The sequence below is a fragment of the Blennius ocellaris genome (assembly GCF_963422515.1).
Source record: "Blennius ocellaris genome assembly, chromosome: 14".
Classification (NCBI taxonomy): Eukaryota; Metazoa; Chordata; class Actinopteri; order Blenniiformes; family Blenniidae; genus Blennius; species Blennius ocellaris.
In genome coordinates, this window is record NC_137663.1 from 9,106,953 (window position 1) to 9,251,131 (window position 144,179).

A 144,179-nucleotide genomic window follows, 5' to 3' on the forward strand; every position below is an offset into this window, starting at 1 on the left:
TCTGTAAAAGTGCCCTGAAATGACTTTATTGTACTCGGCGCTATACATAAATAAAGTTGAATTGAATTGAATAGTTTGACGGTTGCATACTGACCATGTTGAATGTACAGCGGGCGGAATTTGTGTGGCAAACAGGGCCTTGGCCCAGCTGAGCTCGGGAATTCTTCTTTCAGACATATGCTGAATTATGTGGGGATTAAGTGGTTTGAATTCCGTCTCTGGCCGCACTCTTCTCCTCTGTGGTTTCCTTGAACTTCAGTAAAATCTCTCAGAATGCTTCCTTACCTAACTGATTGTGTGACGTAACAACTTTGGACTCATTGGACCAGTTTGTTAAAAAAACACACACACTTCAGTTTTTTTTACCTGGTGATCTGTCTCCAGAATAGAAACATGTTTGTATTGTTCCTATTCCCATGCATGCTCAATGTCTAATAGAAAGTAACTAATGTATCCAAATGTTATAGTATCCGAATTTAAGAGAAATTAATACAAATTCTTTAATGTCCCAACTATGCAGATGAACGTGAAGGCTGCTATCACAGCAACCCGGGCTTCCATTACCGCTGAGCAGTGCCACGCCGCATTGATGCAATAATTCATGCAAAAGAAGGCCCACGGAAGTGTTGAGTGCAGAGAATGAAAATAGCCATTTTTTTTAAAAAAAGAAAAAAGATTGATCTTATGTCACACTAGAATTTTCTGAGAGAGTGAATTTTGGATTTTTCATTATCTGTGAGCCACACTTTTCCAAGTCCAAATTTCAAGAAATAGAGGCTTGAAATATTCATGCTATGTGTCATGAATCTAATGAATTTAATGAAATCGGAGTCTGTGGTGAAAATTTCGACAAAATCCATGGAGCAGTTTTGAGGTGATCTTGAGACTGAGGAGTACAATACAGTGGAGTGCAAGTTTAGGCGATAATGAATACTCACATTCACAGCTACGATCAAATTAGAGTCACCAGATAAACACATGTTTTTGGAGTGTATAAGGAAACTGGAGCCTCCCAACTGGACCTGATCCTACTATATTTCTGCAGGCAGGAGCGCCAACCCCACATCGCACAATTAACCTGCTCTACTCACCTTTTTTTTTAATGTTTGAAGCACATTTTATGTATCTGTCTTCAAAGATTGCTGAGCTATATCTCTCGCTTATGAAATAACCGCTGGTGAGACAATAGACGTTGTCAAATTAACTGTGACACTCAAAGCAATCAAATGTAAATTGAACAATGGCGTTTCGTTTGTCTCCTTAGTTCCTTCATGCCTCTTTCCCCACTAACTCCTCGGAGTCGGTCCTTGGCAAGCGATCGTCCTCCCCGAGCCAAACACAAACAAATGGCAGCCTCTCTCCGCAACAGCACGATGCTCTGACACACGCCTGCATGAGCGTGGATGGACGTGGCCTGATCATGCACCCATGAGCAAGCAGAGGAGCCACATACAGCGCTTGCGGATGCGCTTTGCGGATGCGCTTTGCCTGCACATATGTAGCAGCATGGTGGAAGGCTCAGATGAGCAATCATCCGTGCATATGTGTATGTGTGTGTGTGTGTGTGTGTGTGTGTGTGGTGGTGGGGGGGGGGGGCGCAGATTCATGGCCTCACGCTGAGAGCCGGAAGTGCTGTATGGACACAAACACGAGGTCCTACGTTCAATCCTGTGGCGTTATTTTAGCATAATCCTTAGTTTAATACAGATCCAGACCTATTTTCTCAGAGGAGATGCTGACAAAGCGTGGTTTAGTAGGACAAACTCGTTTAACCCAGAAACACACTGAAACACACACGTATAGGGTGGGGACCAGACTGTACTCGTGCCAACTAGTCACAGATTGGGCGCTCATGGTGACAATGTAATGAGTGGAGACCAATATGTTGCCCGCCTCCCAGTTTTTTTAAATGTATTTATATTTTTATTTTGCCTCCTTGAGTGTCGAGATCCCTTATTTCTTCGTTCCATGCCTCGGAGCGTCTGACAAAGTCCCACTGTGCCCACTTATATGTCTCCCTCCACTGTCACACAGCGGCTTCCTGACACGTCTACGGAGCCTTTCTATCACCAAGACCTATTCTAAGTGCAGAAGTGGTGCGAGGCTCAGTCCTTAAGTGTGCTGTACATTTGCATTCAGCAGCTGGGTCTGAATAATGATTTTTTCTACCTGACAAATATAGATTGCAGGGTGATTATTAATCTGTATGGACATTCACTGTCCTTCACAGGACGCCAACAGAATCCTTGACACAAAATGCATTGTGATATTTACAGTGATTCTTTTCGGGGTGACGACTGTGATAGACATCAGTAATATCAGCATAACATCCAGAAGTATAAATGTTATAGTGATTTTCCACAGTAGTGTGATGTTAACTGTGATTTTCATAGTTCTGTGTGGCTGTCTCTTTCAGAGTCAAAGTGCAGGCAAGGCACAAAGATTACTATCCTTGGCACCGATTGGATGTTATTATTTTTCTTCCGATTTTTGGTGCATAACAAAAAGCACACAAAAGGTACATCAAATGTTGAAGATTCGAGAAGAGTGTGCTGTGGTTTCTGTTCAATATTTATAAATGGTTTCTGCAAAAAACGGGAAAAAACAAAACCCCTCTTGAAAATGTGCCTACCAAACCGTGCAAAAATACTGTGAAGTCAAAGCAGATGAGATTTTGGTGATTTTCATTCATAGTAATATTTGCAGTATTGTCAGTATTTACAAGAGCAGCCATGTTCTCGTAGATAGCGAACATTGCTGTATTTTCAAAATCCGTACAGTCGTAGTGTCGTTGATCATTTTAAGCTTTTCACTGTGAATCTAATCCAACAACAAATCGCTGTGGCTATCAGAGCACAGTGAAACATGAGACGCTTCGTATATGCAAATATCATTATGTAAACAGCATTTGAGTGATAATATTGTTTGTTACCCATGTAATAAGACCCCATATTCTCCTGACAACCATGCAAAGCAATCACTGCAGCTAATGACTCTCCTGAGATGGCTGCCATTCTGTTATAGATCCACCATCTTGTAACGGCAAACACTGCAGCTTGGGAGCATCGTTCCTCTACCGTCAAAAGTGACGCGCCGAGGAAAATGGTAGAAAGGCCACATCCAACTGTCACATTGTGTTCCCCTGCTCAGCGGTCCAGATTGTACACCCTGCACCTCGGGCTCTGCACATTTGTACGGCGGCTTTGAATGTTTAGATATAAGGCGGTTCGGCAGTGCTGCTGCCACCAAAACATGTGCGATTTAAGTTATTTTGTTCATCCTGTGCCAGTAATTTGATTATTTTGGGTGTTCTGCAGCTGTGGCCTCTCTGTGTCATTCCTGAAGAAAGCTAGATAATTCTAATTCTGGATTTTTTTTTAAAATCGACTGGACGCGCTCAAGGTTTTATGAACTCCTACGATTAGAATGAAAATCTATCTCCTCCTTCTTTAACACCACCACTTCCTTCCCCCCGTCATTAAATAGAGCTATTTTTCATTATAATTACTGTGGCACAGTGGCCTAGTAGTGATCTCTTCCAGTGTTTCATTACTTGAGATCAATGAGGCTTGAGTGACAGATTTGGCCCCAAGATGTCTTTGTCATTCGTGTTTATAATTATTCTCTGAAATAATAACACATTTAAATCTGAAATGACGTCTGTGGTCCAAGCTCTTAACTTGTCAACTGTATTAATGGTTTGACTTTCAGATTATTAGGCACATACAGTTATTGCTGTTAGGCAGTCGCTTCATTTCACTTCATTGAAAAGCTCCGTGGGCCTTCGGCCGTATTGTCTTAATAGGGAATATACACAGCAGCAGTTTCAGTAAAATACTCTGGACAACCTACACAGCAGTTTGAAATCAGGATATCCTTTAATAAACCTGTATATTGCTCGCTCGCTCACTCACTCACTCACTCACTCACTCACTCACTCACTCACTCACTCACTCACTCACTCATTCACTCACTCACTCGTGTACACCTGCAGCACAAGTGCGAGTACAACACCTTTATTTTTCCAATCATCTCTGTATCCGAACGCCTGTGTCTTTCCCCGCTTTCCCTCTCACTTTGTTTCATAAATCTGTGTGATGTGGCTTTCACATGGAGGCAGATTATTGCTTTCCAACTAATACCAGAGACATTTCATGCTCAAGTATGGGAAGGGATTTAAGGACAGAAATCTAATCTACTGTAGAGTGCAGTGATGAAATATCAGTGAAATATCTGCTGAGAAGCTTGGGAAACCTCAATGGAAAGTCTGTGCCAGAAATGACGGAGCATTTCTAATCCTATATTGTTCTCGCCTTTGCCTTCTTCTCTTGGACGACTCTTTCCTTTCCTTTTCTCTCCTTTCCTTTCCTTTCCTTTCCCGCAGTAGCAGGTGTAATCTCAGGGTCATGTGTCTTTCATCTGCAGATCTCCCTCTGCAGCCTCTCTGTTGCTATTTATGGCACATATGCACATCCAGCAGCAATGCTGGGATTGGGAGAGCCTCGGCGGGGCGGAAGGAGACGGGAGGGGGTGGAAAAGTAGCGGCTGCCTTTCAACTGAAAGCTCATAATCAAGTTTGCACGAAGCTGCCGACGCTTGATTTCGATCATTGAGAGACTCTCATTTAGACCGAGCCGCTGCGAGCTGACTGTCGCTCGTATGTTCGGCTGGACAATCTGGAGCAGGTTGAAAGAGCCCGGGCTGCGGCGAGCCTTTTAAAAGAACGTAGTCTAAACAGGGTCAGACAACATTCCTCTGCACCACCAGTAGGACTGTCTACGGCCTAGCATGCCACATTATCTTCACAGCTCCAGCCAGCCATGCATGTGCCTTCACCAGCGCTGGAATGAGAACAGCGCTATCAGCACTTTCTCTCCGCGTGGTCGTGGTCGTGGTGGTGTGTGGTGTGTGCGTGAGTGTGTGAGCGTGTTGGGGGGGGGGGGGGGGTTGATTACGGGTCGGCGTGTTAACAAAATGCTGTGCATCCCCCCCCCCCCCCCCCCCCCCCCCTCTCTCCTCCTCTGTCTTTGTCTGCAGTCCTCTGCTGCCCTGCTGGTGAGTTTGTTTGTGTCCAGCCAGCAGTCCTGGGAGTGAAAAGCTTCATCAGCTGAATTACTGGAAGTTCGCTGTCTCTATCAATTAGGCCTTGCTGCCCAGGACACCCCACCGGAGCCGCGGTAGCTGCAGTTCGCTCACATGTCCTCTACTGTCCTGCCATCTTGTCGCCCTTCATTTATTCTCCTCTCTCCTTCTACCTCCTTCCTCCTTGCATCTGTCTTCCTACACTCAGTTCAGAAGGTACTAATCCACATACATATGCAGCAGATTACGCCGCACATGTCAGTCTTTACTCGCCCCTTCTGCACCGGGACAGCCGAGCCCTAAGACGAGCCCTCGGTAAATGTGTTTTTTTAGTCATCTAGACAAGATGTCGTCGATAATGAGAAAAGGGTACGGGGACAACAAGACCCCGAGGTCCTGAGATAAGCAGTGATCCCTTTCTTTTCATTCTTCACGTCATCTGAAAGTGCTGAGAGGATCCTCACAAGGACAACATCTTTTAACAACTTTTTTCTCAATGGCGGTTGAGAAACTTGGCGTGAAACAGGTGTGAAGGTTTATTTATTTTAAAACACTGGACTAAAACATAAAGCATCATCTAAAAACTTTTGTCTTTTGTCAGACTGAAACAGGAAGTAGTTGTGGCATGAAATTCCGTGGAAGATGTAGATGACCACAACAATAACTGTCAGTGCAATACAATCTGTGAATATTATTCTTTGTATATATTTATATATGGACATATTATTATACATTTTTATATATCATTTTCGATCCAACCTGCGGAGATTTCCGATTTCCGATCGCAGAGAACAGCGGTAGCAGGCGAATCACACCTCCGTGAAGCTGCGTATTACTCCAAGCTGAACTCCCTGAAAATAGTCCCAATCATTTGTGCTGCGTTAAAGCTGGAAACATTGGTGTTTGTGCTGTGTTGCTAAATAATTTCCCCACGAATTAATAGTGATTCTGCGGTTTTAAAGATAGAACTAGTTTATTATGAGATGATGACCTCACACTGTCCAAAGTGAACAAAAATAGTTTTTACTGCTTCCTTTTCTGTCCTTATTCTAAGTTGTCTTTTGAGAGAATACATGCATACATTGGTACATTTAATATTTTGCTGAAGTTTATTGTTGATGGTATATGAGGCTCTGGTATCGGAATAATATCGGTATTGGCAGATATCCAAATTTGGGTTTCGGGATCAGATCGGAAGTGATAAAACATGGATCGGTGCATCCCTAGTGGTATCTTGTCTTCTCTTGTCTCGTCTCGTCTCGTCTCATCCCGTTTTGTCTTGTCTCATCTCGTCCCAGCTTGTTTCATCTCGTCTTGTCTAAGCCTATTTTATCATATCTAAAGTCAATGCGACAGACATTATAAATTACAAAATGTCATCACGTCACAGATTTTATGGGCTAAACCTTCCATTAATCATGTGACATTGAGTTTTTTGGTTTATTTAAGAATATGCACAAAAATCAGCAGGAAAATGCTCAATTATTAAACACCAACCACTAAAAGAAGAAGCCGAATGTGAAATCACTTGCTGTAGATAACACAGATACAAAAGGTTCCAGCTGACTGCTCCTCAACATGATCCTCGATCTGAGTTGAGCGAAAATGTCTCAGAGGAGATGAGCACAAATTTTCTAAGCGACAATACGAAAGTGAACTTTTGTTCCTTTTCCAGTGTTACAGTCAGTCATGCTGATACAAACATACTTCACTGGTCTTCATTATACTGGAGGCTTCTTGGGCTGACTAAATATAGTCGCATCTCCCTGCGTCAAACAGCGGGTGAAGACTGTGTCGCTGTGTTATTCCTGTTCGTTAGCACTTTTAATTTGACTGAATGCTTACATGCCTCGTATAGCACTGTGCAGTATGTTTTCACTGATGTTCAACACAGCTGTGGATCATTCGTCACACCTGGCTGGCACGCCGCAGATAAATCTTTAAGACATTTGACTCGTTGAGTAGGGTAATGATCAGCTTGTCAAATTGTGTTTGCAGGCGGTCATTTGGCTTGTTTCCAGGACAACTGTGTGGTCGCCATCAGCTGCCATTTGCAGAGTGAACTCAACCAGGTTGGAGAATTGAATAGATTTGCAAGGCTCACGGTGAAGTTTGAAGGTTGTCATGTGATTGGTGTCACATTATGATGTGTGCTCACAGTTGGGGGGGTGGGGGGGGGTCATAGTTTATTTGCACGTGTGCTTTTTGAGTAGCTTGCTTACAGAATGGTGCATGCGCGTGTCTCGTACGTGTGTGTTAGATATTCTGTTTCCTCGTGCTACTGCAGATGCGGTCCGGGGGGGTGGGGGTGGAATAGAGAGGGTCACATGGGCTCACCATGTGCTGCTGCTGGAGGCCTGGTGAACTGGCTTCAACAATCCTCTCCCTGTGTGTGTGTGTGTGTGTGTGTGTGTGTGTGTGTGTGTGTGTGTGTGTGTGTGTGTGTGTGTGTGTGTGTGTGTGTGTGTGTGTGTGTGTGTGTGTGTGTGTGTGTGTGTGCACCTGCATCCTCAAGATCTGTACAGTAAATGTGACTTTTTTCCCCCGTATGATATGTGACTGGATCTTATCTCTGAAATATTTTTGTTAATAAATGAAGCGTGATCAATTATGGGAGTGCTAATGCTCCTGCCTCACAGTGAGAAAATCCCCAGTGCAGTGGTTGCACGTTTTCCCTTTGTGTGCATGGGCTTTCTCAGAGTACAGCTGTTTGTTCCCACAGTCCAAAAACATGTGTTTGAGGTAAACTGGTGGCTGATCCAGGGTGTTATCCCGATGTGCTTTGGCTCCCAATGACCCAAAAACCCTGTTTACCCGACAACCCTTCAAGTGAAGATGCCTCACTTTCAGAAAAGCTTCACATGGCAACGTTTTGAAAACAATGTCAGAAATGCTGAAAATGATGTAGTTTTCATGTTGGGCCACTAGTGGGCATTGCTGTTTTTTTTTTTTTGTAATGAAATGACACATGTGTAGAGAGAGCAATATGCTATAAACACTAATAATGGCAGTACACAGACACTTGTGTCATACAGATGATTTTTGTTATTACAGATGACGATAACTCAGATTTTTTGATTTTTAAACAGAAAGTGTGATGAAAGCTACCACAGGGGTAACTGGCTTGTGGCGGCCAAGCGTTCATTGCAACGCTGCTTTTTGATCCTTCGATGTGGGCGCTTCCTGTCGAAGCACAATTCATGAAGCGTTGGATTGCTCGCCCACTAATAGACTGTTGGGAGACAGGTTAGTTTTCCCCTACTGATGAGGTGTTGTTGCAATAGTAATCCTGTTCTGTAGAAGCGGTAGCAGTGTCTCTACCATCCACAAGGAGACGGAGCGCCGTTGGTTTCAGAAAGTTGCCTTTCCTTCCATTTCCATGGAGATGGCATTGAAGCGTATTCAAAAAATTACACCTGGGGAGCCATTATCAAAAAATGTCCTCCTCAGTGAGTTTGAGCGCCTAAATGAGGTGAAGTGGTATAAAAGGATGGGTACTAATGAATATCAACAGATTTAATTAAAATTCAATTATTTTGAGGCTGGAATCAGATCATAATCACAACGGAAGCAATCAGGAAGTATCATCATAAAACACATCTTGTGGGTTTCAAATTATGCGTTTACGGTCTTTTCTGGTGAGATCATTGTCGAAACCAAAATCAGATTCATGCAATAAGTCTGAGCGGACGTCTTGACACGGAGGTACAATGACGATCTGGCAACGAGACACTGAGGGAAATGGGTTTAAAATACACTGGTGAGGGGACGACAAGTGAAGCACATGACCAGAATCAGACTTACGGATTGAGGGCAGACAGGAAGGACAAGTGTTGCGACAAAGATGAGAGAAGTGAGTATCAAAATAAAACAGAAAGAGATGAAACATGACAAATAAGGATGATTTCGATAAGACCACGGTGATAAGAAAAACATGAGCCAGCTAAAGCCTTGAGAATGATAAAATACACCGGTAGCTGATCGTCTGTTGGAGATTTTTCATAGGTTGCATCTACTGTTTCCCTACCATGGTTCAAACCACAGACACTTCTGTATTACAGATGTTTCACCATCTGATGACCAGAAAGCTCTACGGCGAGCGCACACATCTGCTGAGCAGCTCCGCAGCATACCTTCCCGAAAAACTAAAACGGTCAGAGTTGTTTAGGATCCCAGTCACTGATGCACAACATGTTGAACGTGATAAAGATGTTCAGCGCCACAGCGGGGTCATGATCAAAGCATGAGCAGTCATTCCGGAAAAAAATATCTAAATTGTTTTCAATACATTTCAACACATTTCCACTTCATTCCTTGTGAATTTGCCCACACAGTTTAAAGTTATACCCGCATATATACAGAATATGCTATGTTTCTCATAAGTCAAAAGAAGAAGAATATCTGCTCAGCTCTTGCTCTGCTCTGCCAAGATCCAAAGAGGGTTAAAAGGGATAAAAAAAAAAAAAAGAATAAAAAAAAAGTTGTAGAAGCCTTTGAGCCTGCCAAAGGACTCAAAAAGATCTTTACCTGATTTGAAATAAATCATTCCGCTGCAAGGTAATTCAACTACAAGTGATATAGATTTCACACAACTGCCAACTCATGCACGTCTGGCCGCCTCAGCAATTTCAGCCTCCTCTGAAAGCAGAGCGTTTGATGCCAAAAGAAATCTTGAAGTGAAGTTTGATCAGAGGCTCTGCAGGTAGCTCCTGCAGCTGACGGTGTCAGAGTGCTCCGTCTGCGATCAGAAAGAGAATGAAATTTGACCTGTTTGGAAGGCGTGCCAGAAAAAAAAAAAAAAAAAGAGCCTTTATCGTCCAAATATTGGAGCCAAACTGTTGGTGAACCAAAACCAGCCAGTCTGGGATGATGTGCTCCGAGATTAACAGTTGTCTCGCCACAGGAAAGACTAAACAGATTTTCAGAGGCGGAACCTCTCGCCGGTGGCGAAAATGTCTTCATGTCCAAATGAAAGTGGAGTCGTCATCACCAGGTTAATAATTGGTGTTAAAAATGAACGGCCTGCAAGAGGCTCCTCTCTGGCCCGCCGCCAAGCAGATGATAAGAACACCGTCTAATGCTTCGCTCGCACCGCAGGTCTTGATGCTCAGTTGTTGGGATGCGATTGTTGCGTGATCCTTTCAAACGTGACCTGCCGTGTGAACGTGATCGGACCAGCGAATCTCACCCTGTTTAGGGATCACGTTAAAACCCGCAACATTATTATATGTGTAATACACAACACGCCATAAACGTACAAGTACACGAAATAAACGAAGTTAAAAGGCAACAGACCTCCCTTGTTAAATACGAGCCGACAAAATCTCGACATGAGGGCAAGGAAAGGAGAAGGAAGAATGAAGAGACACGCACATGCACAGCTTTTATCATTATGGCGGAGCCGCTTCCTTATCCGGCGGTGTCAGTCACACGTCAGTGACGAAGCAGTCGCATATAGAAAGATATCTGAATTGATAGCACATACGAAACAGGCCTGGGTCTGGTGGGAAAACATCGGAATTGGCGACTTCACAGCCTGCAGTGTGAACGAGACCAAAAGAAGAGATCGTGGCTGGCGTCTCGTCTTAATAATGTTTATTACTTGAGTTTATATTGATTGATATCAAATTAAAATATCACACATTGCTCCTTTGAATGGGGTGAAGGTGAGTTATTACCTGGGAAAAAGCACAATAATCCCACATGTATTGTGTTGCAGGTAGGTCAGCAAATGGCATTGTTGTGGAAGTCTCATTACAGAAATCACTGTCGCTCTCCAGGATGTGTTTTGTTTCTATTGGTTTCGAGTGAAAAATAAAAAAGAAGGACAAAAAAAGTCAGCGTGAGCACAGAGCAAACCAGGCTGTGATGCAAACGTTCCTCATTTTCATAAAACCTCGGCCTCAAACCTGGAACTGCACTGCGAGCACGGACACCAGCTTTTAGATCTGTTCTCAGTCGGCCTGAATCTAACGAGGCTGTCTCCAGTTTGCTCTGCAGAATTTCTCAGTTGTCACATTCAGGTTTTTGGGGGAGACGGAAGACATTGAAACCACGGAGAGAGAGAGAGAGAGAGAGTCGCCTTTCAACCCTGTTCTAATGCAGACATCAAAGCCGACAGCTCCGTTAAGAAAGGAACTTTTTCTGACAGGACAGCGTGTGTCGGCGGGTGTGACTGTGAAGTGTCATAGTGCATCTAAAAAGAAATCAATACATATCTTTAAATGGCAAATCCGTCCCCGTCCACTATGAGCCCGTCTGTCCCTCCGCTGCCTGATAAATTTTAAATGGCTTGCGTGTCTCAAGCTCTTCACACCTCTTTACATTACTCCGCAGCAGATTACTCTTCTTCTCTCTATTTGCCCGACAGCTCTTGTCTGGATTCATCCTCTTTGTCCAGAAATGAGAGGTTTAACTGGAACGACTGCCGAGCGAAGGAGACAGTCAGAGGCCAAGACAAGAACAGGAAGAGGAGGGGGGGGCGGCAAGTGAAAGGAGAGCAGGGAAGGTCAAAGTGTCTCAAAAAGAAGCTGCACAGAACATCTGAGTCACAGCGAGCGGTCAATAGCAGGAACTCGAGCATAGACAGAAAGAGGTCAGCGGATAGAATAACAGCACGCATTGGGCCAGGCTTCTTTGCTGTAATGCTTATTCATTTTTTTTTTTTTTACAAAATCTCTGCGTTACAGGTGCACAGTGAAAGGACCCGTGTTGAATCGACTCCCACCGGGTTGATTTGAATCCAGTCATCCTCAGATCAGCTCTGTGGGAGTTAATTCAACACTGTTCTGTTTGGATGTTTATGTTTTTTTTGTTGGGTTTTTTTTATATAAATTTGGGGAAGATTATTCATCATTTGATGTCAGTACAGTCGCCACCTTTAAATTTTTCCACAAACATTGTGGATTTATTTACGCCTCCGTCTGACCTGAAGCCACATTCAATAAAAAAGAAAATAGAAAAAAAAAGAAAGAAAAGAACAGAATTAATATTCATTAACCGTTCTTCATGTCTTTGCTCTGCTGTGTCAATTCTCTGCTCGGTGACATTTACTGAGAAGGAAACACAATAATTACACAATAACTTAATTTTGGGTGTATATTCTGAGTAACTCATAAAAAGGATCAGATCCTAAACTAACTCAGCCTCTTGCATTAATTTTGACCGAATGGCTGTGGAGTGATCAGACGTTGCACCATGAAGGGATTTTCTACCCTCTTTCTTCAAAACAACTCAACTTTTAATGTCAATATTTAATAGAAATGTTGTGTATTTTACCAGTTGAGCAGCCATAATGTGCTTTAAACGATCAGTCACGTTTACCGAATCACTCCCACAGTCACTCACCTGTTGCGTTCATGTCACCTGCTTTAATACAAGGTGTTTGGTGCGTCTTGCAGTCTTGGGTTCAGTGCTAATGTTAACATGCTGCGCCTTGTTGTTGTCATTAGTGCATGAATCTCTTCAAGAATCGCTAACAAGTACATTATAGAAGGTGTTCTCCAACCATATCGTCAACTGAACTGAACGAACGTAAAGTCATTAAACCGTCCCATGAAGTGTGACGGCTCAGATAATATTACAAGATAGCTATGTGCACGTCATTAAGACAGACCTAAGTGTCACTCTATCGACAGTAGGTCAATTTATTCTTCTATATATTAAAGAAATATCCAACACTTGAAACTAACTATTAATGGGTTTTTTTTGCGTATAGTATAATTTGATTCTAAAGTGAATGGAACTACGATATGTTCTGAATGGTTTGTCAAGCTTATTTAGTATGTCAATGTTTTATTGAAATGAAGTGAACAGTAGTAAATTGAATTGGAGATTATTGCCACTTAAGGAACGTACGTTTCGATACTTTATATGAGACTGAAGAGTGAAGCTGAAACAGAGTGACGGCTCTTTAACAGCTCCTCTGTCGCAGTGTCATTCTCATCAGTGTGGTGTGGTATTTCATGGAAATTAGAAAAATGACCAATTTTTTTAATCATCTCATTTCTGAGGGTATATTATTCTTGTTTTTTCCCCCCTCCTAAAACAACCCATCGGCTAGCTAGTTTAACCGGCGCTGGGTCGGTTCCAGGTTTAGAATCAATCAGCGCTCTGGCTACGTGTATGCATATTTCAGCCTTTGTGTCCCTGTATGTGTGTCTTTGTTGTGTCCCTCGGCTGCTCTGTGGTGTCCTAATGGAGCAGGAATAACAACAGGAGATCATAAACAGCAGCTGTGCCCGGTCAGACCGCACACTGCACTCTACCTGTGAGGCGAGCCTATGAAGCTCGCTCCGAGGTGACGGCCAAAGACGCCGAGACTGATCAAAGCCACGGTCGTGTGTTTTATCTTCCTCTCTTACTGCAATTTTCATAGATGCCTGGTGTCTGGTGGAGCAGGCCACGTCGCCCTATTTTTTATTTTTTTCGAGGAGTAAAGTTTGTCATCGCATTTACTTTTTTTTTTCTTTTTTTTCTGGATTATACATATTTTACAAAATAGTACGCAAACACAAACAAACATGAATACAAACAGAACATTACAAACAGGGTTTTATAAGATGTATCTGATGTAAATAAACATTTGTCTGAATAAGACCACAAACATTTCAAGTCAAAACATTTGAGCATTGTTTTTGTTTTAAAAAAACAGTTTTTAAACAGTTTGTCAGTAACAGTTTAAAAGTTTCATTGTGAAAATAGTGTCCAATTACAAAGAAATGGCTGAAGACGTCAGGCCACTTTTACTTTGACACACCAAACAGAAACACCATGGCGGGACCACATGACCACACTTAAAAATATTAAATAGATCAACTAACTACACGAACTAAGTAACAAAAACACAAGACGACACAATCATTACCAACACTAACAAGCCTAATATAACCCCAAATAACATTTGAAACACCACCAACCCAACTCCCACAATGCTTTGCAGCGACCAGCTCCGTGAGGCTGCAACATGTTTTGGCTGGCAAAAGGGGTAATCTAACAAAATCAAGATCGTAAAACATTAACACCATTAACAACCATTAAAGAAGCTTAAACAATTATTCAATAGCAGTCTTCATACTCTCCCAACAAGGTGGCAGTGCATTCGTTATTTATGTTGGAAACGCAGAAACACAGACAAAATGAAAACAACTGGGACGGCTGAGCTGTCTGTGGTGTTGAAACCATTTTTGCGGTGCGTCTGCACCACGAATTTATATAAAAGTATGAACAATTTACTGAGTTTCCCTTTGCTGAAGCTCTGGTAGCTCAGGTGTTGGACTCCAGGAGGGGGTGTGGCCTGCAGGAGGGGGTGTGGCCTTCAGGAGGGGGTGTGGCCTTCAGGAGGGAGTGTGGCCTTCACAGTCAGACAGCGCAGGAGTGAGTGACTTGTGCAGCCTCTCTGCCATACCAGGAAATAGCGGTGTTGAGACATTTGGGCTATGAAAAGCACAAAATGCTGACACTGTCAAACCTATAGGTACTGTACGCTTGAGGAAAATGCAAAAATAAATTATAGTTATACTATAATTTATACAAATAATTAAAATTATTATTTGATTCATTTCAATTCTTGGATAGTGACTGTCTCCCCCGCCTACCCTGACTGCACGTCCCTGACTGGGAGTCATGACACTTTGGAGGCTGCCATTGTTGTTATTGTCCTTCTAATCGCACATGTGCAGAAGCACTATTTACTTCAGCCACGGTACATTTTCAAGAAGTTGCGTTTTCAGTAACTCCGAGCGTTTTTGTCACGTAAACGGACTTCCAAAACGCAACAATAGTTTCCCATTTGCACTTGATAATATCGCCGTGTAAACGGGGCCTTGGTCCAACGGCAGCTTCTCTTTCAACTGGATCTCCACCCTGTGAAGGAAATATTTGGCTCTATAGATGCCAAGTGCACCACCGTTTTCAGCAGTTCGGTGTTAAATATCTCATCTTGGTGTCAGGCAGGCATATTTAACTGCAAAGGGACCCTTACTTAAACCCCGGAAAGCAACACAAAACCAAAACAGTGAGCTAAAAGAGTGTTATTCACCCAACATTACAATCTTAGTTTTCTATGACGTTTCATTTTCTGCATACGTTAGACTCATTTCTAGAGATGCACGTGTCATTGAGGGTCCAGAACATTTCTTGGTGACCTAGTAAATTTCGAATTTCTAAGTTGAATTGCACGGCAGGGCTGCCACATACCTACTGAAAAATGCATGGTAGAAACGGTGGGGACGCCATATGCCAGAGAAAGTATGTCAGGCATACGCTAACCTCGCTGTGAGAAATGAATGCAGAAACCAGGAAATTTTCAAAGGTTTCTACTTTTTCCTCGCCTCTGCAGCTCCATTAGAGAGGCACACGGCTTCTAATGTGGTTGTAAACTGAATAAATAACAGTTTGCCTATAAGCTACGTGTTCATTATATCACTTTCCTAAACACACTGCCCATCTTTAGCGTGTTAAATCTGTATGGTCAATGGCTCATAACATTAATTGTGTTCACTCAGCCAAACAATAACACCCATATGTTAGAACTGCTATCTTTGACATGTGTAAGAATTTAATTTATGAGCAATTTAACATACTGCAACTGACAGATTGTTATTGCACACAGACCATCAACATTAACCACAGTGGCTGCAGAGCAACACAGTAGAGTCAGATCATTAGCAAACATAAGGCCCGTGGGCCAAAACTGACCTGCAAGGAGCTGGAATCTGGTTTCCAGTAATTTTTTGGGAGTGTTTGTTTAGTTTATCTAAAAATATACACATCTCAAGCACAACATTTTAAATGTAAAAGTTGTTATTACAGTATTACACTGGTCCGGCCCGCTCAAGATGATGTTGGACTGTATGTGACCCCTGGACTAAAATGTATTTGACACCAATTGTTTTCTATAAAACTTGACATTGTAGGACAGTTATACATAGATGGAAAGTTATACACCCAAAATAAAAGCACATCTATAACCACAATAGCCTGAAATATATTGATTTAGAATGTTCAACAAAAAACCCAGAAGAGAACAACTCAAACGGTAAATTTTCCCAACATAATATTTCTGTTAATATTTTACAACATCCTTAAAAAGTCTACCAAAGTTCCCATTTATTAGTATGTCAATGAGCGACCTATAAAGGTTTGAAAAATGATCCCAGAAGACAATGGGAGCAGTTAATGGGAGAACAATGCAACTATGACTGCTGGCATATGCAGGACGAATCAAATGTTTAGTTTAATCTTCAGGATGTTTCATGAAGCCTCACTGGAAAAGCAAATCATCTAGATGTTTCAATCACTAGAGTCGAGGAATATGACTCTCAAGGAAAACGGATGCAGGGTTAAGAGAGGTAAAAGACAGTAAAAAAAAAAAAAAAAGACAAGCAAAACCTGGACAAGGTTTCCACTAATAGGATGGGATTAACTGTCCAAACCAAGCTGTCATCGTCAACGCAGATCTGGACACATAGCATTAGCAGTCGTTGCTACGACGACGGTAACCAGAGATACGGGCGCTGGTGTTCAATCACACGGTGAGGTCATACATTGCCCTCGAGAATCAGATCACCCATTACAGCTCGGCCTCTCTGGCACATTTATACATCAGACTCGGCAACCCGAACCGCTTGACAGGATCTCAGCTGGCTCACGTTTTCAAGAGGTTTTGTTTTGAGGAATTAAGCGAACATCTTTTCAAATCAATCCATGTGCGTGTTTGGTTTACTGAGCAAATATTCATCGATCTAAAGGATAATTACATACTTTATCAGTCCCGATTTGGTTTGTGATCAATTCAAAATGACTGTTATAACATGATAAGGTGTTCCTGGTGGCATACAGGAAGTAATCAGCAGGTTATAGCTTAATCCTATATAGGACCTCTCTCACAAGCATCCATTATTATGCAGCAAAGACACCCTATTGCTCCGTGAGACATCCTGTATATTCAGTTACATTTCCTTCGTTTGGTGATCTCTTAGTCCCCGGAGACGTCAGTGCCGGTGAGAACGGGGTTAACCAAAGGACTGAGCCGCTGCAAGGTGAGATTAGGGAACCAAAGCATAATGCCAGCAGGGAAGGTGTTGTTTCAGCTTTCAGGGAAATGAAAGGTGGCTTTATTACACCCTAATAGGGCAAAGGAAAATAGATTCAATCAGCAGAGGCTGATGGTGACAAAGAAATGTGTCATGCTGCACAGCAGTGTCCCAGATATGAGAGCGGGGTTAAGTACAGGTGTTGTTCCTCAGAACAAGACTTATGTTATGGAAGTAGGTTATTAAAGGAAGCTGTGTGTTGACATCAGGGTCAGTACAATTGTCTGGGAAAAGATTACACAGAAAGTTCACGAGGGGGGGTGTGGGGGGAGGGGTGTTTGACATCAGCTGTTTTAATGGTGAAAATATTATATATATATATATATATATATATATATATATATATATGAACTGGGTTATTTGCATATCACTCTAACCGTGTTTGTTTTATAGATATGTGCAACTAAGAAAAACACTGCAATGTGTTTTGTCGAGTCTGTGAGAATGCAACTGATGTTTGGAATGGTACTTTCTTCTTTTTAGATTTTAAAACTGAATGTGACTGAGTTGTTTTTTAACTGTCTACGTTACACTGTTTAAATAGGATGAATAGAAATAAGATTTTACAATACATGATGAATTTCTGCACATTGTTGAGGGGTAAATGCAATATTAGCTTGTGTTTAATAGTTTGCCTAATACAATCAGTTTAAATGGATGGTGGATGGTGGATGGATTGACTTTCTCTTCTTTTAAACCACCTTTACTTTTAAGGAACTTCTCTCCTCTCCTCTCCTCTCCTCTCCTCTCCTCTCCTCTCCTCTCCTCTCCTCTCCTCTCCTCTCATCTCCTCTCCTCTCTTCTCCTCTAGTCTCCTACATTACCAGATGTGACCTATCACATGCCCCATCTGTCTAATGCACCTCATATCTCCAACAGTGCCATAGTCTCAACAGTGTCCAGGCTCTCTCTCTCTCTCTCTCTCTCTCTCTCTCTCTCTCTCTCTCTCTCTCTCTCTCTCTCTCTCTCTCTCTCTCTCTCTCTCTCTCTCTCTCATATTGACATGCATGCAGTCACAAATTTCGCCACTGATTACGCCTCACTATCTACTACATCTTGGCTCTCTTACAGCCTCTTTGGGCTCCACTCAACATCTGCCTCTATCATCAGACGTCTGTTTGTCACTCTGATGCTTCACAGCGACAGTGAGCCGGCGGCATTACACTTTGGGAAAGCTTGATGTGATCACAGACATGAGAAATGACGGGACCAAAACAACATGGGTCACAGCGCAGTACAGTGGGGCTTTCATATTTAGTAAGTTTTCCACCTAAATGGTGTTTTTGCTGTGAAGCGGACCTCATTATTTATTTATAAGCCAAACTCAACCCCAGATTAGGACTGACCTACTTATCTTTTCAAACACTGAAGCTTGGCGTTCCCCCTTCTCCCTCTCTCTCTCGTTCTCTCTCTCTCTCTCTCTCTCGCTCTCTCTCTCTGTCTCGCCATCTTTCATCAAGCAGGCGACTTGTTTCTGCAACTCTTCCCTCCATCCCCTCTCCGTCTTCTTCCTCGCCTGCCTCCTCATCCCTCTATTTTGCCTCTCCTCCCGTCTCCTCGATATGCAGCTTGTCGCACAGTCACTTCTGTTGCTATGACGAGTCTGTGGGTGCGAGAAATGGTGGATCGTGTTTGCAAGACCACTGAAAATTACAGAGAGAGAGAGAGAGAGAGAGAGAGAGAGAAAGAGAGAGAGAGAGAGAGATGAAGGCTAGGATAATGGTTATGATGATGATGATGATGAGCTGGAGGAGAATTGATAAGCAAAATGGGACAGGGTGAGTCTCAGGCAGCAGGAGGTGACGAAAACAACAGGAAGAAGTAAAATGGAGGAAAAACAAATTGGAAATGGGGTGAAAAGCGAGGGCGTGGAACAAGCCTGTGAATACAAGGGTTATAGAAGACCGTTTTCCTCTACCTTAAAGATCTGCAGCCTTCACAATCAGAACGTCTGTCTGGAGCAGCAAAACACATTTAACCCCAGAAATGAAGATAATGTAACAAATGAGTCTGCGTACATTTATTTCATCTCTACCAAATAATTCTCTGTTTTCCTTCTAATTGAATCGTGCTTGGCTTACGGGGGGGTCAGAAGTTCGAAATGAATCTCCTGGAGTGAAGGCCAACTGGGAGGAAGAATTGTATGATGTGATGCACGTTTTAATTAACAAAATACCAAAACATTTATGCGTCACATTTTTCACTTCAGATGTCAAGATGGGAGTTCATTTGGAAACACTGTCGGCTGCGCAGCAAAGAGAAACCTGAATACAAGGTACAGTTTTTATGTGCGGAGGTGCTGTGTCATCTCGACTTTTTGCAGATGATGCTGTCTTTTCATCTCTAATGCATGAATGCCTCCAGTAGGCGCTGGGACAGTTTGTACCTGAGTGTGAAGCAATTGTGATGTGTGTCAGCAACTCCAAAGTTCTCTCATGAAAAAGAGAGGGAGACGAATACCTCAGGTGGAAGACTTTAAGTCTTCTTCACCGTTGATGGGGGGGAGGGATTGGATGTTGGATGTCAAGCTTCTTTAGTCCTCTTTACGCTTCAATCCAACGCGGCGTAAGCAGGAAAGAAGACAAAATGAATGGATATTTATAGAGATGCAACTATCCCACTTTTTTAGTACAATTATGAGGACTGACCCGTAACGACTACCAATAATCTCATTAAAATTAAAGAAACTCCACACCGTGGCCATCGCCCGTGTTCTCTTGTCTACCTGCCATTGGCGTTGCTGACACATGACGTCACGTAGGACTCGCCAGGTTTATCGGGGAGCTTTTCCATCAGACACAATACCCAATGGTGGTATCGGTGTCGGTCCATCCCGCAATACATAAAGAATCAGCATGATAAAGGAGAAGGAAGAAGAGTGAGGAAAACTGCCACATCTACTGGTCTTGTGTCTGTTGATTCATCAGTGTCGTCAAGGTTCATTTATCAAGGTTCATTTATCAAGGTTCCTTCATGTTGTCATGGTAATCTCATTTTTGTAGTAGAAACAGGACATCAATAAACCAATTCAGGCTATGATAAGAGCAGTCTTGACAGAGAAACTCATGTTTACGTCAGGGATATGAGTGTATATCACACACTAGGCTGCCTTGTCAAAGGAAAAAAAAAAAAAAAAAAACACAGCTTCTCCACTGAGCAGAAATGGCCCGAGTGAAATTGTTATGGAGGTGCAATAAAAGACAAATAGTGTTAGATGCTTTGACACAGCGTGCATAACTCCTGTCCTAACCTTGGTGCTCCAGTGCTGTGCTGCCCACGGGTAACAAAATGGCATCCCCGTTAGGAATGACGGTGCAGTTTCTCTTCCACAGAGGGGATTTTTGAAGAGCTTCCTAGAAAATAAGGCTGCGAAGACACTGAGAGTGCAGTTCTTGCTCTCGCGCACAGTCCTCGTGCTCCTCTCTCCTTTGTCTCTGCCTTGGGGGGTGTGCAGATTCATTTTGCATGGGTGTGTGTGTGTGTGTGTGTGTGTGTGTGTGCTGTGTGTGTGTGTGTGTGTGTGTAAAGTCTCGAGCTGTTCGGCACTTCTGAGACACTCACTGTCAGGTGACTTTGTGGGGACAAAAACCTCCTATGGGGCCTTTTTTTTCCAATGACCACACACACACACACACACACACACACACACACACACACACACACACACACACACACACACACACACACACACACACACACACACACACACACACACACACACACACACACAAATGGATATGAATTGGAGTTGAACGGCAAGGTCACAGTTGTTTCCCCCCCAAGCACCATGACATCCTCCCCAGAAGATGATAAAGTAGAGAGAAAGAAGAAGACAATCTAGAAAAGAAGAACGAGAGCTGGATATTTCTCTGTAAAAGATGAGTTCTCCTTGACCCCAATCATAACAGCAGAATCAGGTGATTATAATTTTTTTTTAATAATTCAGACATCTTATTTCACTGCGAGTGTTCGACAGAAGAAAGAAGTTAAGTGAAAGACTTGTAATGATCAGGAGGCAATAAAAAAATCACAGGCCCTTCTCAAGTGTCCTTGTGCACGGCGAGCGTCTTTTACTGTCTGCAAGTCTCATGTGAACACTCAATATGGAAACTGTAAGCAATCATGCGCACAGCTACAATCACTGAAGTCACTTGCTATTCACATGTAATTAGAAAAGAAAAAAAAAACCTTCATAAATGACTTTTTATGAAAGACGTCTCATGAATGTGTGATTACCATTTGATCTGATCGGATATATTATGATGTGTACACGGATTTATTAATTTTTCTATGCACATAACAACGTTTTGTGTGCGTGGTATGTTTGTACAGTGACGCGAGGCTACCTGGAAGACTGTGCAAATATATTTGTTTTTTTACCTTTTCTCTCAGTTGGCTCTTTTACCAATTGGATTTGACAAAATTTGTGCAATGACAGGCTCACCCTTGCCCAGATTTTGTTCTGCACAACTTTGATAAAACTGGCTGACAATGTGGTAGTATTAATTAACTTTAAGAACACATTACAGGGCCTTTCAAAAGTAAGCCTGCAGGTCCAGACTGATTAAAACCTGCAGTTGAGAACAAATCTGCTGCAGAAAGAAGCGGAGGTGTGTAAGTGACGACAGAGAAATTGATACCTAATTGAAAGGACACAAAATGTGTTATACATGTATGCGTATAGTTTGTATTGCATATATAATTTGTTATGGATGCACAAATATAAATATGTATATATATATATATATATATATATATATATATATATATATATATATATATATATATATATATATATATATATATATATATATATACACATACACATGGAGGTACAAATCTTTTTATACACACACAATTTCTGCTGAGGGCATAAATTCTACGTTTGCATACATTTAAGTAAAGAATAGTATATCAATCCACACACAAATATCAATACACAGAAATCAAGCCACATGGACGCATTGTACTAATCATTTTGCTGCTATATATATATATATGTCAATTATTTTTGCCTGTGGTGATTTGGGATGAGCTCACCTTCCCTGAGACCAATGTTGATATACAAGATGAATGAATGAATGGATGAATGGATGGATCATAACACTATGGTTTTGCTTCCAGCTGATAGCTTGAAGGTTATTCTGTCCAATACGGCACTGATTAATTTACATTTTAAATGGCACACTGATGTTTCTGTTGCTTTAACATCATCAGTGCTGATTTATCTGGAGGGATGACGATAAAATATAGGCCTCGCCGTGACAAATGTGAAGAGATTTTCTTACAAACGCCTGGAAAGCTACACATCTGATTTTTCACATCTGTTCATTTCCAAAGGAGGTTAATAGGTGAGAGGATCACCGAAAATCAGACTACCCAAAACAAAACAAAAAAAGATGCCTTTTTAATGTAGCGACCGTGACATTCTGCGGCAGATTTCATGGAATTCCACCTAATCATATTTACGTTGCAATACGCTTCACTAAAGTGTTGCCACAGGGGGAATCGTAATCACAAAAATGCATGAAAAGCCTTGGAAACAAGAGAAATTGTTAGAAATGATCCTCTGGGGGATCGTGAATGCCCTCATCAAATTTTTATAGCAGCCAGTTCACAGCCGCTGATTTTAAAACGCTTTGCTTTGCAGTGATCCTGTGGTGAATCAGCTGACTGAGCGACTGTCAAAGACCAGCAGTAATTGTACTGAAACACAGACTGAACTATTTGCTCTTGTGATCAAGTTGTCACATCTAAAACTGTCTCAAACACGGTAAACTGGGAGATTATCACCACTACAAATTGCGTTCAGCTCGCCGACTCTATTATACAAACACATGATCATCCCGTCACCGCCTCCTTCCACATGCACGCAGATAAACTCTTACCTCGTGACCTTTGCTCCACAAAAGGTTCCTCACAGATTACAGGTCGGTGTTGGATTTATCGCAAATAGTTGCAAGCACTAACTTTGTTTTTTTCCTGTGAGTGTCACATGTTTCAAGTCATTCATTGTCACTCCGCTGTTTTTTTTTTCCACACAAGGAAGAAACAAAAGCTTCTTTCTTACCAGTTACAAATAGAGACAACCACCTTCTCAAACATTAAAATACCATAATGCACAGATAAAAGCATTCAGTCAACCCCACCAACTCTCAGTCGTTTAAATGTATTTCACCAAGAAGTCATTGATTAAGCTGCACTTAAAGCCAGTCCACGTTGTTTCCTTGACTTCCCAACCTATTAAAGAGCACAGCTACATGAATGAGGGGCTAAATGTCCTCCGAGACACATGACCAGGTCCAGTCCCCCTGATGCACTCATATCACATTCATGATAAAACATCAACATTATTGAGTCTCTTGTATAAGTGTTTTTATGTCTTATAGGAAATAAACAGCCTTTTAAGTGTTTAGACAGCCTTTCAGCTGCTTTGTCTTTGTGTTCAATCCACATGCATTCATTCAAATACGTAGTTCCATGAGTTTTTACTCAGGAGGGTAAGTTCAGACATAACATTGATGTGCTTAACCCAGAAGCTGGGTTTCCATTCGCATTTCCTGCTAATGAGATTAACGTTTGGCCACTCACTTGATTCTGACTGCCTGAAACTTAGCAAGCAATCAATGTGCAGCAAATTTTGAATTGTAAACTTTAAATCGCCTGAGATTAAAGAGGGTCCCAGTACTGGCTGCAGGATGTCTTGCCTTGTTGTAATGCAACATTACACTCCATATCCGGTTGCGTTTGAACGTCGATAAACAGTGACGGAATCAGTGACGGAAATGAGTGCAAACTCTTCGGCCCATCATCTTCTTGTATTACCGTTTTCCTCTGAGTGTGATAGGAAAAATCGCAGTGTACAATTGCACTAAAAGCACGATCTCGGTTGTTTCCTCTTTGTTGCATGAATCTCCTCCTCTTTAGCCAGTTACAAATTTCCAGTCTGTTTTACATCAGTCTCACATTCATTCATCCCTCAATGCCCCTTCCTCTTGATTGAATGATTTTCTTTATCCTTTTGACATCATATCCACGGTCACGACTTCGTTAATGAACAGATCAAAGCCAAAGACACACAGTTTGCAAAACATTTACACCCTTTTCAGAGCCATTGACCCGTGACTTTACAGCTCAGGATGATGCCGATTCTGTGAAAGTGCAGTGTGATTCTGCACAAGCAACAAACCCTGAACTTCGGCATCACAGTCGGCAGAAAGGAGGAACCAGGTTAACGTATGTCGATAAATACAAATACAATTTTTTCATACAAAGATGCAAAGGATTGTTGACCGCGTCATTATCTGTGATATTATATTTTATCCATTAGATGCTGATACATTTACATTTGCATCAAAACGAAACATTCCCACATGCCGGGTTAAAACAACAGGTTTGCTTTCACAAACAACCACACTCACTTAATAAAGTAATTCAATTGTTTTCATCAGCAGCACATAGACAATTAGTTAATCTATGTTTATAACTTATACATTACTTTGTTCACTTCTGAGAGTCTGTGTTGTGCTGTTTCCACACAGTTTCGTCATCCCATCATGATGTTGTTCCTGCCAGAGCAGCGTCATTCATCTTTTCAAAGGAGGAGGCGAGGAACACTGCTCCAGATCTTGCTTTATAGTGCTAATATTTATTAATTTATTTATTTACTGTGGTTGAGAGGTGTGAGAAGAAACAAACACTGGCAACAGGAAATATTTTGTAGATTTACATTTCTCCATTTAAATTCAGAAAAAATTAAAAAAACAGCGTGAAGGAGAGCCACTGGTGTTTGGATCCAGCCTTGATGCATTTTGACAACGCCTGGCTTTGTGATAGCGGTGGTCCGTTCACATGCCTTCCTAAAATATTTTCAGTACTGGATGGATTGCGGGCAACTTGACAGACGATTGACGTGCCCACGAGATGAAATCTAATGACTCTTGGTTTTCCTCGAACTTGTGTCTAGACTGACAGTTTTGATTTTTAATGAAATATTCTGACATTCATCTCATTCCAAGAGTGAACCATCAACCCGGTGATGAATCACAATGTCCAAGTTTGCAAACAAAAACAGACTTACATAAAGCGCGTCACATGGCAGTCCATTGACGTCGGTCCTGCTCTAGTTTTCGCGTTCAATATATTGTAATTTGAAAGAAATGGAAAGCACCCCCCCCCCCATCACTAATGCGTACTCGATTCCGTCAAAGAAAAATCTGCACAAGTTCACACATTTTCTGCCTGAGTAGCTCAAAATTGAAAGCTTCTCGTTGATTGCCTCCTAACATGATCCTGGTCACTCTATTCCTCACCCCTCATGCATCTGTGTGCTGGTCTGTGTGTGTGTGTGCGTGTGTGTGTGTGGTGCTGGTTAAATGGCTGCCCACAACTTGGCAGAGCTCGGTTAAGGCCTCGCTGTGCATCTCAATGACTGCAGGCACACTGCAGAATGAGTCAAGCACTGTCAACACCGGGAGAGCGTTCTGTCTCAACACAGGCTCCCGAGGTTGAGTTTCTGAAGGCTGAGGTGTGTGCTCGCCTCGAAATTGCTCTCAAACCTGGAAGCAGACCGCATTTCTTAGGCCTTACTTACCGTGAGGGGAGCAAACTGCACTGCCGGGCCGTGGTAAAGCTTTAGGTCGCAGTTCGGCTCTTACTTGTGGTTAAAGTCAGGCTGTGCAGTCGAAGATTCAATGAGAAGCCCCCCCCCCCCCCCCCCCCCCGAAACCAAATGGAATGATTTAAGAGCATGTATTTTTTTGTGCGTGGTGTGTGCTTCTTTTATCAAGTACAATATGCCACAACAACAACAACAAAAAATAAACCAACTGGAACTCTCTGTGAAAATTAGATCCACTGATAGTCTCGAATGCGAATTACACTGTGTTACTGTGTGCAGCATCTGTGCTTGTGTGGTTTCGTTGACCCGCACACCCAGTGTCATTTTGGCTAAATTACCTGTCTGAATGTCACGATGACACGCAGCCTTTTTATAGCAGGAGGTGTGACGATAATCAGCATGAACAGTAAATGAGGCTGTGTACGGCTGGAGAGTGAGTCCATGTCTGTGTGAGTGGCCACTTTTTCCTCTGTACTTCATGCTCGACTTGTACGTGTTCTTGCTATAACCGTCTCACTGCTCGAGCTCTCAGAATAAGCCTTCATGCGCTCGAAACCGCGAACCGTCGGGTCACATTATACGTCTGCTTGTGAAGCAAATTATGCTGCCGTCGGTTTGAATGCCGGCGTTTGCTGTTCCCCGTGGCGCAAGTTTAATGGTGAATCTTTAGGGGCTCCAATGCAATCAAACGCCTGTTATTAAAACCTTAACGCCATACTGAGGAAGAGTCAGTCGGTGAGGCTCGTCGTGAGCAGCAAAATAACACTAGATGTTTTGAAAAGAGAAACAAAATAATATTTTATGAGTCCAAATTCTTTATAATGACGGCAAAAATCTATTGTGGTTGTATTTTGTAAACACTAATATATTACAGATCTGTGTTGATACGTCTAAACTCATGCGATTTTCAAAGGATTTCCTCAACAAAAGCCTACTTTCTTTTGCAACTTCAAGGGATCCTCTCTTTCAACAGCATTTAGCCTGCAGACATGCAGCATTAAGTACCTGTAATTTGACACCAGCTTTATCATTTTACCAGCTGCTGTTGTGCTTGGCGCAAATGATCAAATACAAAAAAAAGAAGTTTTGCTTTATTGCATGAGTAGTAAAAAAATAACAGTATTATTTCAACCATATACTATTGATAAGAGTTTCCTTTAAGCTCCTTTACGGGGAGCCTCAATAGTGCTGAATTCAAAAGGAATGTTTTTTTTTCCATCTATGGTCCAAAGTTCTGGGTAAATAATTAGCAGAAATTTGAAGACCAACAAATTGTGATATCTTTAAGCACAAATGAATCATCCTGGTTGGAAAATTCACAACAAAAGCAGCAACAGAGGACCTTTTAAGTACTTCAAGGTGACGCGTTATCAATTTTTTAGAGGAGATACAATGTATTTTGGAAGAGTGCAGACTCCCACTCTTTGCACCGTCTCATTCCACAAACTGTGGATGGAGTCCCAAAAGAGGCTGTGAAAAGTGAACAATTCACACCAGCTCTTGGGTCTCTGCACCAGTTTTCATTTTGCCAGAAAATAGCATCTAAAGTACCGCTGCTACTCACATCGCGGCTGAGGAGCTGAGATACATCTCCGATTGTTTTACTATATGGCCTCGATCAGCCTGTCAAGTCTCCGAGCTGTTGTGACTGTTCAAGAGGTGCAAACTGAAACAGCTTGGGGTCGCTTGTCGGAGCTATTTTTGCATTGCACGCATTAACACTTTGATCTTTTTATTTCTTTGTAAGATTTGCAAATGAAACTTGTTTTGCTCTTTGCAGTTTGAAATTCTTGGAGATTGCCTACGTCCTCTTTGACCTTCCAGACCATATTCAGGAAAACTATCATCCAGCCTGAACTGAGACTCTGCACAGACCACAACCCTGCATGTGATATAATACACTCCCAACATAATATGATCTCATAATTGAAACCAGTGCCCTAAAGCTAGAATGAGCCTCAAAGCCAGGACTACGGCTATTCTCTGAGAAAAGATGAGCAGAATGCATAATAATGATGAGACAAAGCAGCGAGCATGATTCAGATGAATACTGAATTGAGGTGAAGACAAGCTGACTACCGCCTGGTTGTCATCGAGGTGACCGTGGTTGACTTGGCAACCAAATCTCTACGGGATTGTTGGAATAGAAACAGACTGATGATTATTAAGATCTTTTTTAACTTGCATGATTTTCTCTCCTCTGCCTGTATGTCCTTACGGATTACGTTTCTGTGTCTCTATTTGTACCTTGTTGCAGTAGTTGTGGTGACGGAACATATTTTTGAGCGACATTGTAAAGTCAAAGCTGCAATTTATGGTCAAGTAATGTAAAATGATTTAGTGCAGTTACGCTCTGCATTGGCTTAAGGTTTTTATACAATATTTCCGTGTTTACTGTCCTCCTTCAGTGCAAAGCTCTGCTCGTTGTTTCACTGAAAGCCTGAAGGACGTTGCAACATGATGACAGTGCAGCTGACCATTTTAGTTCTCTGGCCTGCTCCTCCTCCTCTGCCACCTCCACCTCTCTTCCTCCGCTTCTTCCTCCGCCTGCTAATCATCTGTTTCTCTCTTTCCATTCTCCTCAGCACTGTCCTCCTCCTCCTCCACCTCCTCCTCCTCTTCCTCGTCGTCCTCCTCTCACTCACCGTCTTTCTCTCCCTTGACTCATCATCCTTGTCCTCCCTAACGTCCTTCTCCGTTTGTTTGAGATACCGGACCCGGGGGACTGAAGGCTGCAGTAAAACACGTATGACGGATTCAGTGCATCCTGATGAAAGTCCTTGACCAAAATTTGTACAATATAAAGGAAACATGCCATAAAGCTGAGGTCCAGTGAAGCTTGAAGGATCAGTTTTGCTCAAACATTTAGTCAGTAAGTGGTTACAAGGGTGGAGGAAAAGATTTACTGCATCATTCAGGCTTCAATCATTCCGCCTTCAAACTCACAATTAAGAAAGAAGAATTAGCTCTGGCCTGGGCAGGTGTACTGTGTGTGTGTGTGTGTGTGTGTGTGTGTGTGTGTGTGTGTGTGTGTGTGTGTGTGTGTGTGTGTGTGTGTGTGTGTGTGTGTGTGTGTGTGTGTGTGTGTGCGTACATGTCGGGGTGGTATAAATGGACCTCTGTGATGTCAGAGAGCGAGCATGACGAGCCTGTGTCAGAGAGGTTGTAAATGTTTGATGGGATTTGATCTTACCATCTGTCCACTACTGCTGGCTGAGAGCGAGAGAGAGAGAGAGAGAGAGAGAGAGAGAGAGAGAGAGAGAGAGAGAGAGAGAGAGAGAGAGAGAGAGAGAGAGAGAGAGAGAGAGAGAGAGAGAGAGAGAGAGAGAGAGAGGCATCACAAACAAACACAGTGATTAACACGAGACGAAATAAGGTTAGCGTGTTATTGTGTGAGAAGAATGACATAGAACTGAAATAACTGAACTGTATGCGTGATACACGACATGCAGAGTTTAGGATTTAGCATGTTGGAGAAGCGACAATGTTTGATGACACGGTATATACATATACACAGTATATAACTACAAATGAATTGCCCCTTGTTGGATAAATAAAGGTGTCTGAATCTGAATACAATGTGTGAAAAATCCCCCAGTTCAAGTCCAGTTTGGGGCCTTTCTGTATGGACTATTGATGGATGAATGGATGGGTAGATGGATGGATGGAAATGACTGACATTCAGCAGTTTGTTTACCCACAGGTTATTTGTTTTTGCATGATTGTTTTTCTATGTATCGAGTAGGAGACTCGTGTGCAGAACACAAAGATTCAAGATATGCTTGCACCCATTTGCTTAGATTTGACGATGGCAGAGTCCTTCCTGTTAAAATGGTATGTGGCTATGCCTGCTCCAAAGGCATCGAGAGCAGGGGGATCGAACATAAGGTCCGTGGGACAAAACTGTCTTGCAAGACGCTCCGAATCCGATCTTTTACTATGTTTGTGCATGGCCATTCCCCGTAGGAAATCCCTGCAGCGAACAAAGAATTTTTTTTGGATTTTTGATTCTAGGTGGGTTAGGTTTGCTGATTTCATTTCTGCGTCTTTGCTCCTGTTGTTTGACGTGTGTAAAACACTTTGCAGTTTGTCTCCCATGCAAATAGGCTTTACCGCTGCAATTCAGATCAAGAAAGAAACTCTGACATTTGCTCTCCATTTATATTGCTTGATCTGCTTTAAAAGGTTCTTCTGAGGGCAAAATTACAAATGATGGAGGAATGCACCGGGTTGTTATGGATTTCGTGTGGTATTGACTGTTGGGTGCAGTCATGTTTGTGTGCGAGAGCGTTGCTATGATTAATGTATGTTTACACTTTACCCATGCTGCATGATAATGAGCATGTTTGATGTATGGACGATACAGATTGTGCACGAGTGCACACAAAGTGCTCCTTTTTGTGCCTGTATGTAGAGACAAGCTGTTGGACCCCACCCAGCTCATCGCGCTGCCGCATGCCTCTCGTGACCCCAGAGGCTGCTGACGGGCTCGACTCCAGCCAGGGCGAATTTCACAGATTGATCATGTATGTGTTATACTCCAATCAATGCCTCTAACTACCACTGGGCCACGTGGTGAACTCTGCAAACTGAGGTCAATAAAGACAACGGATCCTGGGAGCCTTAAGGGGTTTGGGGATGGGGGTGAGGGGCGATGAAAAGTAGAAGGGCGAGATCAATCTTTTTACGATAGGCCTCCAACTTGCAGTTTTTGCTCACTGGAAAGGTCACAAAGTGTCTCTGTTTAATATTCGGGCTAACGCAGCAGCACACACAGCAATGATCAACCACCCCCCCATCCCCAGACATCAAATAGGATTAATGAAATCCTGTAAAGTCCGACGACCTCAGGCGGCTTCATGATCTTCCTCTTACAGTAACCTTTTCTCAGATCTGTCAGAAAACTGACGAATCTTGAGGCATCACGTTCACCACTTTGGTAGCCCATCAAATAATAAACATTGGTGTATGATATTGTCCTTGCTCATACAAACTAGAAAAGCCACAAATGACCAAATGGCCCAAACATATAGAAGCACTTTTAATAAAAAGTCTGCACTCCAGATGGAACAGTAAGCAGTTTTTCCTTAAACTTGAGATCAAAGAGTGTGACAATCCATTGACCCGAGGCGCTAAATACGATTAGCCCTTGGCTGGAAGAGATTTCGGCCCCGTTTACGACAATGTTTCAAGTGAAAACGCACAAAATTTAGCGTTTTTCTTTCAGAAAAGTTCTAGGTTTACACTGCAGCGTTTTGAAAAGAATGTCCGTTTACATGGAAACAGGCGAAACGCTGAAAACGATGCAGTCAGCATGTAGGGACACCAGTGGGTTGCTGTTTGTTTTTGTAATGAAACCACACACACATGCAGGGAACAATATGCTATAAACATTACCAATGGTCCCAGGAGAATATGGACTGGGAGTCGTGACACTCAGGAGGCTGCCATTGTTGTTATTGTCCAGCTATTCGCGCATGTGCAGAGGAACTATTTACTTTGGCCGTGGTGCACGTGCGCAGTCGCAGCTACACAGAGTTATGATCCCAATTCAAATAAAAATGAGAATTCACTCATTTCCTTCAAGGCTGTTATTGATTTCAAATAGTAAAACCCATGTTAAATGAACCCCGTCATGCTCAACCTGCTCGTCGAGCCTGTGAAAACTTTTAATATGTGCTGGTGAACTGGCCATATAGGGAAACGCAGCACAATTTTGTGAATGCGCCAGGCAAGTTCTCCCCACGTACACGGGTTACCACTGAACACACAGTAGTGCTAAAACAGTGGTTTGAGTACTTCATCAGAACATCTGCCGTAAAATCCTTGAAGAAGTTAAGATTTGAGGCATTACGGGGTTTCTGGGGGTACTAACATCCAGCCATGTCTGGAAAACCTTCCAGCTTGTGGCCGCGGTGTGCACGTCTTTCACACTGGCTTTCGCTGCAATCTGCCGTCTGACGCACACATCGCAGTACTTCTCAGTGTCCTCGGAGGTGCAGCTGCGTCGACTGATAAGAGACCCTTGGAGCTCCACCTCCAAGTTAAAGTGATCTGCAATGAGCCGAGCTATCTTGTCTTTTTTTTTGTGAAACCCCCCACAAAAAAAGAAAAGCACACACATTTCCTCAACTCTTGAAAGCCAGTGTCTGATATTTGACTTCACTAACCCGAGCTATTATCTCTGCCATGTCGACCTTTGATGCACTAATAAGCCTTAATCGTGAATTAAAGAAGTCATACGACGGGATATCTCAATAAACAAACAAAAACACACGTCCATGTCAGTGCCTTTTCAGATCTTTAAGAACATTCCATTATTGATGAGACCACATGTGTTGTACCTTTATTGGGGTGGGGGGAGGCTTAGATCTGCTTGACTCAGCATTCCTCTGTCCATTGCTCTGTCTTTTAGCCTCTGTCAGCACTCTGTGTGCGTGTGTGTGCATGCGTGTGTTTGTACAGACGCACAGAAATCGGAAAACGAGAAAGACAAACACAGACACTGAACCCCCCCCACCCCCGACCCCCCCCACGCAGACAGGCCTTACATGAGAAACAGCGGCCCAGCTCAGTGTATAACCAGCAAGTCAGCAGATGACAAACACACTTTTCGATCCCCTTTTCTTTTTTTCTTTTTTCTTTGCTCAACTGCAATTTCCAGAGGCTCAAATGACAAAGACATGTTATCAGGAGCAAACATCTGGTTTTGCCTTGTCTTCAACAGTCAAAGGGCAGAAACAGGGAAGAAGATTTCTCAACCAACTGCAGCACCGACACGCCATGCTGATAAAACCTGCTCCCAACCAGAGGTGGAAAAAGTAATAACATTGTTTATTTGTGTAGAAGTACAAATACTACAATTCAACTCAAGTTATATTAAAAAAAAAAAAAAATCACATTGATAATATTTGACTTTATTGCTACATCTTTTCTTTTAAAAGCATGTTTATGCACATACATATATACAGTTTGTCAGATACACTTCATTTGTAATTACAGAAGTCATGAGTCAACTGGTGTCGTCGATTTGAAATGTTCAATAGAAATTGTTAGTTTATTTGAAAATATAGATGCAACAAAGAAACATTCTAAAGTTTAAACTTAAATGTTATTATGGCCCAAATGGGTTAAACCAAGGAATGGTCCAGTTCTATGAATATAAGAAGAAGTAAACAGTACAGATATTCTTGTTCCAATGTGAAGACTAAAACATTAAAAAATAAGTACTCACAGACAGACACCTGAAAAATGTATTTTAGTAATGTAACGGAGCATCATCAAACTCACAGTTGTGATTTTTGATTTGGGGAATTTCTGAATTCTGCATTGTGACCTACCGAAGTGTCAAAGTGCTGTAGCAAATTGGCTAATTGATTATTCACTTGTTTGGTGATTGTTTATGCGAAATGCAATGAAAATGTGAAGTGACCACATTGTATGTTTGGGGATTTACCTGTTGTCTTTTTAGCATTTGCTAACTGCCAAATAATGAAATGTGCAGGTCAACAAAACAAAGCATGTAAGTAATTTCACTGGACATGGGAATGTTTGTGTCACTATGAGAAGTAGTTTTCAGGTTCATCTGATTGTTGTGTTGCATTTGATGTGAGAAAATAGACCCAAATAGCCCTCGCCGTCATTATAACACGTTTCAACAAAATGAGGAATGCGATCCCTGTAGTACTGAATGTAAATGTAGAATTTTTTCGCAGAGAGTTGCTCATCGTGACTTCAATATGAATTCGTGCTGTTTTTGTCTCCAGTCAAGCTGATTGTTTGTGGCAGACCGAAGCAGACGGTGTGTCCAATGATCTGTGTGCAGCTGAGGGTGATGGAAATGCCATTAGCTGTTGACTACTTGATCATTAACTAGTAAAGGACAAAGTCAAATCTGGACTTGATAATAGGGGCGACTGAAAAGTAAAGTGATCATTACGTTCTCTCCAAAACAGGCACGAATTCACCAATTTTCATGGCAATCCTCAAATGAGAAATGATCAAAAGGTTAGATTTTTGATTTTTTTTTTTTTTACTTGAAGCTGGCCACCACGTCCAATCTCGTAACTGTGATCCTGGCTCCTTTCAGCCTGCCGCCCAGCCAGACTCATCAGCCATGGAGAAGTGCCCAGAAGGTAAATGAAACCACTCCGGCTTTAGAGGCACAGTTCCTCAATTGCTTTCACGCACACACACACACACACACACACACACACACACACACACACACACACACACACACACACACACACACACACACACACACACACACACACACACACACACACACACACACACACGGAACGACAGACACATATGCACGTCTGTGCTCGGTGTTTAATCACACATTCAAACACAAGTCAGACCTTTGCCACGCTGATGCTTGTTTCCAAATGTTGTGCCTAAAACCAAGATGCAGATAAATGAAAGCAAGCAGAGTTAAGATCCTTTGTGTGTGTGTGTGTGTGTGCGTGTGCCACTGCAAGTAAATGAACGAACCAGTAACCCAAATGTGACATTGCCATGGCAACAACAAGTTCACACATCGCAGGCTGCCACATATAGTACGAGTGACTCAACATACGGGGATGTAGTGAAAGACGATTACAACTTTTATTTATCCTTGTTCCTCCTTGACCCCCTTTCCTCACGGCGAGGGGATCAATAACATTTTGGCTACACCGAGACACTACATCCAGCCCCACTTTGAAATGAAGGTTACATTTTCTTTCATTAGTGGAGTTTCACACAGTTCTCTCTGAACTTTTTTTTTTTTGCAATAATGTGTTCTGTTCCCACTTTATGATCCCAGCTATCATGGGGGGGCAAAAGTGGATAATCCAGCAGTACTCATTTTCTCTGCCAGTTAAACTAATTATGTTAATGTTGGCAGTCTGCTCTCTGATTTTTGCCTCTCCAAATAAAATTGATTTCACTCAGTTTGAATATTATGAAGCAAGTTAGATCTATTCTTTTTTTTTTTATATCAATTGTCACATTTTCTTTAATAAGGGTAGTTACATCACTGTTGGATAAAGCTGAGGACTGAAAAGGAACCAGTCTTCCCAAAATCCAAATCTTGAATTTTGAAATGTGTGCTGACAGAGTTTAGCACATATTTGCTCAATCTTGTGTGTACATACAAGCACGCACAACACACACACACACACACACACACACACACACACACACACACACACACACACACACACACACACACACACACACACACACACACACACACACACACACACACACACACACACACACACATTGAGGCTCATATCAGAACCCCCCCCTCCCAGCTGCTGCTCTGTTGTAATTTATTAGTGCTTTTGTACCCAGTGGAGTCATGAAATCAGCCTGGCTTTTTGTGACACACACACACACACACACACACACACACACACACACACACACACACACACACACACACACACACACACACACACACACACACACACACACACACACACACACACACACACACACCCCAGCCCACTAACCCAGTCAGACCTTTTTGCCTTAATTAGTAGCAGACCCCCAGGGGGCGCACACCAGGGTAAAGTACACTGGAAGGATGAATGATGTGAAAGATCCGAGACTATCAGAAAAGGGAAGGAAACCCCCCCCCCCCCCCCCCCCACCCCCCAGAAGAATAGATGTTCTACAAATCAAAACTTGGAAGACTTGCTTTAGTTTTTTTTAATCGTATCTCAAATTCTACTTTTAAGAGAATTTGACAACACCCCATCTCATATCTTTTAAATCTCCAAAGCTGCACAAGAGTGTGATCACACTTTGTTTTGTGTTGGCAACACATACAACCTCTTAATATTTCATGTGCCCAAAACCCAACTCTCCCAGCTCCGACACAGTGTTTAACCTGCACAGCAACACTCCCCATGTAAACATATGTATGTGAACAGATACATAATTCAACCAAGTACAGTTTGCGTCAGGTAGAGGCCTCAACACAATTTGTTTTAATATTGAACATAATGTATTTTCAAGTTTGTACAATCACATAAATTGCATGCATTTTCTTTTTTCTTTTTTTTTTTTTTTTACAAATTACATTTTAGAATATAAATCATGAAGAGTCGAGTTGTGAACTTATCTTATGCACATTTGCCCTCAGCAGCCTCTACGCACGCTCACACTCACAAACACACCCGTGCACTCTGGGACGAATTGCACTATAATCATGCCTAAGGTGGAGGCGATTAATTTTTTAATGGATTCAATGTTTTATTCATAGTACCTATCCAGTCTTGGATATGGCAGAGCACACAGAAAAACACACAGCCAGAGAAAGAACACATGGTAAAACTGGCTATTAGCAATTTCATACGCTTAGGCAAATTACACATCTCACAAGCTTTGAACACTGAGGAATTTCAGGCAGCAACTAGACACAGAAATATGGAGCCCATAAATAATTTCATAAATATGTATGTCATTTCCCTTTCTGCTCGCTGCTTTGTTTTTGGGGTTGCGCTGGGCATGGAGAGTCTGATTAAATGAAACAATGCACGTGGATCTGAGTCTGAGAAAAAAGGGACAGTGGGAGGAGAGGGTGTTGTCTCTCGAGTCAGGCCAGTAAGACCGGTTATTCTGTCCTAGAAATCCATTTGCGGCATCAAAAACTCTGCCTGATCGTACACCCGCTGCGACAGGAACACAGGAAAGCGGGAGCACATACTGTATAGGACGATCAAACATTACTCCTTCCCCCTGCTGGTTTCGCCCTCCAGTGTGTGAACAAGGTTTCCCTTGAATACTTTTGCTTGTGGAACAAAACGAGGATTAAAAAAAAACAAGAATATTAATAACGAGGGCAAAAGAAATTAGGGTCAGAAGCAAAAGTAGCGACACGTTTAATGGCAGTCTGTGATATAAACTGAAACTTTTGTGATTTATACAAAGTGCTGAGAAAATTATCCTTTTTTGGAAAGTACTACAATCATTATCCTCATAAATGATCAAAGACCCATTACCGGTATATTATTACAGAGAATATAAAGACAACTTAGCTTTTGTTCCCTCGATTGGGAATGGATATTATTTTTGATGCAGAACATTAATGACAAGTGCCGAAAGAGGTGACACATAAAATTATACAATGGAGCAATAATTGTTTCATCTGGAAGTATTTGGGTTTAAAGCACATAATCCACTGCTCATAAAGACATTTCTTGTTGGAGTGCAAGTCTTCCCTTTTCATCAGCAAACCCTACAATTCAAACATTATTTTTATCTACATAAATGCTTAAATTATCAGACATCTGTGATCAATAATTTTAATCGGATCACTTTAATCCAATCACCCTGTAATCCCGCCAATACCTGTCCCCGTCTTCCTCCTCCCTCCTGTCGTCTGCACATCTTTTGCTGTACGTATTTACGAATGCAGGACACTACAGGCTCTAATTTATCACTCTCTCCCTGCTGGACTTGAAGTGACAGATTTATTAGATAGCCATTTGTGGCGGCGTGTAGCGCTGCCGGTTGAGGGTCGGTGAGACGGACGGAGTCAAAGCTGTTTGATGACCTCTCTGTGATAATGACCAATACAGGAGAGAAGGACACCGAGGAGGACAGCGAGGCAGATAAAGAGACGGGGAGAACGGAGTGGGAGGGAGATGAAGGGAAGAAGGCTGGGTGGTCAGTTATCTGGGTGGATGAAAGGACGGCTAACAGACACATCTCTCTTATTGGACAGGCTGAGATGTACAAAAGAAGACATTTAAAAATAGCATCTGTTAAGTTGAACAGTCAAATAACTCTTGTCACGGCATTATTTGAATATGAGAGGACCTTATTAATGCTCATGTCTGTCCTATAAATATGAGGCATGAGGTCAGAGTTGCTAAAAGCAAGAGAAGCAGCAGTTGGTGTATAGCTCCATTAATGCCTACTCTCATTTCTGCACCGTATTCTTTTCAGAATGGCAGCGGTTAGTACTGGTCATCTTTCAGTCGGAAGGTTTGCAGGTTCAATTCCTCATGTGTCCCTGTCCACGTGTCAAAATGTCCTTTAGTTTAGGGTTTAAAGTCTTTAAACCCCAAACTGCTCCCAATGACAGAGCGTCTTGAATGGCAGCCCAATTCATTGTTTTACTGGTTGGAAGAATTCCCCTCTGGGTTTGATTAAATATTATCTATTCTATTCTATTCTATTCTATTCTATTCTATTCTATTCTATTCTTCTTGTATATGTACAAGTTTTAGGAGGTTACTGCAGCAAAAACGAATGGCAGCAAATAACTCCTTCATGAAAGGAAAGAAAAAAATCTACTTGTTTGTTGTTATGAATCTTTGCATTTTTGTTTTACAAATGAAACACCTGAAGCAAAACTTGTTAATGTACTGGCACTGATGGGTTGTATTTCTTTAGCGGCGCAGGCCAGCTGCTTCCTACTGTTTCCCGTCTTTAATTAAAGCTACGATAACTGTCTCCCGGGTGTCGCTACATTTAATTGTGTGACACTGGTTTATATTTTGACTTAAGACTGAAAAAAAAACTTTTTTTCCTTGCTAAAATGCCCATTACGAGGCAATGTAGTTACACACATATAACTGTATTATGCTTTGGGGGATAAAATCTAAGAATGGGATAGTGCAATGTGGGAACATGCCTTGTTATCCTTTCATGTACAACAGTAAGACAAGCAAAATAGCAAGACCTTTGTGGGTTTATTTGTTATCCTGAAGTAGATTATAGAATGTGATCTGACGCTCGTCCACGTCACAAGTTCAGATGAACACAATGTTTTTTGACTCAAAACCACACCTCTCACTCTCACGCACTTTTAACTTTTAGCTCCTGCTTATATTTCTTTATTTATCACTTGTTTGGAACTTACGACTGTGGAATCGCTAAGAGTTGTGTGATGACTGAGTGTTGAATGAATGAGTTCTTCCGTAATAAATGGTAAAAAGGACTTGAACACTCAAAGTTAGACATTAGTTATTGGTTTATCTGTGTTCTTACCAATAAAACACACATTTGATATAAATCCATGTCGCTACATTGTCTTTTTTTTCAGTGAATATGAGTGTGTGTGACCTGTGACGGCCTGGCGACCTGTCCAGGATGTGTCCTCCCTTCACATGTCACCAGTGGGAAGACATTCCATCATTCTCTCCATTGCTCTGCACAGCGACAATGCCAGCGTCCATTTTTCCACTCGTTTGAGTTTGATCTGTCAGTGGATGGATGGGTTGAGCAGGTTTGGTAAGCAGCAAACTCGGTTTGGGTTATTGAATCCATATTGAGGGTTTATTTCCGAGCAGCAGTGTGGACGCGTAACGCCTCTGTTTAATAAGATATGGCATTAAAATCAGTTGAGCACGTTGTGTTCATGGATGCAGCTCACATTTTGAGAGCATGCCATGCAGGAAATTATAATGTTTCAGATGATCTTTGCAACCTCTGTACAACAAGCAGGAAACGTGAGCGAGCGCCTCCGTGCAGTGACCTGCCAGTGTAACGTGACGCCTCATTCATGCTCGAGGTTATGATACAAACACAGAAAATCTTACGTAGTACATTGAGTTCATTTCGTCTGTTTCTATTTCCAAAAAGCATCCGGATACAGATCAGCAGTACCACCAGTATTATACATGAGTGTTGAGATCAGAAGAAAGCAATGAATTGTAAGTGGAAGTTTTGCGGCCCTGTGACATCTCGAGGTGTTTAACGTCCTCGCAGGCTACCGCCTCCACCTGCACATCCGCGGACATCGTTTTCAAAATGTTGCTGTGCAAACGAGAAAGCGTCCTATAACACCTTTTCCATCACAATCCTGTCATTGGTGTTCACACCGTTCAAAGTGCACTTGTCTGTTTTCGTGAATACATGGAGCATAAAGGAAAGCAGATGATACAAAAATTAGGTTCGTCTTTAGGTGTAAACCAATACCAAATACTGCTTCTGATAGGATACTGAGCTCAATCAACCAACAGGAGAGCAGGGAGCAGCAGCCAAAGATGTTCTGTTCGCTGAGGCTTTTCCATCTTCTGAAGGTTGGGGGGTGGGGGGTTCTCATCAGTTTTCTCACGACCTGATACGGCTGCCTCGTGAAAGGACAGGACCGTGTTGGGAGGAGGTGGAGGAAGAGGAGGAAAGGTTTTTTTTTTTTTTTTTTCTCTCTTAATCTTCCTGACCTCAGTGGGCAGTACTTATGGCTGACATGGCCTGCGTTATTGGCGCACGGCTGTTAAATGATGAAGGAACGGGGCGGGGCCTCTGGGGCTCGCGGCCTATCGCGTGCCGAGGTGTGGCCCCCGCGGGGGCGTGGCCTCGGCGGGAAGGGTGGCGCTAGAGGCGGAAGCGTGTCTCGGCTGATCTCTCGCTGTCATTCGGCCACGGTCGGTTCCAGGAGAGAGGGGCAAGCCAAGAAGAAGACGAAGAAGAAGAGGCAGCATACAGGGATCCGGCTGCGCTCCGGTTAAAGGACAGGGACAGCCAGCGAGAAAAAACACTGGGAGGCGCACGGACAATGAGACGGAGCGAGTAGGGCTTGTGACGTGCACCGCGGCCGGCTCGATCTCGCACTTTGCCAAACGTTATAACAAAAGCGGTTTTGATGATCCGGCGCAGGTTTCGAGGCAGCAGATAGAGAGCTGTGTCATTGAGCAGGCAGGACACGTCAGGAGAAGGCAGATAGAGAGAGAGAGAGAGAGAGAGAGAGAGCGAGAGGGAGAGAGACACACACACAGAGCGAGAGAGAGAGAGAGAGAGAGAGAAGCTGACCGACCGCACTGTACGAGTCAGCTATTAAAGCGCCGGAGAAAAGCTTCTGCCTGCTCGTCGCTCATTGTTTCAAGGACACCGGCTCGCTCTCAGCCCGACGCGGGGATCTCGACCAAGCCATCGCCGAGGTCGAAGGTGGTGATCAGAAGGTGAAAACGGTTGCTTTCATTTTTTTTGTCTTTCCTAATTCCTCTCCGTGTCCTCCTCCCCCCACACCCCCCCCCTCTCCAAGCCTGCCCGGCTAGCCTAGCATCCGTGCTAACGGCTAGCCGAGCTAGCGTTAGCGGCGGGTGGAAAAGTTAGCTGGCCAGCTAACGTCCTGCTTTATTTTAACCGCTTTGACAGTCGACGGTTTTTCACCTCCCCCTCCATCGTGTCAAAATACAGACGATTCGCGGTTAATTTTACTATTGCTGAATCTCTATGAGAGCAAACTTGGTCTACTTTGAGGGTGGACTCCAACGCAGACTGCTGACAGCTGTCAAACAAGGTCGACGGTTTAATTTCTCAGCAATATGTTGTACGTTTCGTTTTTTTGTGTGTGTTTTTTATTTTATTCTTCGGCATTTCTTAATTAGACATCCGGTCTTCGGTGTGTGGTTGTGTCGGTGGATTTTCGGGGGGGTTCTCGGCAGTGTTTGTGGCCGTTCAGTGCTCTGCCAGCAGCTCAGCTGTAGACTTACAAGCTGACAACGTCACGGGGTTATAATTAGCTAAAGATGTAATGTTAACTGCCTGGCCTTTTTTTTTTTTTTTTTTTTTTCAGCTGCTAACTCTAATAAGGACAGGTTTTCTCTCCCCCCCCACCACCAAGAATGAGCTCTTTCATTCCACATTTTCAGTGATTATGATATGCACATGATCATAGATGAAACAGAAAACGACACAGTATTTTTCATTTGTCTCAATTTTCACATTTTCACATAGATCATGCTGGTAGAGAACTAACTGTAGGCCACATTAAGGCTTAATATCGTGTGTATGAATGCATGAATAGTTGCAGATGTCATAGCTTGCTAAGTGGATTGCCTCCTGAAGAACAAAAAGGATGACGTTCTTTTCTTCTGTCCATGTTTTTTATTCAGAAATGTGAATTTCAGATCGACTGACATTGTGCAGCATGTGATCAATACTTTCAACAACCTATCACCCAGTTGTTTCTAATTCTCCTCATTCATAAGGCTAACTGCTAACTCAGTGCATACCGTCCTCTGTGCTCTTCTCTCAATAGGACCAAACGATCACGGGATAGTATTTGTTTGTGGGGGGAGAAAACAAATGGGGGATTACGGGTTCGGAGTCCTAGTTCAAAACAATACTGGCAACAAGTCTGCATTCCCGGTCCGAATCCACCCGCATCTGCAGCCCCCTCACCACCACCAAAATGTGTCGCAGAGCCCTGCTGCTTTCATAAACAGCACCACAGCCGCAGGGAATGGCACCACGGGAGGCTCTCCGTGGCTCTTCCCTGCCTCTGCCACCCACAGCAGCGTGCAAGACGAAATCCTGGGGGGCCCAGAAAAGCCCAAAGCACAGCAGCAACAGGAAATGCAAGAAACGCAAGAAAAGCAGCAGCAGTTGTCTCCCGGGAGTCACCAGGACGGTGGAAGTGGCGGTGGGATAATTTCAGAACTGGAAAAAGCCCGGTCAGAGGACGGCAAGGCGGAGAACGGCACGTCCGAAAGCAGCAATGGAAAGGAGAAGCAGCTTCGTCTGGAGTCTCCTGTTCTCGCGGGCTTCGACTACCAGGAGACATCTGGTCTCGGAGGAACGGGTCCGGTCCAGTCCAGTACAACCTCATCGTCACTGACTGGCTTCAACAACTGGTCGGCCGCGATCCCGCCCGCGCCGTCAACAATTATCAACGAGGACGTCAGCTTTTTCAACCCGGCCTCCGCCAACAACGGGCCCCTGCTGTTCCAGAACTTCTCGCACCATGTCAGTCCAGGGTTTGGTGGGAACTTCTCCCCCCAGATCGGGCCAGCAGCGGCCTTGTCCCAGCACCACCCGGCCCCTCCTCCGCACCCCCACTTCCAACACCCCCATAGCCAGCACCAGCAGCACCGTCGTTCCCCGGCCTCCCCTCACCCGCCGCCGCCCTTCCCGCATAGGAATCCGGCTTTCAGCCAGTTGCCACACTTGTCTAACAGCCTGAACAAGCCTCCGTCCCCCTGGGGTCCGGCGAGCTACCAGAGCCCCTCTCCTTCCCCCGGCTCTTCCACCTCCTGGAGTCCCGGAGGAGGCTACGGCAGCGGCGGCGGCGGCTGGGGAGGCTCTCAAGGCAGAGATTATCGCCGTGGGCTGAACGGCGGCATGAACCCCATCAACTCCATTTCGCCACTAAAGAAGACCTTTCCCAACAATCACGTGGCGTCCCAGAAATACCCCCGCAACAGTCCCGCGGGCTTCAACCCCAAGTCCTGGATGGATGATGGCGTTGGCCGCAGTGACAACATCTTCCCCTTTCAGGTAAGTTTCTTTAAACATTTAAGTAGCGCTTACTGTATTGTCTAATATACAGTGCAATTTCTTTTCTTCTTCATACTGTGTGTGTATGTGAACATTTTCAGCACTTGGCTATCAGTGTGAACATTGAGCATCTATGTGTCATTCATGTTGGTAGGTAAGATTATTACGGTGTGGTGTGGCAGCTATTTTTAGCCTTGGGGGAGGGAATAGATTAATAGAGAGCATTTGTTACTGTGTTATATCTGTCGTAGCACTCTGTATATCCACAGCTGTATGTCCCTTGATGATGACTAATGTGGCTCTGTCACTGCAGTGGCGTGTGCCACGTTCACGAGCTGGGGGGTGTGGGGGGGGGGCTTGTTGGCGGAGGAGAGGGAGTGGTGGGGTGGATGTATGTGAGTGGAGGAGGGAGAGGGAGAGAGAGATCACGTCACGTCACAGGATTTATTCTATTCCCATCGAAAAAACCAACAAGCACAACAACGTCAATGTTGCAGATGGGCTCTTTTCTCCTTCCACATAACAGGATATCAATCTGTTTTAGTTTGTGAAACGGAGCCTGCTGATTTCTTTCAGGGTTACAGTTTTATTAATCGCCTGTGACACGGCTGCCATGTTCCAGCAACTGCTTTTTTAGAAAGGAGCGCGTTCGTGGTGTACGTCGCGAATCCAGCGCCACGCACTGTGAAGATGCCTCAGATAATTGTATTATCACATGTAGGAACCAGCTGTGATGGAAAGCAGTGGAGGGGAGCATGGAGATAAATTCATTTTATTGATCCCGTGCGTGATTGATTGCGTTGAGGCATCGTGAGCGGGCGGGGGTGGATGGAGAGAGGCTGCCGTGGACCCGGCTCAGCCTGATGACCTGATGAAAGGTTTCTTTAAGTACTGTGCATGTCCTTTGCCTCCTTACCTTTGGACAGTGTTCATTTGTCTATGGCCTGCCGGCGCTGTCAAATCAACCCACGGCACATTTCGACTTGGTTGCTACTGGTTGCCAATGTCATTATGTTAAAAATAGCTAGTATGAAATTGTACTCTCGATTTCTTGTCTTGAAGACCTGATTTGATTGCTTTGAGTTGTGTTCAGTGTTTCTGTTGTCTGTCAATAACACTATTTCTATTTCCCCGGTAGCTTGTTCTCCATGATATTCTCCTCACCGATGAATCAAAGTGCTGTGAACAGTAATTGGTTTGAAAATGCCTCATAATTTGGATTGTGGTGGTCTTTTTTTTAAGTTTTTTTGTTTGCCTTGTATCGGTTAATGACTCAGCACTCCACTGACAAAACACTTAAGACACTATAGTCGACATGTCTCGACATGTCTGGAGCATTTTTGTTCAATACGTAGCAGCAGAACAAAAGCAAGCACTTGAATCTGAAACAGCAATTTGGATATTTTAGACAAAGGATCATTTTTTTTTTTTCAGGGAGTCACAGGGCGAGGTTCATAAACTACTCCAAAGCTTTTATTTTCTGCTCACTTGAATGGAAATCCTACAGCGATATGTTGAGAACGCGACATACAATTGATCTAAAAGACATGCAAAAAAAGAAAAGAAGAAAGAATAGTGTTTCTGCATCCGTTTTGTGAATCCTTGTCAGACTTGAGCTGAGGTGAGCCCGACTGTAGCTGCAGTACGCCGTTTTCATCCTCGTGGCTGAATCACATCAACTAAAGTAGCATTGTCCACTTGCCCTCTCCATACTGCAAGGGCAGATGGAGGATGGGCGCAAAATGGCCTGACTGTTTGAGTGTGTGCGTGTGTGAGTGTGCGTGTGTGTGTGTGTGTGTGTGTGGGACTCATTTTGTAAATACAGCCCATTTTCAAATAAGAAACGGACAGTATACGTCTGGATTAGACAGAAACGATGAAGATGGATGTCACAGTATTAGAATGTACACTGCTGGATTTGTGTTAATAAACCTGTATTTGTGTCTGTGTAACCCTCTCAAGCTTTTCACAGCTTCCTAAGAACTCCACTCTCGACTTAAATTCCCTCTACGACGTACAGTTTTTCTTTTTCGTTTTTTTTTAAAAAAATTTTTAGGAGAACTACTCGTGGGCATAATTGCAAATGCTAGCTCAAGTTGAACATTTTCAGCTCCAGCAGGTTTGCTATTGCCTCACTCCTTGCTGCCAAATGTGAATCTACAATGTCTTACCCACAGTCCCATCTTCCACTGGTGTCTGGAATAAGGCTGTGTGCTGCACACCGGTTTCATTTATAGATTGAATTCAATGTGTGAACGCATAGATCACGTGGCGCTGTGGAAAGCCGCTATTACACAACTGCAGCTATTGCACGTGCAGCCCATTATCGGGGTTATTTGTGTTTTGATTAAAATCTTAAATAAGTCAATGTTTGTCATTATTTTCTATACTTTAACCATCCACGACTTGATTCGTATGGAATATGAACATTGTCACATCTCACACAGCAGCCGGCCTTGGCTGTTTCGTTTTCTTTCATTCCCATTTTATTGTTTTTGCTGGAGAATTACTGCAGTTAGAATTATCTGTCACATCACATTTGTTTTTTTTTTTGAAAACCACTGAAAAAAAAACAGTTTGTCAGTGTCTATTGAGATTATGCTCGACACAGATGACAGATTACGCCTGCTGCAGTACACAAGGCACAGTCGGGTTTGTTAAAAGGTGTCGTGTAGTTTGTGTAAATCTCAATTTAGTAGAACCCAAGATGAACTTTTGCCACCCTTCCACTTCTTCACTCCTCCCGGCTGCCTCGCACAGCTTCCATTTTCACACCAACACGGCAGATGACAGATCAATGACTTCTGCTCTTGGAGCTGCACTTGTTCTGCTTTTTGTAACAATTGATGAAACAGCTGTTATTCAAGATGAGATTGGATTTGAAACATGAAATTACAAGGCAATAGTCATCCTCTGGGAGGTAGCACTTCTATCTCGTCTGCTCTCGGATGGTGAAGTTATCATTGGCCTGCTTCGAAAATGAAGATCCCTTGCATACATGAGTGCAGTTTGGGCCCATCTCGTGATCATTTTGGGCCACTAAATGCAACTGTGAGTCAATGAGCAAAATGCAAAGATGCCTTTTGAGAGCGCCGATGCCATTTGGCAAATAATTTATCCAAAATGGAGTACAGCGCCCTGGCAACCCACAGGGAGATGATTTTCCAGTACCGTGGCTATTGCTGCAGCCGGGAGGGCCATTGCCGTATTAGAGCAGCTTTAGTACTGGAGATGGGCTCCCGTCCAAACACACTGCTGCTAACCGCTCGTGCTCGCTTCAGCAAGTAGCATGCCTTCCACAAACACGTTTTTTTTTTTTTTTTTGTTCGGTTTAGAAAATACCAGGAGAGCCTCTTGTTTTCCTTCTCCCTCATTATGATTTGTCATCGTCTCGTTCCTCACCTGCGAATCTCAAGGTCAGAGGCGCGCTGTTGTGTCAGGTGCACGCGGCTGATTCAGATGGGTAAATTTGGCCTGTGACCAGGTCGAGCCATGCAGGGCCTGAAGGGAGTGTAAGCCAGAACAGGATATTGTCTCAGTGAGCCATCAGGGTAACTGTTGGTTACACTTCCCTCTTCACTGTTTGTGTTGCCCAGAAATGCTCCTGCGATATGTGGCGCTGTTCTATGGGCGTAGAACAGCGCCACATACCACATATCCAGCGTAGACTCATTCTAGTCTACGCGGGATTAAATTAACGTTCGTGCAGATTAGGATTGGATTATGCAGCACATGCCTACTGAACACGGACGCATTTTTATGGCAGAATCTGACACATATATATGAAATATAGGTTTTAAACATATTAGTGTACATCAAAGGTTCTTCTGTACTGTTGTATATCAAGTGAATCCGTTATACAACAGATCTGAAGGTCACTTATGTGACTCTGTAAATGTTGACCTGCATTTCCAACTTTCTCCAACTGCATTTATAACATATGTATAACTATTGGATTGCCGACTGAAGAGATGTAAATGAAGCAAAATTAAGACCGATCCCATATCCAGCTCAGCCAGAATTGTACATACGTTTTGTTTGTGGCTTATCAAAAAGGCAATGGAAATCCGAATGTAGTCCAAATGGCATATTTTGGGATCCGTTGCGCCTCGACCAGATTCCAAAATCACGTCATCATCCGAGATAAGCACTCTGAACTGAATTAGAACGGATTTATATAGCTGGTGATTCAGCTTTTTTCCAGCCTATTTGACTGTTTAGCCCCGAGTCGCCGATAAAACCCATTCAACATATTTCTTTGGAAGGAACAAGTCGCCGTCCTCTTCACGAATAACATGACGAATCCTTAAGCCCCCTTACCTACGAACACCGAGCCATTAGGTTTGTGAAGTCCCAGGTTTCAGCCACGATTGCCCCTGGTCTTTGTGACGACGACGCTAAATGAAAGAAGTGTTTTGGAGACTAATGAGCGTGGCTGAGCTACATTGGCAAGCGCATAACTTCCCTGCTCATACAGCCCCATTGTGCCCTTCTCGCACCCTTGACAGACACTCTGAAAGAGAGAGAGACAGAGAGCGAGCATGTGTGTGCGTGCGTGCCCACGTCCATGTGTGTAATCTCTAATTAGTGTCTGGCCTCTGTCTTGAGCACGTGTGTCTTCGCGGAGAAAGAAAAGGACGCGGAGTTTATGTGGAAGTGTGGTTTTGTGTGTAAACCCAACTCCCTGCCTACAATAAAAAAAAAAGTCGTTTCAGTCTGAACCCAAAGCGGCAGATCGGATTGGAACTCCTGCCTCCGTCGTTCACGTTAAACCCCCCCCGTATGAACACATACTCCCACTTTTGAGTTGTCCAGCCAACACTGAGTAATTGGTTGTTTTTGACAGTTGGGGGTATTTAATGTCACAGTGGGCCTTTGAAATACTTGACCAGGAAGAAAGATAATCGCAGACATCAAAAGCTCAACCTGCTTCCCTTTCCTGCCCTCTTTTCTTCTCTTTTTAGAAGGCTTTCCCTCACCGCCTGCGTTCGCCCGCTGCCATTTCCACCCCCCCCCCCCCTTTTGCTGAGGGCTTCCTCTCCCTTTTTGTTGTCTCACAGACGTGATTAGGAGGTCGGCCTCCGCGCCGTTGAGTGCGAAGGAACGGCCGAAACAGGCCCTCCAATCCAAACCCTCGCGGATTACAGCGTCCCCCGTCCTTTACACCATTTCTTTCTCCACCCCTCTACCTTTCCAAAGCTTCCATTTGTCACTAACAGGCAGGTGACTGGGATGATTAATGTCGGAGTTAATCACCCACAGCAGGCCGCATTCAATCATTCTTCGCTACTCTACATGCCGTCAGAACTGGTTGGAGGTCGCTTCATTTTCTGCTGCCCAAGATGAAATCTTGCTTACAGTTTAGAGGCTTTTTTTTTCTTTTTTCTTTTGTTTTTTTCTTTCCCCCAAACAGTTTGTTAGAAATTTACAGGTGAGCCTCTTCTGTGAACAACTGTTGACAGTCGCTGGTGAGTTGGCACACTGGGCCGGGTTTTTCCACAGAAAGTGGACGTCTGTTGACACGAGGCACAAAAGCTTTGCTGTCGGTGGTCTCCGCTCAGGATGCAACTGAGGCGAGACTTTTCCGTGCCGAACAAGCGTTACGGGAAACACGCCAGTGGTGCACGATGTTTAAAATCCTCCTTTGAATCGTTTTCATGTCTAGGTCAAGCCTCGACATAATGCATGTGTGTGTATATATATATATATATATATATCAAGGTCATTTCAGATGTGACTAATAAATGGTAGTACTTTCTACCTGTTGATGGTTCAATTCTTTTAAGAGCCGCGCCGTCTTTTCGGGAAGTTTAAAGTGATGACTGTTTAATCCCACGACGAGTAGATCAGGTCGGCGCACACATTTTTTTTTTTTTCAGGGGCATAAGCTGACAGATGGCAATGAGGCCAGGTTGAGGCTTTTTGCCCTTTTGCATATTAAAAATCAAGCCATCATTTTTATTGAAGGAAAAAAAAAAAAAAAAGGGGGTTTTAGTTTTAACCAGTCTGGCTCACAGGGCTTTTATTTCTGCTTACCTCTGCACCCCGGGCTACATTTCACCGTTGACTGCAAATAATCCAGCATGTTACTGCCATGTGTTTTATATTTATACCTATGGCCTTGGGTTATTGTGGGCAGCTTTCATAGATGTGCATGACACGGACTACCCTATAAATTGTGTGTCTTGCTCGTAGCTAATGCGGGCGTATGTGCCCGTGCAGGCCTTCACAATCTGTCGGGGATAAGCACTTTGCTGGTCAGCTGGCCAGTTGTTGAGAGAGAAGGATGCACAAATCTCGTGATTAATCACAGTCGGCACCTCTTCAGGCTAACGCTTAGCAACTGCAGAGCAGCAGGGAGACCTCCGGGCCCCGCAGACTCTGTTCGCTCCAGCCACAAAATGAATTCCCGTTATCAGGAAGCCATATAATGGAATTACCCTGCAATTCTACTCCACCTGAAGAAGATGGCATCCAACATGGCACCATAAAAGCAACACGTGTATTCATATTTGCGGCTTGCTATCTATATGAATATTCCTTGTAATATTTATCTGTGCCAGTAAAATATGGAGTGTACCTCTGGTCATAACCGGTCCCGCACTTGTTTCTGCTCCACTTGTCTTTGACTGTTTGGTTTGTTTGACCTGAAGCACCAGCCTAAGTCCACACATATGATAGTGAAACGGATATGAGAAAATAGTAGACATAGTCTGGCCTATATCCCCACGTTGATATTTGTTTTGAGGGAGAGAGCGTGCGCTCCGGGTGTGTTCTCGCGCCGCAACTTTCTGTTTCACTCGGTTCCTTCGAGCTCGTGTGGGAAATCTACACCAACCCAAACATTGGAAATTTTTTTGGCCGCAGCCGGGGAAGTTTGGCTTTTTGCGCTCGCCGGCATGCCAGATATTCGACCACGCTCTCCCCAGTGGATCAGTCAAAGTAGCTGTTGTATTTTGAGAGCCCGCTGCAGAGTCCAGACAGTAAAAAGAGAGTTGCCTGCATGGCAGACCCTCGGTCATATGGCTCATTGGTGTGTGTGTGTGTGTGTGTGTGTGTTTGTGATTCCAAACATTTGACCCCTGTGAAGTCCATAAGCCTTATTTTTTTTTTTTGTGCTTTTCGACTAATATGCCTCCAGGTTGATGTGAGGCTTGGACCTGGTTTCTGGCTGACTGTAAGAGGGCTCAGTGTAGATGCGTTTAGGACTGAAGGGTTGACTGACATGTCGGGTAATTCTTGTTGTGCCAGACCTGTCCCTTATCAGTCGGCATGAGGGCAGAGCTAAACACGGCGTGTTTTTTTGTCAAATATCCAGAAGAGATGCAGAAGTTTTAGAGTGGGGGGGGGGGGGGGGCATTTATTTACACAACGGTGATTGAAACCACTGAAAGCGGAACTTCTTTAAAACGGAAACTCCAAAATGCTCCTTTTTCCCAATCGAGATGCCATCGTGTAAACGGGACAAGTTGTGAAACGGCGGCACATTTATTAACTTCCGTACGTGTTGTGACTGTAAATTAGTCACTCTGAATAATTGGTTTTGTGCTGCTGCGTTCCATTTATTTGCCTCCTTTTACGTTTGATTGATAATGAAGAGATTTCAAATATTCACTGTTGCTAAATGAAAGTGCTATTTAATTTTCTCTCCCCGGCCCTGGAAACCCGAGCAACGTGGCGGCCCGCCTATTTCTCTAGCACGCGATTGAACTATCTGCAACGGTTTGCATACACAGTTTTGGTTGTTTAAACTCTACATTGTCTTCAAGGTGTGGAAGTGTGCTCTGTCAAACGTTTCGTCAAGTCCAACCTGTTAGAAGGAGTTTTCCGACTTTTGAACATGACTGTGTTTTTTTGTACACTTTGGAGGAATGCAGCCGCCCCATCTTCTGCTCAATTCTTGCCCATTATGAAGCTTTTTCTTAAAAAAATAAAAATAAAAATGACATCTTTTTTAAATGAAAAAATAGCTTCGTGTATTTAAAATATCCTGAAATTATCGAATTTCTTGGCAGTGTTTTGAGGCGATCAAATAGCTGACGCATGAATGTGTTGCAGGAAGTCCAAACAAAAAGTCAGTGCAAGTCGTGATCAGCCAGTTTTTCAGAGAATCAACATGACTAAAGCCTTTACTCATGAGCTTCACCTTACTGACGAACAAAATGTCGCCCGAAGAGTCGACGGCTTCGAGGAGTGTGATTTTTGCTTACGCATGTATGAGCAATGGTAAACTTTACAACTGCGTTTCTGCTTTCAAGGTAGATAAGTGGCAAAATGGAGAGGGATAAGAAGAGAATAAGAGGGGGAGATGGTCAAGAGGGTTCTATCCAAAACGTGTGAATCTAACAAAAAAAAATGATACATCTACCATTCCTAATGGACAGATCATGTTGTGGCCACGTCAGACTCTTGAGTTGCTTCAGCAGGAGTACATTCGATAATGCAACGCTCGTGGCCGACAGATAAGTGATGCACACCGAAAGCTACAATCTTATCGTTACTAAAAATAGCATTAGCATGACAGTCATGACTGTGGGTTTGTAAATACATTCATCTTGAGTGTTTACCAGTTTCTGCCCAAACAGTTGTCAATGTGTTTTAATGGGGGGGAAATGGGACTTTTTTTTTTTTTTTTAGAATGTACTCGTATAGTTTTTGCACTAAAACAAAGGGAAAGCGTTGGAGTTTCAAGTATTTCGAGGTCATCCTGGTATAATTATACTGGTCCAGCCCACTTCAGATTCCTGTTTTTCGTCTTGTGTGAAATCAAATGAATCCACCTTGGGATTAAGACGCGTCACGCCGCCGCCACGTCAGACATTTACAACTACTTGTAACATGTTAACAAGAAGGTCACAGGTTTCTTTTCGTGCTCCTCATTAGTGTTGGGTTATTTTCGACAGGGGGAAGCCAACAAAAAAAAAGACGAAGTTTTTATCAGTTTGTTGACATGTTGTTGTCATAGGCTGCATAGTTTGTCAAGACTGAGGTGGAGTCGAGACAGAAACCTTATCAGCAAGGCACTCGGAGTATGTGTGTTTTCACTGCAAGCATATTATGTGATGCACATTGTATGAGCGAGTGTGTGTTTGTGTGTGTGTACACAAATAGATCCAGTGTGGCTGGTAGAGCAAGGATGGCCTTATTTTAGGTGACAAAGCTGCCGCGCAGGAATTCACTTGGCTGCTACTTCATTCTTCTTCTCGACTTTCATTATTGTGCCCGACGGAATGAATGCGATTGTTGCTTTGTTGTTTTGTGACCTCCGCAAAAGACTTGGTTGTTAACACACACCCACACACACACACAAAAGTGAAGAAATGAGGTTTGCTGCTTAAATTTCAACACAAAAAGAAATAAAAGCTGTTTTTACCAATCTAAAGAAAAATAAAAGGATAACATTTTTGAACACAAAAAAAAAGAATTTGCTTCAGCAGCTTTACAAACGTTTCAAGAAAAACCTCATCGCAGTCCTGGAATATTTTTAGTGATTCACGTTCGAACTCAGGAATGTTTAGCTCTAACTTATTGCATGTGTCAGTCACTATTTCAGCTTCCCAGTCTTCCACTAAGAGCCCCATCATACTTCTCGGGGCCATCTGTCGTATCTTTTTGTATTTTTTTTTTTCTCTCGCCAAAAGTAAAACAAAAACCAAAAAAAGTGAGAATGAAATAAAAACAAGTGAGGAGAAAGCATCTGGCTGCTCTTTTTGTTTTTACGCGTCTCCTCGTGCCTCGAGCACAAGCGTTGGGGGGGGGGGGGGCATGTGCGAGTTGCTCATAGCAGCAAAACAATATATCTTCTTGTGTAAACCAGGATGAAAGCCGTCTCCTCCGCTTGTGTTTGCGTACTTGGTCGCCATCTTGGGTTAACTGGGTCAATGTTGAGTTTAAGGACGATTGTTTGTGTTCAGTTTAGACTGCTTTAGCCGCTCTCTCGCTAACTGATGAGGCGTTTTTTTTCCGCTGTGACAGTTTAAACAAATAAAAAAAAAAAAACTGTGCGTATGACTGTATTTGGTTTAAAGAAAAAAAAGAAGAAACTAACGCACGTTTGTCTTCAATCTCTCTCTCTCTGTCTCTCTCTCTCTCTTCTTCAGGAACGCACCAGGTCTTTTGACAGCTTCAACATGAACACTCTGGAGAGTTCCCTGATCGACATCATGAGGGCTGAGCAGGACAACCTGAAAGGTGATGACGCCAGCTGTCAGTCGGCAGCGGGGAACGCCTAACCGACAAGTAGAAATGCTACCAGTTCATTTAATCTGCTTGTTGGTTTTGTAGTTTTGGACAGGAAGCTCTGAGTATGTAACAGTCCAGTGTTCTCTGGTAAACGTGTCTATATTTTCAGTAAGCCTGTGAAGAGCGTGCGGTGGTAATGTGGAATTCTGACGGCGATCATCTCGTCGCTGCCGCGTTCGCATGCGTCACTTTAAAGTTATGTCAGAATTCTGGAATTATTTGCTGAAGGAGGCTGGAGAAGAAAGCAACTATGACTCCGTTTGCACGGTGTTTTATGCAAAAAAAAAGGCATCGTTTTTGTGTTTTTCATTTCAGAAAAGAGTTGCGTTTTGATAACGATGGCAGAGAACCTAAATTAAGACGATCTTGCGAACACTCTTCCTAAAACGGCCCCGATTCATCCAGCGTCAGGACCATCTCATTGACCACTCGAAAATAGAGCTGGTAACTCCCGACGCGCACAGCGCGTCTTCACAAGCTGACGCCTCAGTTCTCAGCGGAGAAGTTTCACGTCCTCCGCGGGTCTTGGCCTCTAGAAGTCGTGGTGTTTCTGTGTTGTAAATCAACAGTATCAGGAAAGGTCAGTCTGCGTAGCGGCCGGATCACACTTCTGTCTTCCTCATGCTTCTCTCTCCTTCCCACTTCACGTTAGAAAAAAACCCAAAAACACACACACACACACACACACAAAAGTGGAATTCTTCACTGTACAGAACGTTGGTTGGAGTGTGCCTGAGCGCGACGCGGTGAGAATGACCTCCTTTTCTTATCTGTCAGAAGATGGAGATGCTGGCTGAGGCTTTGTGTTTAAGAGGGGATTTCTGAGCGAGGCGGGAGGGACTCCCACCGATTTTGAACTGAAGTTGTTGGCTGTCATTAGTTTGTAATGATCGCCGCTGCACAGCTTCCCATTCTGGAGAGTGATTGACGGGAGGTTGTGACGTCGGGTATATTAGCGATAAGTACGAATAACGTATGCCGTTACCTGCATGGACTGATCCGAATGAACCAAACTGAATCTATCTGGGTATTTTTTTTTTTTTATACTACGTAAGAAAATGTTAGTTATTTGTGGACGTACAGCCGTCTGTTAATGGTCTTTGATGCTCTCTACAAAGTACTGCTGTTTTTTTGGGGTTTTTTTTTTAAATCTTTCGCCACATTCATAGAAAGATTGTTTCGTGTCCAGAAAACCAATCATTGAACTGGACTTTAGCTATTTATTAACCAGAGAGCATGTGGTGTGTGTAGTGTAGGCAGACCGGTGGTCAGTGTTAATCTGGATCCTGCAGGTAGTTGGGTTTCCTTTATTGTCTGAGGGTGGAACTCGCCGAAAAGAGACAGAGGAAGCAGTTGACCAACCGAATACATTGTGGTGAGAATTCGCTGTTGGCCAAGAGGGAGGAGCTGGTAGGAGCAGTTCTGGCAATGATCATTGTTTAAAAGGAAACACCTTTGATTTCTCAAGGCTTTAGCTCACTTTAAAGGATCTGGGAGAGGCACAGTGGGTGACGCTGTCTGACATATTTGTTAGGAGTTAAGCAGATCATGAGGCTCCATTGTAGATAACGGCTGCATTGTGCCTTTGTTGGGTTGGAACAATCCAGTGGGCCGAGCACCAGAAATTGATTAATTTTGGTTCCTCTACGTGCTCAATAGGCTGCATGAGGGACCTCAGAACATAAAGTGCTTTTATTTCATCGTTTTGAATTGAAGGGATCAGAAAAATATTAAAGGGAAACATATTACATGCATCGTTCAAGCAAAAACCGCTTGTTTAATCACATTAATTGTATACATGGCCCCGCGTTTACATAAATGGCAGCACTGTGTAGAACAGACGGGACCCTATATTCCAGTTCCCACTGCCACAATAACAGAATGAGGGCAAACTGTGGGCTTACAACAATCCACTATCACCTTGTATTTCTTTCAGCCTGGAACAAACCGGACTCAGCTGCATCCAGCTGTGATCTAATGCCCTGCTGTCCAACCTCACTACATCTTCCCCTACATATTCAAAGAGGAAGGCTGGACGTCTTCCTTATATTAGGCACGTTTTGGTATCTCGGCTCCAGCCATCCTGGCACCAATTCCCACATCAATTTCATCCAACAGTTTGGCACCAAGAAGACAAAACACTTCCCCCCCCCCCCCCCCCCCCCCGGTAGATTTAAAGTGTAATTTTATTGATTTTTGGAGCCGTGCAAGATTTTGAAAAATATGATGAAATAACTGCAAATCCGACTGAATAGTTAATGTCCTGTCCACTGTTATCTGTATCTAACACAGATGCTTCATGATTAATTTTATTATGCACATTTAACTTGAAATCATTTTGCATTTCATTTGTTGTCCAGCCTCATTACGTATTTACTTTTCCTATTGCTCTGCTCGTCACATCTTTTTTCTTTGATCTGCATCCATTTTTTTTTTTTTCTTTTTCAGATTCCTTGACCTTTTTATGTTTTTAAACCCTTCGGCATAACATGGAATTGAATATTATACTACTTCTTCCTTGTCCTGTGCAGTGCCAGTGCAGTCGCAGTGACTTAAGTGAGTGCGTTTCCCCTCACGGCAAAGTAAAAAGAAAAACATAATTACAGCAAATCTCTCATTGAGATGGTGCTCTTCTCCGGGCCAACTCCTATTGTCTTTTGTGCTCGGTCACACGCACGCACTCGCAAATATAACAAACGCAGACTGCAGGCATACACGAGCACATTTCGACGCACCAATTCCTCATTCCAGCTGAACGTATCGAACAAAGTGAGGGCGATGAAGCAGGCGAACGGGCAAGACAAAATGTCTACAGTAGAAGTGGCTTTGAATGGCTTCCAGCATTGTCCTGACTGACAGAAAGGATCCCTCTGTTCAGCCATCGCTAGCACACATGCACACCCCACACCCCGCTGTGGTGTGTGTGTGTGTGTGTGTGTGCTTGTGCATGCATGGGCTTTAGCTGTTCCTGTATGTGTGCATAGCCAGCAGCATGCAAATAAGGTTCACAGAGGGGGCACACACACACACACACACACACACACACACACACACACACACACACACACACACACACACACACACACACACACACACACACACACACACACACACACACATGCGCAACTCTGCAGGGAAACGTGCACTCAGTGCACCTACGTGCCGGCACACCCGCTCCTCCTGGCCTAATAGAGGCTTTTAAAATCGAGCGTGACGAGGTCTTCTTAGGTGGAGTTTGATTTTGGTTGGTGCAACTCTTAAAAAAAAAAAAAAAAAGATGATATTACAGTGCTTAATTACAGAGGGGAGGGGAAATTGTTGAATTCAGCAGTGTACTGTGGAGGATTTGTGTTCCCGTCTGGATAATCTGGCTTTGGTTGGAATGTCTGATTTTATTTTGCTTAGACTCGGATGTGTGCTCGGGATGTGTCGACGTCGACGTTGATATATTATAGTAGTAGTAGTACAGCCACGGATGGACTCTTCTGGTTTCTGTCGGTGGTTTGTGAGTGTTTGCTCATGTTTTCTCTGTGTGGGGCTCAACAGGCCAAGTATGGGGGGGGAGGGGCCAGCAGATTTCCATGTGACCGAGGCACGGGAATGCACCAATCGCAGGGCAGTCCGTACCCGCACAACAATGGCCGTACTATTTCAGCTCTTTCATCTTATTATCCCCTCTGCAAGCAAGCGGGCCTTGCATAACTTTGAGGCTTGTTTGGCATCATAACACATATTTGTGTGGGCGTGTGTGTGTGTGTGTTGTGTGTTGTGTGTTGTGCGGTGCGTGCGAGATGGCCCTGGCAAATGGCTCTATGTAAAATGTATGATTTGAGGCTCGGGAGAAACGGAGATATGCAGACAGTGAAATGGAGGTCGATGAGAGGAGGGGGGGTCGATGTCCCAGAGATGTAGCCTCTAATGAGATCTCACAGCCTCCAAAAAAAATTTAGCAACAATGATGCTCCATACAGGAAAACCAACCTTCCCGTTTCCAATAAAAGTTGCGCTCAATAGCAAGTTAATCCAGCATATGTGGCAATAATCCAAAGAGTCATTGTGTTGTTAGCCGTTTGCCAAATTAACAATTGCTAAATGACAGCATTAGTGGCACGATCTTGCTTCATACTGTTTAGTCAATGTCGCTTCTATTTGTTGAAAAAGCCTTTCATTACCGAAGGGAGCACAAAGTATCTCTCGGCCTCTTTCTTCTTCCAGAAAAGATTTTCGTATCGAGTCAGGACAGAACAATGGTCTTCTAGATGTCCGGACCCCAGAGTGAAGTCAAAGCATCCATAAATATTCTCTATAATCCATATTTCTGCTCTTGTGTCTTTCTGTGCAGGTCGTCTGGGGTTCCCCCACCAAGGAGGGGAAAATCCTCTTCCCCTTAATGGTACGTATGGTAATCTGTGCTCTATAGTCAAAGGTTTATTAAGAAATAATGAACGATCAGAGGTTATGTTAAACTGAAATGTCGTGTTTGGTGTTGAAAGCAGAAACATCAGCTATAATCCCACATTAACCTGAGAAGATGTGTTCATGCAACAAACGGGATCATTTTAAATTCCTGTGTAAAGCACACACTCGCTCGGGATGATTATGTTCATTTATCTTTCAGGTGGACAAATATAAGAATGATTCCCTCACTTTCAGTGATCTTATTAGAATAAGATCTCCTCATTAGCTCTCAGTGTCCGCCGCTCGGGGCGTAGCAGGTGAAGGGAAGTTGGCCGGTGCAAGGTGACCCTGAGTGTTTGCGCCAGGTGGCTGCGGAACCTCCTGCTCCCTTTGGCCTGGCCGGGATCGAATCCAGGCACGGAGTTTAGTGCGTCTCGTCTGTTCCCGCTTCGCAGAACGCCAACATAGGAGCTCAAAGGGCAGCTCCCACACTTGCCCACTTTAAAGTGCTTTTAACTAACATGCATTTTGTCGGGTTCTCTTCCTTTTCATTCTTCTGTGTTCACACTGCTCGCTCTCTTAAACTTCCAGATGAATGAGGAGGATCGTGTGGGGAGAGAGAGAGAGAGAGAAGTACTGGCTTTTGACACCAGGCAATAAGTGCATGGGTAAAAGAGACGGAATAAGAAAAACAGCTTTTGGTCTGCTTGATAAAATGTTTATTACATACAAGTGTTTGAGATCACAGACCCCGTCTGTAACCCGCCGAGGTACGTGTCAGAGGCGAGCGTTTTTGAAACTGTTTATTTTTTTTTCCAATTCCAAGATGTTTTATACCAGATCTTCTATATAATAAGAGAATATTAAATATCGTGGAGTGCAGTAGCCAGGGTTACAGCTTGTCTAAAAGCAATGCCTCTGGTGGCAGTTTCTGCACATAAAAATGAGAAATGTTGGCGTATAAGAATAAAAAAAAAAAGTCCATAAGAATAACAATGCCGTCCTGCACATCCTCTATATACAACCTGCCACGAAGATGTGAATCACAGAGAATCAATCCCCGTAGCGATTATGTGCAGGGAAAATGTTTAGTGTAGAAGGAAGTCGAGTTTTAGCTTATGATTGTTTTCACATACTTGTTTTCAGCTTAATTCTAAAATGTATGTAAAAAAATGAATTTGAGAATAAAAAAAAAAAAGATTGACATATCAGATTCTGCAACCACTGACGCTTGAACTGTCATCCGTCACGTTATCAGAAAAGGATGGTGCAGTAATCTATTTCTCGACTTTATATAATATTTTCTTTTCTACCGTGGCTGAACAAGTTAATCTTTTTGGGAGACAAAGCACGGAACAGCAGCAGGTTTCACGTTCAGCCACCGCCACATTTGCTCTTGCCTCTTGCTTTGTGGTTTTGTGATGTTATACGTTTGGCCTACTGGTCCTGGGTCAGAATGTGAAACAGGAGAGGCCGGTAGTTTCTCCTGAAGACTGGCGGGTCACATGGGGAGATCACGTGGTCGGGAGCTGTCATCAACCCCGAGACAGATGGTGCCAGCGGATAGGCCTAGGATAGAGCTCTCTCTCTCTCTCTCTCTCTCTCTCTCTCGCTCTCCCTTCATCATAAGAATACACAGACTACATTTCTCATTTTCTTGATCTCTCCATTTCTCTCACCCCAACACGGCTTTTTATCAGCTCCTTCCTCCATCTCTACCAATCTTTTTCTTTCTCTCTCCCTGCCTCTCCCTCTCTCTCTCTCTCTCTCTCTCTCTCTCTTTCCATCTCACTCTCTCTCTCTCACATCTTTTTATAGCACTCTCGGCTCTCTTTCAATCTGCTTTCCTCCTCGGCTCTCTCTCTCACTCTCCCTCCCTCCCTCCCTCCTCTCCCTCTTCGTAGCTCTGGTTGACCTTCCACCCAGAGTTAATGTCCATCTGGGGTTGAAAGTCCACCGAGGGAGGCGAAGGATTATTGCTTGTGTGCCCTGGTCGCTTCTTCATCCTCTCCATGTTCTTACAGTGTTAGCACGATGCTTAAATCTCTCCAGTGTCCACATTTTTAATTCCTTCACTTCAGCTGTGTGCAGAGAGACATTATTTCCCATCCTGAGGTTCATGCAGTGGTGCTTTCTTTGCACTCGTTTCAGGGAAGAAAGAAAAAAAAAAAAAGAAAATACTGCCACAGGAAAGTTTGGATTAGTGTGACGGATTGGATACATTCAATCTTCATTTTGTTATTGCGACTGCATGGAGTCTGATTTGGACCGTAATGATGCCTTGTAGAGTCTTATTCTGATTCATTGACTGCAAGCAGTGGGTTTAACAGTCGATCTCGCTGCATTATGGCTTTCTCTGATCACCTGTGATGTGCCTTGAGGTTCCATCGCTGGATGATTTCTTCTTTGCCTTCAGCCTCGCATCAATCTGGGCCAGAATTAGAAGGCGGGGTGTCTCCCGCCGCTCGTACTCCTGATGATGTTCACTCTTTATTTAGTCGTTTTCATCCGACTGAGTGAACCGAGCTGGTTTCGGGCATCCGATCAAATCAAATGAAGCCGCCGTCCTCGGCCCGCAGCATGAATCTGAGCATATAATCTGAGCTGCAGGGATTCTTAACTTCATCACGTTAAGCCCACCTCGAGGCTTTTTAACACTATAATTCATCAGTGATTATCATCATCCTGTATTTCTCAAAGCAGTATATTTACCAGCAAAGGGTTAAACTGTTATTTAGTTGAAAAACACAGAAGTTGTGTGATGGAGAATAAATTCATAATTGACAGTTACAGACGATGTATAAAGCTCCACCAGCCTTTTAAGAGTTGAGCTTATATTTCCTTTGGATTTTGTTGAAGCTTAGGAAGTGGGTCTTATAATTGCAAATAATAATAATAATTCCTTATGACAGAAAAAGATAGGGAAATCTGACTTTCTGCTCTAAATTACAATTGAAATTGTGAACTTTTTTGGGGGGGGGTTTGGGTTCATCCAGCTACTTGACTCTCTCACTGCTCCAGTGTAATATGCCTTCATTTATGAACACCCTCTTTTTTTTTTTTTTTTTTTTATATTTGTCCTTATCCCACATGCAGCCAGGAATTATAGCAGGAGACGAGGTAAACAAGCATAAATATATTATGTCTCGCTGTCGGCCCATTTCCCGCCCTAAAGGTCTTGATGTTCTGACTGATTTTGTCGTGTTCAGCTGGAGTATAGGCCGCTGGTTTGTTGTCGCATTAAGAGACATACAAGTGCCAGACGAGTCGTTTCTTTTTGTGTAACTTACAGTGAAGTGACATGTTTGTCTGCATGATTGTCTTGAGTGTCGCGCATTGTTCTAAGTTTGTGAAGTAATCTTATGCATCTTTTATCTTTTTTTTATTTATTTTTTTGCTCTCTCGTTATGCCTCGCTCGACTTCACGCTGCTTTTCTCATTTTCGCATACATACTGCAAACTCGAGGCAGACGATCTAAATTAGTGCTACATTTAGCGGCAATGTAACGAGGCAGTGAGACGCACAGAGCGCAGGACGTGAGTTACACACACTGCAACAGAAGCCAGGCACGTGGCCCGGCGTGCTCGCACACGGCTCATATTGTAAGTTGAAAGCGAACTGCCTCACATAAATCTTTATAAAGCAGCTCAGGCCCGGTTGTATGGGAACAGGAATGAGCCAGAGAGAGCTTAACCCATCGAGCACACACACACACACACACACACACACACACACATACACACACACACACGTACGTGCACACAATGCAATTATTCCGACTTTCCCATTAAGACGATGATCGTGCTTCTGTGATAGCTTGCATGCATGTTCAGTGCTCCATCAACGTTACGTTTTTTTCCTGCATGTGTGTGTGTGATCTAAGAGAACGGATTACGAGAACAAATCGTGACTTTTGGATGTGACTCATGAAATGCACCTTTCAAACTGCAGGCATCTCTGTGATACTCACCGACATTAGCACAAATATGCGGCCCTGCTTTTCTCTGGTTAAACAACTGCGATAAGGCTGCGTGCTGTATTCAGACCGTGCATTCGTAATAGTCGGAAGTGATTAATGCATTTTACATTTAGCCCTTTGCTACACATGGAGAGCCGCATTGTGCTCAAGTAGAATGACGTTCTCATGCATTCCCTCATGAATCCTAAATGATACTAAACACGGGGGTGGGGTAAAAAGTAGATGACTCGGCATATTGTAAAAAAGGTGGACAAAGTGTGTCAATGAAGCGCTTCATTCTTCATCTCGGCGTTACTGCTCAGACATGAACTGTCCTCACAGCCGGTTCTCTTCCTGTGTCTCTCAGGTCACTCCTCTCTCTTCCCCATGGAGGACGGCTTCCCGGATGACGAGCGTGGCGACCAGGGCCTCGCGGGTTTGGGCTCCCCTCACTGCTTCCCTCACCAGAACGGAGAGCGCGTGGAACGCTACTCCCGCAAGGTCTTTGTCGGAGGACTGCCTCCGGATATTGACGAAGGTACATAGTAAAATAAAGCTTTGGTATTCAGTCAAATAAAAAAAAAAAAGATTTTTTTTTAAAAAGAACCTCTGCGAAAAGAAGATACCGTCTTCACATTGAGGTGGTTTGAAACACCCGAGGCAGAGCTTCAGCTACAAACGTGCGTCAGTGTTTCTTTTAAAGGATTTGTTTATTTTCCAATAAGTCTCCGTTGTGTTTGCTTGATTTCAGATGAGATAACGGCCAGTTTCCGGCGTTTCGGACACCTGTTCGTGGATTGGCCTCACAAAGCAGAGAGCAAATCTTATTTCCCTCCCAAAGGTATCTCCCGTTGCCATCTCTGCGTGGCCACACTGTTATTTTCCTGCACAATTGTGAAGCAGTACTTTGGTGTCTTTAAGTTTGACTTCAACACCTTTTTTTTTTTTTTGCCTAAAAAAAAGGAAGCAAGCCTTTTGTCGGTCTGCTGCTCACTAAACATTTCTATCCGTGCAGTCTGCTTCTGTTCGCAGCCCATTATTGAAGCATTTGGTTACCATGTCTTGGCTGTTCCTCTGTTTGTAAAAGCTTTGTGCCCTGCTGCTGTGAATGCAGCGTGTCGTGATCAGTCATACAGTCGCAGTAATCAGGGCGCAGAATTCCAGCACGGTTCTTTGTCGATACTTTGTGGCCCCGGCGGAGTGAATAACTCTGCTGTGTTTTTTTTTTTTGTGTGTGTTTTTTTTTTCTGGGGTTTTTCTGTGTGTGTAGGCTATGCCTTCCTGCTGTTCCAGGATGAGAGCTCAGTGCAGGCTTTGATCGATGCCTGCATCGAGGAGGACGGCAAGCTGTACCTCTGTGTGTCCAGCCCCACCATCAAAGACAAGCCGGTCAGTGGGCGCACACACACACACACACACACACACACACACACACACACACACACACACACACACACACACACACACACACACACACACACACACACACACACACACACACACACACACACCAATGCCCCTGTGTGCTTAAATCTCTCACTGTTTGCACTGAACTCAGTGGTGATGACTTTCACTTGACTTTACCAGCAGCTCGAATGAAGTCGCGGCTTTATTTCTGCAGCTGAAAGCAGCACTTTTCCTTTTTGTGTGTTGCGACAGGTCCAGATCCGCCCGTGGAACCTCAACGACAGTGACTTCGTGATGGACGGATCCCAGCCCCTGGACCCCAGGAAAACCATCTTCGTGGGAGGAGTTCCTCGTCCGCTCCGTGCAGGTATCCCCTGCCGTTCTGTTTGTCAGTGCATACAAAACCAGGCGAATTACAAACACAGGAGTGTTTCTAATGCAAACACATACGTTCTGAAGTGTCGGCGTTGCATACGGGTCGTCTGTTACAGCAGGTCGTCTTCCAGACCCAAGGTTGGAGGTTTGATCAACCGCGTCCTCGAGGGCTTTAGATTTCTTCACTAATGTCTTGTAAGGTGTAAGAATAAACTACAGTTCTCACTGTGACTCACAGTTGTTTTCTTAGAGACACGGTTTCAAGCTTATATCTTATCGGGTTGTGTTAGGATCTCTTGGTGCTTCAGTGACTTTACGACACCGTCATGTGCTGTCATGAGACTCGAGCAGCACAAAAACAAAGACATCTCTTACATATCTTGACTGTTGCTTTCTAAACCTTTTATTTACAATGGGTCATTTTAAAATTGAAAATCTGGACGGTCGGATCTTTAAATTGCCTTCTTTTTGTTCCCTGTGTTGAAAAATATATTTCCGATGTCTTATCGCATAAACATTAAACGCATAACATTCAGTAGAAAGGGTTTACTTTTCGTTGCCTTCCACCTGACGTCTGAAATGCAAAACGCCTCGTTCTGTAAGACACAGGAACACGATCCGCCCGTGGTCGTAGTAAAATTAGACCTGCCGGAGCTAAAGAGGCAGTGACCTACACTGGTTATATCAGGAAGTGCTCTCTGTGGCACAATGTGCCGTCCAGAATATTAAATTCCATTTATTCCTGATAGCAATGTTATATGCGCCGCGCACCACTGGTAGCCATGTTTCAGACCTCTGTGCTGTAGTTGTGGTAATGACCAAGGTCACCGGGCCCTGCAGCGCTTTAAATATTTTATGACTCTCTTTGTCTCTCTTTCTCTGTAATAACAGGGTCAAACTTTCCAAGTTAAAATTCGACATAATAACCATCCAGGTCTAAATAAATCTAGATTCTAAATATGCAGTTTTATCCCCTTAATTTGTATATTCGTAACCCATAAAAGGCTGTCTTGGGGTTTATTGTAGCTTTTTGTTTATATTTGCCCTGTTTAACTTTGATAGGCTTTAATCAACCTCGTGTTGAAGGTTTAATCTCTCAGATCAACAACCATCGTCAACTTTATGTGCGTTTTTTTTTTTTGTGTCGCGGCTACATGAGGAAGAGTTTATATGCCCAAACGTTGTGAGGAAGTGAGCTTTTAAAAGAAAGTTGCTTATTGCTTGTCAAGCTATATTGGCGTTTTGGTTAATTTTGGGCAGAGGTAATTGTGCGTCTCTCTCTCTGTCTCTCTCTCTCTCTCTCTCTCTCTCTCTCTCTCTCTCTCTCTCTCTCTCTCTCTCTCTCTCTCTCTCTCTCTCTCTCCCTCTCTCCTCTGCAGTGGAGCTGGCCATGATCATGGACCGCCTGTACGGAGGAGTTTGCTACGCTGGCATCGACACAGACCCCGAGCTGAAGTACCCCAAGGGAGCAGGGCGGGTCGCCTTCTCTAATCAGCAGAGCTACATTGCTGCTATCAGTGCTCGCTTTGTACAGCTGCAGCATGGAGAAATCGATAAACGGGTGAGTGGAAAGAAAAGCGAGCTCACTGTTCATACCCCCCCCCCCCCCTCACCGCTATCTCTCCTTGAGGCCCCCTTTCTTCATGAGACAACCCCCACAACCTTGCTCTTGGTTGTGTTCCTCTCAAACTTTGCAGCTTTTATGCCGTTTCTTCAAGTTGCTCAAAGGAGACACGAGGCCTTTGCAGTTCTGTATGACAATACATACAGTTTAAATTCAATATTCAACATCTAGTTAAATTATTCACTATATTAGATCTTTCTCATTTTTTTTTTTTTTTTGCATTATTAACTGTTATAGTGAAAAGTAAAAAAAACAAAACGGGAACAGAGAGCCGTCTTTTAACAAACTGCAGATTGAATTCAGTTTGGCGTAGATGGAGGAACGTTATGAGAACGGCGCTAACAAAATTTCAAACCCTGTAATCGTGTGTTTCTCGGTGAAATGCACCTTGGGAGTCATAGTTAACTTCGCCTCTTAAATTTTTATGTTCGCAACCCCGCGGCTTTTGAGTTTTTTTTTGTCTAAGAACCAGGCGTTTTATGACGCCGCCGTTAATCATCCGCTGAAGCGCTGATTTCCCCGCTCCGCCCGTGAGTCGCAGGAACACTTTCTGTGGGCGCCATGAATGGAAATCTCAATTTGCAGTCCGAGAGGGCACTGAAGTTCCTCCTCCCACTCCGCAACTCTGTTGGCTGTTTTGTCCCAGGCGGTTACTGCTGGAGACATTTTGTTACCGCGGGAAAGAAGCGCAGGTGTACTCTAGTATTAACGCTGGACTTTTGCTTGTTGCAGTGAGTGGAGAGTGAGTCAGCGTTTAGATTCTACCAGGATCGCCAAACTGAGGCTCCGCAATATTCAACCAGCCTGCTGATGATAAGACGTTATTCAGAATATCACAACCTGTGTATAAAGATGGAGATCGAGCATAAAAACTGGAGAATAGCCATGAAATCCCTGGAATAATAATAGTATGTTTTCTCATTTGCATACGTGCGAGATGGAGTCTCTGGTGACATTTAGCTAATAGGTGGAAAACCTTTAAACTCAGCAGGGAGCGAAAGACGGAAGAAAGGTTTCAAAATAATACTGTTGGCCCGGAAGGGAAGTGAGAAAATTTCAGCACTCAAGCAACTCTGGCGAAGTCGGCGGTGCTGTTTGACACATCTGTGTGATTTGAATCCGACGTAAGAGGCGCCATCATGGCACTGGCAGCTTTCAGACGATTGTGCGGCATAATGCGATCCAAACCACAATCTGAAAAGCAACGCGTTGACAGCTTTTGAAATTGAAAGTAAACTTCTGTGTTGCATCTGGAAATTCTTGAACTTGTGAAAATTGCTCATCCAAAGCTAGAAATCTTTTTTTTTTTTTTCCCTTCCACAGTACTGCAAATATAACTGATTCTCCTCACAGGAAAATACAACAAATCATTTCTTTTCTCCTCTCGCTGATAAATATGTTGCTTCTGCTTTGACGGCGCCTTTATTGCCAACTACCAGAAGCAGAAAATGTGTTGTTGGTTCGGGGTAACCTGATCTAAATTCAGCAGCAGGAAACGGGTCAGTAAACAGTGGGATCGAATTACAAATGGACACAGTAAACTCATTTATGCACAAACACCTTTTCCTGTGAATGTCTCATGCGCTTGTAAATGGAGGTCTCTGCCAACACCTCATGGAAACCAGCAAAAAAAAAAAAAGTCTTTTGGATTTGATTTTGATAAAGGAGGAGAAATATTTACCATGGCGGAGGTGCACATGAACAGTAACAGCGCTAGGTTAAAAAAAACAAAAAAAACAAAATGGTTTCTTTGAAATGTCCACAGTAAAGTGAGCGTCTCCTCCCCGTGTTGCAGGTGGAAGTGAAGCCATATGTGCTGGATGACCAGCTGTGTGACGAGTGCCAGGGAACCCGCTGCGGCGGGAAGTTCGCGCCGTTCTTCTGCGCCAACGTCACCTGCCTGCAGTACTACTGCGAGTACTGCTGGGCGGCCATCCACTCCCGCGCCGGCCGGGAGTTTCACAAGCCCCTGGTGAAGGAGGGCGGCGACCGGCCGCGCCACATCTCCTTCCGCTGGAACTGAGCGGAGGTCAGAGAGGGGGGAGGCAACAGGAGGAGCAGGAGGGCAGGTAGTGCAGGAGTCGCAAATCATTGTACAAATAAATGCACTTTTCTGTTGCTGGTTCCTTTTTGCTCTAATTTCACCGGACGTTTTATTTTTTATTTTTTAATTTTTTTTCTTTCTTTCTTTTTTTTTTTTATTTCTTCCTCGTTTTTATTTTTGAAAAGTTAATATATATCAATATTTTGAAGATAGAAAAGAAAACCTGGTACTATATCCAAATATTGTCCAGCAAGGAAAAAAAAAAAGATGTGTAACATAGTTTTATTTATGCGTTTTGGATTTTTTTTTTTTTTTTTTTTTGGAAATACTTTTATTAGTTCTTGGAAAAAAAAAAGAAGAAAAACATATATAGGAAAGGTTGAGGTGTGATTCTGGTACTCTGCTGTTCAATTGGCATATTTTTTTCTAAAGCGTGTATTTGATTTTGACGGACGAGGCCCCAAAACGACTTTGTTTTCATTTGACACTCGGCTGACTTCTCTTGTAGCAGAGCTGCTCTCTTTTCTTTTCTCCGGAGTTTGAAAAACACTCGAGGCTCCAGAGCAAAATGTGCTTTTGAGAAAGAAAAAAAAAAAAAGGTGTTGCTAAAGAAGAGTGCACTTATTTCCAGTTCAAAGAGTGAAGATACAGTATATGAGACCCTTAGTAGTTAACCAAAGCTGAATCTCGATTAACAGAGAGGGCCCACCGCTGAACAACATGGATTCTTTTTCCCTTTCAGATCACAACAACAACAACAACCACAACAACAAAAAGTCTGAACTTCTCTTTTTATGATTTCTGAGACTGTACGTATACTTTGACGTTACTTGAAAATTGCCATTCGATTTTAGCAACACAGATTTGGGTTTTGATCTCCATTTTGACATGCAAAAACTAATACCTCAAACTCAGCTGCTAATGTGCCGAATACAGTTAAAAAAGCGAGAGAGAGAGAGAGAGAGCGAATGTTCTCCTTTCCTCAGAAGAAGAATCAGAGGGAAGTGAAGCAACAGGCAGAGAGAGAAAGAGAGAGAGAGAGCGAGCGAGCGACGTGACCGGCACAGTTTTGTACTCACTTGCTTCATCACCTCCTTATTTTTGTAATGAACCCAGGGTTGTGCGAGGGGACAGAGCGGAGCGTCGGACTTTATGGGAATGTATGGTATAGGGAGGCTACGGGAGAGACAAAAGCTATAAATTCAGCCCCAACCCCACCACCCACACCCCAACCTCCCCCCCCACCCCCCCATCTCCCCTCACTTCTCCTCCTCAATGCTGCCTGTGGCGCTAGCGGCTAGCAGAGCGGCTCCTCACCCTAAAGGGCTGCTTCAACAGGCGTCTTCACTGCAGTTTTTCACCACCAAAACAGGAAAAGCCTGTCTTTAAAAAAAAAAAAAATTGTTTGGTTTTTTTTGTTTGTTTGTTTGTTTTTTAGCTTTTTTCTAACATGCATTTGTGCAATTCTCCCAAGTCTTTAATAATAATTGAAAGAAAAAAAAAGAGTCTACCTTGCATCCAAGAGTCAGTTGATGACTAAAGCAATTAAAGCTTATCTGCTTTGCGAAATCGTTGAGTCGTGGAGGGATCTGTCCTTTCAGCGAACCCTCCATCCCTTTTCCTCCTGCCAAGCTAATCCAACTCAGCATCCAGTGTTTTTGAAGCATAACTGAAGATAGTCTCTGCAGCGTGCTCTACTACTGCACCCTTGTGACTCGCATGCAGTCCGCTCGCCGCCGCCGGGGGCGCAGGTCCAGTCGGCTTCTGGGAACCAAAGAGTGCCGTGCAGTAGTGGGTCATCCTGGAGCTCGTTTTTCTCGTCTAGCTTTGTTGCATCGTTTTCTCAGTTTGGAAGGTTTTTTTTTTTTTTTTTTTTTTCCCTCCATATATATATATTTTACCCAAACTGTCACTTCTACTCACATTTTGTGTTTACTGTCAAGCCCTGGTGGAATCCAACAAACCAAAGATTGGCCTTGAACATGATCTTTACAGTACCTGCAGTTCACCATCCGAACCACCAGGGGAACACACCACACACACACAAACACACACACACACACACACACACACACACACACACACACACACACACACACACACACACACACACACCCCTCACAAGCCCCGTCACTTCTTTTTTTTTTTTTTTTTTTTTAAATCTCACCTAGGTCTGCGTGTTTTGGGGAAATTAACACAAAGTGCACGTTCCCACAGCAAAAGTAAAGCTAATCTTCGTTTGTTTTCACTCACTCAGCGGTAACCTTGCTAGCCGAGCATTTAAATGTCAGGGAGTTAGTACAGAAACTTGATTACACACACACAGGCACACACACACACACATACACACACTAACACGCACACACACACACACACACACACACGCACACACACACACACACACACACGCACTAGTGAGAATCCTCATATCGGCACGGTGTCCTTGCACCAGTTTTGCACCCTGGACATTAGTTTTGTGGGTGTGTTGGGTGAGCATTTTAGAAGTTAAAACACTTTGTGAAGAATTTGCTGTTAAATGAGATGAAAAAAAAAAGATTATTTTATACATGGCCTGCTGATTTTTGGTACAGTGTTTTCTAGCTAAATTATTTTGTCATGCACATATAAACATTTATTATGCACTACTTTTCTAAATATTTTTTCTTTTTCCAACAGTCATTTTAGGCACATTTTTCACAAATGGGGAAACTCCTTTTTGCAATACCTCAATTTTTCACATTGTGAAAGGTAGCTTTTGTACTTTTGTTACTGAGAGATCTGCATATATGGAAATGTTCATTTTAAGAAAAAAAAAAAAGTTGAGTGATTTCAATATATATTATTTTCAATTATGCTTTTTATACATTTCAGTGCTGAGGAATCTTTACAACTAAAAGTGCGCACTTGTGTTGACGCGACTTCAGATCTGCAGAGGAGAGAGACCAAAGTGCATCGCTCTCTTGGTCTTAGCTTTTCGTACATTAGATGTTTCCAGTCAATCTGGTCAATAACAGCATGGCGAGAAAAAAAAAAAAAGAAAACGACAAAAAAAAAAACACACACGTAAAGAGTTGTAATTTGAAATTGATGTTAATGTCTCTAAACATGGCTATACTAGTTGGAAATGGTAACTTCTGTCTTGGTTTCCTCTCCATAGATGGAGTATAACTTATTATAAGGAGAATGCAGAAATTCGGTTCACGCTTAACGCTGAATCTCGTATCACAAGAATGGATGTTTGGTGTTTAGATATTTTAATATTTGAAAAAAAAAAAGTATATATATACATATATATATTCTTGAACTTGCCAACTAGCACCTATTGTAATCCTTAGCATGCATGACGAGAATATTAATAAAAAAAAAAAAAGAGAACATGACAAGTACATGAATTAGCTATTAAAATTAATTGTTGTGGTGTGCACCAATTGTTTCTCAACTATTAAGTTAAGGAACCCCCCCCCCCCCCACTTATATCCTCGTCCACCCCCCCACGTGTTAAACCCCCCGCCCCTGCCCCGCCCCGCCCCACCCCACCCACACCCCCTCGTCCATTCGCAGACCTCTGCAGGATGCACATGACAAGAGAGATAATAGAAAACGTTCACATTGATTTGGCCGTCGCAGGACTTTGAGCATCCTTCTCGTAAAACACACTGTTTTAAAAGACTTGAGCGCCGGGTCCCCCCGCCGTCTGTGGAGGCGCTCTAAACGTAGACCTATCCGGAGGAAAGGGGAGCTTAAAGACTTGAATGTGGTAAATGTTGCAAGTTAACTTCAAGTTGTTATGTGCAATACTTCTTTTGAACCTTTTTCCAGATAAAGACTCTTTGCAATGTAATTCTTTAATGCCATTTTTAATTGCAGACATTTAATTAAAGAAGATGTTAATATGTTTTTCACAGTCATTTTCTACTGTTATTGTAATCCTTTTCATGCTGGTGTTTGTAAAAAAGAAAAGAAATCAAACTATTTGTACTAATATAAATAATTGAAGTTATTTTTAAAACATTAAAAGGTTTTGTGCTCATTTGCTTATTTTGTTTATTTTAAGCTACTGTGATTGATTGCATTGTAATTATTAGGTCAACAATGTATTTAGCTGTTTATTGGTATATTTTTAATTGGAATGTATAATTGATTTTTATAATTTTGATCAGATTTTTGTTATATTTTTGAGGTGAAGCTTTTAATATGTTAAAGTGTCTAGTTTTTACTAATTGCTATATTGTGCTCCACAATATATGGTTCACATTTTCTGAAGGAAAATAAATATTTAAATATTTGTCTGTTAATGATGTTACTTAATGGCAAGATTTCAATAGTTTTTAACTGTGTATGGGAAGGTTGTTGTATTTATTAATAGCATTTTTTACTTAAGATATCACCTTAATTTTTATTGTCATTTCACTTTATAAGTTCCTATTTTTGTATTTTCCTTTCTAATTAAGTTATGTAATACGGATATGTCCATATTTCTAGGAGTTGGTCTGTAGAAGTGCTAGTGAAACGAAAAAGAAAAATCTAATGTTATTTAATTGTTTGCAGCCAACTATTTATAACAGTATGCATAATTTTTAAATATTTGTAATGTGAAATGTTGAATGAAATAAATCTTAACTGTGATGAACGAAGGTGCTGTTTGTGGTTATTTCATGAGTCTCCGAGGAGAATCCTGCAGCTTTGTTTTGTTGCTCTTCACAGACTTGCTGATTCAGTGACTGACCACGCTCAAGTTTCATCTTGCCCTGTGGGTTAAAAAAAAAAAACCCAAAACAAAACCCAGCCCTTTAAGTAACGGTTACAGAATTGTACATTCTAACAGTTTAAAGTTTCCAAAACGTTGAAGGTGCGTTTGAGGACCTTGACACATGTTACATTTGAGATAAAACAAGAGGTCCACACTCATTGGATGAGCAAAAATGATTTAAAACTTCTTCTCTCTTAAGTGAAAAGTAATTTCTGGACAGATGAATATCGGTGATGATCTACATTTTGTTTGAATTACAAGTGACACCATTTGGAGTCACCGATCAGCCTCCAGCCGGGGAGCAGTGGTTTGCTTGGGAAGCGGCTCCAGCAGGAAAAACGTGTTTTGATTTCATACCGCGGGGTTTCCAGAAACGCGTTGTGTTGTTTGGTGACTGACTGGCAGCTTGTCCCCTGCAGCCTTCCCTTCCAGCCAGGGTCAGCTGGGATAAGCTGCAGCCCACGTGACCCCGGATTAATATGATGCTATAAACCGAAGCCCAACGATATGCAGATGAGTTAAATCAGTGGCCCAACTCCACTCAGTCTTTTGAACCCCTTCGGTCCATCTTGCTTGACTGTCAAGCTCTTGCACACTCTTATTTATGAACCTCTGATCAGGTCATGCAGTCCCCCCCCCCCCCCCCTCGGGATTCAAAAGAAACCTTTCAAACCAAACTTACAGCTCAGCAACGCCACCTGCTGGCTGCTTCCCGCACCGCCAGTAAGAGGGCTGAGGTGGGAGAAGACTATCAAATCCAATCAACGAACGTTTAATTGGTTTCCAACTGGTTTCTACTCTACTGAGACACTGATATTAGAGGAAATGACCTCTGTAGAATACATCATATTACACTATTACAATACAATCTCAGTTTATAAAAGTGGCTGTTAATTTTACAGCAGGAACCAAATGGTCAGCACAAACACTGATATAGTTTTGGTGTGTAGATGAGTCAAACGAGACAGTTGATGAGTATATATTTATTGTGCTGCACGTCACACCTCAGTCTGATCTGCTTTGTGGAATTCGTTCATACCCTTGTATAGGTTTTCTTTGTTTTTTCCCCCAAAAGTATTTGCAGTAGCATCGCATATAGTTGACTGTAATCTGACACTTTTGCACAGCCTCCATTTACTCCTAACTCCAAGAAATCACGAGTGTTTATCTTCACCAGAGGTTTCACGCGTTTACAGTCATAACATTGATGAATCGCTCTTTACACGCATACTACTGTAATACAGCGGGGGTGGGGGGGGTTGGCTGTGTGTCATTCAGAAAACCACCAGGGGGCGATAGAGGATCAAAATGAAGTCTGAATTCAGGTACTGTAAGAAATTGGATATGTATGCTTGATGATGATGATGATGATGATGATATCACCATCATAATAACAGGACTATATTCAGCAAATAGAGAAAAGGGTCATGGGTTTGAGTCCAGGCATGATTTTAAGTTTAATTGGTGATCTTAGATTATGTATAACACCTATAACACATCCAACGAAGTCGAAACAACAACAATTAAAAACAACTTTTTATTTCTGAGCTTTGAATTCAAATCCAAGAGGTCGTATTGGGAGCAAAATACCTAAAATACCCCCCCCCCAAAAAAACATTAAACATAACATTGTTTGTTATACATACTGTAAAACTTCAGTATATCTGACCTTAGTTAGTTCGTTAGTTCGTTAGTTCGTTAGTTGGTTAGTTAGTTTCATCACTGGAAGTTTAGGAAAAATCAGAAATTAGAAGTTAGCATGATCAAAGTCACACTACTGAATCCTAATAGAATACAATGAAACGTGTCGATGAGGAGCAGGAGAGGAGGAGGAGGAGGAGGAGGAGGAGGAGGAGGAGGAGGAGGAGGAGGAGGACTTTGGAGCCCTAACAGACGCGCCAAGCGGACGCGTCTCCCCCTAGCGGCCGCAGGGGTGCAGGACAGGCTGTGTTTGGATGAGAGGGGCTGGGCTGAAAATAAGGAGCCTACATCCAGACCTCCACAGTCTGTCTCCGGCGGTTCACTGTTGCTCTCCCGCAGGCAGTCTCTCTCCTCCTCCTGCTCCTGCTCCTCCTGCGCCTCCTCCTCCTCCTCCTCCACCGCGCTGCTCCGCCGCGCCGCGCCGCCGCGCTGCCTCCACCTGCTCCGCCTCCGTCCACGCGCACTGCCGCAGCAGCACCCGGAGCCGGCGGACGGACAAGGACGATCAGCTGTGAGTACCTGCTTTTTATCTGCTCCTCCACCACAGAAAGAAAAAAAAACAAAACAAAAACATAATCTGTTAGTTTTTATAAGTCCACTATGTGTACGTGATGTTTTTTTTCTTTATTCAGTACAAATATGCTTGTAATTGAATTTTCACCATAATAACCAATTGAACATTTTCTCTTCTCTAAAGCTGAAATCCAGTTCGTTCAGTGTTCAGTCTGCTGTAGTGTTATCTAAACACATAGCTTGATCCTGAGCTGAGAGGATGTGTGGTAATAATTAATAATAATAATAAAAAAAAAAACATTTCCAATCTCTCCTTCATCCAGGAGCAGTCTTCTGGGAAATAAGGGAATACATATATATAAAGGGTGAAGATGGTGAAACTCGGGAGTAATCTCCAAGACAAAGGGGCCAAACCTGTGAGTGTGGAGGACGGCTTTCAGAATGTGCCCCTCATCACTCCCCTGGATGTTGGCAGCCTCCAGAGCCAAGCACCTGACAAGGTGAGAGACTGCTCTACCAACTGTGTGTGTGTGTGTGTGTGTGTGAGATAAGTGAGTGTTTCCCTGTTTGTTTCTGCATCTGTTGTTATTAACTCCCTGTTGTTGACCTCTGTCATCCTCAAACCCTCTTATGCTGAGCCCCCCCCCCCCCCGCCCCCCGCCCCCATCCACCCGCCCACCCATTCATTCACTCATTCACTCACTCCTTCATTTCAGCTGTCTGCCAGACACGTCCTTTGTTTTCCAGCTGAGATTAGGAGGCAGATTTAGTGCCAGACAGACTGTCATTTATCATCATGACATCCCATAGTAACTGCACTGCTGCTGGTTAATCCAGTTACCATGGTGGCGGCGTGGAGCCCCTCGGCGTGCATGCGGGGTTGGGACGGAGAGCCGCACTGATTGCACATTATAAAAATGAGTGGAGTCGCACAATGGGCAAAAGCTCATCGCCGCTTCCTCCACGTCTGAGCGCTTCATTATGCGTTTGGTGTGTTTCCCGCACGTCGTCCAGCCGGTCGATTCAATCTACTGTAAACTGTACAGGGAAACCACGCTACGCCTTATTGATTCGTTTGATCAATATTTTACATTGTCTATTCAGTGATTATTATCACTTGCAGCCATGAGACTTTTACATCCTAATTAACAATGTCGTTGGTTTCATGAACGTACATATGAGTGACTCTGCAGCTGCTTTTAGCTTTAAAGGGGTCATATTATTCAGCTTTTCAACACTTTCACATGGTCTCGTTGGTCTAAAAACCTTGTATTCAAAGTTTATTCCCCCAAATCCATCTTTTCCTTGATTTTCATCCATTTGAATATTGGATCGTAGCAGCTGCATTCAGAGTCTGCTGTGTCTGTGTGAGCTGGCAATGTGTGTGGCTCCGCCCACACACACCCATCTATGGGAAGAGGAGGAAGTACTTCCTCTCGTGGTGCCATGTGCCAGAGTAGAGCTGCCTGATTGTGGGAGGAGTCAAAAGGGAATAGCCTACCTTGATTGTGATTGGCTAAACCCCCGATGACACCATATAGGGTTTGATTTCTGATTGGCTGGTTGGAGCAACACACTTTTTAAAACCTGGAACAAGCCAGGGAGAGAGAGGACACACTCTCTTCACTTCGGAGATGTTGTTCCAGGTATGGGGACGATTATTACTGTCGGAAAACCTCTAGAAAGTGAATTATACATAATTAACACTTTAAACATTTGATCATAATTTCCTATTTCTTCTTAAATTTTAGTCGTGAATTGGGGAGAATACAGAAGACATGATTATAACGTGATGCTAAACACTGAGTCAGGAGCTGTCGTTATGTTTTGCTTAGGCTTTAAAGAAATGTCTCTTCAACCCGGTGAGTCTCTGATTGATGTTTTTAATTAGAAATGATGTGGGAAACAAGTGAAACGGACATATACAACTGGTGGAGGTGACTGTATGAAGGTTTTTTTTAAATATATAGGCCCAATGATAGTCATAGTCAGAGTACTTTCTTGCACATAATACAATACTGTACACAATAATGGTGCTCATTAGTGGGCAAGCAAGATTATTATTTTAGGGAAGAAATGTTAAAATAAGTGTGATTAATGACTTTTTACACATTTATATTACATTACACTGGGTCAATGCTACATATAACATATTTACCATAACACATTGGAATAAAATCCCTAAAGAGATTAATCAAGTGTGAGAAAACAACAATACTGTATGATCTCGTGTGTAAGTGGCTTTAGAAAGTCAAACCGAAGAAAACACTGACAGTGAGGACATCTGTAAGACGATCTGACAAATCTTTCATACTCCATTCCTGCACATCCCACAAATGCAATGTAGAAATATATGTTTTCCCAACTTACCGAGGTAGAATTAATCAACAAAAGACTAATTACCTCAGACTTCCATCAGCCTCACATTCAGTTCAGCCCAATCTTGAGTGGTAAATGTTTTTTTTTACCTTATGTTTGACACACCTGGTCTAGTGTGGAAACTACCCCCCCCCCCCCCCCCCCCCCAAAAAAAAAAAGCCAGCTGTAAACTCTGGAAGCCAGAGTGACGTTATACACATGAGGACGTTAACTAACGAGACACGTTAAAGCAGAAACTAACAGCTGTACGCCAAAATGTGCTGAAATGTTGTGTGGAAATTAATCATAGCCCCTGAGCTTCATTTCATCTCCCTGATAGCATCTTCCTGACAGCGGCGATAAATCAGCGCTGCTGCTGCTTTTCTGTCATTTCGGTGTGAATGCTGTAAATTGGATGAAAACTGTCCCGACTCCCCGATCGCGCCACAGCGATCCACCACCGCCACCGAACGCCTCCTCTTCTCCTCTTGAACCCGGCGAGAGTAAACACTGATTAATTAAACGCCAAGCAGAAGGACATGTGGGTGTGTAACGGCAGTGAAGTTGAAACGGTTTTAAAGCACACGTATCTGGTGAAAGTACGTGGAGCTTCAGCTTGTTCTCCTCGGGATCAAACAGCAGACGTGATGAAAACGACTGGCCAGTGGAGACGTTGCAGTATTTAGCAGTGAGGGGAAACGGAAACCTGTAAATATGCAACTGGAACCAGTTTGGTCTCGAAAAGGAATTATTACTTGTTCAAAGATTTAAAAAAAAAATTTTTTAGCGATACATCACAGTAAAGAAATAAAGATGTCACTTCTTTGGGACCTTTTAAGTATCAGCAAATTTCAGAGGACAAAAGATTTTCATTGTGGCCTTTAAAGAGCAAGTTATACCATCTTACAAGAGTGAGAGCAAGTGTCACGTTTTTCATAAAGACGGTATCCAATTCATGATCGGGGCTGTTAAGAGTCGTCTCTTATAGAGGCTTCAGTCACGAATGCTCGCTTAAAGTGAAAAATCCATTTGCAGACAGAAACAAGCGGCGCGGCCTGAACTCACATTGCGTATTCTGCTGAGGGAGGCACAGTCGCTTTTCATTTTACATACCTGATAACCGGGGGTGACTTGTCATTCACTGCAGTCGCACGCACACACACACACACACACACACACACACACACACACACACACACACACACACACACACACACACACACACACACACACACACACACACACACACACACACACGCACACACACACACACACGCTTGCTTGCACTTTTCCCAGCGGGGCTTGCGTGCAAACTAGGAGCGTGTAGGTGCAATGCAAGAGAGTGTGTGTGTGTGTGTGTGTGTGTGTGTGTGTGTGTGTGTGTGTGTGTGTGTGTGTGTGTGTGTGTGTGTGTGTGTGTGTGCCAAAGTGACAAGCCGTTTGTGTGAGCAGCCCTCTACTTGGGTGACACGACATTCATAGAGCTGTCAGTCATTTGGCCCAGATTAAAACCAGACCGAATGGAGTCAAGAACGTTGCTGCGTCCTGCAGTCACAGCTACCATTGTGTTGAGATTATAGCGCGTGGATATACTTATTACCTGAGCGCCAAGACTGACAGAGAGAATAACCTGAGGTGAGTTCGAGTTATTGTTGCCACGTGAAAAGAAAAAAGAGGCTCGGGAAGAAAAAATGGGCTCGCTGTATTTTCCCTGGACTGTTGGTGGATTTCGACATGCCTCAGAGGCCACATCCTCTTACTGCCGTCTGCTGCTTCTGGATAAAGTCCCTGACACTTGATGCAGATTTCAGATGCACTTCCCTCACAAAACGTCATTTGTTATTTTCTTCTTTCGGCTGCCTTTGAGACGGAATTATTTTAATCATTTTAATCTTCTCGCGAAAAAACAAGCGAGGTCATTTATGGGCAACGTGGACAGTGTGGGAGTCGTAAAAGGTCAATTTGCTGCTTAAGTCTGCGGATTTGTTTGGGAGCTGTGAGAATTTGTCTTCCTGATAAGTGATGCATGAACACAACGCCGGCCAAGAAGTAATGAATCTGTAATTGCACATTAGAACGGAGGAGATGTTAATGAAGGCCAGCACATTTTGTATAAAAACACTCGGGCAGCCACCGTGTACTGTACATGTGTACGGGGCGACAGTCCTTTCTTTTTAAATCACCACTGTCAGGGATTTTGTTGTCTTTTGGGTGAATCAGCTTCAAAGCTACAGGCTATTTAACAGGCTGACGCAGGAGTGGGCCGGACTGTTAAAATACTGCCATAATCACCTTTACATTTCTTTTCTCTGTCGTGGTGCAGAGCATATGTGATGAAGCTGTCTATATTTTCGCAAATACCACTTTTTTTTTTTTTTTTTTTTACCAAAAATGACTACAATGTTGACATAAAACCAATTTTAATGATTATATGTGGTGCAAAATACAGTAAAATGTCTAGCTCCTGTAGCTGTTGCATTTTGGTTTATTTTTATGATGATGCTATTTATCTTGCATGACAGCATCATCGATATCGCATTGTGTCCACTACTTTAAAACACATCTATGTTTTCCAATACATTTTTCCAATTTGAGTTTGGAGCAGTTTCTTGTGAGCCGGTTTTGGCCCACAAACCTTATGTTTGGCACCCCTGGTCCAAAGTATACATTAAAAAATCTCCTTTGGGTGTGTTTTTGAACTATATTTTAAAATCATTACTTCATTACCACTAGAAATCAGCTATGGTACATGCCAAAATATACAATAGAGTCTGTTAAAAGTGTAAAACGACCTACATTCACTTGAAATGCTCTATAAATAAGAGAAATACCTCACTAGATATTTATCATGGGTGAGTTAGGAGAACAGGCTCTTTCAGCTTTCAAGTGGCTCCTCAGATTTTAGTTTTGTTGATTTTATTAATCCATAAAAAATTATGTCCAGTAATATTGCAAACTGTCGTTAAACTATTTCTCCTAATTCCTTATAACTCGTCTTTAGTGTTGCTGGGGTCAGAGTCGCTCTGGCCATTCTCCCTGAGTCAGCTCCTTGTTGATCATGAGTTATTTGTCGAGCGGTATTGAAAGTGACAGCTGAGGTTCAGGACAGGAAGTGAATATTGATGTAATTCGCCTCATGAGCAGTTTGCATTGCCATAAAGTGGGGATCTAGACGATATCGAGCTCGAGACCTTTTTACTTGTTGCCATTTTATGTCCTTTTTTTTATTTTAGTATTGATCGAACCTCATGTTTAAAGGTCCATTTGTGCATTTGGAGGCGGGCACGTGTCACCGTAGAGTTCAGTCTGCCCTCAAGCCTTGTGATTTTGTGTTTCCTCTCCTTCCCTCTCTGAACTGTGTGACTGCTGCTCCTTCCTTTCTGGACGGATTTAAGACGGATTAGATGTCAGTGTGGAACCAAGTGGCATCGCGAGACTGAGAAAAGCTGGGTCTGCTCGATAACACACACACACACACACACACACACACACACACACACACACACACACACACACACACACACACACACACACACACACACACACACACACACACACACACACACACACACACACACACACACACAACTCTTCCTTGACCTTGTGTGGGCGGTAGCGGCGAGATGTGACTACAAAACTGATGTGTCACCGTCACTCTTGCTTTTAAGTCTCATTCATTTACACGTCGCACATCATTTTCAACATTTACTGTTGAGTTCTGACCTCGCTTACATCTGAAATATCTTCACCAACTGTGTCTATCCCGATGGATGTGACGGGTAACGGACAGATAGCCTGTGCTTCACATGTTGAATTTCTCCATGAGCCTGGATCCCGCGAGTTCACATCAGTGAAACCAAACGGCAGGGTTCGGTGGTAGTTTTTCCTGTAGATTGCAACATTATGTCTAAACTTTCACGTTGTGATTTTATAAATCATCGTCACGTGGTGTGAAACCAGCTGTGTTCGCCTTAAATTTGGAGAGATTATAGTGATTTAATGCAATTGTTTAGTTTTTTTTTTTTTTCTCCCATGCAGAAAGTGTTCACTGTTAATCAGCTTTTGTCAGACCCGTCGTTCTTGGCATCCTTTAAAGCTAAACGGAGGTTTACTGGGTCACGTGAAGTCGACACGTACCCCAGATCTGCGGCGCGGTTCTGAGCAGCTTTACAAATACGACCCCAGCTGTTTTCACCCTGATCCTTCCTGATGACTGCATGACCTGGCAGGCTACAGGGTTACCAGGGGATATTCGCAGGGGTGAGGTGAAGTCCGCGTGGGTTTACGGCACAGTCCGTACACACACACACACACACACACACACAACAGCGCGGAGGCATTAGAAAAGGTATTAGATTTGATTCCATCTGGGCGGGGACGCCATGCAGCCTTGGCTGGCTTGCCAATATCTTGATTGGATTGCTGGTAGTTTGAGAGAGAGAGAGAGAGAGAAAAAAAGAAAACAACAACAAGAGGATGGTGAAAGAAGAGAGTGACTCACAGAGAGACACATGAATCTCCTCTGTCATTTCTCCAAGAACAAAGAGTGGATACAACGGCCGGCTTCAAAGGCTGTAAGAGAATCATTCTCTTACTGAACACAACGCGTCTCATTCAACATCCTCACCCTTTTATAGTCCTCTCTCTCTCTCTCTCTCTCTCTCTCTCTCTCTCTCTCTCTCTCTCTCTCTCTCTCTCTCTCTCTCTCTCTCCATGGCTGTGTTTTCTTCTCACAAATGACTTTCAGAGTGGGAATCTTCGGTCAACAACCAAGTTTAATTTGACAAATCACAACAAATTACAAATAAACTCACATTTATCTGGACGACTGCGTACAAAGACTTTATTGTTGTGCCTGTTTTGATCAAAAGGTGTAAACAGGAGGTGTAAATCGTCTCACCCTGTTGTTGTGGTGAGAGGCATTTCCCCAGCTGGCTGGCCGTGACTTTTATTGGGAAGATTTATTGTAAGATATTTCCTGTGTCGTACCGCTTCTTAGGTCTTCCTGAATTTCTTCTGTTACACTTATTTTTCCCACAGCTTTGCTGTAATTCTCTGATATATTTGATAACCCCTCCATCAACACATAAACTCCATGGTATCATATTTCAGGCTCAATCACTCCAAACAAACACGAAAATCATAACATTTCCAGCAGATTGTTCTTGTTTAAATAAGACCTGATGCACTATACACTGTCATTTGAGTTATCTTGAGTTTCTGTTATTCTTAGTTTATTACCTGCAAAACGCATGTAAACTGAAAGTGAACACTATTTGTGCAAGGATGTAATTTATCACGCTTCATGCAAGATCTTAGATAATCTTTCCGTATGTGAAGGATGACTTCTGAAAACAGAAATTTCATGAAATGTTTTCCATGTATTTTCTCAAACCTTAATTCAAATGCCAAGCCTGTCATCAAATAATTAACTACATTCTATTTTAAAGGTTGTATTAATTGATTATAACTTATTTCACATTACAGGTCTGCCGGTAGCCATGGGCAACATTATTATTCTCATTATTCTTATTATTTGAAACAGAGATCTCCAGCCTGTATTACCAAAACACTTTGCACAAAATCAATATTAAGTGGAGCTGCAAAACATGATTACTTTTATAATTAGGCTGATGCAGCATTAAAAATGTTCATTTAAAGTTTTGTGTTCATGATTTTTCAATTATAATTATATAATTATTATATAATTTTGTACCTGTTGTGCACATTTCCCCCTCATTTTCAAGCTTTTTTCTTTTAGTAAATCGACATTTATGGTGGTTTTATCTATCTTTACCATTTTAGTTATTATTTTAGAGCCTTTTTCTTTTTTCCAGTAGTTAAGTGTCCTTTTGAAAATGACTGGTGTGTAAATAAGTTAAAAATAAGATAAAACATCCTCAGAGACGCAGGTTGAAGACCCCTGATATAGAATATCATTCAAATTACACCAAAAGTGAAAAATAACACAACAAAATCTTCAACCCACAGATATTAAAAGAGCTATCAGGGATAGAAATGCATACAATAAAAATAGACCTTGTTTAAACAGTGGCTTTAGGCCCTGTTTACATCCCACTTTATATAAAAACAGTAAACTTTCATGACATGTTGGCTGCTTTATCGACACAACACTGTTTTGTTGTTTGTTTGTTTTTAACTCCACCATCGTCTGGATCCTTGGAAACGTAAGTTTTTGCACCCGATACTGCACAGGTCTATATGAATGACATACGAAAGACACTTCAATGTCTCCTTTGTATTGTTCTCTGTGTGCAAAACACTGCCGACTAGTGGCCTGGCATGCAAACTACAATGTTTTTGAGGTATGTTATCAAAACTGCCAACTGCAAGATCCTTCACTTCAGATAATCGGCTCATATCATTTATTGTTGCAGTCTTCCACCACAAAAAAGACAAACTAATACAAAATTCATCTTTTACAAGGATAATGGATGGTATATCATCATAAATGTAATACCATTTATCATTTAAAGGTTTTCTATGGAATTTTATTGACTATTTCTCTTCATGTGTCGTCAGCATTCTGGATGTGAATATCTTCTTAATTTCATTGACCGGATAAGACAGGTTGCTCTCCAATCTCTACATTCTGTCAGACGAGCTCATATAATTAATGAGTCAATCAAGGATCAGAGAGAAGAAGTAGAGAGTACGAGGAAAATCCTGCATGATCTCCGTCGTCATATATATAAACGCAACTGCGGTGAAGCCTCGTGATTGTATTTCAGTCCTGCCGGAATTCAAAAGGCCGGCTTATTTTGATTCTGGCTTTGTAAATAGAGATGGAGCTATATCTCTGATACCGGGGGAAATGCAAATAACTGCTCTTACTTACATGCATGACAAGAAAAGCAGCAGCTCCAGTCTCCAGAGACCCACAGTGGATATTCGGGTGGAGCCCAGTGATTGGTGCTTAATAAAGCTGTGGAAAGCCTTTTTTTTTTTTTTAATCATTAATACAAATTGCAGCAACAAGCAAGAGCACAGTTTTTGTTTTTTTTGTTTTTAGTGTGATGAAGCAACTTTTAGAGCGAGATTATTTCAGTTTTATAGCCTGCGGCTTTACTGTTTTGTTATTTTTAGATGCAGCAGGCAGCTGTTTTCTGTTAAATTATCCCTAAAAACTCCAATGCACCAAACAGCAGAAATGATGTGCAACAATAGGCTGAACAAAGTGGCGGATTTAGCAGCCGGATATTTGCCTTATTTAATAAGCAATAATAGGCAATAATATTGAACTCCCCAGGTAGCTTCAGATATGCGAAGTGCTGCTCCATGTCTGCATGATTCATAAGAAAATACCTGGAAAAGGAACGCTTTACTTTCTGTTTTAAAAACAAATGTTGTTTCGTGGAAAAGTTTGAAGCCTTTTTTTTTTTCTTTTTGCTGCAAATGTTTGGAATTTAATTAATTCTCAATCATCCCAAAACATACAGCCAGAGCTCTAACTAAAAACATTTACCAACGTTCATTTCCAATTTTTCAAAGAATGACTTGCAAACAACTTATTGCCCGCTAAACTAATTTGTTATACAACCACAAGTACGACTCGGAGGACTTCTCTCAGTTTATGTTTTGCAGAATTAGCCTCTGAAACTTCACCAACTCAACCAACATGGCGATGATCGTAATAACAGGTCTGAGGAATGACAGACTTGGTGGAAGACGGGCAGTAAAAAAAGAAGTTCTGACAGCTTTTCCACAGGGAATCTGAAATCTGGAAGGAAGGGAAAAAAAACAACCCTGTGATTTGAGATGGAAAGATGGAGAGACACAAACGGGTAGTGGCAGGCTGAGTTTGACGAACTGAAACGGTCTTTTCCAAGATGTACTTTTACGCCCGTCATGTGTCATTCATTCACTTCTTCGTTCAGTCAGGAAGGAAAGACTGGGAGCCTTGAAAAAGACTTGAAGGAAATTAATGAGAAATGTTGACAAAACACTGATTGGCAGCTGTGAGATTACAACAAACTGTGGAGCTGTGTCACAGAGATATTATAAGATATATACTGATTCTTCATGAATAATTTAATATCGAGCAAATATCAAAAGACAGAAAAGCAAAGTGTTGCATTGTTGACGCACAATAATCTTTAACTACCGATACTTACAATTCTAAATCAAAGTATTGATATGTTATTAAAAAGTTCAAAATTGATGAACTATACTTTTTCAACACATGACAAATCTGAAATCTGAATAAAAGAACTTGAAATTTCCAACAATATGAAGCCTCAGTTCACCATTTGCTTTACTTCAGAAGAGTGTGGGAGCCATAAAAGAGAATTAAAAAAATGATAGGCGGTGGATTTTGTTTTTTTTTTCAGTTTGAACAGTGGGATATGAGATTATCCGGTGAGTCAGGATAAAGTAACTATAGAAGATAAGTGGATGTTTAATGAAATGAGCTTGACTAATAAATGTGAAAAAATTCCTTTCTACTTTTAATTGTAAATGAGTGAATTCACAAAGTTATCAAGTTCAGTAAATTGTGTCAAGAGAGGGTTTAAAATAGTAATCCATAGAAAAGCTATTCTTAAAGCCTCACTGACAAAATGTACTTTTCAGTCAGTTACATCTTGTCTCGGTACAAATTAGTCAAATCTTTTAAAATATCACTCTGCTCAGCCAACAAGTGACATTTGACTGATTTCTTGAGCAAGAGCGACCAAAGGGGACGAGCAAATGATCTAATGTCGATGTTCATGTGGTCTGTGCTGTCACTCTGCAGCGGCTGCTATTTTAACATTCCTGACCAGACGATGCTTCGCCTCAGTTTCGTTTGATGTCTGATTTGATGCTGAAGGTTCTCCTACTGTTCACCAGGACACCATGGACGATGAGCGTCACTGTTCAGGGTGGACCTCAGTTTGGATCAGACCCTCCCCTCTGAGAGCAAAGACCAAAAATTGGATTTTAAAAGGCCACGCCATATGGTACACATATGCGCGTTACAGTTTATGCAAATTGGCCTGATAGCTGTCGAGCTACTTGACATTGAGCACTGTCATTGACCGAGATGTCCCCTCTACTCCTGCAAAGACAAAAAGCAATTTGCACACGGCGGCTAATAGTCCTGAAATGTCTCTAAAGGAATCAAGAGAGAAACATAATAATAAAGGCTGCTGTATAATAATTAGAAACGGAGCTGTCAACATGTCTCTATTCATCCTGCCATGGCTGCTCATTGCCATCACTGATGTGACTTCTTCTTACATAAGGTATGGTTGAATAAGAGCTGGCTGTTCATAAATCAATGGTTTCCCAGGTTGAATTTAAAGCTGTCTAATCAACTGTCACTCTGTCGGGAGATTTCTATGAGCTGCTTATAGCTGAAGGGCTGTGTAAATGAGGCGACATTGATTGATGACTCCTTTATTAGGTGCTATGAAATAAAGGAATGAGAGGTGGAGGAGCAGAAAGAGTAATGAAGCAACTTAAAGCGCCGGTGTGTTTGAACCCGGCGGCCCCGAGCGTGTTCTTGTGAAATGAGCTACAGAATGAGTAAGTTGGGGCAGAATTGAGACATTAGTTAAGACTGCGCCGGAGCCTGACGCCTGGAAGCCGTCGGGTACGGGAGCCCCGGGGGTCCAATCGAAGGCATTGTGTTCCCGACACCCGCCGAGGCCTTCGGCTCTCAGATAAGAGCTCCGTGGAGCCGACTGACAGCTTTGTTATTCAGATAGTGGAGCCAGTTTGTGTGCACAGCAGTTCCTGGCTTTGTCTGGGAGTGACGGAGAGCTGCTCGCAGGCCGCGCAATTAGCCACAAGGACACCGGGACATTGTTTCCTGCCTTGTCTATTGTCCCCCTCCTCCCTCCATCCTTCTCTCGCCTGCCTTGTCATTTGTCCACCATTCTCCGTCCCGTCCTCTGGTGAGGGTTCGGTACACGGCGGATGCACAAAACAGCGGGGACACTTTGTCTTTTCAGTAATTGCCATGATGAAGTGAAACCTGGTAAAAGTGCCTCTCTGGTTCATTTAAGCCTCGGCCTCCAGGGAGCGGAGGAAAGCTAAATCAGTAAAATGGGGGTTGTGCAAAAGTGGCCACGAGTCAGTGCTGAGAGGACGACAAAGAGCAGTCCGACATTTTATTGGTTCATTACAGATATTGGAGGAAAAACAAAGCATATTAAAGCAGTGTCTGTTCATCTTGGGACCGTGGGTCCACACGTCTTAGATCTATTTTTAGACACTCCATTGATCCCCTTCGAGAAAATGCAGTGGTTTGTTGAGGGACCTTCAGTCTTAACCTTTGAACACCAGCTCACTTCCTCAACCTCTTCTTCATCTCATTCATGATCCTATCAATAAGATTACATTAACATCACAATATTCGGTCAGTGACTAACTGCTACACATGAAATATCAAGTTTCACTAGAACAGCTGGTTCCCAACCTTTTTTCTTCAGGGACCCAAGAACCGACACACCTTTGGGTTCACGCACCGTCTCGTCTTAAGCTTACAATTTCAAACTTTAATTCACCAGTTTTTCAGGATGTTCATCATGGCCATATCCTTGCAATGTAATGAACCTTTTGAATAGTAAATATTGTTTTTTTTTTTTTTTATTGTCTTTAACTGTTCACACTTCTGTTTTTAGATTTGTATGTCTATTTATGGACAGCATGCTGGCGTAGGTGTGGTTGTTTTAAAAGTGCTTGATAAATAAAGTTGAGTTGAGTTATTTAAAAGAATATATGTTTTTAAATACATGATACAGTCTTAATGGAAAGGCTTAAACTTAGCAATGCTGTGACATAACTTAATTATATGCCGATTCACCTATTGTTAGTATATAAAAAGTCTTAAAAGGAATGTTTTGCGCCCCCTGTGGGGGTTGAATCCCCTGGTTGGGAATCAGTGGCCGAGGAGACACAGAGTACCATCATATTTGCACAAATATGAACAAAAATCTCAGTTTTTCCCCAAGGATTCTTTTTTTTTTGTTGTTTCTTTTTACCTGCATTGAACAACAATGTCCTCTGCTGCCATGTCGTCAATCTGTGTTGCGTTTAAACTGGGAGACCTCATATGTCACTTTCACCCTCCAGCGACTTCGGTGTCTTGACTAAAAACCGACCGAGTCAGGATTTCAACCACTGATTTTGTGATTAGAGGAAAAGCTCAGCTGCCTACTAACATGCTTTGTGTCCTGCCACCCCCCCCCCCCCCCCCAAAAAAAAAAAATGCTTCTAATTGTGGTTCAAGTGTCAAAATAAACTCAAATAATAATGTTTAGGGATTCCTAAATTACTGGATTTCTTTTGGTTTTGATTATATCAAAACTATTGTTCTTGAAAAAGTTGAAATACTGAGTCACAGTTGAGATTTCTGGTAAAATCCCATCCTTTTTAATTGAATCACTGACTCCTGACAGTTTAATATAAAAGTGGAGGAGTTTGGGACTTTGACTGGGTGTTTGTGACCTTTGAGTTTTGTCAGACTGACAGGACGGCAGGACTGAGCTGCTTTGACCCTTGTTTTTTATTCTCAGCGTCAAAACAAAGCACAAAGTTTTCTCCTCAGTTCTTAGGTTTTGGATCTTGATATCTTTTGTTTATTGTTGTTTTTAGGAGACCGTAGAGCTAACAGACATCTCAGTCTGCACGGAGGTTCCTGGTGGTAATAAGCATTCGGTCTGATTTATGTTCTGGAACTGAGATTTGATCCATGCGAGAATAACAAGTCCATGTTTTCCTCATAATGCAGTGTGACTACAGTGGATCTGACAGTTGTACTATAATATGTGCGTGTGCACCTTGTGTTTGCAGAATTTGATTTCCCTGCAGCTTACTTTACTTTTCTTCCATGCCACACAGTTTACACTCAGACTTTCAGGTATCGAGCTGTGAGATCACTTCAGTCTTCCTTATTTAAAATGGCTTTTCATCACATTTGCACTTCAGTAGAATTCATAGTGAAAGTGTTTGCTTTCAGTGTTGTAGATTTGTATTCCCAGATGGCTCACAATGCCTCAGACTATGTGTATTTAGCCTTTTTTTTTTTAGAGGACTCATAGGGACACATTTATTCTGTACGTATAGAAGGCACAGTCTGTATAATCTATAAATAAAAGATTTTACTCAGGAGGTAAAGAACTCTGTTTATCCAAGATAAGGGGTTTTAATCCAGCCAGAATACCTTGGAGGAGCTTATAAGATCTTCCCCATAAATCTTGCACATGTAGTAAACTTTGCAAAGTGCAACACACTTTATATTTCCAAGGGTATGGAAAACACTAAGGACAAAAGTTCTCGTATCGTACTTTGCTATACATTCATACATACGTGAAGGCAGCATGCACAGTAATATGAGTGAATCATGTTTACATTTAGGTGATGGTACAATGTAGTTTTAATAATTTGATAGAAGTACTTTACATGACTTGATTATTTTCACCCAGCACTTGTTTTTTGTTTTAGTGGATGCATTGGCCTTAAAACCTAGAATCAAAATTCTGCAGTTCATCTTGTAAAACCTGCTGTGGCCACCAGCAAGATCTGAATACCATTACCATTATATATTACCACTGCTGCAAATCTGCTATTTTCACTCCAATTCATTTGATGACTTATTAAATATGTCTCAATGATTCCCACCTCGAGCATCAACCTTCGCCGTGATTTGCACCCCATGCACCTTCAATATTTGGATTTCCTCTCCTCTCTCAGGTGGTGGTGAAGACTCGCACGGAGTACCAGACAGAGAAGAAGCGGCTGAAGGTTCCCAAGGTGGAGGAGTTCACCATCAGCTTCACCGACGGGGTATCTGAGAGACTTAAGGTAAGGAAGAGTGGAATGGAAAGAACAGTAATAACGCTTTTCCAGTGGGAGTTTTGTCATCACTGCTCTAATTATCTGCCAGATATTGACACATCTGACATTTACCCCACCCCCCACCCCTCCACCGCCCTCAACCTGAGCAGTTTGAACTCTCGCTTGCCCTGAGAGATGCACCTGTCCTTGACTCAGCGGGATAAATACACAAATACAATGCGGTACGGATTCGCTCAAACAAATGAAACAATGACAAATAATGTGACCTTCTCATGGAGACATGAACATTGTGCTCTCAGTCTTTTTTTCCCACATAATCATGCAAATGCATGCAGGCACACCGGCTCCCATGATGGAAAGAAACGGAGTAGGTTCCCCGGTAATAACCTCTTGTTTCCCATTTTATGTGGCTGTGCAGCGGTGATTAAGTGACACTTTTTTTTATTGTGTGCTCGTAAGTTCCGTCACGATATTTTATTACTTGTCATTATTATTGAGTTCTTTAGGGAGATGTTCCGTTTAGATGTGTTCATTTACTATCATTTAGTTTAGTTTAACATGTATATAAATTATAACTATAACGAAACAAATGTGACATTATAAAAAACGGTAAGATTTTTGCATTTTACATGACAACTCAATATGAAGTTATTGATGAAACATTGTGATTTAAAAATGTTACTATAAAAATGTTAGTATAATGAGAGAAAGCTCTGCATGGCTGCAATGCACTGAGATAATCAAACTTTATTTGTTTTTATTCTGAGAGCTACATCAAGGCCACTGAGTGAAAACCTTCAAGAAAAATTTGTTTCAATAAAACATATATTGACTGTGTATTCTACTTATATTTTCCTCCCCTGTAAGTATTCAGAACTACATGAAGAGAAGAAATCCCCAAAACGCTACTACACCACTATTTAAAAATGTATGAATTTCATATCATAATATGTAACTTACTTTATTTTTTATTCAGCTGCAGATTACGCTTTTTTTTTTGTACCTTTATATTTAGCTGAAAACACTTAATATTCGTCTAAATAGTATTTTGCTCTGGATTGTGGCCTGCAGGGTGCAATTTGCACGGCTTAAGTACAGCTCAAGCCATTATTTAGTCATATCATTTTTAATCATCCATTATTTAAATATAACACAAATTAGTGTGATGAAGACAAACTGACATTATTAAAGGTGCAGTGCATAAATATACAAATGTGACAGTTGCAGGCTGGACTGCTTTTAATCAGCAAATGTCTTTTTGTATGTCGAACCATCAATTACGGACACACTAATATCACCTTTTCTAAAGTACAAATACTAACCTTTATGTACTTGCTGGCACTAAATATCGAGTACTTACTAGTTCATGCTCCATACGCAAACGATGTACGATTGTTGCGAGCCACCTCCGCACGGCGTCTCCATCGACGCCACAGAGGATCTTACTGAGGAAGTGTGAGTTTGGGTATTTGTGCATCCCCAGAAGAAATACTCCTGACGTGACTTATTGATGTGACGCGGAGCATGTGCGATGCGAGGAAGCGAGTTTAGAGGTAATAACGCGAGCTGGACTGTAGATAAGCGAGGGGGTCTAAAAATATATTTATTTGATGTGTTTTGGGAGTGCAGGTGAGATCCCGGCGTTAAGCATCAAAAGCACCGTCATCGCCGCGGCGCTCTGCTCACTCTGCTGCAAGAGGAGGCCACTGAGAACTCGCGTTGTCATGGCAGCAAAGAAAACCTCCCTCCATGGCAACCCTGAATGAGAGCGACGAGGAAAAAAAAAAAAAAAAAAGTGCACAGGCAGAGGAGTGCAAATGTTTAAGTGTAGGTGTGTAAGAGAAGAGAGTTGACGCCACATGGGGAGGCGTTTCAGAGGAGGAGAGTCAGATGTGAAGGATATGGAGCATTTTTATGGACATTTTCCAACAAGGAAGTGTGAAAAACAGACACTTCTGCAAAGTCACGGTCCGAGGTAGTGACTTCCTGCAGTTTGGGCTAGTAAAGAGAGAGTAGTCAGGGAGAAAAGGACAGAGACGGCTCGTCGCCTGAAGGATCAGGTTTACTCGCTTGATGCGAGCGTGAGGCACAGATAACAGATGTCAGAGATCCTGAACGAAAAGTACAAAGAGACAACAGAGAGGAGGAAGCACTGATAGAAGTGTAGCAGGTCGTTTGCTTCTATTAGGCCAAAGGTCTTACAGATTGTTGGGAATTAATCCCTACAGCCATTACCAATAATATATTTCAGTGATAACTTGATTAGGGAACGAGACACTGAATGAATGTATGTGTCCTGTGAAGTTGGCAGCGCTGCTCTGATGTGTTTCTTTGATGTAAAGGGGGTCACAAAGGTTCTCTTGCTTGCAATAACATCCTCCCTGAATCTTGGTGGACTTTGCATGTTTTCTGTGGGTTTTCTAAAGGAACTCTGGTTTCCTCCCACTGACTAAAAACACGTGTTTGAGATTAACTGGAAACTTAACATTGTCAATGTGTCAATGGACTGTCCAGGGTGTACCTCATCTTCACCCAGTATGACTGGTTTGTTGGATAAAACATTGGATAGAACAGGCATGGATGGATGGATGGAAGGTTGGATGTGTAGATTCTGGCCTGTTAGCTAAGTAGCATTGTTCATTGATGGGATGTGTGGTTCCACTGGGTGGATATATTCCTTCCATCCATGGAAAAAAGCTCTCTGGATACAGGACACCAGAAGAGGTTATGAAAACTGAATGAGTCTCATTTACATTCACACACTGTTACATTGAAGCGTTGCTGCCAAGGTTAAGTAGAAAACCGGTCCTGTGCAGCGCTCCAAAGCTGTGAAATGACAAGGGTTTCTTGGAAATGGCAGCACTTATGGACACGAATGTGAAGATTTTCTTACTTTTAGAAAATACTGCTTTAGCCCATCATTATTTCTGAGTCTGGATTGCCTCCGGAGTTCTTTATTGATTTCAACTTCAACCATGTAAAGAACTGGGTGACATCTTTTAAAAGCTGTATTTGAAACTCGGCAGGTTAGAAAAGGGTCAGGAGTGGGCGATGTGGATGAAACATTGTTTGTCATGACCTGTTAAATCAAGATATCTGCTTCTCTGCGTCTGGCCTGTGATGGACTGGTGTAACCTGCCTTCACCCACCGTCGGCTGTGATCAGGTTCAGCTCCCCAAGGCCCTAAAGTTTGCATGAAAAATTGATAGATGCTTATATAACTATTACAATCCTTTCCCATGGAGTGAGTGCAATGGACACCTCACTTCTCCCTATGTGAAACACAACACATGCTTGTACATGTGACATATAACAGTGGGATATATATTTATGAATGTGTATCCTACATATTGTAATTAGAGAAATGAATGCTATTTAAAGCAATATACAGGTGATATAACATTAACATCATTTTAATGATACTTTCTGGTGCAAAATACAATGAAATGTCCAAAAAACTCCATTTGGTAGCTGTCTTTCATGGCAGCATTACTGATATCTCAGCTTGGATCTCAGTGTCATAGGGACTAAGAAACCTATGTTAAAAAGAGGTTTTTTTGTTGGCTGTTTTTTGTCCCACAGGCCTTATGCTATGGAGATATAATAAAAGTGAATCTGCCCATGTCAACTTAAAGTTCAAAGATTTATTATCCTGGTAGTATTTCCAAAATAGCCGTTAAGTTGCCGCAGTAACTGGGGTTATTGATGGCATGGCTGGTCCATTCGTACAGTTTAATATGTGACAGTTTGCTGAGCAAAGCCTTTGATCGTACGCTGCTAAACTCCAGGATGTCGCAGTGAGTATTTACTATGAGTGCCTCAGTTCAGCCACAGAGAGCGAGCGGCGCCTTAAATCTTCCCATGATACATCGGACAGGTGTTTAAAGCTCGCGGGATACACGGAAGCGGGGTGAATCGAGATGCAGTGTCAGGAGGCGAATATACATGTGTACGTTGAGTGGGCTTGTTGAGATTCCGCCGCTTTTATCAGGGCTGTTTGTGAAAGTGCCGCAACGGACTCTGTCGTCGTCCCCGGCTTGCCACATCACATCAGCTTTTGTGAGGCAGAAATGCATTTCAAGTCCGTGTGATTTTGTGCGACGTCGTTTAGTTTGGGCTGCTCGGCTGGATCCGCTCGCTGTGCTTGACTGGCAGAGCTGATTCTGCAGGCACACACACACACACACACCCACACACACAGAGAGCACAGAAGGCTGCACGCTGTGCTGTGCAGAGCAAACATTTCTGGATGAAAAGCTTGCACATCTCTTCTCTCTTCAAAGCTTTGCAGATTGTGTTGATGGATGAAGAGCTCAGAGTGTAAAATGCTCTCTAATCTGCCCTCCCTCTCTGCCTTGTTGCCGCTTTCCACTCTCCATCCTGCTCCGGGTTCTTCTCTTTTCATATTTCTGCTTGCGAGGTGGATTCTTTCTTTCTTTTCAGGGTTTGTTTGGGAAAATTTGCAATACAGTTGCACTTGTACCTGACGTGTTGTTTTTCCAGACGTTCAGGCTTCTGCACACGTGCACAGCTGTGGCATTGTCCTCGTGAACAGTGAGAGATGCTCAAGCTCGCGAGGCACAGCAACGGCCACATGGATGAAAGGAAGAAATGCAAGAAATGCCTGTATTTCAGTTTGTGTGATGGTTTCATCTTTCTTTACCCTCCACTCTGCCTCTATTATCCCTCCTCCTCTCGGTTTCCCAGAGGTGCCTCCCTTCAGACCAGGCTCATGTGTCATCGCTTCCTATGTCCCTCTCTTCCCTCCCTCCTACGTTTGTTCTCCGTCTACCTGATTGCTCCCAGCCGGTTTGAACTGCAGTGTATTCCCTGTAGTTTCTTTCTTCTTTAAAATCATTTTTTTTTTTTTATTGTTCCATGTATGAGGGCATGTTTCCCACGTCATTAGCTTTCTGAAACAAAGATGGAGTCCAAGTACCTGAATTTCACTTCTTTTACATAGAGCCGGTTAAACAAAGAGAAAGACCAGCCCATACTCGCTTCATTTTAACGTTCATTAGTAACTTTCAAAGCAGCTAAAACCTTCCCACCCCCTTTGGATTAGCATTATTTTTAAGTATTCACTATTCTTTTTCTTTTAACGAATTTCCTTTTGTAGTTAGATCCTTCCACTCATCTTCTAAAATGTTTGGACGGGTTTGTCGTCCACCACGGGACAGACACACAGAGACACACAGTCAAACACACTCACATTCACACTTACTGGCGATTTTCAAATCACTACCGGTAATTAACCTTCAAATGCATGATTTGGACTGTGGGAGGAAATCAGAGGAAAACGAGGGGAACTTCTCACAGAAATGCCACTAAGCCTCGACGAGAACCGTGAATATTTAGCTCGAGTTCGAAGATATTGTGTCAGTTTTAAAATTGAGTTTTTTTTTCAGTACCCCTGGTCCAATAACTACAACTTGACTTTTGACTTGCTTGAACTGGGGAAAGTTGTTTTCCATTCTTGGCCTAATGTGTAACATATATCAAGAAATGATATCAGTTAACAGCGAGCCATTAGGACACACGACTATGTATAAATGTGCATCGTCTGCATAGCTGTGAAAGTAGATGCAATGTTAGATGCAACACTTCCTAATGGTAACAAAGAGAGATTTAAACATGCATGGACTGAAAATTATCCCTGTATAATATTACATCTGCTGATATTCATAAGACATTTTCCCACCAGAAAGATATTATTTAAACCAGTTACCAACATTACCAGAGTGAGGTCTGTTTTAAAAGAATTATATATCTTGGTACGTTACACAAGCTTATTTGTACTCAAATGAAACCAACAACAGATAAATTATTGAAAGTGTTTTAATAAAACCCAGGGCCGTACCGTGTCAGTATGAAAGTGAACCGGAACATTTTGGATTTTGTGCATTAATCAACTTTACATCTTCTGCACTGTGGCGGAACCACTGAAATCCCTCTCATCCAATCTGGACTTAAAATGCAGGCAAAGCGCCATGTTGAATTGAATCAGCTGTTTTCCCCCTGTTTTATTCTGGAAGTTCTTTCCCTGCACACAGTTGAAGACGAGACACCATGTACTCGCCTCGACACAGATGTAAACGTCCGGAGTGTTTCACTCTGTTTGTGGAAGATCAGATCAGAAGATCTGCACCATAACACTCAGCTGCAGAGTTCCTCATTAGAGGAGGCTGTGAAGATTCCAACGCTTGGAAAAGGTTGGAAGGATCAGCCCGGCTCAGTCGGGGAGGGATGGATTGTTGCAGGTGTAGAGATTGATGATGGGGAGGTTGAATTTGTGTTGTCCTGCTTGCTTTCTGGCTCGCTCTCTCTTCAGAGAACGCGGTGTGAGCTGGCCCCGGCTCTCGCCCCCACGCAAACACACACTTCAAACCCACACGCAGGGCGGACACACTCAGACTCGCAGGCAAATGCCAACACAACAAACCCCATTAAGCACAAGCACACACACACACACACACACACACACACACACACACACACACACACACACACACACACACACACACACACACACACACACACACACACACACACACACACACACACACAGGTATCGAAAAAACGACCACATGACGGTGCCATGAGTGCCAAGCTGAATAACACACTCGCTGCCAGGAGAAGTCAGCAGGCCTGTACAGGTAGCGGCACAATCGTCCAAAACAATTATCCTATTATTACTTCCATTTTGCCTTCAGATAAAAGCTTTGCTGCAGCCTGCCGCCTCCACAGTGGACCTTCACTGTGCGTCAGGTTGGAGGTAATTACTGCTGCTTTTTGAAACCATACACAGCCTCCTGTTCCACATATCACTGCTCTGTGGTATTTTTTTTTTTTTTTATAGATGACTCAGAGTGGGCTGATTGTAGGGAGTGTTTGTAGCCTTCGCCTAGTTTCAGTTAAACACCCCCACATACACACACACACACACACACACACACACACACACACACACACACACACACACACACACACACACACACACACACACACACACACACACACACACACACACACACACACACACACACACACACACACAGAAGCAAACAATACGCTGAGCAACTGATTCATCCTTAGTACTAGTGTTATACACTTAGTTGTGTGTGCTGTTTGAGGAGGAGTTTATCAAAGGGAGTTTTTTTTTTCAACTTGAAATGAGAGAAAACAACTACTTAGCTCTTAGAAAAGAGGATAACAGGTGTTATGAACACTGATATCTATGTGTTTGTATATGACTCCCCTCGTGGGCATCTGTTTCTAAAGATATATACATTCGAAACCACTTCACGTTAAAAGCAAATTGCTATTATTGACTCAGTGTGAAATGCAACTGTTTTGTAAAAGGAGTCTTGTTGTTTCACGATGTCGTTCCCCTAAATTTCACGCCCTTGTGGATTTCCTGTGATTCGCTTCAGCAAGAATAATGAAAATCAAGGAGAACAGGATGAAACAGGCTACTTGTAAGACAAAATTGAGGTTAAAATGTCAATAAAACAGGGAAAGCTTTATCCTTAAAGAAAATCTGTAACATTGAAATAAACTCCACCTTGCTTTTATTTATTTTTTTCAAAACCCCTATAGATTTGTTGGTATTGAAGACATTTACTGAACAAAAAGTCATCACACCTTCGGCATCATTTGAAATGTCATCTCGTGACGAAACCTATCCAGATCATGTTGCACATCAGTGGTGATGGACTTTGATATAGAGACAAACAGAAGACACATTTACACCAGAAGAAGATGAATAATAAGTCATTGCTAATAATAATAATAATAATAATAATAATAATAATAATAATAAGTCATTGCTCCCACCTACACAGTAACAAAGAGTTGTCCTGTGGTCCCGTTTCCACATTTTTTTTGTGTTTTTGTTGCAAATGCTCATGGAGAAGAATATGTTATAAACATTAACAATGGTGTTCAGTTTTCACTTGAAAACCTTGTGTAAATGGGGCCCGAAGCTATTTGGTATCATGTTTCCTGAAAAACTTCAAATGATCAGAATTTGATGCAACATTATTTGAACTGAACATAATGAAACTAATGACAAGAGCACATTTGCAGAGACTTTCTTGTCGCTTTGAGGAGCCCGTGTTCAGTGAGTTCTGCTTTTGTCACTACTAGTATTTAAGCGCAACAAAATGACATGATACTGTTGCGAACCATGATTTTTAGAGCCATATCAGGGAAATCACATCTTATTTTCAATCGCAGGAAGCGCATGATATCCAGGACAGATAGTCAAACTGTTGGTTATCCTTGTAAATCACTGTATTTCTATTCAGAGTGGTTCCTAAAGTCTCCTGATGTTAAAATAAGATTTTCAAGGCTTCTGGTTTTGTAAGAGGGGGCGTGCTCATCATTGCTTGGCTTCACTGGAGTATTTCCCTGCTGCACAGATTCCCTGCAAGTGTTTTCTTTCCATTCATTTTGATGCAGAAAATGTGTCAGTGACTTTGGTGAGTTTTCAGCTGAATCCAGTTCAGAAGCCTTTCTTCCAATAGAAACAACATAGAGCAGAAATATTTCATGATTTTACCACTACAAAAGAACAAAAAAGCTCTCATCTGTGATTCCAGAAACTCTTAACGGCATATCGGCAAATACTACAACATGGCTCTCAAATTTACACCCTACTTACACAGGTATGCTGTTGGGGGTTGGGTAAAACTTAATCTATTTCGTTACGGGAGAATATGAAGAAACAGGCTGAGGAAAATGCATTAGGTGAATATATTTATGAACTGACAACCGGAGGGGGATAAGTGCCTCGGGGCTCTCTAGCTTCTCCTCTCAGCTTCTTTTTTACACACAATTTTTTCTCTCTCTCTCTTTTTTTTTTTTAAACAGATCCTGTGCAGACTGCAGTGTTGTAATGGACTTGCATATTATTGTCGACGGCTGTAGGTTTGCCAGAGGCAGCTTTAAAGAAATTGTTGAGAAAGGTGGAAGTTAACCTGTTGGAGGACTCATCCTTGTTGCCTTTGGCTCTCACACCGCATCCCTCCGCTTCTCTTAGTCCTTCAGGGGAAGTATTATTGTTTGTATTTTGTACATTTCTTCATGAATTCATGAGAATGTGTGACGAAATGGTTTGGCCAAACAATAATTGAAATAAATGCACTCTTTGTAATAACATGCACACTATAATGTTGGCACATTTTGGGTTGCATCTGTATCCAAAATGTGGAGAAATTGTGACTTAAGGCTTGATCATGGATATTGGACACGTTGAAGATTCAAGATTAGTTTTATTGTAATTCAGCAAAAAAAAAAAAAACCATCAGGGATGCATGGGAAGAAGTTAATATGAGTGCCATTCATGTAAAGTTTCTGAGTGGTTTCAATCACCTTCTAGTTCAGGGTACACATGCAGCACAATTTCATCTTGAGTGGCCCAGGTTGGTAAACAGTGACATAATAACCTTTAAATGTAAACTTTATTTTGTTATTTCACAGAGTATATGTGATGAAAATGTCTATATTTTTGCAAACCCAAACAATTACTCCCGGAAAATTACTACAAGCTTTGCATAAATTCAGTTTTAATTAAATTTTCTGGTGCAAAATAAACTGCTCCTACTGCTGTTGTGTTATGCATGTTTGTACAAACTCACCCTGACAGCTTGACTTTGTGCAACAAGTTAGCCAGTTGTCATGCTGATATTTCAGCTCAGTCTCAGTCTCAGTGTTGTATTTTGTCTGCTGCTCTTAAGAAATGAGTTTAAGTAATCAATGTTTTATTTGACATTCTGACCATTTGCTTGTTGGTTTGGCGAATCAGATTTGACTCTCTCTCTTTCAGCCCTCTGGCCTTATGTTTGACATATTTAGGATAATTGTGTGCACATACCAGACACACTGAGGATGGAGTCTGACAGATGTGTGCCATTAGTTAATCTATGGATCTTATTGTTGGATATTTGTGCCCCACTTATGTGGAGTGATATTTCCAAAACCTCTATTGTTGCTGTTATTTTCCCACAGCCTTGACTTTGTGACTCGTCGTCTCTCATGTTGTGTTTTTTTTCTTTTTCCTTTTTTATTTCAAGCCAAATCCAGATTTATTTGCTGTAACGATCCAGCATTGTGAAATAACTTTCCCTACGAACCTGTGGTATCATATTTCATTTTGAGCTCGTGGGGGCTCATTGCTCCCTCCAGTGGTGACCGCAAACGAACGAACGAACACAGAAACGATACAATATCCAGACGATCATTCTATTTGCATGGGCGTGCGGTTTAGCACTTCTTCGTAAATCGGAGCCTGAGAGTCATGAATAAGTCTCAAATGCATATTCTGAGATGTTGGTTCCACACAGCCCCACTATCCTTCTGGATATTTCTTCGTAGTCATCCCTCGCCCGCCCTCTCGTCAGCTTCACACTCTTGTGCATCATTTCACCTCCTTTCACCCGCTTCTTCTCTGTAGCCTCCCGTCTCCATCGTGTCACGACAAGCCAACAATTGGCAGTGATGTGCTCGCGCGCTCTCGTAAAAAAAAAAAAAAAAAAAACTGTGCGGTGGGAAGCATTTCACAGCTCCCGTAATACACTACCACACTCGCAGCGGCGACGACTGCCAGCTCCTGTTGGCAGATACTCACAGACATCTTATTGTTCAAAAACTGGCTTCTGATAAAATGAAACAGCCAGATGTGATCCCTCGATCCTCGAGCTGTGAGGTTGCACACGCATGTGAAGGCTGCATGGTTTGCACTGCAGACTGTCATTGTTGAATTATGAATAGGCTCGGGCTGCGGCGTTAAGTTGAGACCTCAGCAGGATGTAATGGCGGCATCGGCTTTCATGTGAGTGAGAAAATTAGCTATCGGTGTAGAACAGACAGGAAGACGACGCAGCTCACGTTCTGAAAATAGCCACACGGTGTGAATCTAAGGCATCAACGATGCTGTGTTCAAAAAGACTTCCGTCACTTTCTGGGTTTCTTGTTTACATGACAACGACGCTTGAAGCCGCTGATAAATGCAACTTTTTTATTTTTAATGCTCCAACTCCGTCTCCATGGAAACGGGGGGAAAATGCAAATTTTCTGAAATGCTGCAACTGTGCATGTGCGCCATACCCGTGGTAAATAGTTCTTCTGCACATGCGACTTGATGGACAATAACAACAATGGCGCCCTCCAGAGTGTCATGACTGCCAGTCCATGTTGTCATGGGAATTGACAGTTTTGTCGTTGAGTCACCGTGAGAGCGATCCAAATTCATCGTCTGTCCGTACAAATGTCCGCGTACTCCCATTGTTGATGTTTATAGCGTATTGTTCACTGCGCATGCATGTGTATGTGTGTGGTTTTCATTACAAAAACAAACAACAGCCCCCGCTAGTGGCCCTAAATGAAAGTTACATGATTTTCATTGTTTTTGCCATTTCATTGTGAACGATATCATTTTCCAAAAAAAACGACGTGTTTTCACTTGAAATGTTGTGTAAACGGGGCGTAAACCAACAAACAACTAAATGTTGCTACGACCTCACGTTACACCGACGCATGAACGCAGACCTGTTGTCTGAAAGGCCTCAAAGTCACATCAAGGCTGAGTCGTTTGTCACTGCAAAGAGGTCCAACGTGTCAGTTTCCATATGAGAGTGACGAACAGGTAGACGAGCGGACGACTCAAAGTCGCCGAGGCCCGAGCGACTGACAACAACAGAGGCTGCTGAGTGAGTGATATGCGGCATGACTTAGGAGTCCAGATGGCTTCTGTACTGCTCTACTTCTCATTTCAGATCCCACATCAAGTGGCATCTCAAAAGGGCAACGCACTTCAATCACTGTCTCCCTATCGATATCAGCAGGAGTGGGAATCCGTACGAGCAGGTCGCTTCTCAGTCGACACATACCATGAACATATGAATGCAGTTAACTGCATGTCCTTAAAGGTCAAGACAAGGAGAAAACCCAATTTGTGATCACAGAAAATGAATCCTGAATCCATCTGAGATTGTCTGTTCTATGTTGTTTTTAAATAAAGATGCAGGGGTGGCTGTGTGCAGACTCAGGTTGATAGACTGAATCACTCAGTTGTCGTGTTTTGCCAAGAGTAAAAAGTATATGAGTCTGATAGATGGTCAATATAAGCCCATGTTGTCTGACACCAGTCAATCTCCTCACACTCATTCAGATGCAGCTTCACCAAAGACTCTTTAAACCGAACTCCACCCACTGCATACTCTAACTCTACTGTCACTACATCAAGTTTAAACAACCGATTGTCTCGGTGGCTGGCTGGAAACAGTCTCTGATATACATATTTACAATTCATGTCTTTTCTTCCAATAGCTGGCTGAATATAACTTCATAACATCTCAGCATATTTCACTGAAATTTGGTTAGAAAATTAGGCCATCGCCCCAGGACAAAGTAATTAGTGTCTGGTGCTCATAGTATTTAAATTTTTTTTTTTTTTTAAGCATTTCATCATTCTGCAAGATGAGACAATCATTTTTGTAAACTATAACTGGGACAGGCAGAATGCGAAGGTCTGCAGATCTGCATCTGAACTTACACTTTGTAAAATACAGTGAAGTCCGTCACACAAACACAGTTGCTGGCTGTGAAATCGTCAAGATATCTTTCCATTTGAGCTTCCAAGAGTTATATAATATGGTGTTTCTAGTAGCCACTGTGTCTATTTGGCCTTACAAGGTGCTCAGTTGGTGCAAATATCCAATCCAATCCAATCCACTTTATTTATATAGCACATTTTTACAACAACGTGTTTCCAAAGTGCTGCACATGTGACTGCACATAAAAAAAACAAACTAAACTAAACAGTCCAACACTATACAAATATAGTCATACCCAGAGGAGTTTATGAACTACAGGCACTTTTTCATCACCAGTACTTTATTATCCAATGCTCCTACGTTGGCAGATTTGTTTTCTGATATCGTCTCTGTTGACCACAGAGGCCAAGATGGCCGCATGTATTGCCAAACAAAAACTCAAACGTGGCAGCTGCTTGTTTCCCATGATGATGCATGTCAAGTTTGGAGGACATACAGTATTAACTGAGGTCTCTTACATGATACATGGGATTAACATGTAATATATTATGATTATGAATTCAAGGCCAGCGGGGCTCAGTAGAAAGAAGCAGTTTCTGCAGCATGTCGGCTGCCGGGCTTTGTGTCCCGCTGCAGAAAGAAGGGAACAGTTTGTGCTCGTTCTGCTGCAGCGGGTCGACTTGAAAGATAGAAATGAAGACGAAAAACCCGGCTTTGATGCTTTCATGTCGAAAATGATGAAGTGGAGGAAGAACGTGAGCGGTCATTGTCCTCAGACAGAGTCCTTCACTTTGCTGCTGTTGTTCTGACACGCTGAGCCATGGGAGCAATTAGGAGACAGACTGTCTGTGCCCGACCCTCCGATTCGCGTTGTTTCTCCTCTCTTTAACACCGACCCTGGCAAGTGGTTCACCTCGTTCTTCCACGAGAGGCACAGACACCAGTGATTTTATCAGGTCAGGAACGCTAATAGTTCTCATGATAAATAAAAACTAAACAATAAATACAAAGAAAACTTAACATGCTTGAAAAGGAGTAGGAAGAAGCATAAGCTTATTAAATTGCCGCCCCTCTCCAGCTCATCTCTTTGCATCCTGTATTTTTTTTTTTATTCAACAACCACAACCTCATAAACTCAAATAACCATAAACAAAGCAAATATGATGATATGTGGCTTTTTCTTGCTGTACATCCAGTGATTTACAGTTATTTAACTATGGTGATATGCGTGAACAGTAAAGAATGTGGAGTGAATTATGGTCCAGAAAGGGTTGAGTATTGAAATGCTCCATGTTTGTTTTGTATGTGTTCAACATGAGAACTGTGTATTTTTTCATCCAGTTTTACACCCAGAAATGTGATTTCATGAGTTCTTACAGTGTCAGTTCCATCTATCTCTATTATTGCATTAGTATTCCTTTGACAATTCCCAAAAAGCACATGTTTAGTTTTGTATAGATTCGGTAATAATTTATTTCAATTCTTTAACTCACACATTTCTGCAGTTATTGTTCTTAGTCACTCCTTTAAATCCCCTGATCTAATGAATACTTGCATCATCTGCAAATGAAACCAATTTTAAAATGTTAGAAACTTTGCAGTTGAAGTTTGGGACCCAGTACTGATCCCTGGGGGACACCACAAGCAATGGCCAAGCATGAAGGAGTAAAGTTTCCCAGCTTCACAAATCGTCTCTTGTTGTTCAAATAACTTTTTACCCAATGTAAAACAGTTCCCCTGACCCCATAGCATCCAAGTTTGTTGATCAACATGTTATGATTGATTGTGCTGAAAGCTATTTTTAGCTATTAGCTTTTTGTTGTTGTTGAATATTCCAATTGTGTACAGTTTGTGATGTAAAGAGTTTGTGATTTCCTCATTTGACTCAATTAAAGCCAATTAAATTGACCTGCCGGACAGTAATTTGAGTTTAAAACGATTGTCATGGACGCTGCACCTGTTTTGCTGAGAACAGCTGCATTCTCTGTTGCTCTGAATAGAGCAGGAGGCATTTTCTCTATTTTCCCGTAAAGCCTCTCTCTCGAAGGCAAACACTTGCACTCCTCTCTCCCTGCTGAACGTTATCCCACACTCAAATCTCTCTCTCTTCTCGCTCCGAGTACAGAAATCCTCTTTATCTGTCCCCTCAACTTTTTTTTCTCACATTTCTTCGGTAAATTCTTTTGTCTCTTGTGATCATCCCGATGTAATAGTCGGGCTGTCAGGACCCAGTAGTACTGAAGTATGGATTTCTATTCAAACTCTAGAAAGATGACTCATCCAGTACCTCACTTTGGCTTTTCTATGTTTTTAAAATGTTCCAAGGTGTCACAAATGTATCAGATCAATGTGAGTATTGTCTCAGAACAAATATTTTGATGGACTGATGACCTATAAGAGACAGATGTCTGTCCTCTGTGACCCTCGTCTGAATAAAGCAGGGATAAAAGATTAATATGATTGGATATGATAGCAAAATCCAATACCATGGATCCTTATTGTTATGTAATGTTTAATAGGTTATGTTTATTAAAATATCCCCCAATGCATGCACTTACCATTTGCACACACACAAATTGCACTCTGGTTTTAATTTGTGTGTTTCTCCACAACCTTTCCTAGAAGAGTACATTCAATATCACAGGTGTTTTCATCAAATCAGAAGAAAAAGCTACTGGTGCATTAGTAATGTATGAAAAAGGATTTATGAGTGTTTTTTTTTTTTTACATTTCACTGTATTTTGCACCAAAAATGTTTCATTCAAATTGACTTTATGTTGAGATTCTGTTCATTTTCAGTACTAATTGTTTGATCTTGCAAAATCATAGACATTTTCATCACGTATACTGTGAGCCACAACGAAGTAAAACTTGTAAATGTAAAGGTTATTGTAGCAATATTTTACCGCTCAAGCCCACTCAAGATGAAACTGGAGTGTATGTGGACCCTGAAGTAAAATATTATTTAGAATTTATTTTGTATACTTCTTCGTATATATTATATACACATGTATATTTTTATATAGTCTATCTTTATCTTTGTATTGGTTCAGTTATGAGCTTTTATATAAGTATATTTATTCCATAGCATATTTGGTGTTTGGTTTGTTCAATATCAACTGGTCCTAGAATTTATAACATGCCACAATGTAGTATTTAGTAGTCCATTTCAGGTCTATTTTTTCCAACATATTTGAAGGGAAGAAGTTTGTAGTTTCTTTGCGTGCTCCACATCTTTGGAAAATGGGGGTGCTCTTCTATTAGGCGGTGCTCCTCTATTGGGAACTATACGGTAATGATACTGATAAAAAGCAACCAGTTACTTAAAAGCAATAATAAACATGTAAATTACTCAATAAAACCAAAATTTTACATAAATAGACAACAGTTTGCGACAAAGGCAGCTTATATCGGTTATAAACCCACTGCTGACACGCACGCATGCACAGTGTACATTGTGAACATATGCAGGAACATAAAAAGTTCCCAGGAGAGCTGAGGAGACATTAGAGTAATGAACCTTGTCGAGAGATGTAAACAGCTGTTTAGCTGTGTGTGTGTGTGTGTGTGTGTGTGTGTGTGTGTGTGTGTGTGTGTGTGTGTGTGTGTGTGTGTGTGTGTGTGTGTGTGTGTGTGTGTGTGTGTGTGTGTGTGTGTGCGCGGAGGAGGAGGAGCCCTATCATTAATAATATCTCCTCTCTCGCAGCATCTTCATCAAGCTGAGTAGGAGGTGATTAGCAGATCTAATCCAGATGTTTGGTGTCTCCTTAGAGACTTTTTACTGATCCATTATTAGTGTCTGCTTGAGTTCTCCCTTTATTGGGGAGACATAAAGACCCCCCACCCCCTCGAATGTATAGTTTTCACTGTTTATCTTACACATATTTAATAATGTAGGTCAGAGTATATTCAACACTCGTATGAACTCCATTGTGTTTCCGAAATAGAGGTTTTTCTCTTTCGTGTCTTTTTTTCCGCCTTTGTTTTTTTAAAATTTGGATCTTTGTTATGTCTGTCGTCATTTATGCTACTTGCTATTTGATTTGGAGTCTATCCTCTAAACGCACATTCTCCTCCGAGCTGCGTCTCGAACTAATGTGACAGTAAGCCTCCACAAAATCTTTGAAGTTTTGTCTCCATAGAGACCTCGCCTAATTGGGAGACATTAGCATAATTAGCACACATCTCCTGCCGAACGTGCTCTCTCTCTCTCTCTCTCTCTCTCTCTCTCTCTCTCTCTCTCTCTCTCTCTCTCTCTCTCTCTCTCTCTCTCTCTCTCTCTCTCTCTCTCTCTCCCCTCAGAGGAAGAAGTCATTTGCAACATTGTTTCTGAAGACACGTCGACACAATCCTTTTCGTTTTTCCGCTCCTCAGCTTAACAAAAACATCCGTGCTCTCTGCTTTCTGGTCCAGCAAACAATACATTTCATCAACCCAAACCTCAGCTGCGCGAGCATTCAGAGTGCTTTTATCTGATTTTACAGTCCGCATGCTACCTGTTTGTTTGGTATTGATCGTGAAATTCTTTCATCAGTTTACAAAGCGCTACATGCTCTCGCTTCAGACTACTTGACTGAAATGCTTTCACTTCGTGAACCTGCACGACCCCTCAGATCCTTCGGCTCTTTGCTTCTTATCGCTTCGAAAAACATTCGCTGATGCTGCTTTTCAGTCACTTTGCTCCGAACCGGCTCATGATGTTGACCTTTTTAATGTACACTTGAAACTCTTTAATGGAACCTCTGTGATCTGGCTTTTATGGAGCGCTTTGTAATTATTTTTCCCAAATGTTTACCAGTTTAAATAATCAATTTCTATAAATATTTTTCAGTAATATTACATTTTCATTCATACTATACTATACTATACTATATTATACTATACTATACTATTCGGATTTGGAAGAAATGTAAGGAAATGACCAAATAAAGCCACATGCATTTCACATGGCGTCGGGATTTTACAAGTAGCTCGTGACACCATAGCTGCGGTACTCAAAAGCTTTGACATTGTTGAGCGCAATAGGCCGCCCGCTGTGCCTGAAAACACTCCTCAGCATCTCTCGCTGTGCTTTTATGGAGGAAGAGGCTGCAGAGGACGTTCAAGTACAAAACGTTTGCAACAAAACGTTCACCCCTGGATGATCACTGTCAGGAGAGGGCACAGTTTGTTTCTTCAGCCCAGAACAGAGTTTAGGTTTTAATCACAACTGTTTTCCACCTTGTGCAACGGAAAATCTTTCCTAATCTGAGAGTTTGGCGACTCAAAACTCTGATGTGACTTCACTGGATTGATTGTTTTCTGTGCATTTCACTGACCTTTCTTGGAAATACCGGATTTATAATAAAATCCCCTCACAGCATGAACTCTGCATCCACTTGTGGTCCTGTGGTTGTTTTTGAACATTGTGGCTTGTTCATCTGACCGGATGAAACGAGTTGCAGGCGGGGTGGGGGGGTTCAGCACTAAGCTGAATAGAAATCAGGCCCAAATGTTTGTGTTGTCTCTGGCTGGCACTTCAACAGTTTGTGTTTCCACCCGTGACGCGATGCATCTCGACAGTGTAGTGTTTGTGTTTTGTTGCCACACGACTGTAGCTGCGCCTCGTCTCAACCGGATAACCGGTTCTCAAGAGCTCAAATCCCCCTATGCAGTCTCCTTGACATCCCCCCCTGCCCCGTCTCAGATACTCGGCTCCCCAAACAATGTCTGCTGCTGTGAGGGTTTTCTTTTTTTTTCCACTCACTGAAAACAAAGTGAATTCGCCTTTGAAAGAGGAAACAATGCAGAGGCTTAGAAGCAACTAGTGCAAAAAACAAACAAACAAACAAACAAAACCCGTCTGTGAAATTGGAGTACATCTCTGTTCTAAAAGAATACAATCAGAGAACAAAATAGCTCTAAAAATACCCATTCAGCTCTCGACTGAACCTGAAACACCGCCATGCAACAGAGAAACTGAGGACCTTCACATGAGCTGGTTTCTCAACTCGTTTCTACTGAGCACAGCTCCTCCAGAGCATTTCAGAGGGTAATGACATGATTTTTCTCCGGAGTCTCAACAGGCAACTTTGGTTACATTTCAGCCTGCTCGGTTACGTAAACAAGATGGGATAATTACCACGAACGCAGCGCGGCGTCAACGGGTCAGTCTCTGTGCTGTAAGCACGGACTCTAATTGACTGATAAATGCAGCACAACGGGTTAAAAATCGTGATCGAGAGCAAAAGCGCAACTCGAGTACTTCAGTTTATATTTAACCCAAGCCTTGAAGCCTTAATACAGAACTACTCTGGTTTCTTTTGGCTACCATGAAACGTTCATATTCCATGTGCAATAACGGAGGAACTCGGAGATTTTGGCTCAAGGACACTTGGGGATCAAACCTGTGACCTTTCAGTTATCAGCTGTAGTTTCCAAACCACTTGCCCTAGCAGGTTTTCTGTCACCCACTTCATTAATTCCATCCTTACAAAACTGCCCTAAGAGGATGAGAGAATATTTCATTTACATTTTTATGTAGCCAGCTGATCCCCGACTGAAACGCTTACATGTGTGATGAATAGACGAGGTGGGTTTTAGTATCACGATCAAACACTTGCAGCGGAAAGCAGGTTAAATTGGTGGGGGTGCGTTTCCAGAGGCAACCGAAGCATTTCCAATATTTTATTTCTCTCTTTGCATTTATCTTTTGCTATGAGAATGTTTCAAAAATGCTCACAAGATGAGTCCAAAATGAAACATGACACTTGGCCATATAAGCATCATCAGCATCATCAGTTTCAAACTTCATCATTTCAGCTTTCTCTTTGAAAATGGTTTTGCAGCTTGTTTGGTCAGTGATGACAGCAATAGATGTCACTAATTAAGAGTAAGACACACATTTTTATTGAAAAGTCTGAAATCTAAAAATGCACCTTTGCACAACCATTAGTAATCATCCATCGTCCATCCATCCATACACAGTTTTATTCAGATCTGTAGCAGGCAACAGCTCTGGAAAGCTCAGACGAGCTGCAGGGAGTTGAAAATCTGGAAAGGCTCAGTGTTGGTGTACATTGGAAATTCTGGCGGTGTAATCATAAATTATCATCTAACCTATCTATCAATCTATTATATCTTTATGTTGGCTAAACTGACATTAAGATACTCTTTTTGTCTTTTATTTTGAAGCAACCCTTTCGTGAGATCCCAGCAAACCTCTGACACTGAGCTTTAAAGGAGATTTTTCAACAAGCAGCATCTTCTACTTTCAAACGTTGACTCTGTTCGACATCCTGGCATCTACCCAATGACCTTTATGCTTTTTGAAAACATGTATTTTTTTTTATTTTATTATTTTTTTTTTGGATGGGGGCGGCAGGCTTTCGGCCTGTACTCGCTCAACTTGTCACCAAGTTCATTAATTTCATTAATCAACAAACTTAGCTCAAGGCGTTTCACATATTACAGCCGCGATAAACCACATCATATTAGAGCTTTACTCATTTGGTATTAATAGCTCTTGTTAATGAATGCAGCCACAAGTGAAGCACAAAAAATAAATAAAAAAATTCCACAACAGAGCAGAAAAAAATGAGTAAAAGTGGTCGGCGGAGCTCCGTTGTTGTGCTCTTGAGGGGATGAATGAGGAGTAATCGGAAGATGAATGAATAGTCGCGTGTGCCTCCTTCGAAGGTGTATTGATTGATGCTTCAGCTGATATCCCATTGTGTTTTCAGCCCTCCTGCCTGTCTGTCTCTCTCTCCGTCTCTCCGTCGGTCTGTCCCCGCCACTTGGCACCATTGTCGGGAACCAGACTCTCCATCTGCCCCTGCTCCTCCATCACTAGCTCCCTGTCTGCTTTTCACTTGCTGTTTTATTGCCTTTGTCATCTCGTCCTTTATTTCTCACTCTGTCACTCTGTTATCTGTTTTTATCAGACCCCCCCCCCCCCATCGTTACACACCCACCTCTCTGCACGCTCAGACGCTCTCCTACATATTGTCCTCTGTTCCTGGAGTGACTGTGAGGAGGTGTCTGCTCCCCCATATGGCCTGTCAACTTGCAGCCGGCAGAGTGTGGGTGGTGTGTTGCATTTGAACACAGCGCCGTGTTAAGAAAAAAATAAAATAAAAATAACAATAGACAAAATCATATGTCAATTGGTGGTGAAACGGGCTGCAAACGGGAAGCATAGCCATTTAGAAAGCTGCCTTTGAACTTGTGATGCTCCGTGCCGCCATAAATAATTGACGTGGAGTGTTATTTGCAGAAAACATCACACACACTTCCAGAGTGAGAGCGAGTGATGAGGCCGATATGAGAGATGTGGATAGAAGTAAACAATAGGTAAACTGTTTAATCTGCGGGCAGAGATGAGAAGGCTGGCGGAGCAGATCCTAATGGATCTTTTATAATCTGGTTTGATTGTTTTGTCTTAGTCCATAGTGCATATCCATCTACAGCCGCAGCTGCCTGTTTGTCTCGTGCAGGAAATACAAGGCAGCACGATCACATGCGGGAAAACAGTAATGTGGTTTCCAGATAGGAACATGGAACTGTTGGTAGTTTTAAATGTGCTTGGCAGAAAAAAAAATGGATAAATATTATTACTGCTGTTTCGGGCAGCAAAATTGCCAAATGCTCAACATCCATCTTGAATAGCGCTGCAGCTGATCCCAGCTCACTACTACAGCTACTGCAGTGCCACTGGAAACTTCAGAACCCCCCCCAAAAAAAAGGATGAATTTAACAACAGAGAAAGTCTTAAGTTCAAATACCAAGATTCACCATTTTCAGCTTCCCATTGGTGAATATATTCCGTTGAAAATTGCTGTTGCTTTGAAATTCCTCTTCGTTTTCGGGTAATTTGGTTATTATTTATACAACAATGCGTCAATGTTTGGCCTTTTCATTTCAGAAAAGTTTCGTGTTCACACGGTTAACGATGTCACTCGCTTTTTTTGCTTCTTATTTTCTCAAAAAGTTCCACCTTGAGAGCTGTTTTCAAAAAGTTGTGCGTTCCGTGATTCCGATCTCAGTCGTCATGTAAACAGACCCCCGAAATGCAACCGATGTTTTCCGTTGTCACATGCAACCGTTGTTGTGGCCTCGACTCGGATACCAAGTCACTTTGTAGAGTGAAAAGTTTGATTTAATTCAGTTGCTTGGACATTTTTTGACAAGTTTCCCCAAGTTAGATATTTTTCAAACACTTGGTTTGATCTGGATTAACGTTGCCAAAGTCCAAGAACGTGTGAAAAAGAATGGGTTCAATAAAAGAAAAGGTGCAGGTTTTAAGTTTATCAACATATTTCGCTTTAGCTTTAGGTTTGTTGAGGTGAGTGCAGTCAGACCGTCGATCCAACATTTACTCATGGAACCAGCCGGCTGTTGCTCTTGCTACCTGCATGCAGCACCGACGGGCGTCTGTCTGTTATCTGTGAGCAGCAGCAGCTGCAGCAGGGTGGTGATGGTGCTGCTGGTGATAGCGGTGTCGCATGACACACACTGACAAAACACTCTCACGCACTGTGTTGAATAGAACAAAATAGGATGAGTGGGAGGAAGTCGCTCGCTGGGAGATATCTTAGCTCTCTTGTATTCTTTTTGTACTTTTATTCATGAAGTGTAATTGTTTGTACTCGATGAACGTTTGGTGCACGTTGACGGCTCCGTGGCACCACGGAGGAATGTTGCTGCAGTGGGAGTCTACATCCTGGAGGTCTTCATCCCCTGACGACCTCCTGAGGTTTACCGCGGAGTTCAGATTATAAATGATGGAGAAAGGTCAGGATAGATTTCCAAATGGATTTATACGCCGCATGGCCGCGGCTGCATCAACAGGGATTTCACAGCGATCACTCCTCCCGCTAATAGCCGGGTAGGTTCCGTATGAACTGTTGCTCTGACTTGTGCTGAATGTACAATTAAAGAGTGATTGCACATTAACACAGCAGTGCTCCCCATGTCGGGGTTAATCCCACTAATCTGCTTCATGTATGGTCCACGTCGAGACCTCATTTTAAGACTCATTAAAGAGTGACCGGATCGTGTTTTTTTTTTTTTTCTCTGCAGGAATCCGTCTCTGTCGGTAAATAATCTGCAGAGTGACGACTTCAGGCAAATGCTGTCATTCCGATGCACACGCGGGGATGTTTTGAGGGGTTATTTTCCTTTTCAGTTGCACACAAAAGTGCAAATCTCCTCAGTTATTTGCGACTCAAGTCGGGTGTCTAAGCAAAGTCCACAAGCATGAAAACAGTCACATTGCTCTGTTCGTGATGCGGAAGGCTTTACTGTAATCCCTCTTCTTAATAAGCCGTTTCATGTGCATCACTATTCAGCTATGCGGGGGGTGGGGGGGGGGTTCTTAATCAGTCATCCCACGTCAGATGGGGCTCCAGAGGGGTGGGTCAGTCCGACTTTAAATTTTTAATGTTTGGCTCTGTGTGATGTGGGACATGCAATTTAGCGAGAGTGTCACAAGAGACCAAGGCCGCGAGTCGTGTCCCCTAGCTGACACCGAGTAAACAGTCACTTAGCTTTCGTGTCCCTGTCCACCCCCATAACACTGATGGAGACTGATGATCACACCCGCGTGTAATTGCTCTGACAGGTCGCTGTGACAGATCGTATAGAGAGCAGTAAATCGGCCGGCGCGGGCTTTAACACCAGCAGGAGAGAGGACGATGTAAATAAAAGATACTGAAGACGCTTTCGCCGGCTCGTGGAACTTTTCATTTTCTTGAGGAGTGACACGTAGCGTGCGCCACACACATACCTACAGCTATCCGTTGCTCCCCATTTGCATAATTCTAATTAAATGCTCACTCAGATGGACCAAATCAGAGTGTCAAGTAGGAAGTAGGAGGAAACAATTCCTTTTATATGTTAATTTGCTTTATGCCAACATTGTCTGGCCTGCCAGGGAAATGAATATTTCACACCTCAAACTACACATTTGCATGGGCAGGTGGAATTAAGTGCATTATTTCGATCATTTTAGATTTGCTCTGCTTGTGGTTGATATTAGGCATTTTTCCACGCTGCATAATAATTCAATTATCACATTCGTGCACTTTCAGGCGCCGGCTGATAACAATTTCATAGTTTCCTGTTTAAAAAAACTGACCAGAACATTCTGTTTAGTCGCGGTCTGTTTATAAACTGAATAAATTGAGTTCAGACCCAAAAGTTGAAAAGCTTAATTTGAATCGAATGCTGTCGCTGTCAGAAAGCACAGCTCGCAAACCAGCACGCCGCCTCCTTATTGACCGAGAGGAATAAAGAACATTTCTCTTTCGTCTGCCTTTGACAGTAAACAGCTGGAAACGTCCAGGAATGCAGTGAAACAGCAACAGGTTTCTGGCGTTGTCTTAAGTGCACTGACAATCAATGCAGTTCCTGAGGTAGAAGGAATCCTGATTGATTCACGCAAACAAGACATGAACTGGAATCTATTTTATTTCACCCAACATGGCGAGGAAAGTGCATGTGACATTTGTTCAGAAAATGTCAAGTGAGAGCATCAGCTGGACTTTTATTAATGGTATAGACATCAACTGCTTTACTCATTTGATTACTAAATTTGCTTCCAATAAGGGTTTTTTTTTTTTTTTTTTTTTTATGTCAACATGTGAAACAACAAAAACGGATTAACAATGGATGAAAATATTACTTTGGGAATTTGCCAAATTTGCCAAGAGCATCATAATATTCCACTAAAAGTCACCACACAGCTCTGTGATAATCAAGTTATTTGCTTTATAAGGTCGCTGCACATGAAACTTCACCATCTGCCAGAGAGGACACGATATCTTCCAGGATTACTTGAAGATTTGGTGACGAGCCTGAAGTGGCGTCAGTGAGATTTCTGCCCCCGCTCTAGCAGAACATTTGCATTTTTAATGAGCAGCATGCATATAATTTTCACCACAGCTGATTCGAAGTATCTAATTACAACAAGCCTTATTTAAGAAACAAACTGGTGTTGCAGTGAGAAATGAAACAGGCCCACATAATAAACTCATAAATAGGGGTGAATTATTTTTGAAAGTAGTTTACGTTCTCACACGAGCATGAAAAAGACTAAACCCAACATAAAGAGAAAAGAAAAATGCTTTGATGACTTTCTTTTAATGACGTAGTCGCTTACAATTATTGCTCAATTTAAAGGTTGATGTACGAACATCGATTAACATTTTCAAATGAAAACTTTTATAGAAACAATTATGCAAAAGTTATGAACTTTCGGAACTACATCCATTTCATTCATGCCACTTTCTGACTTCTTATTCCAGATTGATAAAGTTTACCGTCATGGTGTATTTTAGTTGCATGGCCATTTTTCTTTTCATCCCTGCGTGTGCGATTTTAACAATTTTATAAGTTCCCTGCTCGCTGCAGTGTAGTGACATGAATCGCGAGTCGCACAACAACCAAATGTCATGAGCGTGCGCCTTCCATCCATGGACAAGAAGCAAACAAGACATAAACAGAGCCTTTGCTTCTGAAAGATTGATCTGTTAAAGAGAGAAATAATTTACATCCCAAACATTGTTTTGCCACGTTTTGCCAATCAGTGTTGCTCTGATCAGTACGTCGCTTCATCCTGCGATTCTGTTGGTTAGTGAGTTGACGCAGCAGTCACCGTCACCCCAAATCTCAATTTGGAGCAAAGACCAAAGAAATATCCACGATTCTCTCACCATTGCTACCTGTTGTCTGGAACAGTAACGAGCATAAGACAGACTAATAAACGTCAACAATTTTACCCTGATTTGTCTCAGTATCGTTATTTCAAGTAACTTGAACATCTGAATGAGAACTACTCCTGATATGGCGCCAATTAACCTCACAGAGAGTTTTATATTTGTATCAGGTGAGCTGCACCCTGAGGAAAGGAGGTAGTTTTCTAACAGCAACTTGAGTCATTCATCACATAACTGGACAGGAACACCTTGCCTTGAGGAGCTGTTGACCTCAGCCGGCAGCATTTTACCATTTCTTATTAACACGCATGCACACACACACACGCACACGCACACACACACACGCACACACACACTCACACACACTCCATCTCTCTCACTGTCTAATCCCACTCCCGCCTCACATATATGAAGCATGTGCCCTCACTCCTCCTTTATTGCCCCGCCGCTCACATGGACCACTGTTTGTCCTCCCTGCAGGTGACAATTCTGATCATCCTGGCCTTGGCCTTCCTCGCCTGCATCGTGTTCCTGGTGGTTTATAAAGCCTTCACCTACGACCATGCCTGCCCGGATGGATTCATTTATAAGGTGAGACCTGTGCGGCCTGTATTTCATTTTGCAACACGCTTGTCCCCTGCCAGCGGCCACCAGGTGCTCCAGGGGGCAACGAGAGTGTAGAGCGGGTCGTCGCAGAGCATTCTCGCCTGCAGCTCATGTGGATGTCACCACTTGTCAGTTATATTTTTGATTACTCCATCCACTATGTTCAGCCCTGACACCTTGCGTGACTAGTAAACACCACAACTTAATATTAGTTCATTTGCTGTACGAGCATCTGTAAGTATTTATTTTTTTTAAATGATTACATTTCGCAATTCTTCACACTTTAAATGGGATAATGTGTACTTGTGTCAGGTAAATGAGGAACCTCATATACTCAGTGACTTATCAGTACCAGCAAAGCAGAATGTCAGAAATCCATGTAATTCAGTAGAAGACCTGCAGAAGGGTTTTACATCACTTTAGCTAAATGAGTTTGCTTCAGGGATTCAAGGACACTTCTTTCAGGTGGCCATGCTTTCTAGAAAGAAAGAAAAAAAAGAGTGTAAATGTGGAGTATAAGTGACGAAAATATTTTCCCAAAATGTGCACAATTACTACAATCTCTTTAGAGATGAACACTTTCAGAATGATAATGATGAAGTTTTACCTGCGTGCTCTCATACTTCCTCTCGTACTTCAGCGTAATTATTATTTGTTGACTCTTCGCACGATTAAAATTCTTTGGACCTTATTTACATGAGAGCGATCTGATGTATTTCAGATCACAAGAGGAATCTGTTCAGTAAACACCTAAATATTACGGATGCTGCTCCGCTGACAGGACGAGCTGTGAGTCGTTCTCATAACTCAAGACAAGGTGTCATCAGACAGCAGGAAGGCTGTTAAAGGTGACATTGTCAGATTGCAGATTTTGGCAGATCAACATTTAAAATCCAAAAGATTTCTACTTGAAAGCGTCAAAGCCTCGGGCTGAAAATGTGGCACTTTTCTCCCCTCTGCTGAGCGAACGATTAATTCCTCATTTGAATAATGTCACACTGCTTTGCTTTGCAAGCATTCACCTTGAGCAAGGCACCGAATCCCCTCTGCCCTTCACCAATTCCCTCTTCGCCTCCTCATCTGTCTGAATAAAGGATTAAAAGGTGACGGCAGTCTCCTGTGAGAGAAGAGAAGAACCCTCCCGCTTTACTGTGAGGTCATGTTATCGGAAGACTCCAAATCTGAAGGGAAATCATCAATCAGTGATATCGATGATTTGTTATGGCGTTCCTCGTAATTAAGTTCGATTTTATGCTCTTGTATCTGAACACCAAAGCAACAGACTCCAGCGAGTCTGCTCTCTTATGGTATTAGCTCTGCTGGCTATTAAATGGAAATTATACAAATTAGACCTGCTGCCTATTTTCGCGATAATTACAGCATTATGATTGACTCTGGATCGTTCCGGCTGAGGTCGCTCCGCCGTCACAGGAAATGACTCGGCACAGCTGTTATTATACAACAATTCAAAATGTACTCCATTGTAGTTTGAAGTTGTGCATGAAGATACACGGAGATTATCCTTTCTCCCTCTATAAGTTTCACCACACTTTGTGGGAGGTCGCCTCATCTTCACGCCGGAATAATTGCAGTTTCAGGCCCACAGCCTGAGTACAAGGTTGTATACGCATAACACAACCGAGCGCCCTTCTGTACAGACAAAGTGCTAAAATAGTCTCTACGTAACAGTATTATCCCCCGTGAGTCCTCGTCTTCTCTTTTGGTTTCCCCCACAAAGCTGCAGCTTCAGGTTTAGAACCCTGAATATCAATACTGTTTTTTATTGAGTGAAAACAACCTTGACAGACACATTTCTTCTTTTCTTTGTGTTGGAGGTTCAGACTATACAATGCTTCGGAACTACATATAAATTTTTTTCAGTATTATAGTGCAACATCAATAGATTTTCTAATTAAAAAAAAGGAACAACTGAGGATGTAGCTTCACAGAACGGTAATAAATTAAGTAATATTTCTTTTTTTTTCTAAGAGTATGGTAGGACTGATTAAATACAGTCTATTAAGCTATAAAAAAAACTGATCTACAACAGGACGAAATGGCATAATATATGTTATGATTCACATAATAAATGTGTTTTATAACTTTTATTTATAGCTTTTTATACAATACAGACACACACACCACATAGACAAGAACACCCAGCAGTGTTACACAAAATGACAGACAGAAATAGAGGCAAGAGGCACACAATGAGATGTCCGAAGCTGCCAGTCGCCGGCAAGTACATTGTCAAAAAGAGAGACTGCCCCTCTCACAAACAAGAAAACAAAAATAAAAAAACACACATATACCTCAGTCAGTATGCCAAATAAACCAGAGTTTACATGTAATATAGACATAATTGATGCATACAGTTAACTCTTATCTAGCATAGTGAGAGAAGGTTTCCACACCTTCATGAAATAACCACAAGTTCCGTTTGTCAAAACAAATCTACTCCATCTTAGCAATAATGTGTTTTTATAACTTTTGCATGTTGATAAAAGTGTGGAAACAGAAACTACTGAGGTCTTTTTGGTTTGAAGGGCAGGTCTGTGGAAATACTAAACTGTTTTTGTTGTGTTCTGTTTTTAAACTCTTGTGGCTGATTGTTGACACCAGTACTGGTGTTTGCTGACAACTGAAATACCCACGCATTTTTTTTTTTTTTTACACCTGTTTCTATAATATTATGTAACAGAACATCTCGTTGTGAGAGAAATGTAAATGCTGGGAGACGCCATCTGGAATTTTGGCAATTTTACAGAGACTTCATAGACTGTATTTAAAAAAAGAAAAAAACCAACAACTCACAGCTCTGAGTACAGAGATTATACCTACGCATGAAAAGGCGGAAGCACAGACATATTACATAACACATTATTTCAGGTTGGAGCATTAACAGCTAAATCAGTGGTGTTACTTCAGGGACCAGCAAATAATAGCATTATAATGTAGAATTAGCGAGAATTCAAAATCTATGTCTCAGTGCAACACAATATTAATATATCATTAAGAATTTCACATTGAATGACCCATCCTTTAACAACACATGACAAACATGAAATTTCAATAGAAGAACAGCAATTTCAATAATATTCTGCCACAGGTCTCCATGCGCTTTACAACTTACAGATCACAGTGGGTCTTTTTACAAAAATATTCATATATTCAAAGGTATAAAACATTTAGCCACTCAGAAATATAGTCGCCGAGTTCATAATATGGTCAGTATAACTTGTGAAACTCTCAAAATGATCATTAATGATGGCACATTTGCACATCTGTGTAGTAATCCTGACTCACCACATAAAACAAGCTAAAGTGAGCCCCTGCTGGTGAAAGAGATTGCAAATAATGTCATAATTTAGCACAGCTGGCAGAAAAAGTTTCTTTGTCTCTGTGTGTGTGTGTGTGTGTGTGTGTGTGTGTGTGTGTGTGTGTGTGTGTGTGTGTGTGTGTGTGTGTGTGTGTGTGTGTGTGTGTGTGTGTGTGTGTGGTCCTGTTTGTTTGTGATGTTATTTTTCCTACCCTTTACCCATTATCTCAGTAAATCAGGCCCAAACTGCTTCAAACCATCACATTAACCTCTTTGCCCTCCGTCTCTCGCGTTCACAGCACAAGCGGTGTATCCCCGCATCACTCGAGGCCTACTACGCCGCCCAGGACGCCAACTCGAGAGGCCGTTTCTACACAGTGATCAGCCACTACAGCATGGCCAAGCAGACCACCTCGCACTCCGTCTCCCCCTGGCTGCCCGGAGGGGCGGGGGGCCACGACAACAAGCCCCCCAGCAGCGAGGGCCACTGAGTTAGCTGGAGGGTGAAAGGATGTAAACACACACACACACACACGTACACACACACACACGCACACACACACACACACACACACACACACACACACACACACACACACACACACACGCACGCACATGCAGACATGACCATGAAGAAGTACGTGCAGATGTAGACGCAGACACAAACAAGTAGGTGAATATCTTGAGTTTTAGACAAAAGAGATGCAAATTTACATCAATAGTGAGGATATAGAGTGAAAACATGCATGCAGACATAGAAACACACACTCAAGCACACGCTCGATTATACCTTAACTCCCTTGTCTGCTCATTTCTGTGCTCGCTCTCTTATCGAGGGGCATCTGATCTTTGGCCGTCTTGGGATTGCCATCGATACACACTGACACATATCAACACACACGTCTGCTCTCCTGATACCATGCCCCCCCCCCCCCCCCCCCCTCTAATTTATTGTTCATCGACTGTCATGATATATTTTATTTTTTACTGTACTGTATGGATGTTTTGTATGTGATTACCAGGTAACTCTTTGTACAAAGGCACGAGTCAATGCTGAATCTCAAGCTTCTTCTTTGTGAGAGTTTGGAGTCATTTTCTTTTTTTTGGTGTGTATAATGTAGTTACTGTATTTTTCATTCCCATCCACTTTGATATCGCTACAGGTACAGATGACTTCACACACATCAGTCTAATGCTAATGCATTTTTACAGAATAAGAAATCCCTCTTGGTTCGTCTGAGGTCGAAGATGAAGATTTCCATTTTGGCTGTTTGATAGTTCACATGCGATGACATTTTCAATGTGTTGTGCCATACATTTGAAATCCTCGACTCCCCTGTTGGCCCAAGCTGTACATACCGTTGTGCATTCAGGCTAGTTTTGTGTGTTTGCAAAGTGGTAGCTTTTAGTAGGAAACTTTCTCTTCTCTTCTATTCTGTTTTTTTGTTTTAATAGGTCTTCAACCCCCCCCCTCATGTGAAATACTTACATATCGCTTCAGCGGCCAGTCTTGTAGCTTCATGAAACACAATGTTACAAATGGGAAAGGAGATGTTGTGGATATCACTCTCTTGCCAGAACACCTTACTTTCCGCTGTGTACTGTTCTGTTTATAGATGGGCTTCAGCTGCGGCTCAGTTTTGTTCCCTTGCACTGTTATTTTTTTAAATTTTGTAACGTTGGATCTGTCGTCGAGAGCGCTTTTAATGAGATATTGTGACGTCGGTAGTTGATATGTAGCGATACCTTGTGTAATTTATCAGTGTGCATCCTTGTCCCTCTTCTCTTGGTTCGAATTGAAAATAAAACAAGCTGTGACCTGTGCTTCGTGTGTCTGTCAGTCTCGCCTCCCGCTGCGTATGTTTAGCGCTCACACGGTGCTTAATGTAGGCCCGAGGCAGAGATACTAGAATGACAGCGACAGCAGCTTTATATTATTCTGATGATTCAGACACGACAGAAGATATGTATGCCGCCGTCCCTCTGTGAAACCCTCCCGAGCTGCTCGGGGTACATTTGCAATGGTACACCCCTGTGATTGACAGCGAGAAACATAGCGGGGAAATACCCATGTCTTTATTGGCGACTGGATTTATTAATCAGCTACGGAGTCCTCTGTGAGTGGCAGATAAGCTCCCTGTTTTTCTCATATTCAAAGAACATGAATAGCTGGCTTTCCTAATTGGAGCCAAGAATTTTAATGAAATCATTAGCGAAGTGTGTGTGTGTGTGTGTATATATATGCTGAAATCAACAAGCAAGAACAAAAAAACTAATTTACAGTATGGTACATTAAATATTTATCACTTTTAAACTGCTGCCAGTCACGTCTAAATAACTGAGATGCTCTTATTATATTGTTATAATACTCTGGAGCAGCGATGGATGATGGGAAATCCAGTTATTTCAGAGGAATCGGTTCTATTATGGATGGCTTTTCATTTTTACTTGCAGTCAAATAGCCACACTCTGAATTCCTGTATCAATAAAGTGACTTGTTAACTGCTGATTCAGATTTACAGTTAACAGTATGAGTTATTGATACTGAAGGGGATTAAATAACATCAATAAAATTTGAGTTGCGAACATTTTTGTTTCATAATTAAATAGCTTCAATTGAGATCATGTTTAATCTAAAGTAAATATCACTTTTTTCTTTTTCAAACCCTGTGCTTATTGTTTTACATAAGTAAAGTCATTGAGTCAGAACTTTTACGAAACCCCTTTTCTCCCCACGTATCTGTACTTGACTGAAGAACATGTGTACTTTTTCTCTATATGAGTCATTTAAACCCCAGGATTTAAACCCCACCGTGCGAAAACAACCCAATGCTGAATATTTCACACCCGCAGTAATACTTCGTAATCATTAGATTAAAAGCCGCAGCGTTTCAATCAAAAGATAATCCACTTGTTAAATTTTCAGCCTTAAAAGGCTAAAAACAGCTGCTAAGACTGAAAATGACAACTTTTCTCCACAATCATCTGACTAAATTGATTATAATTGGACATTGTAGTGTTTCCTAAATCAGAATCAGAAACTTTATTGTCATTGGTATAAAACAACAAAACTTTGGCTTCTATCTTATTCAAGCAGCAGATAGATAAGAAGATAAGATTTGTATAGAAATAGTAGAAAACAGATCTTAAATAGATAAATAAATACAGGTACATAAAATTGCAACAAATATGCTGTATATGATAATTTTACATAAATGATGAGTTTAAATTACTGCTAATGGGTTAAATAAATACAAATAAATAGATTAAAATCCAAATAATAACGCTACATAATTTCACTTTTCGCAATGTTGATGGTAATACATTTGAGTATTTCGTGAAACTGTTTAATTACTTTGAATTTGATGAAAGATATTCCAATAAAGTGCGGACAGGGTTTTTATGAGCCCTGCAAATCATTGCATGCTGGTTTACTTTTATTTTTCACAATGTCTCAACTATTGTGTGACATGGGTTGTATTTTAAAATCCACTTAAAGGCAATGATTTTCACTTGGATCAGTAACGGCTCAATAACCTATAAAATATGTTTATGACGAAACGATTTGACAAAAACAAACAATGAGACGAGATGATGTCTGACCTATCGCCCTGTAGATTTTGCTGATTTGAACACACACATCAGGGATATCTCATCAAGTTAAATCCGCAGCTTTATGCAAAGTAGTGTTGACAATCAAGACATGACCTTTTAGGATTGCATCTTTCTGGAAAATAAATAAGAGAAAACCTGAGATCTGTCTGATTTTGGATGAAATAAGATACCGTTAATTTCCAGTTATTTTTGTATTCAGAGCACTGGTATACATGTCAGATTTAGAAATGCAGATTTAACATTAACTGTTGCAGAGTTTCTTTCTTTGTAGGAAACAAAAACCTTTATAAAACCACAATACATGTTTTTATTCTTGATATTTGTCTTTTCATATTGCATTAAAAAAAGAGAAATGCAGACAGATTGCACAACAAAGGCTGCATGAAGTGAACAGATGGCTGCTTATGCAGAGCTTACACAATGCTAACGCAACCTTGACATAGTCTGAATGAAGGGTCAGGTGCGGAGGTGCGACTGCTAGTTCATACATACAGGTGAAGGTACAGAGTCGTCTGCCTTTGTTATGGCAGTGTTATAATATGGCAACAAGATGTTTGACTGATCTAACTGAAGAATTGCTTGTACATTGCCAATGCTGAGTGTTCAGTTGTGCTTTAAAAGTTCCACGTAATCTCCCATACGGGTTTTGAAGCTCACTGATTATCAGAAAAAGACCATAATATAAGACCTGTTTCTGCTGTGGAACTGGGCAATCGCTGCCAGGGTTATTAGACCATTCATTTAATAGACCTCTGGCCCTAATTACTTATGAGAGACAATTGGCAATCAGATATGGGACGAACTGCAGTTTAATCCTCTCTGTCTCTCTAATGATGACAGCAAATAGCTTTTAGTGCTATAATTCATGCTAAATTCCTTCCAGTGCAGGATATTCGCTTCTGATGTGAAGAAGGACTGATTGTAGCGGACAGGTCATCGGTGTTTTCTGAAAGAAGAGATGCACGTTGAGGAACAAGGGGTGGGAAGAAAGTGGGAGAGCTCGAGAAAGAGAAGAAAGATGGGCACCGATGGAAATGAAGTCAGACACGTGGAAATGAACAGCTATATATGTCTTTTCTGTTGCCCCCCCCAACACAGGAGGAGAGTTGATGGACTTAAAACGTCACAAAGGTTAAAATGCTTCTGTTTCTAATACAAAACAAAACCGGAGGGTGAGGTTAACGCAAATCTAGCAATTACTCTATTTGCACATCTGAAACTACTCAAGAGAACTACTAATTTCAGCATCATATTGAATCTATTAAAACAAATGTATATCATTAGAATAGACAGAAAAAGAGATTGACTTTAATTTTAACAGCAAAATCTCAAATCAAGCTCAACTTTTACCAACACATTGCTTCAAACATGTATTAAAGCAGAGTTTGCAGAGTTGCTGCAGTGCGGTGAAGGTAAAGAGCAAGTCTGGGTGATTTACTGGCACCTAATGGGACGCCTGTAGATTATGCCTAAAATAAAACCCTTTGCCACACAGTATACACATAATATATATATATATATATATATATATATATATATATATATATATATATATATATATATATATATATATATATATATATATATATATATATATATATATATATATATATATATATATATATATATATATAAAATTTAAACCGAATCCCAAATAGATTTCAAAGTTTTATTTCAAAAACAGTGAGAAGTTATCATATTTCAGTATGAAGTGATGATGACTGGATAAGGCCTGACTTATCATCCACAGTCATCCCGAGTGCAGGCGCACCGCAGGGGTGTGTACTCGGCCCCCTTGAATACTCCCTATCCAAGCGTTGATCCATCCACCCCAGCAAAACTCTATAGGACTCATACAAAACAAGAACAAAATCAACTGAGAAATGCAGGATTTTATGACATTGTGTTCTGACACCAAACTAGACCAAAAACAAAACAAAGACAATATGAATGATACTAAACTCAGATTCAGTTTTATCTTTGATTTATCTCATAACCATATGCGACTATACAGAGAACAGGAAGGACCTGCAGCAGGTGGTCAGGAAGTAAACTTCAATAACTTGTTTTTTTATTGCTTTAACAGTGAAGGTCTTTTAATAATTCACCACATTTACGAACGGCAGGCAACAGGCACAGCTGGCACACCACTCAAAGTCTTTTGCCTGAGGACGTGTGGACAGACAGATCGAGGGATCACAAGTGTTAATCATTGAGATTAAAGGACAACTTTCTCCATCACCTGAGCCACGGCTAAAAAAAAAGATTTGCCCAGTCCAGCCAGTGGGACTGAAAGCCCCCGTTGAGTCTTCAGGATCCAGTTTGTAAAGCGGGACTGAGTGAGTATATGAAATGTGCACGCTTCAGCTTTGTCAACATTTTCACCAGCCTGATTCCTCGTTTTCAAATTGTTCTGCGATGTGTTGATGTCTTCACGGGATGTTAACCAGAGCTGAGTCATGGACGTTGTAGTTATGAGACACAATATTATGCTTACTGTTTTTTAAGAGCCGTCTTCCAAGGACACAATTCCTCACAATTAAATACACAGGGAGATTACTGTGGTTTTTATCGGTTGCACTTTATGGATTTATTTATTTAAATTATTTCCATGTTTTCAAATCCTCAGTCAAATATATCATGGTGTGTTTTGACTGTCATTCACACGACCTCAAAGGTACACATATATATTGGCATGGGTGTAATTTGTGCTCTATACCTCCATCTTTCCCTTCAGCGCTCTCCCCTGCTGTCTGAGAAAGGCTGCCTCACAGCAGTCGACCTCTCAGAGGTGGAGGAGGAAAACAGAAGGACGAGATGGAGAGAAATAGTGGAGGAGTGGAGCAAACCCACAGGGAATTACACAAGGAGGAGGAGGAGGAGGAGGAGGAGGAGGAAGAGGAGGAAGAGGAGGAGGAGGAGGAGGAGGAGGAGGAGGGGCTTCAGGTAAAGCAGCCAAGAGGAGTTTCATCAAGGCAGACAGATCCTGACAGGGTGTCATTCAGACTTCAGATTTCATTCCTCTCATTCTGCTTCTGGGTTTTTAGTGTCATTGAACACACTTAAATATCTGATGAGGGAGAGAAGGAGAAAAACATTGTATTTCACTCAGTAAGTGTTGGTTTTATGCATGTTTGAGGAATTGTCAGATGCACTTGTACAAGATGGAAAATGTATTTCAATATAAACCCTCCTCATGAGCACAGTCAGATAACAACACAACCGTATCCATTAAACTCATCGATGGATAGATTAATCACACTGAAGATTTCCCAAACATGTTTTTGAATTCGCCCATCAATAATTTGTGATTTGTCTATTCAGCTGGACCAAATCTCAGCTGAGACACACCCTGGAAAGGTCACCAGTTCATCATGGCAACACACACTCATAACACATTCAAACATTAAGGCATGGTAACTGACTATCATAGATCTACATAGTTTAAAAATGCAATAATACAAATCAACAGCTCGTGCAGTCCAGGAAAGATGAGATCATATGTTAAGGTCTACGTATTCAGAACACTCTTGGAGTAAACAACTCACTATGCTGTATATCTCTCTCATATGGACAATGTCAGTAAATATCATTATATATATATATATATATATAAATATATATATATACTGCTGGAAAAGCATGTATGTTAAAAACTAACAATGTGTTGTACTTAGAAGAACATAACATATTCTGCACAATCCACATTTTGTACCGAACGTGACGGGTTCCTCCACGTGTGATAAATGGCGCATAAGTAAAGTCCATTATCCTTTACAGTTTATCGACTTGTGGGAGAGTGTTAACAAAAAGAACTTTGAAGTACTAAAACACTACATTGGAAATCATTTATTGTATGGCCACTGATAAAAAATAGTGACAAAATAAATGACAAAATGACACAAGTGACATTGTATTGTGTACATCTAAAGTATGAAATGAATGCTGTGGTGAATAAATAAATAATCACGAAATGTTTATATAAATGCATCTAAATGTGTGTCCCTATGGGTGTATAGATAAGCATTTATTTACATAGGGAATGAAGGGAATTCGATGTAATGAGCCCTCAAATTGATGACTAATCATGAATGCGTGTGTATGTGTGTAACAGTCTTTTTAATCTACAGCACAGCAAAAAGCACACTAGTGAGCCTTGATCTGCTGTTTGTACACATTTAGTAAATTAAAAGGCATGTTGCCGTAACAACGGAGTTAATTAGTTCAATAAATAATCATCAAATGTTTAAATATGAATACGTGTCCCCGTGTGTCTGAGCACTTTGTTCTGGCCTAGTTTCTAGGATGTCAGTTTAATCCACAAGCCCTGGATGCTGCTGGGCACTCCTGCTGAGCTCACTACATATAATATTCAAAATACCAACCACAGTTCAATTATTTAGAAAGAAATGTCTGGGTCAAAGGATGTGAGTGTTGTCTCGCTCTCTCGCTCTCTCGCTACAGACTTATTAACATACTGGCTATTTGTACGTTTGTTGCTGCATGAAACAAATGAAATGTCCCCAACGTGTTGTTCTTACGACCTTAAATGACTCTGCTGACTCATGGCAGACTGGGTTATTTATGCTCATAAGCTAATAAACATATGTACATGTACTTTCATGTGAATATGTGTAAACTGTCATGCTTGAACACGCGCAGACAGAAATGAACGCATTCAGACACAAGACAAGTCAAACCACACACACACACACACACACACACACACACACACACACACACACACACACACACACACACACACACACACACACACACACACACACACACACACACACACACACACACTGCTCTGATCTCTGTGCAGTCTGTGCAGCTTATTTACGACACAGCGCTCTGTGCTTGCCAGTCCCAGTGAAACTGGGGCAATGGGATAATCCCTGGTCAGATGTCAGTCATATTTAGGAATGGATGCCAACACTGTGTGCACAGCAAACAGCAAACCGTGCTCCGCGAGAGCGAGGATTACGAAGAGATGATGTTAAATACCAGCCTGGAGTCATTTCATATGCACTCGCTGGCTGCAAATGTGTTAATTTTATGACTCATATTATTTAGTTTCTTCTGTGAGTTGCAGGCAGAAACACTGGAAGGAGACGGTTTCACTGCAGGAATGACACAAACACATTTTTCTCTGATCGTTGCACAATCGGACCCAACAAGTGAGGAAATCAGGAAACTGTAGCTGGGAGGGTAGCAAAGAGTGTCCAATGAACCAGATTAGGATTTTATGTTATCGAGCTGAGTTAAACTGGCTTTTCTATGAAAATGCTTTAATTAACTGCAAAATATTATTGCAATGAATCATCAACCAGCGTCGTGGCTTTCAGGAATTATCTGGCCTCAAGATTTGCACACTAGATTTAATCAGACTATTTTGACATCATTTAAATGGAAAGCATTAAAAAGTAATTGATATTCTTTAGCAAAACATACCCCAAAAATTTTTTTTGTAAACATCAATAGCTTTTTCCATAGCTTAATTATTTATATTTTAGAAATTTGACATCAGCTCTGAGCACCGTTGTTGTGTAAACACACGACCAAATCGTAAACACAACTTTTCTGTTTTTACCTGAAAATGTAGTGTAAGTGTGGCCTAAGTTAAAAGGGTCATATTATGCATCCAAGAAACCCCAGATGTGAAGAAAGTGACAATCAAAGTTCCCTCCCTTTGACCTTCCCACAATTACGCAGCTCTGCTCTGGCACATGGCACCACGAGAATGTCAGAACATGTGAGGATGAAGCTCAAACGCCGACTCCCAAGGTTCCATAATAGGATAGTTGAAAACATGAGGTGGGAGACACAGGGGCAGACAGACACAGACACCTGACATATTTGGTCTAAATGCTTCCAGCTCATAGCAAGCATAGTTAATCATGAAAACTTGACAGAGATATAAATCTATCAAACTAACTGTCCAACATAAAAAAAACAACAGTCAATATAGACTGATTGTCTCTGTAGAAAGTCCAGGGAGAGTGGTTTTCCTTCTGGACCTGAGTTGCTGTGTTTCATGATGTTTCATGCTAAGAAGAGGAGGCTGTGACCTTTCACTGACCTTTCACCTTTTCCTGCTGTCAGCACTGAACACCGCTTCCAGAGAGAAAATAAAGAACTATTATCCGGGGTGTTCACAGTCGGTCCTGCAGGGCCGCCATCCTCCATGGTTCAGGTCGCTCTCAGCTTGCTTGGGCATTGTTTGTTGTGTCCCCCAGGGGTCTGTGTTGGGACCGAAACTATTTATTATTTATATAAGTGACATCTGTAAAATCTCTGAGATACTTTATTTTGTTTTGTTTGCTGATGACACATATTTTCTGTACAAGAGAGAATTTTTGATTTACAAATTAAAAAAGTAGTTTGCCATAAATAAGATATCACTAATTTGGGAATTATAAGGGGAAGACTGATGTAAAGTTATGATAGAGGGTAGTGGCTGATGGTGGGATTTGTCGTACGGCTTCACCCCTGCCACGCCCCCAAATGAGTCATCATGTATTTGTGTTGAGGACTGGACTCTGATTCTTCACACTTTGTGTTTCATGGCAAACATCAAACTTTGTGTGGTGGTTGGCATACATGCTCCGTTCTGGCTGAACCTCAACACGTTGAATGAGAATCCACATCTGATCACAGCCATATGATAGAACACATAACGCCACCTGCTGTAACAGGAAGTGGGGAGACGTGCACAAAAACCACGACATGTGACACATTCTGACGTGCGACGGGGTGCGACTCATGCGAGGACCCATTCAACGCTGCATGCAGCTTTAAAGATAACTTGGCGAATAATCTGAGGAAATCCAATAGGGTCCCCCCCCCACTTTCAGTGCTCGGACCCTAATGGTACTTTGTGATGCAAAATACAGTGAAATTCCTTAAAAATGTCTCCTAAATCTTGAAAAACTGTGTTAAAAAGTCAATGGATTCTTTGCAGCTTTCTAAAATGTGCTTAGTCGTTTCCTGGACCGGATTGGAGCCTCTTGCTGGCCACCTTGCTGTTTCACACCTCTGCATTAAAATGTCTTTTGTTATTCACAAGTATGAATTATTTCTATTTATATTCAGGGTATGAGGAAAAAAAACAAAAACCATGTTAGAATTGCGTCAAAATAATATAAAGATTTCCATCACAGCAGGCGGGGATGAGAAGACAGTGTGACAGATGAGACAAACATGTCATGATTTCAGTGCGTTCACACCGGCAAGAGAAAAATCCTTTACACTTACAGGAGATCAGCGACTTGATATTTTATTTATATTATTATTTCTGCATTATATCGTCTGATGTTATCCAATAAAAATGAGTCACACTCCATAACACACTGTTATTTCACTGTTGACTTCTTGTGAGGGTGGAAATGACGACAACAGTATTAATAAGTCACGTTTCTACTGCTGCGGCCTCCAAACATATCAAATCATTTCTACAGTGTCTTGGCATTTCATCATGTGAATATTTGATTTATCATTTTTTACACTGTTTGTTTTTGTTAAGTAAGGCTAATTTATTTACAAGAAAATGTCAGATTCAATTTAAGTAGAAAAGCTGGAATTCATTAGGTTTTTTTGTTTTTTGTTTTTTTAATGTTTGTGGCCGTGGGCCAAATCTCATATTACAAATTCAATAAAAGAAAAGTGTTAGTGATATTCTTTTGGCAGTCAGTTCTACATTATGTTCATTTGGCGCATAATGTTCAACAGCTTGCATTGAAACCTAAACCATATGGTGCAGTGACTTCTACAGTAATGTAGCTATTTGTGAAAATTCCAGCAGCCTTCAAGTTTTTACTAATTCCTTCTCCCAATATGGCATTGATATTGATGCCCCTGCTGCATCACTGAACTCTGTTCTGGTAGAACGGTTTCTATGAGGAGGAGTTTAGTTTTACACTTGTTATTGGCTGTAATGGACTGTCACATGGCCTCATGTTTGACCCCCTTCGTCTACTCTAACACACCAACAGAAGACCATACCTGGCCAACACCATGCAAAACACATAGAAAAGAATGAATGTACTCAAAATACAAGCAAGACGTGTCATTTTTTTTGCTCCTGCACCGTATAATAAATACTCAACTACTAACTTCAGATGAAATAGACTAAACTATTTCCATTCTGCTCATATTTGAAGTGCTGTTGTCTGTCTCACAGTCCCGAGGCTGACTTCTGTAGTTACTCATCGTTATACAACGAAGCATCTTGTAACTAAATAAAAACAAAAAAAAAAGAAAGACAAGATAAGGGGGTGAAATCTCACACATCCTCACCTACTTGTAGACCTGATGCGACGGGCCGCAGATGCCTGCAGAAGTTCACCACATTAACTCCTACGCAAATGCTGGCTCTTTCTCGTGCTACGTGAAATGTCACAGAGTCGAGGGCAGACAATCTCACCGAGGTCGAGACATTTCAGAAACTAATACCTCCCCTCACTTCTTCTGAAACGAGAGGAAGTCTCCTCTCTCTCTCCCTCTGAAAATGTCAAAACACCGGTGGATGTGCACGGCCGAGAAACATCCGCTAATACGTGTTAACCGAGGTGGTTCCACTTCTCTGTAAGAAGGGATTAAAATAATTAATTCACAACATTCAATACATCATGGTTTTTTGTTTTTTTTTGTTCTTCTTCTTTTCACCATTGTCAGTGATGTGTGGAATCTTAAGGTCAGCATGTGCACACCTTGCGGCATTTACTGACTGCAAACATGAATCTAAGAACTGGAGCACTCGGGGTACATCTTGAATCACACATGAAGCGCACACACACACGCACGCGCACGCACGCACGCACGCACGCGCACACACACACACACACACACGGAGCTGAGGACTCTGGTGTCTGCCTGACATCCCGGGGCTGCCATAGTTGGCAGATTTTAAACCGGATGGGTGCATCCAAGGAGAAAGTGCACAGCAGACAGTCCTGCACTGACACGTCTGACAATGAGGGAGGGATACTGGAGAACTCACTGGCCCATATATGCATTTGTAGTGTTTATTCATTCAAATTGTTCTTGTCTTTAAGTACATTTCATGTTTCATTGATAAGTGAAACAGCTACATATTATATCAAGTATGTACAAGCTTAAGATCTATAACAGTGAGGTTGAAACTGCTTGATTTGAGAGCAAACATCATTAATTGTCAATAGAGATTAATCTCATGAGTTAATTATTAGGCTTTACTTTTAGATTATTCTAAACAGGTAAATTGTGCATACAAATGTGTGCAAGACTTTATTTGTGCATTAATGGCACTAGTGTTAGGTTTGTCTTTTCCAGAATACTGTTGGAGTTATAGGTGTCAGTTTTATTCTTTGGTTGTTGTTGTTTTTTTCTTGTTTTTTTCATACAGGGCACCAGTTACAACAAGGCCTCAAGCTGTGATATGCTGCATTAACTGCTTTGAAATAAACCCTATTCAGCAGAATATCAATACACTGTTTGCCTTCATGAAAATGCTCTCAATGATTTCTGTCAATAAGTACTTAGATGACCACGTATTCTTCAAATTCCGCCATTCCGAATGAGCTTTTATATTTGTGGAATAAGGTGGTAGATTTTGTAGGTAACTAATACTGAAATAACTATTGCGAATGAAAAATGGGTAAAAGTAGGCACGAGCTACAGTAGTGAAAAAAAAAGTATCTACCATCAAGATATAAAGGAAAGCAGCTGTATTGCACCAACAACGTGCCAGCCTCATTTATACAATGTTTAAAGGTGAGAACAGAAAGCCTTCGTAGCATTTTGGGTTTGAGGTTGCATGAGAACTAACTGACATTATGGTAAATGTTTGGAATTTTGCAACCTAGTTTCTGAACGTCATCAGTAGGATTACATGCACAAAACATCGAGAAGGATGAAAAATGAATCTGATTCAGGAAGAAAATTGGGAAAGCACGGTGGATTTGTGAATGCGTCCTTTGGACCAGGGCTCGTCGATCATCATTTCTCCCCTCGTCTCACCATCTGGGTGGTGACCCAGAGAATGGGTTCCACTGTCGGGGAGTTACTTTTTGTCTGTGTGATGATTGAGGATTTCCGATTCGATCTTCTGCTCCCTCGCTCTGGGAAAAAGCCAGTTGAAGTGATTTTGAGAAAGTAGTGTGGGCTCAGTAGCTCAGAAAGTGTTTAAGGATCAACTGAGTGGAGGAGATCAAGACTTTATACCTCGGATGCTGAGCGTTGGACGGAGGTCTGAGCCTGGATATTGGACCCGGTGATCCCTCAAAGAACTATTTGACTTTTACGGTGGATATGTGACTTTTCACTGTGAGGTAGGCAAGTTGACTCATATCCTCACACCACACGTGGTTTTTTTTCTCTTTGACATTAAGTATTGTTCTACTTTTTAAGTATATAAACATAGTGAGTGAAAATGACAGGAGGGTTGAAGTTATAAATAGTTATTATCATTGCTTTGATTTTAATGTCTATGTTTTTAATGTTTTAACTTTGTATTTAATCACCTTTCTCATCGCTCTTGATAACTGTACATGTTTGTTAATGTAAAATCCTCTGAATCTTTGTGTTGTCCATGAAATAAATTGCTTTCTTGATCAGTGCAGATCAGTTATTTTAGTCCTAAAGTCAAAGAGGAATCTGAGAGGCGACTGTGTTTATTCATTCACTGAAACTGTGACAGGTCCACTCACTTCTTGTTTAAAATCTTCTTTTAGCTCAGCTTTTAGATATTGGTTCTTCTCTTCTTGACTGCTTTACTAGTTTTTATTTAAATTATTTCATGAGTTTTAATTCTGCTATGTGTTTTATTTGTTCTCCGGTCTGTGCGCAGCTCTTTGGTGAGCTGTGATGTTTTTAAAGTGCTTTATAAATATTGTTTAATTGAACTGAAACCGTCTTATTTTAATATTCTTGTTGTGTTCTTCTCTGGTACTAATGTCTGCCTTTTTGATAATTTTGCATAAGGTGTGTTATATGATAAATGAATGGCTTATATGGGAACTTTCCCTGTTTCTCAAAAGGATCGTAGTCTTATTTCTATTCATTTTTACCTAAAATATCAATAATTTGATTGATTATTGTAGAAAACATGTCTTTCCATACTTATTTATTATAATTTCACAAATTCCGACACGAATGATCATGGATCAATCATGCTGTCAGTGTCATATTTTGACAGTATGTTAAATATAAAACTAAATTCTGCTTAATAAGGAAATGTAGGCACAGTTAATGCAATTGTGTCCATTGAGCTACTCTCAACAGACACAGGGGCTCAGAAACATTTAGAGGAATAACCTTTTATAAACCAAAAATTTGTAATCAATCTTAGTTGGCATTCAAGGCTTTTAATTAAACCCTCATGTTTATTTTTTCAATATGTTAAAATGCAGTAGGAAAAGCCATCCCAAGTCACCCTCAGATGGTAAATCAGCATCCTGTGTGTGTACGTGAGAGCACGAAGGTATAGGAGATGCAAATTGTAAAAAATTAATCTGTCAAATTAAAGAGGGCTCTATATGCGCGTATAGACCCTTTTAATTTCAGACACTCACCTGCTGTGTGCCGCCATCCACTGCAGCTTCGGCTCTGCATGTGCCTTCCAGGAATTTACAGTTAATCACCTAAAAAAAAAAGAAAAAAGAACGACACACTGTGGCACTTTTCCAGACAATACATTAGAGTGTGATTATTGCGTCAAGTCTGTGTCAGTGCGCCACGGAGCAAAAGAGAGCATTAGAATATCCCCACTAATCTGTTTATGGCTTTTCTCAGGAGGAAATGTGGTATAAGAAGAATCCTCTCTCACATCCTGCTTATGTTTAAAGACGGCCACCGGCTCTTTCTAGAAATGGTAATTGCACTGCTGATAAAACTAATCTCCCTTGAACAACCTATCCAAATGTGAGGAATTATATGTCTGGAGAAGTGTGTTTTGAGGGTAATGGCTTGTGGGGTATAGTTAGCAATGAAAAACTGTGTTTTCCTCCTTGAAACAAGAACCATATAATCATGCTTGTTTCTCTTTGCATGATGACATTTTCAGTACTTTTTTCAACCTTGTTTCACAGTTTTGACCTTCACGCATTTCAGCATTGACACTGTAATGCAAACTGTGCATTAATATGGATGTTGGCAATATATTCATAATAACAGCTTGTGGCATAAAAATATAATGATGCACAGATATTTTATCCACTTAACCTTTGAAAATCATTAAAATACAAGTTAGAATAACATAATTCTGCTTTATCAAAATGGGTTTTGCTGAAGCACTAAAGCACCCAAGATTCAGTAAAGCATTCCAAAGCATGTGAATAATTAGAAATGTCTCTTGAAAAGACATTCATCTCTTTCGTTTGAGAGAATAGAATCTATTTTGCCCATTTCTATATAATTGACAATACCCGCTTTCCTGTCACTCGGGCTCTTGTTTGCATCTGTGTGCTTCAATGTTTCTTCCCTGCTGTCACATCAGCTCCACATGTCTTGTTCTATAACATCAAAACACCTTGAATAACAGTCCTGAATGATGTGCTCCCAATTATCATATGAAAGGCCGATTTTGAGAGATGAATTTCATCAAAGAAAAGGTACGGAAAAATCATATACACAGCTCAACACACGCACACGCACACGCACACGCACACGCACACACAGAAAAGGACTCTGATTAAGAAGAGAACAGCCAACACGTTTGTGAGGAGCACAGTGGGATGGGTGCAGGTAGCATGAATGGTGGAGGATATGCGAGAAACATAATTGCATTATGAAGAGTCCTTCACTTGGATACAGGATCTCCTACAGTGTCTGGCTCATCAACGACAGCAGCAGGACACATCTGGGAGCAGCTTACAGTAAACCAGCCCTGCTCTGTTTCTGAAAAGAGAGAATTATTCATGTTGTCATGGAATATTACCCGTCCAGAATTGTATGCTGCCTTCCAACTTTCCTTCAAGGAACTATCACCCATTGTGGTCAATGATATTATGAAAATCAGGCTGATGACAACTAATAAAGCGATGAATGTAACTGTACAACACCTCCAATCCAGGGGGGCAATATGAGGACATAATACAACAAGGAAATTAGAATGAGGGAGAGGTCAGGAATCACATTTCACACACAGTAAACATGGATTACATGAACATTTTGATTAGTGCCTTATCGCAATGTAAATAGCTCCAATGGGACAATAGCTAGAAAAACACTGGTGATACATTAAGAAAGACAGTCAGCATGTAGCTGCACAAAGCACAGTTTTTTTTTTTTTAATGAAACTATGAAAAATACTCATACAGTGAGATATCGTCAACAGAACTGGCTTCACACCCAGAGTTTCTGTGCCGTTATATTACGAGCCAAATCCAGCGACTGTTTCCAGGTTTACAAAAAAAAAAAATCACTCTCGAAGCGCTTTAGAGCCGAGATGAAGACATCCAGAGATGTCTGAGATGGTTCCTGGTACTTGTATAAAGTTGTTATGATGTTCCCGGAGTTTCTTGGAGAAAATTCCTACATTTAAAATCTTCTCTTGGACGCCTGAAGCCAGACTGATGTTTGCTCCTCATTAACAGGGTCACTGTGTGATTCTGTAACCAAAAACATTAAACTCATCTCTGGGTCCACAGAGGAGAGGCTAATGCAAATCATTTGTAACAAGTACAAAAGATGAAGTCACAACTGAAGTCGTTGCTGTTACTAGTTAATGTAATGTAGTTACTGTAACTCTGGTCACCGCGTATCAAACCTAAAGAAAAACTGCATTAGTGCACCTTTTCACACTTATTCAATCTCTGATGTTCTGTCTGCAGTACTGCACGGCCTGCCAATCAGGTGAATATGCAGCTCCCGGTATTTAATTCTGAGATAATTTGTTTAATTTGTGTTAATTTGTTTTTTGTGTTTAATAGAAAGTTTAATAGAAAGTCGGGGGTAATATATATATGTATATACAATTGAAATTACACAGTAATCGAGCCCAAGAGTCTCATCAAAAAATTTAACTAAAATGAGTTTTCAGGATTGAAAAGACATATCCTGCTGTTGGAGGTATTTTCATTTGCATTTTTGTTTTCACCATCAGAAACTGGACCAGCTTTTGTGGCAATCATATGAAGAAAATGCAATTACATCATATATGGTGGTACGATATGAATAATCACACCCCACTATGTATTTATCAATCACACACATGAATACAGGAACCAATATAGTGAAACTCATTTTCTCTGCAGTACTTGACAAGCTTATCAGGGACAGTAATTGTGTCTAAAGTGTGATTTGTGATGCCAATGTTGTCTTTGCAATTATCATGAAAAAGAAGATGAGAACACTTTGTTATGACGTGATAAATGTCTGGAACCATGTTTTAAACCAATGTGATTTGATTTGATTCACTTTGGTCAACCAGTCACAATAAATACCCAGGTGCCCGTGCAGAAGCAGTTAATCTCATACTTTATTTAAACCCCTCATGGCCTCCAAAAATCGAACCTTGATTATACGTTGCTTGAAAAACAATTTATTTGTTGCCTGAACATGATTTGACTGAAAACTCTCCTTTTCTCTGTTGCTCCTGTCCCATTTCTTCACTTTGCTCTCCTCAGACATGCCGTTGCATGTTGTTGCACCATTCGAATACTTACTCTTTGTATCAATCAGCCTTCTTTCCCACATCTCCGGTACCTTCCTGCATACAATATGCAGACTGTAGCCAGCTTAGTTGTGTGGCTCCTCCATTTTTACATTTAGTTTTTCAACAAAGAAACAGCAACTTTTCAGACTACCAAGACATATTTTGTTCATACAACTGCGGTGTTTAAAATCAGGTGGTGTTTCAGTCAGGGCAGGCAACCCTAACCCTAACCCAAAGCTGCATTATTGTACAGCTGCTGTGACACATTGGCAGAGCTGGAAGCAAGAGTGAAGAGGAGTATGATGAAATAGTAACATCTCCTGGCGGGAAACAAACAGCTTTATATAATTCTGAGTGAAGCGGCTCTGCAACTCTTCCATTTCAACATACAACGGAAGTAACAAGTAACTAGCAGTTGTGTTTCTAGTGTTATGAATAGATGTTGCATGAACGTGTTATTTCAAAACGTGGTATTTACAATACAATGCTGTTAAAATGCCATATTCATGAGGCGAGGTATGTGAGAGCTTTGACACAACTCTGGAAACACACAGAGGAACAAGTAGACAAGTGACAGGCTCTTGATACATTTGACATGAGGTAATTTAAATTCACTGTGTGTAACAAGCAGATTGAATGTAGAACAACCGACAGAGGCACAGAGGCAGTTTGCTGATTTAAAGGAAAAGAAATCTGTCACATAAATCCCGTCAACTCTTCCCACTGAACGCCGCAGAGCCCGTGGAGACCGGCAGACTCTGCTTTCATGCTTGTGATGCAGAGCAGAGTCACACTGATGGGAGGAAGACCTCATCATGTATTCAATAACCACTTTCAGAGAACTTTCCAGAATTGAGTCTGACAGCAATTTATCAGTGAGCCATTGATCACGATGTTGTTTGAAGTCTGTTCGCTGCATGCCGGCCAGTAAACACTCCAGGGTTACCAAATCACCCTCCACACCCAAAATACCACACACAACACTCAGTTATTTTCACCTTCAAAACAAGAAAACCCATTACTTCCTCACAACATGAAAGATAATTCTTCCCAAAGCATAATTTGGTTGGTTTGCCAAATTCTGTTTATGGAATTTAAAATCACATAGTAGACATAATAAACTCGATAACAAAGCTCAACTGTTCCTTTGAAGGGATCTGGAAAGTTGAGCACTTCTTTCAAAATGAGTTAATTTGGATCTCATGGAGGCATTGAGTGTTAATGACCCCCAAAAAACAGAGGTTCTGTTTCAATGGATGAAATCAGCACAATTATCTAAAGCTGCGGTTGTAAATGGAATAATTAGGAAGAAGTGGTGAAAACCTTCTGACCTCTATTCTGTTTCATGCTTTTTTTTCCTCCCTTCCATTCTCTTCCTCTCTCAGACACGGAGGTGAAAATGTATGATAATAGGAAATCATAATTATTGGCCCTGGGTTTTAAATCCCGTCTGGCAATTCGTAGTTTGCATTATTTCATCAGACTTTTCTGTGAAGCCTCTGATCTCTGTGAAACTCTGCTGAAGAAAGACATGGATTTATTACAGTCCTGTGACATTTAGGCAGTGTGGTTGATGGGGTGTGTGTGTTCATTTAATGCATTTAGCTTCATTGTTATAAAGTGTGTTACCACTGAGAAGATGTTTATTGGTGATGACCATTAACAAAGGGCACCGGCGTCAAACTCATTCTACTTCAGGAGCACCTCACAGTGCAGTTTGATCTTAAGTGAGCCGGAAAAGTAAATAATAACATTATATTATAGAAATAAATAGAATGCAAAAGCTGTGTCTTTACTTTGATGCAAAAAAGTATCAATACATCATTAAAGGTATACAGGAGGATTTTCAGGAATTTTAGGAAAGAACCGCCCTCTCCACCGTTTGAAAAAAATGCGCATGCGCCACGCTGTACCTGCTCCCGAGACGGAACGCCTACTAAAACGCGTGCGAGAGACATGCACGAGCCCAGTTCTCCTCGTGCACGCTCTGTTTACAAGTCACAAGTCGGCATCGCTCACATAAGCTCACTTTACAAGAAGATTTGCACCAGAGGGGGTGAAACTGTGTAAAAATGTCCGAGAATAATGCGTCGGGTCGGCCACCGGCATGATGAGGACCGTGTGGAGTGAGCTGCGCGCAGGGACGAGCACGTACGACGGGCTTACGTCATATATCACCAGAATGATCCTGGAAAATCCTCTACTATACCTTTAAGAAGTTCCCATTTAATGAACCATCCTTTTACAACACGTGACAAACAACCAATGAAGCTGACTTGACTTGACAAACCTATCATTTGAATATAACAACTGCAAATTCAACAAAATTCTGCCACAGTTTGTCATGTTTTTTTTTGCAACATACAGATCACCGGGGAATTTTATTACACTATTTACATCTTCAAAAGCATGACATGTTGTATCACATGTAGCTGGACCTCAAACGTGGTGTTGGTTCATACTATGATCAGAATAACGTTAAATAAAAAAAATAAAAAACATCATTAATGGAGATACATTTCAACATTCAACGGGGCAGACCCAGGACACGCTGGAGGGACTATGTCTCTCGGCTGACCTGGGGACGCCTTGGGGTGCCACCGGAGGAGCTGGAGGAAGTGTCTGGGGCGAGGGAAGTCTGGGCAACTCTGCTCGGACTGCTGCCTCCTCGACCCGGCCCTGGATAAAGCGGTAGCCAATGGATGGATGGATGGATGGATGGACATTTCAACATCTCTGGAGAAATCCTGATCACCTGAACGGACGCACCACATGATACTAACCAAAGTGCGCCCCTGGTTGTTAAATCAACACATTGCTGTTAATAAATAATGGTTCAGCCAACATGTGGAGAGGGTTTGAGCCATTCCCAGGGTATTATAGATAAGGCAGATAACATCCAGGGAATCACAGGGAAGGACAGAGAGCAAACAATTACACACATGATAAATTTTCAATCAGTAAAATAAAAATAATTATAATAATAAAAATCTAAGACTGTGGGAAGCGATCACACTAAGAAAAAGTCCTAACCACGATTCCGTTGTGCAGCCCCTGTCTTTACTATCACCTCGCTTGGAAATATATAGTTTCTTCAGATTTTATTTAATGGGGACAATTGCCTCTGTATACGTGCCTTCATAAGTGAGTGTGATGGACACGATCAAACATCTGAGTAGTTTATAGAAGTCAGGCTGAAATGGTTTGGACATGAGCTGAGGACGATAAAGGACATTGCAGATGGACAAAGTGAAGGAGGACAAGCAGTTGGTATGATTTGACGTGGCGACCCCGGAAGAGGAAGGTGGAGAAGGGACATTTCAGTAACTCCACAAACTATCAGATGTAATCATTTAAAAGAAGAACAGGCAACAAACAAGATGTGTCCAAATGATCCGAGTTGATCTACCAATGTAATGAAACTGACACTTTCAGAGTGATAAAAGAAGACGACGGCAGTAAAATACTCCCAGTGGGATTGAGTGCATTTCCCTCGCGATGGATTAGATTACATGCGATCCACTTTAAGGTGGCAATAAACCCCCTGAACAAATCCAAATTAATCACAGTTGTGTGAGTTACCCCTGCCGGTCATGTTATTAACTGTTAGAGACGTTCCTAAGCTTCTTGCTGCACACGACCTGCCGATGCAGCCAAAATACACACAGAACAGACACACTGCTCTGTGCTGTGTCTTGATTAGCTCAAAAGAGATAGATATATCAACCTCCACTGAGCAGAGGAAGAATTAAAGAGACAGACATGAAGAAGGTGTGATTAATAACTGTAAACTATACGATAATCTTTGGAGTCAAAACAGCTCGGTGGTTCATGAAGGTGAGTGAACTTGTACGACGGTCTGCCAACAGGAAGCACGCATTATCCGCCAGGCTATTTGTAACAAATTATAATTCCTGAACCATGCACGCCCCCTGACTCTGCTGCAACCTGCCCAAATTATGCATGCAGGTTCTCAGTCAAGTGTGCCTCCAAGCCACCGCGTCCTCAGTCGAGGACAACACTGCCAGCGCCAGTAATAACCACAGTGCCACGATTATACCGGTAATAAGATCACACACATTTAACCAGCAAATTACAGCTGTCAGTTTTAAAGGTTGAAGTTATAAACTAGGTAAATATTTTTTTTGCTTAATTAAAACAATAGGTGTTTATTTTTTTTATTGAAATCTATAGTTACTTTTTCTTTTAATTGGTTTTTTTTTTCACTATCATATAACATTCACACTTTTCAAGTCTGTCCCACACAAATCTTGAGCCTCAATAGTTCTCAATAAATAAAAGCTGAATACACACATTTTCGCATGCTATTAAAATTCTGTCAGCTCCCTCTTTCGAGGGATGTGGTTCAAGGTGATGTCGAAGTACAAGGAGAGATGCTTCGCATTACATCCCTTCAGTAAGGACAGACATATACTGCAAATTTTGCAATCATATATTTTTTCTATATGCTACACTGTTGAGCATGGACTTTATTACCCTACTGAATCAAAGTGTGGCTCCGGTTTGTGACCTAAGCTAATTATCAACGATATCCTGTATATCATCCATGGATGCCAGCGGCGTTTCCACACAATAAATAAGTCTTGTTAAAAGTAGCATTTTACATATACATCAAGAAAAGTGGGGAAAAAAAACAAACAAACACACAAAGCAAAAGTGTACATGGCGTACAGTGGGGCAGGTTCAATCCTCTATCTGCACATATTTCGAAGTGTCCTTGAGCAAGACATTGACTGGGTGATTAAAGCAAGGCTGTCTTATTATTTGTGAATACTGAATTATGATTCCAGGGACTTAACCTCCATTTGCTCCCCACATCAAGCCTCTGTGCAGCACATCAGAGCAAATTTGGTCCAATTGATCTTCCCTATAATTAAGAAAAGTCTGAACCTCCTCAGTTCACAACATTGTCACTGTTAAATGCATTTCCACTGGAGATTACCCTCTGGGAAAGTTATAAGTCAAACACTGCTTTTGATTGTTATTACAGTTAAAAAGCTTTATGTTTTATTGGGCACTGTTATGGTCAGGTTGGTCATCAGGTTAAAGATAATAACTCATGGAGCTTCATTGAGGGAAAGGCAACAAGTCGACAACAACTCAATATATCCTGTGATTTCAGACTCAAGATTTCAAGATCTCACAATGATGCAAGGAAGGGAATTGTTGCAGTGAATCTCACCCTCAGAGACGCCGACTGCTGCGATGTTGTTTTTAAAAAGTGTGGGTGTGATAATTACAAGCTGCCAAACAAAGCCTGCTGCTGAACGTGAACTGCGACTTAAATTGCCTGTTACTTTCCTGCTGTTTCATGCAGAGCCCACATAATAAACACCTTGGATGACACCCACTGACTTTCTTTCACTCACTGTGCTTCCCCCACTTTTCTCTCCCCTTCCTGCCTTCCTAGTCTGTCGGCATCTCTGTATCTCCTGGCTCGGTAATTACCACTGTGCTGGAGCCAGCTGTTTAAAACAGCACAGCTTATCATCACCTCCATGCTGCAGGGGCAGCCAGCCAGTCTCCAAACAAACATGAATGAATTCAGAAAATTCCCCAATGAAGGGCCGGCTCGTCATTTTCTGATGGTACCATATTATTTTTTTTTCTAACTGTATATGAAGAAAAACATCCAGCGCTGAGGAGGGGCTTGGTGCTGGATGAACCTGCATTACCATCAGCTGATGACCCGACAAAGTTTTCAGGTGAAAAGTTGAGTTGAGTTTTGGGAGTCTGTTTACGTGACGGCGGTGCTTGGAATCACTGAACACATTTTATAGTAGAGGGTCACTGTAATAGCAATCCCGCTGGGTAATCTGTCCATATAAGTGTCCATGTACTCGCTATCTAACCGACTGTATGTGGTTTTATTAAAAAAACAAACAACAGTACCCACCTCCATCGTTTTTAGCGATTCTGCCATTTCCGTGTAAACAGGCACTGCTTTCAAACCGTTGCTGTGTAAACGGGGCCTCACAATTAGACAAGAATCTAAGAATTTAACAACTATTTGGATGTGGATTCATTACAGGTCCAAAGATAGAAAATGTTGGTAACAGAGACACAAGAGACAAACTTTAAATACTGATGGACGAAAGAGACGCATCACGGTTGGCTTCTGACAGATGAGTAAAATGACTCACAATGCATGAAGCGCTTTTCTCCCCATGAATATGGAATATAGGGTGAGTGTGCCAAAAAGGTAAAAGGACACATTTGTGTTTTTTTATGAATGCATCTTCTTGGCATGGCAGCTTATTTATTCGCAGACTAAACAATTTTAAATCCGTACACTATTACATGAAAGTCTCCTCTCCTCATGCCACCTCAGGTTTATTTGTCGCAACGCCTCGATATGTTTAATAATTTTGTCCACAAACACGTCCCACTCAATGGTATCATATTGCATTTTCTGCTTGTGCTGCATCCAAACTATAAGATGAAATAATAAGACATACAAAACCCTCATGTCACATGCAAACAGGGGTATTCACATGAAGGTTTTGCAATCTATTTTTGTGACCTTGCAATTTCGCAGGCATAATACAGGATCTTAGTAAATCACATCCATAATGTTCTTTTAACTGTAGAGGTATGCGCTTTGAAACACCGATGGATTCAATCAGAAAAAAGGAAAAACTAATTTTGCTTCATATATCTTCTCTGGCCTGGAGACATCAGGTTCATGTCAGGCAGGTTTCCAGTTCATCCACGTCCAACATGAGGCAACAGACACTCATCCACACACAGATTCACATATACACCAACATGCGTGTGGACTATAGATTACCTGTAGAAAAACCAATCAAGCGCTCAAAATGAAACTCCAGGAAAAGACATCAGCCGGGATCTTTTTCTTGTGAGGTCGAAACTGAGCTAACAACTGGTCACAGCGCCAATCACAGTTTTTATTCCTCATCCCAGGTGAAGACGGGCAATGGAGTGTGCTCGAATCCAACATAGTCCTGGTGTGAGGAGAGAGAAATAAACACGACATTGCCATGTGGCTGAATACATATTAAAGGATGTATGCAAGCAGATCTGGAAACATGGGTTAATGCTGGATTTGCTCATGTAAATTGCTGCTGGAGTTCGTTTTCAGGCACAAAAGAGCAAGAAAAATACATATAGACATATACTAGATTAATGCCATAACATGGGGCAGTTTTTCAAGGGGTTCAAAAGCTTTGTTCAGCTGGTTGGCATTTAGCACCACAGCTGAAGAGTTAAAGCACTCCTTTGTGCATGGAGCTGCATCAGTTCATCAAAGACAGTGTGGGAGACATTAAATGACTAATCTTCCTTTCAGCGGACTCCTCCAGGGTGTCCACACTCTCACTCCCTCGACTCGCGCAGCTTGTAGAGGCTCAGTGATCAGTATTCTTTACTGTCTGCGCCGTTTGTAGGCGGGAGTGCTGTGGAACATGAGCTTTTTTTTCTTTTTTGTGTCAGATTTCTGAAGGGAGATGAAGTCAAACTGTCTAAATATGCATCATCTGTCCTCAAACTCTGGACAATTTTTCAAAC

At 41.9% G+C, this 144,179-nt stretch overlaps 2 protein-coding genes across 4 annotated transcripts; both read left to right on the plus strand.

The window, feature by feature from the left end:
- Window positions 1–40,204: 40,204 nt before the first annotated feature.
- On the plus strand, window positions 40,205–71,668 carry cpeb4b (cytoplasmic polyadenylation element binding protein 4b). 3 transcript variants are annotated; one of them, XM_080509362.1, is made up of 11 exons: window positions 40,205–40,706; window positions 41,789–43,026; window positions 53,127–53,217; window positions 57,611–57,661; window positions 61,993–62,163; window positions 62,377–62,466; window positions 62,896–63,014; window positions 63,285–63,399; window positions 64,787–64,968; window positions 66,827–67,100; window positions 67,818–71,668. In XM_080509362.1, the coding sequence occupies exons 2-10, from the start codon at window positions 41,836–41,838 to the stop codon at window positions 67,052–67,054; spliced, it is 2,238 nt and encodes a 745-aa protein (XP_080365488.1). In that variant the 5' UTR covers window positions 40,205–40,706; window positions 41,789–41,835; the 3' UTR covers window positions 67,055–67,100; window positions 67,818–71,668. The 3 variants fall into 3 exon arrangements, with proteins under 3 accessions (XP_080365488.1, XP_080365487.1, XP_080365489.1); XM_080509361.1 differs by having other exon boundaries at window positions 66,827–71,668; XM_080509363.1 differs by lacking the exon at window positions 41,789–43,026 and having other exon boundaries at window positions 66,827–71,668.
- Window positions 71,669–74,410: 2,742 nt separating this feature from the next.
- Window positions 74,411–118,869, plus strand: nsg2 (neuronal vesicle trafficking associated 2; the record flags this gene model as incomplete). The annotated part of the gene is made up of 4 exons (XM_080509249.1): window positions 74,411–74,539; window positions 89,097–89,207; window positions 114,934–115,044; window positions 118,678–118,869. 4 exons carry the CDS (start codon window positions 74,411–74,413, stop codon window positions 118,867–118,869), a joined length of 543 nt encoding a protein of 180 aa, XP_080365375.1.
- Between the last annotated feature and the right edge of the window lie 25,310 nt (window positions 118,870–144,179).

Coding starts and splice junctions, on each gene's coding strand:
- cpeb4b (XM_080509361.1), top strand. CDS start 41,836: ATGGGGGATTACGGGTTCGGAGTCCTAGTTCAAAACAATACTGGCAAC. Junction 62,467..62,895: donor ATCTTATTTCCCTCCCAAAG/GTATCTCCCGTT, acceptor CTGTGTGTGTAG/GCTATGCCTTCCTGCTGTTC. Junction 63,400..64,786: donor TCCTCGTCCGCTCCGTGCAG/GTATCCCCTGCC, acceptor TCTCCTCTGCAG/TGGAGCTGGCCATGATCATG.